Genomic DNA, 144,179 nt, shown 5'->3' with positions numbered 1-144,179 from the left:
CACAAAATGAGTGTCCCATAGTGGGACAAAATGTAAAAGCAACAATGAAATAAAAAAAAATTTAATAATTGTAAAAATATTTTAAATAATAAATATATATTTATTGTATCATTAAATCAATATTTGAATAAAACTAAATAATAAAAGTACACATATTTAGTATCGCCGTGTCAGTAACGACTCAACCTATAAAACTGTCCCACTAGTTAATGCCTTTAGTGAACACCATTAAAAAAAAATCAAGGCAAAAAAACAATGCTTTCTCATCATACCGTGGAACTAAAAGTGGAATAACACGCTATCAAAAAGACGGATATAAATAAACGAGATGCCGCTGAAAACTTCATCTTGTCCCACAAAAAACAAGCCACCTGACAGCATCATCAAAGAAAAAATAAAGTTATAGCTCGCAGAATAAAGTGATGCAAAAATAATTACTTTTTATATAAAATAGTTTTTATTATATAAAAGCGCCAAAACATAATATCAATTTTACTACATGTGAAATGGTGTGAACGCCCCCCCCACAAAAGAAATTCATGAATGTTCATTCTGCCTCCCAAAAATCGGAATAAAAGGTGATCAAAAAATGTCATGTGCCCGAAAATGGTACCAATAAAAACGTCAACTTGTCCTGCAAACAACAAAACCTCACATGACTCTGTGGGCCAAAATATGGAAAAATTTATAGCTCTCAAAATGTGGTGGTGCAAAAACTATTTTTGCAATAAAAATCTTCTTTTAGCGTGTGACAGCTGCCAAGCATAAAAACCTGCTATAAATAGTAAATCAAACCCCCTTTATCATCCCCTTAGTTAGGGAGAATAATAAAATAAAAAAATGTATTTATTTCCATTTCCCCATTAGGGTTGGGGTTAGGGTTGGGGCTAAAGTTAGGGTTAGGGTTGGATTAGGGTTAGGGTTGGAATTAGGGTTAGGGGTATGTTAGGGTTAGGTTTGTGGTTACAGTTACGGTTAGGGTTGGAATTAGGGTTAAGCGTGTGTTGGGGTTAGGGTTGGAGTTAGAATTGGGAAGTTTCCACTGTTTAGGCGCATCAAGGGCTCTCCAAACGCGAAATGCATCTGATCTCAATTTCAGCCATTCTGCGTTGAAAAAGTCAAATGGTGCTCCTTCCCTTCCTATTTCTGCCATGCGCCCAAACATATGGGGTATCGGTGTACTCAGGACAAATTATACAACAACTTTTGGGGTTCAATCTCTCTTGTTACCCTTGGTCAAATAAAACAAATGGGATCTGAAGTAAATTTTTTGTGAAAAAAGTTAAATGTTCACTTTTTAAAAAATTCCTGTGAAGCAGTTGAAGAGTTAACAAACTTCTTAAATGTGGTTTTGAGCACCTTCAGGGGTGTAATTTTTAGAATGGTGGCACTTTTGGGTATTTTCTGTCATATAGACCCCTCAAAGTGACTTCAAATGTGATGTGGTCCCTAAAAAAATGGTGTTGTAAAAGTGAGAAATCGCTGTTTAACTTTTAACCCTTATAACTCCCTAACAAAAAAAATGTGGTTAAAAAATTGTGCTGATGTAAAGTAGACATGTGGAAAATGTTATTTATTAACTATTTTGTGAGACATACTGTATTTCTCTGTTTAAAGGACATGGAAATTCAAATTTGGAAAATTGCAAAATTTTCAGAATTTTCACCAAATTTCCATTTTTTTCACAAATAAATGCAAGTAATATCAAAGAAATTTTACCACTATCATGAAGTACAATATGTCACAAAATAACATTGTCAGAATTACTGGGATCCATGGAAGTGTTCCAGAGTTATTACCTCATAAAGGGACAGTGGTCAGAATTGTAAAAATTGGCCCGGGCATTAACATGCAAATCACCCTTGGGGGTAAAGGGGTTAATCTATATTCAGATTAGCTATCATTATTGTCTCTGTATAACCCACACAGTTACAAAACCTCCAAAAACTAAGTATTCAGGATTATATAATCTATAACAAACCAGAAATAGAATAATCCCTAAAAATTAACTTTTAATTCAATCACTAAAAAACATATAATGGGTAATTTTACCATTATATGTTTTTTTTAGTGATTGAATTAAAAGTTAATTTTTAGGGATTATTCTCTTTCTGGTTTGTTATAACCCACAGAGTACCTATTGGGGATTGCATCTATATTTATATAAGCAAATTTTTTCCCTCAGAATTTTTACATTTTCTTCATCTCGTATCTCTTATCTATGTGTTTTCCCACCTGACTATTGGTAGGGACATCTAGGGAAGTAAGGGATAGTCCTCGTTAAGTGGAGGTGCCACTGCTACATAGGAGTCAATTAGGACTACTGTAGGGTTCTGTAGATACTTGTTATCAATTTGGTCTACGTTTACATTGATTTGTTTTTTTGACCAATTGTTTACACTGGGTAGGTGTCTTTTAATGCTATCATTAAAATAAAATTGTTTTTAAGGGATTATATGTTCACACGTAATTATTACTCACAAGTCTGTATATGATCTTGTTCGCATACTCCTAAGGTGTCTAAACAGCAGAAATCATTCAAAGTCACCCTATATTGAAAACTACACCTCTGAAGGATTTTATTCAGGGGTATAGTGAGCATTTTGAAGCCACAGGTACTACACAAAATTAGATGACATTAAGTTGTCATATTGAAAAAGTTCAATTTTTGTACACAAATCTTGCTTTAACCCCAAATTTCTCACTTTTGCAAGGATAACACCAAAAAGTGGACCTTAAAGTTTGTTACACATGTTCTTTTGAGCCTGACAATGTCCCACATGTAATCAGAAAGTTCTGTGTAGACAAACAGCAGAGCTCGGAATGGAAGGAGCAATTTTTGAATTTTGGCAAACAAATTTGGCTACAGTTTGCTACCCACATACTTCTGAGTATGTCAATACCTGTAACGAATGGAAGCGGAGGCAGAGATGGTGAAGTTCACATTCGTTTTTTATTTTTAAAGTGGAACCTTGGGACCACGGTCCAGGGGGCTCCGAAGGGGGCGTAACTACTGAGCCCCGGGTACCCGAAGTAAAGCCCCTCAGACAGGACCAGAGTGGAATACCCGGAGGGCACAGGTGCTACCTCCAGTTTGACCTCAGACACAAGGCAGCTGTCCCAACGGGACCAAAAGGGATAACAGGATACAATAGCAGAGTCCATAAAGAAGTAGACACACAGGTGAGGCTGGTCCTGGTTCCGGGTAGTTGGTACCTAGCAGGCTCCCGTAACCTTGTCACAGTCTATGGACATGGATGGCTGTTTGCAGAATGGAATGGCACTTGCACAGATGTTTGCAGAGATTGCCAGGATACAGATAATTTGTGGAGACAGATAGCATGAGAGAATGCACAGAGACTGCTAAGAGCAGCGCAGACAGGTCATGAACAGAACCGGATGTAGCAATGATAGATACTCGTTGCTCCGACGCTCTCCCTATGGAGGAGAGACCAGAAATAGCAGCTATTGCGCTGCCATTGGATAATTACTAGTGTTGAGCAATACCACCCAATACTGAAAAATATCGGATCAGAATGGATCGGCCGATCTAAAAAAGTATCGGGTATCGCCGAATCCGATCCCGGAAGTCCCATTCAAGTCAATGGAACTGAAATATCGAAATTAAAAAAACCCCTTTCTTTCCCTGTAGGTTAATTCTACATGAAGAAACACAACTAATAATAATGTAGAATGTATTGTGGGAGGTGTAGGAGACATTAAAGCCATAGAGTTTTAGCCCAATCAAATAGAATAGCAGGAATTACATTTTTTTTTTAAAGACGTTTGGAGTTACAAAGATATTTACTATGTTAACCTCTTTTATATTTTGTCAGATATGTATGTTTCACTACTTCCATGCTCTTCACCTTCTTTTTTACTTCTCCCACACTTTCTCCTTCATCATCCTCAGCAGCAGCATCTTTTTCATCAACTTCTTCTTCACCTTATTCATCTTCTTCTTCTTCACCTTCCTATTTAATTTTTATTTAGCATTCTTTATATTCTTCTTATTCAACTATTATTCTTCTTCATATTCAACTTCTTCAGCTTCTTCCTGTTCTTCTTCATCATATTCCTATTTCCGTTCAGCCTGTAACAACAGATTTACAACAGGATTTGTCCACGTTCAGTTTGGCCTGCAGCAGCAGGCCTTTTCCAGGGGCACCACGAGGAGGAACGGACTCACCTCCATACACTGCTTAGTCTTCTTCTGCTTATAAATTAGATAATATAATTTTCTCTGATTTTTAGTCTTATGCTTAATGTTCTTCTGCTTTTGGTTTTTCTGCTTCTTGGTCTTCTGTCTATAGTTGTTCTGCATCTTGGTGGTTGTCTTCCTGTTCTTTGTCCTCTTGATCATCTTCTTTAGGGTCATCTTTTAGGTATTCTTCTGTGTGGTCTTCAGGGTCGTCGTCTTCAGGGTCATTGTCAGGGAGATCCAGAGTGAGAATCAAAAACCATTTCCACAAGCTTGAACTTGGAAAAGTAGCAGAAGGTACAAGAAGATTGAGGAACTGCCGAGAACCAGCTGACGGTACTGGAACCCAGAGGGGCAGCAGAATGAACAAGAGCCAATGGCACAACCGTGGACAAGCTGATGTTGCTGGAACACGGTTACTAAGCAGGAGGTACCTGTGCTCCAAAGCACTACCAAGGACCAGCAGACGTTGCTGGAACTCGGATACCAAGAAGGAGGCACCTAGGCCAAAGGCACTGCCGAGAACCAGCTGACGGTACTGGAACCCGGAGGGGGAGCAGAAGGAACAAGAGCCAATGGCACAACCGTGGACCAGCTGACGTTGCTGGAACACGGTTACTAAGCAGGAGGTACCTGTGCTCCAAAGCACTACCAAGGACCAGCAGACGTTGCTGGAACTCAGATACCAAGAAGGAGGCACCTAGGCCAAAGGCACTGCCGAGAACCAGCTGACGGTGCAGGAACCCAGATGGGTAGCAGAAGCTGCAAGAGCAAATGACACTAGCGAGGACCAGCTGACGGTGCTGGAACCCGGAGGGGCAGCAGAAGGAACAAGAGCCAATGGGACAACCGTGGACCAGCTGACGGTGCTGTAACACGGTTTCTAAGCAGGAGGTACCTGTGCTAAAAAGCACTACCAAGGACCAGCAGACGTTGCTGGAACTTGGATACCGAGAAGGAGGCACCTAGGCCAAAGGCTCTGGCGAGAACCAGCTGACGGTGCTGGAACCCGGATGGGTAGCAGAAGGTACCCATGATCAACAAAGTTGCAAGGCCACGAGCAGGACGCAGTTTCTGAAACCCACAGTCCTACAGGGGGTGCTTGTCCTATTGGCACTACGGAACCAGCCTTTATTACCAGAACCCGCAGCCCACATAGGAAGCACCAAAACTGCAGGCACCATAGACTCGGCTAACCCAACCACAACACGACAGGACAACGTATTGGTGGCAAAGTGAAGTTGACACTACCCGGAAACAGTAGGCGTGCTGGAACCAGGCTGGGCAGGAGGGAGTGCCCGTGCCAAAGACACTTCTGAGCTGCAACTGGCGATGTTGGAGGCCAGGGGTCAAGCATGCAGCAGGCTGAGGCCTACTTGGAGCGAGTTTTATATTGGTTGTACACAACTACTGATTTTAACCGCGCTCCACTTAGGCCTCTGGCTCTACTGTCTCTTGTATTTCCCCTGGCCTCCAACCCCGCCAGTCGCTGCTCTGAAGTGGCGTGTGCACAATCCACACTTGTTCCTGTGTGACTGGAGCTCATTTACGTCAGTTGATCCACTGATGTGTGTCCGGCAAGGTCTCCTGCTCTGTCCACATTCCCACTAGTAGTAATGTGAATGGGGACAGAGCAGGAGACATTGCCGGACACACATCAGTGGATCAACTGACGTGCCTGAGCCACAGTAACACAGGAACAAGAGTGGATTGTGCAGATGCCACTTCAGAGCAGCGACTGGCTGGGTTGGAGGCCAGGGGAAAAACTAGAGACAGTGGAGCCAGAGGCCTAAGTGGAGCAGGGTTAAAAATCAGTAGTAGTTTGAATGTGGATGGAGCAGGAGACTTTGCCGTCCACACAACAGGGGAGCAGCTGGCATTACTGAACCCCAATAACACAGGAGCTAGTGTTTTTCTCTGTGCAGACGACACATCTGAGCGACAACTGGCTGTGTTGAAGCCCAGGGATTATAGTTCAGGTGGTAGAAACATGAACACAACAGGAGACCTGGATACAGTTGCCAACCAATTATTTAGGCGTGATCTCTGCCTGCTCTGCATCACCCCTCCCTCGCTGTACATACTGACTAGAGCTTTGTGTACCTCCCTCCTCTGGAGAGATGTCTGACTCCTCTTCATCCTCCACACAAAGTGTCCCCTGCCTAGGCCTTTGTGAGGAAGCACATAGCGCAGACTGTCCAGAAGCAGATGGCATTTGGGACTCCTCATCCTCCACCTCTTCCAAAACTTCATCCCTTAGTGCTTGCAGTGTTTTTTGAAGCAGGCAGATAAGGGGAACAGTCGTGCTGACTAGTGCATCATCTGCACTCGCCATCCGCGTGGAATCATCGAAGGCACGCAAAACGAGGCAGATGTCCTTCATAGAGGCCCACTCAGTGGTGCTGAAGTGTGACCGGCGCACAGTGCGACTTGTTTGCGCCTGATGCTGCTGGTACTCCATGACTGCTGCCTGCTGCTCACACAACCGCTCCAACATATGTAACGTAGAATTCCACCTGGTGGGTAGGTCACATATGATGCGATGTTCCGGAAGGCGTAATCGGCACTGCAGAGCAGCAAGGCGCGACCTTGCCGTGCTGGAACGCCGCAAGTGAGCGCACTCTATGCGGACCTTGTGCAGCAGTGCATCAAGATCCGGATAGTCCCTCAGAAAGCTCTGCACGACCAAGTTGAGCACATGTGCCAGACATGGGATGTGAGTGAGGTTGCCAAGGCCAAGAGCTGCCACCAGATTTCAGCCATTGTCACACACTACCAAGCCCAGCTGGAGATTCGCTGGCACAAATCACATGTCGCTCTCCTGCTTGATGGCATTCCAGAGCTCCTGCGCTGTGTGGCTTCGATTCCCAAAAGAAATTAATTTGAGTACGGCCTGTTGACGTTTGGCCACAGCTGTGCTCATATCGGTCGTAACAGGCTCCTGCTGCGCTGTTTCAGAGGAACTTGAGTAGGAGGAGAAGTCAATGTGTACAGACTGGATTCCTGCAATCCGTGGAGTTGGCAGAACACGTAGAGCGCCACTCTCCAGATCTGTACCCGGCTCCACAACATTGACCCAATGGGCAGTGAGGGAAAGGTATCGTCTCTGTCCATGGTTACTGGTCCACGCATCGATCGGTGGTCAGATGGACCTTGCTACTGACGGCGTTTAGTAGCGCATGTTTTATGTTTGCCTCCACATGTTTCTGCAGGGCAGGGATGGCTCGCATGCTGAAATAAAAGCGGCTGGGCACGGTGTATTGTGGGACTGCCAATGCCATAGAAGTCCCGGAAGGTGTCAGTCTCCACCAGCCTGAATGACAGCATTTCAAGTGCCAGTAGTTTGGCAATGACAGCATTCAGAACCTGTGCTCGGGGATGGTTTGCCGAGTATGGCTGCCTTTTCTCCCATGCCTGTGCTACCGATGGCTGTCGAGTGGCCTGGGAGTGTGAGGGTGACTTGGAACATGGTGCTGTGGGTGGAATGTCACAGGGTCTCCGGACAACAGTGCCAGAGGTTCTTCCTTGGAGATTCTGTGAGGAAGCCGAACCAGCTGTGTGTGAGCTGGAGGAAGAGGCCCCAACACGAGCTGCAGAGGTGGTAGGTGGTGCTGTACGTTGGCCTACGTCTTCAGTGTGTCTGTGTAACTCCACCTCGTGCTTGGTCCGCACATGTTTCCACATATTAGTGGTGTTGAGGTTGCTGACATTTTTCCTTCTTTTGACTCTCTGATGACACAGCTTGCATTTGACAAAGCAAATGTCATCTGCAATTGTGTCAAAAAAGGACCACGCACTGCGAGTCTTGGGAGCGCCCGTTTTGCCTTTTGAAAGTGGAATGCTTCTAACGGGTGCCGAAGTGGAGGCTACAGGCAACCAAGTCTGCCCCCTCCCTCTCCCTCTGGTTTTGGCCGTTCGGGGAATCTCTTCCTCAGAGCTGCTCCCACCACCTTCCTGTTCCTCACGCCATGATGGGTCAAGGACCTCATCATCTACACTCCCCTCTTCAAACACCTGCTTCTCCTGGGTTGTCTCGCCAGCACCGTACGCAACAGAAAGTGGCACCTGTGTCTCGTCATCATCTGATGCGTACTGAGGTGTGCTGACCATAGGCACTGGCCCACCCGCCTCTTCAAATTCAGAGGGACAAAGAAGTTGCGCATCACTGCATACTCCCTCTTCTTCACATTCTGGAATGCTGCTTGGCTGGCCCCCTCGTTCCAAACCAATAGATTCCGAGAACAGAAGTAGAGACTGTGATGGCTCCTGTCCAGGGCTCTCTGACTGCCTGGGCACTTTGGCAGGTGGTGAAGAGACAAATGGTTGCTCTTCGGTGCTCTGGCCCTGAGAGGATGTGGAAGTAATTGAAGTCGATGCGTTAGCTGCCATCCATCCCACAACGGCTTCAATTTGTTCCTCCCGCAGCAGTGGGGTACGGTGAGGTCCTACAAAGCTGTGCATAAATGACTGTTGCCTGCTAAAACTGGGGGATGCTGACTCACTGGTGCCAACAGCAGCCATAGAATCCCCACGTCCTCTCCCTGGAGAATCCCCACGTCCTCTCCCTGCAGAATCCCCACGTCCTCTCCCTGCTGAAACTCCATGCCCATGTGCCTTACTCCCTGCCTTCTTCATCTTGCTAGACTGAGAAAGATAGGCAGAAGAGTACAAAGGGGGGCCTTAGTGTGCTTATTCCTGAACAGTTGGTTACAGGTTTAAGAAACACTAATTTTATGCAGAGTGTGTGTCGACTACACTTTAATGGGAGCTAAAGTGGCCTACACAACTTTCAAATGTAGTGTTTGGTGAACTTTGTTTTTTCTTTTTTGGGGAAAAAAAACTAAAAGGATGTGACCAAAGATTTGAAAGTGAGAGTATCGCCAACTTTCTGGAGCTATTACAATGCAGGCAGGTAACCTACAATGCAAAAGATGAGGCTCCCAAAAAATTGGGTAATACTAATCTAGCTGCAGCTGAAGGGCACAAGCCAGAAACAAGGCTCCTCTATCTACTCCTATATAGTGTTTGCAACCAACTAATATAGATGGATATGGATGGATGCACACTAATAGGAGAAGAAAAAATGAGCTGCAATTAAAGAAAAATATGTGTGAGGCAGTGACGCACGCTGAGGGGCCTACAACCAGATGTAGCTGCAGGACACACTACTCAGCGTGAGCTGCACTCACACAGTCAGAGACCTCTCAGACAGCCGTGAACAGTGCAGCTAAGTGGGCACTAGCACTGAAAGGCTGCAGAAAGGCTCCGCTGTCTACTACTAGTGTTTGCAACCAACGTATATGGATACGGATGGAAGCACACTAGAAAGGTTTTAAATACAAGAGTTAGGACTGTCCTACAAGGGTTGCCGTGACGTGGCGGGATGGCTTCTACATTATTTTGATCAAAATTATGTTAACTAAACACCCTTATTATTACTATTATTACTACCTTCATGTAATTTTTGCAATATATTTTTTTAATTTTTTTACTTTTTTATTCCAGGATATTTGTTTTGTGTTTTGCTTTTGGTTTTCTCTGTGTAAAGGTCATGTGTTCATATGCAATTACATTTTGTATGCACATTAATTTACTTTTTCTGCTCAGACCCAGTTTCTCATTTGTTTCATTGTGCATTCTGTGCATATAAGGGTGTGACCGCCCTGTTTCTGAGTTGGAAAATCCATCCTGTCTGGCCTATACTATTACTGGTGGTTCAGTTCCTCTGTCCTTGTTCACATTTACATCACTTGACAAGTGGAAAGGTTTTAAATACAAGAGTTAGGACTGTCCCACAAGGGTTGCCGTGACGTGGCGGGATGGCTTCTACATTATTTTGATAAAAATTATGTTAACTAAACACCCTTATTATTACTATTATTACTACCTTCATGCAATTTTTGCAATATATTTTTTTAATTTTTTTACTTTTTTATTCCAGGATATTTGTTTTGTGTTTTGCTTTTGGTTTTCTCTGTGTAAAGGTCATGTGTTCATATGCAATTACATTTTGTATGCACATTAATTTACTTTTTCTGCTCAGACCCAGTTTCTCATTTGTTTCATTGTGCATTCTGTGCATATAACGGTGTGACCGCCCTGTTTCTGAGTTGGAAAATCCATCCTGTCTGGCCTATACTATTACTGGTGGTTCAGTCCCTCTGTCCTTGTTCACATTTACGTCACTTGACAAGTGGAAAGGTTTTAAATACAAGAGTTAGGACTGTCCCACAAGGGTTGCCGTGACGTGGCGGGATGGCTTCTACATTATTTTGATCAAAATTATGTTAACTAAACACCCTTATTATTACTATTATTACTACCTTCATGCAATTTTTGCAATATATTTTTTTAATTTTTTTACTTTTTTATTCCAGGATATTTGTTTTGTGTTTTGCTTTTGGTTTTCTCTGTGTAAAGGTCATGTGTTCATATGCAATTACATTTTGCATGCACATTAATTTACTTTTTCTGCTCAGACCCAGTTTCTCATTTGTTTCATTGTGCATTCTGTGCATATAAGGGTGTGACCGCCCTGTTTCTGAGTTGGAAAATCCATCCTGTCTGGCCTATACTATTACTGGTGGTTCAGTCCCTCTGTCCTTGCTCACATTTACGTCACTTGACAAGTGGAAAGGTTTTAAATACAAGAGTTAGGACTGTCCCACAAGGGTTGCCGTGACGTGGCGGGATGGCTTCTACATTATTTTGATCAAAATTATGTTAACTAAACACCCTTATTATTACTATTATTACTACCTTCATGCAATTTTTGCAATATATTTTTTTCATTTTTTTACTTTTTTATTCCAGGATATTTGTTTTGTGTTTTGCTTTTGGTTTAACCAGACGTAGCTGCAGGACACACTACTCAGCGTGAGCTGCACTCACACAGTCAGAGACCTCTCAGACAGCCGTGAACAGTGCAGCTAAGTGGGCACTAGCACTGAAAGGCTGCAGAAAGGCTCCGCTGTCTACTACTAGTGTTTGCAACCAACGTATATGGATACGGATGGAAGCACACTAGATAGAATTTTTAAAAAATAAGCAGCTCAAAAAGAAAAATATGTATGAGGCAGCAGTGAGGCACGCTGGGCGGCCTACAACAGGCGTGGCTGCAGGACCCACTCCACAGCGTGAGCTGCACTCACACAGCCCTTGCAGACAGCTATAAACACTGCTGCTAGGGAAAAGAAAGCTACAGTGGTGGTTTATGTAGCCTGGGTAAAGCACAATATTGTTTTGAGAATCGCTATTTCTAACTGTCCCTCACAGTCTTCAACAGCAGCCTGTCCCTAACTGAATTCACAGCAGAGTGACCAGAAATGGCGGCGGCGGTGGCTTTTATAGTGCATCATGACATCATTTCAGCAGCCAATCACAGCCATGCCAATAATTAACATGCCTACATGCCTAACAGGATGTGCCCACACTTCTGAGGATTCCCATTGGCTGAATCAAAGCGAGCGGGCTCATAGCATTATGGGAACTTCCGATTCCGGTATCCGATATGATAAAAGTATCGGAAGTCAGTATCGGAATTCCGATACAGCTAATATCGGCCGATACCCGATACTTGCGGTATCGGAAAGCTCAACACTAATAATTACCAAATTTGAAAAATGCACGGTGTCCCTTTAAGAAACCAGGGGAGCGTGTGCGCGTGCTTCAATGACTTTGCCTGAAGACCTGCTGACAGGATGCCAGGAGATGGGGGAGGGGGAGAGAGTAGGACGCCGAGGAGCAGCATGAGACAGACTGGGAGCTTGGTGCTGCACAGGGACAGCGTGCAGCACAGGAGGTAAGTGGCCAGAACGGGGTGCAGCGGCAGACTGGGACGCAGAGCCAGCACGGGGACCGGGTGTAACAATACCCCACATGTAGTCTAAAAGTTATGTTTGGACAAACGACAGGACTCGGAACAGAAGAGGCACAATTTGAATTTTAGTTCTATTTGGAATCTATAATATAACGGTGGGAGCATCACTCTGTCTGAAGCCTTTTTATAGACTGCTCAAGCGCGACGCACCTGCGCAGTCTAGACAGAGTAACGCACCCGGGGATGAGGAGGGTGGCCCAGGAGATCGCGGTATGCGTAAGCACTGAACGCATACCACGATCTCCGACACAACACCTTACCGATCCGGTGTTGCCGAGGGGTCTTGCTGGGATGTCAGGAGAGGGCGAGTTGTGGCGCCGGAATTGGTGCATGCCCAGTCCGTGCTTTCCGGCTCCATATTTTGGTAGACACACTGCAGTGTGTCTTCAAGAAAATGGTGCCAGAAAGCGAGGACTGCGCAGGTGCCAATTTCGTCGGCATCGGCGCATGCCCAGTCCGCGCTTTCCGGTGCCATTTTGTGGAATGCACACTGCATTGTGTCTTCAAGAAAATGGCGCCAGAAAGTGACGACTGCGCAGGCACCGAATTCGCCGGCACAATCCCTCCCTCTCCTGACAGCACAGCACAACTTACCAATCCGGTATTGCCGTGGGTTCTCGCCTTGATGTCAGGAGAGGGCGGGTTGTGGTGCCGGAATCGGGCTCCAATTTTGGGCGGCACAATCCCACCCTCTCCTGATCTCACGGTGAGACTTCGTGGCAATACCAGAATTGGGGAATGAGGGGTACCATGCATACCAGGAAAGGGGGGGTGAGGGGAACCATGCATACCAGTATTGGGGATGTGGGGACCACGCATACCAGGATAGGGGGGGTGAGGGGACCATGCATACCAGGATAGGGGGGTGAGAGGACCATGCATACCAGGATTGGGAATGAGGAGGCCATGCATACCAGGATTGGGGGGTGATGGGACCATGCATACCAAGATTGGGGGGTGAGGGGACCATGCATACCAGGATAGGGGGGTGAGGGGACCATGCATACCAGGATTGGGGGATGAGGGGATCATGCATACAAGGATTGGAGGGTGAGGGGATCATGCATTCCAGGATTGGGGGTGAGGAGACCATACATACCAGGATAGGGATGAAGGAGTACCATGCATACCAGGATAGGGATGAGGGGGCCATCCATAGCAGGATAGGGTTGAATGGGTACCATGCATACCAGGATAGGGATGAGGGGGTCATGCATTCGATTATAGGGATGAGGGGTACCATGCATAGCAGGATAGGGATGAAGGGGTGCCATGCATACCAGGATAGGAGGGGGGCAGCACATACCAGGATGGGAGACCATATACCAATAAAAATGCTCGCCACCCAGGCATAGAACCTGTGTGGTTCAAGAGCAACAGGAAATGAACATAAATCTTTATTTTGCTAATTATACCCTCTAATTTATTTATCTAACATAGTAACATAGTAAGGCTAAAAAAAGACATTAGTCCATCCAGTTCAGCCTATAAAATTCTGTCAGAATAAATCCCCAGATCTACGTCCTTCTAAAGAACCTAACAATAACTGTAAGATACAATATTGTTACGCTCCAGGAAGACATCCAGGCCTCTCTTGAACCCTTCGGCTGAGTTCGCCATCACCACCTCCTCAGGCAGGGAATTCCAGATTCTCATTGCCCTAACAGTAAAGAATCCTCTTCTATGTTGGTGGAAAAACCTTTTCTCCTCCAGACGCAGAAAATGCCCCTTTGTGACCGTCACCTTCCTTGGTATAAACAGATCCTCGGAGAGATATTTGTATTGTCCCCTTATTTACTTATACATGGTTATTTGATCGCCCCTCAGTCGTCTTTTTTCTAGACTAAATAATCCTAATTTTGCTAATCTCTCTGGGTATTGTAGTCCCCCATCCCCTTTATTAATTTTGTTGCCCTCCTTTGTACCCGCTCTAGTTTCATTATATCCTTCCTGAGCACCGGTGCCCAAAACTGTACACAGTACTCCATGTGCGGTCTAACCAGAGATTTGTACAGAGGCAGTATAATGCTCTCATCATGTGTATCCAGACCTCTTTTAATGCACCCCATGATCCTGTTTGCCTTGGCAGCCGCTGCCTGGCACTGGCTGCTCCAGGTAAGTTTATCATTAACTAGGATCCCCAAGTCCTTCTCCATGTCAGATTTACCCAGTGGTTTACCGTTCAGTGTGTAATGGTGATATTGATTCCTTCTTCACATGTGTGTAACCTTACATTTATCATTGTTAAACTGCATCTGCCACCTTTCGGCCCAAATTCCCAACTTATCCAGATCCATCTGTAGCAGAATACTATCTTCTCTTGTATTGACTGCTTTACATAGTTTTGTATCATCTGCAAATATTGATATTTTACTGTGCAAACCTTCTGCCAGATCGTTAATAATTATGTTGAAGAGAATAGGTCCTAACACCGACCCCTGCGGTACCCCACTGGTCACAGCGATCCAGTAAGAGAATATACCATTTATAACCACCCTCTGCTTTCTATCACTAAGCCAGTTACTTACCCATTTACACACATTTTCCCCCAGACCCAGCATTCTCATTCTGTGTACCAACCTCTTGTGTGGCACGGTATCAAACGCTTTGGAAAAATCAAGATATACCACATCCAATGACTCACCTTGGTCCAGTCTATAGCTTACCTCTTCATAAAAACTGATTAGATTGGTTTGATAGGAGCGATTCCTCATAAACCCATGCTGATATGGCGTTAAACAGTTATTCTCATTGAGATCATCCAGAATAACATCCCTCAGAAACCCTTCACATATTTTACCAACAATAGAGGTTAGACTTACTGGCCTATAATTTCCAGGTTCACTTTTAGAGCCCTTTTTGAATATTGGTACCACATTTGCTACGTGCCAGTCCTGTGGAACAGACCCTGTCGCTATAGAGTCTAGTGAGGTAGTGAGTAGTTTTTTTTGCAGTTTTATGCAACACAAGTTTGAAAAATTACAATTTGCATTTTTTTCACTGTCACGTTCATAATTTTTTTTTTTACATTCTAAGGAACACAGCTCAAATTTTATTGCACTAGTTTTTGTAGTAATTGTCAGTGTACATGTGGTATCCTTGGAGAAGAAATGGTGTCATTAGTTCCCAGATATTTTTTTTTTTTACCTGGGATGCTAATTGTCAGGGGGCAGTTTGGTGGGTTAATTTGGCCGTCCCTATCTTTGTAAATTAGATGGCCCTTGAAATTCATGAAGGAGTCGTTGACTGCAACATTTTGCTCTGGATATAGGAATTTAGGAAAGATTATTTTAGGAGGGAAATTGGGGGTCTCAATTTGTTAAGGAGATTGTAGGTGGGGTCATTTCTTGTGGGGATTGGATCCAGGAATGGAATGAAAGGATTTGGGGGGTTTGGGGGTAAAATTGGTGACATCTAATTTTATTCCAGGCCCTGCCTCTGATGATTCAGCAGTGACCACTAAATCTAACACCATCAGGCTGTGGGATCTTGTGGAGGAAGAGGGGCCATCACTGTCTGAAAACTCTACTGCTTCAGAATCAGATTTCGTTTGACTCACAAAACTAACGGAGCAAAGCAGGGTGTACCGCTGCGCCTCGGTAACCGTTCTGCATGCCATCATTTTATTTTATATGAATGCCTAACAATAAGAACTAATGTAATATAACAATAGCAGACCTAATATAATAGTAATATTTTTTTTAATTTTATTAATTTTATTATTTTTTTAAACTTTTGAATGAACCTAACCCTAAGCCCAACCCTAATGCTAAATCCAACCCTAGTCCAACTCTAACCCTAAACCCAACCCTACCCCCAACCATAAGGAGATATCCCTAAACCCTGGCTAAAAGCAAAGAAAGAAAGAAATCAAAATTCTAAAATTAAAAACAAAAAGAAAAAATTTAATCTGACTAGGGGGATGACAAATATTGGACTTTTGATCACTTTAAAAGGATCTATCACAGTGATCAAAAGTCAGGGACCAATGGAGAATATCTCTGCTGTTGTTGTGCCGCCCGGAAGATCATTAACTAACATGCACCTTGTTCTTCCCATTCTGTGCAGCTAGATATTTTTAAGTGCTGTTCCAGCTATTGCCAGTAGGTGTCATAAGTTGCCCTTCTCCTTTTATTCATGTGTTTGGAATTTTCTGTTCTCCAAATGGTTAATTGTTCAGAATCCCCCCTTCTTTCTGCCTGGTCAGCAACATGTAACCGTTTCTCCAGCCGTCTCCGGAGTAGCTCCACCTGCTCAGCTCAACTCTTTGCAAACCATTGCTTATAACAAGCAGATTCCAGTAAGGATAATGCAATTATTAGTTATCTCTGTTAGCAGCCATAATGCAGCCCCTATGATGTTCATCTTGGATGGAAACATTTGGAATGAAGATCCTTAACCCCTTCCCAACCTTTGACGCCACGTAGGCATCATGAAAGTTGGTGCCAATCCGACCCATGAGGCCTATGTGGCGTCATGAATTCATAGCCCCCCTGCGGGTCGGGTGACTGGGGTCACTGAAAGGTCCCTGGACCCGCATGCACAGGACTGTCATGAACTCATTTTCTGCTCCACCAGTTGAGAGTTCCCCTTCTGTTCTCCCTCTGGTGGCGACAGGAGGTAGTGCTGTTGGTTTAAGTGGTAGTGATCTGCCACCTGATGAGGAAGATAACGATTGGATCTCTGGAGTATCAGACTGGATATAAGACAGCCGGCGCCCTATCCGGGTGCTGGTGATTCAGTCTGCTTCTCAGGTCCTGGACTTCAGCTCTCTTCCAGTCTTCTCAAGTTAAGTTTGTTTTTTGCTATTGTTCACACTTGCGCTTGTTGGTCAATTCTGTTTTTTGTGTAATCAGCCTGCCCCTGCTGGGGCTATGCTGAAATTCCACTCCTGTTAATCAGTATTTGCCAATCTGCTTTTTGTCCCTTATTAGATTGGCCTCTTTTTTTGCTCTGTCTCAGAATATTTCAGAGTGCTGATATAGGTTTAGAAGTCTAGTGACTTCAGGGTTAATTTTGCTATCAGAAGTGTTGGACAATATTTTTGTAGGGTTTTTTTTGGCAGATTGCAGACAGTGTCTTTCCTTTTCTGTCCTTTTAACTTAGCCGGGCCCCATCATTTGCTCAGCCTATTTTCCTGCCTTTGTTTGTATTTTCATCTTGTTTCACCGTCAATACATGTGGGGGGCTGTCTTTCCTTTGGGGTCTGCTCTGGGGCAGTTAGTTTTCCTCTTTTCCTGCTTTAGGCTTATGTAGTTCTCCGGTTGTGACGGGGCGTTTAGGACCAACGTAGGAACGCTCCACGACTGCTGCTAGTTGTTGCGGTTAAGATCAGGGATGTGCAATCTGCATAGTTACCAACTTCTCTGGTTTTCTGAGACTTAGCTTTTTTGTCTTTTTTTCCTCCTCGGTTTCCCATTCATAACACAGGATCCTTTCTACTTCACCCCAAGATGGTGGCTTAGCCCCCCGTGTTTACGATCGCTCTGATTGGCTGTTGAAAGTGAAACAGCCAATCAGAGCGATTGTAATATTTCACAGATATTACATGTCCTTAGTCATAGGTATAGCTTATCAAAACTAGGAAGCTTAAATAAATGAACACATGAGGAGACTGCAAAGTGAACACCCAGTTTCAGGTAATTAACCCCTTACCTACATTGGACGTAATATTCCGTCCATGTGACCCTGGACCTAATTGCCATGGACGGAATATTACGTCACAGCGATCAGCGGCGCCCACGTGGTGAGCGCCGCTGATCGCGGCCAGGTGTCAACTGATTATCACAGCTGACACCCGGCACAATGTGTCAGGGGCAGTCATGGACCGCCCCCGACGCGTTAACCCCTTGCACACAGCGATCAAACACGATCGCGGTGTACCGGGGGTTAAAGGGAAGCATCGGCAGGGAGGGGGCTCCCTCCGTGCTTCCCTGAGCCCCCACAGCAGCGCAATGTGCAGCGCTGCTGCGAGGGTCTCTTTCCCTACAGGCCCCCGAATCCAAGATGGCGACGGGGGCCTTCTGGGGCCTGTAGGGAGCTGGCTTCCTCAGTGCCTGCAAAGCGCAGGCATGAGGAAGCCAAGTACACTGCCTGTGACAGATTTGTGATGTGATGTGATTTGTGATGTGACAGATCAGCGATCTGTCACAGGACAGTGATGTCCCCCCTGGGACAACCTAACAAAGTTAAAAAAAAAAAAAAAAAAGTGTAAAAATAATTTTTAAAAAATCGCTAAATAAATTAGAAAAAAAAATATTCCCAAATAAATTCATTTTTGGAAATAAAAAAACCCCCAAAACAATAAAAGTACACATATTTGGTATCGCCGCATCCGTAACGACCTGCCCTATAAAACCGTCCCATTAGTTAACCCCTTTAAAGAACCCCTTAAAAATTAAAAATAAAAAACTAAGCAAAAAATAATGATTTACTATCATACCGCCGAACAAAAAGTGCAATAACGCGCAATCAAAAAGACGCATATAAATATCCATGGTACCGCTGAAAACGTCATCTTGTCCTGCAAAAAACGAGCCACTACACAGCATCATCAGCAAAAAAATAAAAAAGTTATAGCTCACAGAATAAAGCGATGCAAAAAATAATTATTTTTTATATAAAATAGTTTTCATTGCATAAAACCGCTAAAACATAAAAAAATGACATAAATGAGGTATCGCTGTAATCGTACTGACCCGAAGAATAAAACCGCTTTATCAATTTTACCGCAGGCGGAATGATGTAAACGCACCCCCCAAAAGAAATTCATGAAACGCTGGTTTTTGTTCATTCTGCGTCCCAAAAATCGGAATAAAAAGCGAACAAAAAATGTCACGTGCCCGAAAATGGTACCAATAAAAATGTCAACTCGTCCCGCAAAAAATAAGACCTCACGTGACTCAGTGGATGAAAATATGGAAAAATTATAGCTCTCAATATGTGGTGATGCAAAAACTATTTTTACAATAAAAAGCGTCTTTTAGCGTGTGACAGCCGCCAAACATAAAAACCACCGTAAATAGTAGATGAAACCCCCCGTTATCACCCCCTTAGTTAGGGAAAAATAATAAAATTAAAAGAAAATGTATTTCTTTCCATTTTCCCATTAGGGCTAGGGTTAGGGTTAGGGCTAGGGCTAGCGTTAGGGTTAGGGCTAGGATTAGGGCTAGTATTAGGGTTAGTGGTGTGTTGGGGTTAGGGTTGGAGTTAGAATTAGGGGTTTCCACTGTTTGGGCACATCAGGTGCTCTCCAAATGCAACATGGCGTCTGATCTCAATTCCAGCCAATTCTGCGTTGAAAAATTCAAATGGTGCTCCTTCCAAACTCTGCCATGCACCCAAACAGTGTTTTACCCCCACATATGGGGTATCAGCCTACTCAGGACAAATTCCAAAACAATTTTTGGCGTCCAATTTCTCCTGTTACCCTTAGGAAAATAAAAAATTGGGGGCAAAAATATCATTTTTGTGGAAAAAAATGATTTTTTTATTTTCACGCCCGGGCGTTATAAACTTCTGTGAAGCACTTGGGGGTTCAAAGTGCTCACCACACATCTAGATAAGTTCCATGGGGGGTCTAGTTTCCAAAATGGGGTCACTTGTGGGGAGTTTCAATAGTTTAGGTACATCAGGGGCTCTCCAAACGCACATGACACCAGCAGAGCATTCCATCAAAGTCTGCATTCCAAAACGTCACTACTTCCCTTCCGAGCTCCGACGTGTGCCCATACAGTAGTTTTCTCCCACATATAAGGTATCAGTGTACTCACGACAAATTGCAAAACAACTTTTGGGGTCCAATTTCTCCTGGTACCCTTGGGAAAATAAAAAAATTGGGGACTAATTGATCATGTTTGTAGAAAAAATACGATTTTTTTATTTTTATGCCCGGGCATTATAAACTTCTGTGAAGCCCTTGGGGGTTCAAAGTGCTCACCACACATCTAGATAAGTTCCTTGGGGGGGTCTAGTTTCCAAAATGGTGTCATTTGTGGGGGGTTTCCAATGTTTTGGTACATCAGGGGCTTTCCAAACGCGACATGGTGTCCGATCTCAATTCCAGCCAAAAACGTCAAATGGCGCTGCTTCCCTTCCGAGCTCTGCCATGCGCCCAAATAGTGGTTTACCCCCACATGTGGGGTATCAGCGTACTCAGGACAAATTGCACAATAACTTTTAGGGTCCTGTTACCCTTGGTAAAATGAAAATTGGGGGTGAAAAGATCATTTTTGTGGAAAAAATATGATTTTTTAATTGTACCGCTGTACGTTATAAACTTCTGTGAAGCCCTTGTGGGTTCAAAGTTCTCACCACATATCTAGATAAGTTCCTTGGAGGGTCTAGTTTCCAAAATGGGGTCACTTGTGGGGGGTTTCCACTGTTTAGGCACATCAGAGGCTCTCCAAATGCAACATGGCGTCTGATGTGAATTCCAGCCACTTTTGCATTGAAAAAGTCAAACGGCGCTCCTTCCCTTCTGAGCTCTGCCATGCGCCGAAACAGTGAATCCCCCCCACATATCAGGTATCAGCGTACTCAGGACAAATTGCACAATAACTTTTGCAGTCCAATTTCTCCTGTTACCCTTGGTAAAATAAAAAAAATTGAACCTGAATTATTTTTTTTGTGAAAAAAAGTTAAATGTTAATTTTTTTTAAATATTCAAAAAATTCCTGTGACGCACCTAAAGGGTTAATAAACTTCTTATATGTGGTTTTGAGCACCTTAAGGGGTGCAGTTTTTAGAATGGTGTCACTTTTGGGTATTTTCTATCATATAGACCCCGCAAAGTGGCTTCAAATGTGATGTGGTCCGTAAAAATAAAATGGTGTTGCAAAAATGAGAAATCGCTGGTCAATTTTTAACCCTTATAACTTCCTAACAAAAAAAAATTTTGGTTCCAAAATTGTGCTGATGTAAAGGAAACATGTGGGAAATGTTACTTATCAAGTTTTTTGTGTGCCGTATCTCTGTGATTTAAGGGCATAAAAATTCAAATTTGGAAAATTGCGAAATTTTAAATTTTTTTGCCAAATTTCCATTTTTTTCACAAATAAACGCAAGTTATTTGAATGAAATTTTACCACTAACATGAAGTACAATATGTCACGAGAAAACAATGTCAGAATCACTGGGATCCATGGAAGCGTTTCAGAGTTATTACCTCATAAAGGGACAGTGGTCAGAATTGTAAAGATTAGCCCGGGAGTTAACGTGCAAACCACCCTTGGTAGTGAAGGGGTTAATTAGCTCCACCCTATTCAGACCTAAGCAGTTAATGTTGTTAAGCTAACATATAAATAAGAAATATATGTTTGCAGACATAAATGAATACATGCAAAAACAGCAATAAACCATAAATCACAATAGATGTCCTAGTTTTGATAAGATATACCTATGACTAAGGACATGTAATATCTGTCTGAAACGCATAAGTAGCCTTGCCTGTCATGGTGGCTTATTAATATGATTTTAAAACCTTCCTAATAAATGGGAATTTTATCTTTTTTCACTAATTTTGGTGCTGGAGACCCCCTCTTTTTTTCATTTGGATTTATAGCGCCAGTTGAACCGCACTTGACATCTCCTGGCATCAGATCGCTTATGGACTATATGGACACTGATGTACGGTAGGCTGAATATTTTTTCCTCTTCTTTTGCATTGCTGGAGACACCCATCAGACCCCCCTACCGATTGACGGCGCCGATCGGCCGCCGCTGTCATCATCTGCTATCCCCTTCCCTCCGCTCCCCCCAACTTCTGATCCCCCCTCACCCACCGGTACCTCTTATGTCCCTCTGGCCATCCCGGTGTCTTGGAAAATGGCGAGCACATGCGCAGTGCACCCGCCGGACTCTGCTGGCTGCAGATTCATTCATTCATTTATTTTGATCACTGTAATAAACTCTCACAGTGATCAAAATGAAAAAAAGTAAATAATCCCCCCCCCCTTTATCACCCCCATAGGTAGAAACAAATAATAAAATAAAGAAAATATTTTTATTTTTCCATTAGTGTTGGAATTAGGGTTAGGGTTAGAAATAGGGTTAGGGTTAGAAATAAGGTTAGGGTTGTAATTAGGGTTAGGGTTGGAATTTGGGTTGGGATTTGGGTTAGGGTTGTAATTAGGGTTAGGGTTGGAATTACGGTTAAGATTAGGGTTGTGTTGGGGTTGGTGTTAGGGTTAGGCTTGTGGTTGGGATTAGGGTTAGGGTTGAGTTGGGGTTAGGGTTGTGGTTAGGGTTATGATTAGGGTTGGGATTAGGGTTACGGGTGTGTAGGGGTTAGGGTTAGAGTTAGAATTGAGGGGTTTCCACTGTTTAGGCACTTCACGGGGTCTCCAATCGCGACATGGCGCCGCCATTTATTCCAGCCAATTTTGCGTTCAAATGTCAAACCGTGCTCCCTCCATTCCGAGCCCCTACGTGTGCCCAAACAGTGGTTTACCCCAACATATGGGGTATAAGCGTAATCAGGAAAAATTGCACAACAACTTTGGAGGTCCAATTTCTCCTGCGACCCTTGGGAAAATAACAAATTAGGGGCTAAAAAAATTATTTTTGTGGAAAAAAAGTGATTTTTAATTTTCACGGCTCTGCGTTATAAACTTCTGTGAAGCGCTTGGGGGTTCCAAAATCATATTTATTGAAATTGTACATGAAATTTTACATAAACAGGAAAACACATCAATTCCACAAACAGTGCAGAGTAGATTAATAATACATCAAGAAAACAGACATACAAACGTAGGAGGCAAGGAATAAGGGGGGGGGAAGGGGATAGGTACACCTAATTATACGACTGTAAATTACTTAGATCAAAGGTCTTAACAGAAACTGACCTGCTAAAGTGCAGGTTCCTGAATATCAAAGTGGCATATAAGCTAGATACATAGCAGGGTTCATCGCGGGCAGGGAATATCAGACCCTGAATCGACATAGCACAAGCATCATCACGGTGGATTGAAGGAGAGTCGGCTACCAAGGAGAGTTGTGGGAGGAAACCGGAGTACTCGGAGAAAACCCACATGGACATGGGGAGAACATACAAACTCTGTGCAGATGGAGTCCCAGATTTACACCCAGGACCACCTCGCTGCTCGCTGACAGCGCTAATCACTGTGTCACCATGCCATCCTGTAATTTGATGGTCCTACATCTCCAAGTAGCCTGCCAGCCAGATGAGGATGCAGGAGACTTATATGTAACAGAGAAGATAGAAGAACTCGGGGGTGGGAATCCTACAGACCCCGCCTCTTTCTTTTGACCACACCCAGGTCCACGCCTTCCTGAGCCAGTAAATAGTATAGTAAAATAAAACCTGAGGCTACAAAAAATAGATTTTTGAATATGCAAGTTTATTGTGATAATTAAATGTCAGTCACACAGTACCCAACGTTTCGGATGAACTGGCCTTTATCAAGGGTGTTATCTGAATAAAACATAATAAATAAAATTAGAGATCCTTTCTAAGAACATGATCTGTGAAATAAATACAGAGTCATTGACTGACATACTACACAAATGAAAAAAATACAGGAAAGAGGACATTTGACCAAAATGAGCAGTGCATTAATAAAAATAAAATTAGGAATCCATCATCAGAACAAATCATCACAGTAAATCATTAAACACATGCTGTAAAAAAAGGAAGAAAAAAAGGAATTATCAAATGCCATAGATAAATTGCAGCCTAATACATCCCTAAGGTACCGTAGAAAATTGTGCAAAGAGCAAGTAAAAAAGATATAAGTACCTGTGTGGTTATATGTTGGAATTTCAAAGTTCTAAACAAAACCGGAAGAAAGAGGTAAAAGACTCAGTAAGTATCAAAGTATAACAGAAAGGAGCAGTGCAGACATATTCTATCAAAAGCTATGTATAGCTAATATTAACAAACCTGAATCAGGGAATTGCGGTCAAAAGGGGACTGCGCCGCCGCCTGTGATGAGTGTGTGTAATCCGGAACCAATGTCTTTTTTATATGCTGTGTGGCTGACAAATGCGGTACAGCTGGGGAAATAACAGACGCCCAATGGCGCCGATATCGTGTTTGCGCAGAATAGGGAATAACAGGCGCACAATGGCGCCGATATCGCGCATGCGCAGACCGTCACAGAGGACGGAAGTGAGGCATAATATGTCCGTGACCGGAGGTGTGGCATAGACGCATAGTGATGAATTGGAATAAAGTAGTGATTGCTATGGCGCAGGCGCTAGTCATAATGAAAGAAGGAAGTGGAGCATATTAAATAGAGACTAAATCTCCCGATATCATATCATGTAAAGGGGAATAAAAACCGCCTATATTGCCACATAATAAATAAAATAGTATTAAATAAAACCAAATGACTGCCATGATATTCATGTAATAATCCATATGTATACACACACCAAAAAATATGGACCGACTGTAAAAAAGGAATAGAAATATCTAGACGTGCATATCCCATATATGTGTATAAACTTGTTGGAAAATTAATGTTCATAATAAATATGTAAACCGTAAGGGAAAGGGGGAAAAAAGGAAGAGAAGGAAAAATCACCAAGTAAAAGAAATCAAGGAGCGAAGTTGAGTACCTTAGGTCCCGGTTACATTTAGCGATGCACCAGCGATCCTGACCACAATATGACCCGGTTAGGATCGCTGGTGCATCGCTAAATGGTCGCCAGTGAGCTGCCAAACAGGCAGATCTCAGCAGCGACGCAGCAGCGGTCGTTATTTACCTGTCAGACGCGGCGATGATGTCTTCTTCCGCCCGCGTCCACGCGTCGCTCGTCGGCGCCAGCAGAAAGCTGCCAACGAGAAACGGCCCAGGACGTTCTCGCGCGATCAGCGATAACCAGGGGGGGAGCCGGTCAGAGGTAAGTATCACATGTAGCGATATCTCTAACAATATCACTGCTGCGTCACAAAATCGGTGATGCTTTAGCGATATTGCTAGCGATATCGCTATGTGTGAAGCCCCCTTTACTTCCACAATTAGGTCTGTAAAAGAAAAATACAAAAGAGATTATTTTTTGTATAATATATAAATGAATATATACATATATAGGGGACACATATACATACAGATATGATCTACATAATATGTTACATGGGAAAAACATACAAATGCGCATATACATGAATGGCAATCACATGTACACACATATTAACACGCAAATATCTATACATACATACAAGGTAAATATAGTGCTCCCCATTACAAGAAGATAAGGGCACACAAACTCCATGACATCATAATAGAAGTGAAGAAAAGGAAAATCAGTAAAAAACCTCATACTCCCTATTAAGGCCATAAGGTTCCAACGTTTGAAGAACAAAAATCCAATAAGCCTCTCTTTCCTTTAATCTTTGTATCCTTTTGCCTCCTCGTCTAGCCAAAGGTACACTGTCAATTATTTGATAGCGAAGCAGAGAAATATGATGGTTATGTGAAATGAAGTGAGCTGGAATGGGTAACAAGGTTCTCTTACACCGGATAGTGGATTTGTGTTGAGCCAGTAGTCAGGTATTGGGGGAGGGGGCTGCGTTATATTTCCATTGCTGCGGCTGTTAATGCTCTTCCACCGCTTGCTCATGTAGGAGAAGCCACAGAACAGCCGCTGGTCCTCCAGGGTTACAGGTGGCTTCTGAGCTTCAGTGTCAGACATCACTTGGTGCAAATTCAATTTGTTTGCTGGTTTTCATAACTGGGATCTATAGAAGAAAGACAAATCAGTCTGGTTAATCAATTAGGTATTTAGTTATATCCGTCCCCTCCCGAGGGCACCTGTACAGATTGTGGATGAGCCGTGGTAACCGTGTGCAGATTGCCGATAATCGCCATGATTCATAGTTACCTGCCCCTTGAGAACAAGTCAACTCCTGGTGCTGCCAGGCAATCTGCGGTATCCACATCTGCTACAACTGCACCATAAAGCTGTGTTCACATGTTGCAACCACATTGGGTTCTTTTTACTCAGTGTCAACAATAATGCATACTTTTGTTATGTTTTTACCCCAAAAATGTCCAGAGCATTATGGTTCTTTTTCGTAGGAAAAAAATGAAGACCGGAAACAGTGGAAGAGCTCAACCAGGGGACTGACAGAGAAGAGACAGTCAAGGGGGGTGGCCCTGACCCGCAGGACAGATGAGGCCCCGGGGGTACCGATTGGACGACGACCTCAGGCAGGTGAAGAGCTGGCGATAGATTGGTCTAGGACAGCCCCAGCAAAAGATCCGCGAGGGACGTTACTTCGACTGGAACAAAGGTGCAGGTACCCGGGCCTGCAGATAGAGTGCTGTAAAGAAGCTGCGGTGCGTGTGAATAAAAATCCGGAACTGTTACAAGTGGAATCTGTCTCCGTCTCGTCTTTGTCTCGTCTGGTAAGCAGCGGTCCACCCCCCCATCCCCGGCCCCTACCACATTGGCAAAGATTAAATTTGCAATCTGATGGAAGCAAATGGACATGATGAGAGAAAGGAAAACATTTATAGAACATGAGAAGTCTCTGCCGCTGTCTGGAAGGTGCCATAGGCATGTGTGAAGAATCTGCTGTCTTCAGTGATTTCCAGAACATCTCTCTATGCGGAGGATGTCTTTATAATTCTCCAACAATGTCCTCTTCTTAACCATCTTGACCGCAAACTGAAGTCCGCTGGGTTGATGTGTTGCCAGCATCACCTTGCCAAAGCCGCCTTCTCCAAGCTTCCTGGTAAAGATGAAACTCTCCAGGGAAAAACAGGCAGTCACTTGCTCTGAAGGGCTGGTGGTCTGAGCACCGATTACACCTAGAACGGAATACAGATACAAGAAATAACAATTAATCTTACAGTCGTGCTCATGTATAATGCTACAACAAATTGGCAATTTTTTAAAATCTATCATGAACTTTGAACCATGATGAAACTGGTTACCACCATGTTCCGGCTGGAGAGCCCCAAGTATAGAAGGTGGAGAGCTCTGATGTACGCGGAAAGATGAACGGGATAAGATTATGTCATTAGGTTACATTTTGTAAAATAAATGAACACTTTATATAAAGCATGGATGTAACCTGTGACTAAATGACTATAGACTTTACGTTCTGGAGCTTGATTGATGGATTTATCACTCTTCCGCCTTCTCTTTGTGGTGGTCTCGGTGTCCGATGTCCTCTTTCTCTTAAGTTCTCTATAACTTTGATTTTCAACTCACTCATGATATAAGTGAGAGCTCCTGGTTTTAGCTGATAAGCTAAACCATATTTCAGAGGTAACATCTTTTCCACTCTCAGATTCCACCATTCTTCCTTTCTTATTTGGGATTTCATCTCCTTTTTCAGGAGATGTGTTCCCTCTCTTTTTCCCCTTTTTAAGGGTCTTTTTCTCTGGTGAATGTCCAGAAGGTGATGTACAGGGATCATCTGTCTTCTCAACAGGTATGTGCTGTACAATGGCCTGAGAAGTTTCTCCTCTCTGGGAAAAATTCTCTTCCATGCATCTCCTTTTAGCCCTCCTCTTATTCTTTTCACCACACTTCCTTTTGGCTATCCCCTGCCTAAATGATCTTTTAAAATATTTGAAATAAATTTGAGGATTTTATCTATTTTTGGGACTTGCCAAAATTTCTTTCTTATGATAAGTCGCAAGTCACGACTATTGGCAGGAGACCCACTACATTGCAAGATGAACTGAATCATAATATAGGACACGGTGAGGCTATTTTTTTGTTTGTTTTACCTTTGAGATGTATCCTCAACCTATATGATCTTTTAAAATATTTGAAATAAATTTGAGGATTTTATCTATTTTTGGGACTCGCCAAAATGTCTTTCTTATGATAAGTCGCAAGTCACGAATATTGGCTGGAGACCCATTACATTGCAAAATGAACTGAATCATAAGTAGGACACTGTGAGGCTATTTTTTTGCTTGTTTTACCTTATGGAAAAATTTATAGCTCTCAAAATGTGGTGGTGCAAAAACTATTTTTGCAATAAAAAGCTACTTTTAGCATGTGACCGCCACCAAACATAAAAACCTGCTATAAATAGTAAATCAAACCCCCTTTTATCACCCCCTTAGTTAGGAAAATAATAAAATAAAAAAATGTATTTACTTCCATTTCCCCGTTAGGGTTAGGGTTGGGGTTAGGGTTGGGGCTAAAGTTAGGGTTGGGATTAGGGTTAGGGTTGGAATTAGGGGTAGGTTTCTGGTTACAGTTATAGTTAGGGTTGGAATTAGGGTTAGGGGTGTGTTGGGGTTAGGGTTGGAGATAGAATTGGGGGGTTTCCACTGTTTAGGCACCTCAGGGGCTCTCCAAACACAAAATGCATCTGATCTCAGTATCAGCCATTCTGCGTTGAAAAAGTCAAACGGTGCTCCTTCCCTTCCTTTTTCTCCCATGCGCCCAAACAGGGGTTTACCCCCACATATGGGGTATCGGTGTACTCAGGACAAATTGTACAACAACTTTTGGGGTTCAATCTCTCCTGTTACCCTTGGTCAAATAAAGCAAATAGGATCTGAAGTAAATTATTTGTGATAAAAAGATAAATGTTCATTTTTATAAACATTCCAAAAATTCCTGTGAAGCACTTGAAGGGTTAATAAACTTCTTAAATGTGGTTTTGAGCACCTTCAGGGGTGCAATTTTTAGAATGGTGGCACTTTTGGTTTGTTCTATCATATAGACCCCTCAAAGTGACTTCAAATGTGATGTGGTCCCTAAAAAATGGTGTTGTAAAGATGAGAAATCGCTGTTTAACTTTTAACCCTTATAACTTCCTAACAAAAAGAAAATTTGGTTCCAAAATTGTGCTGATGTAACGTAGACATGTGGGAAATGTTATTTATTAACTATTTTGTGTGACATACCGTATTTCTCTGTTTAAAAGTCATGAAAATTCAAATTTGGAAAATTGCAAAATTTTCAAATTTTCACCAAATTTCCATTTTTTTCACAAATAAATACAAGTAATATCAAAGAAATTTTACCACTATCATGAAGTACAATATATCATAAGAAAATACTGTCAGAATTCCCGGGATCCATGGAAGCGTTCCAGAGTTATTACCTCATAAAGGGACAGTGGTCAGAATTGTAAAAATTGGCCTGGTCATGAATGTGCAAATCACCCTTGGGGGGTAAAAGGGGTTAATCTATATTCAGATTGGCTATCATTATTGTCTCTGTATAACCCACAGAGTACCTATTGGGGATTACATCTATATTTATATAAGCAAATTTTTTCCCTCAGAATTTTTACATTTTCTTCATCTCGTATCTCTTATCTATGTGTTTTCCCACCTGACTATTGGTAGGGACATCTAGGGAAGTAAGGGATTGTCCTCGTTGAGTGGAGGCGCCCAAAAAATCGAGCTCTTAGGGTGCCAACCTCCACTGCTAGATAGGAGTCAATTAGGACTACTGTAGGGTTCTGTAGATACTTGTTATCAATTTGGTCTACGTTTACATTGATTTGTTTTTTTGACCAATTGTTTACACTGGGTAGGTGTCTTTTAATGCTATAATTAAAATAAAATTGTTTTAAGGGATTATATGTTCACACATAATTATTACTCACAAGTCTGTATATGATCTTGTTCGCATACTCCTAAGGTGTCTAAACAGCAGAAATCATTCAAAGTCACCCTATGTTGAAAACTACACCTCTGAAGAATTTTATTCAGGGGTATAGTGAGCATTTTGAAGCCACAGGTACTACACAGAATTAGATGACATTAAGTTGTCATATTGAAAAAGTTCATTTTTTGTACACAAATCTTGTTTTAACCCCAAATTTCTCACTTTTGCAAGGATAACACCAAAAAGTGGACCTTAAAGTTTGTTACACATGTTCTTTTGAGCCTGACAATATCCCACATGTAATCAGAAAGTTCTGTTTAGACAAACAGCAGAGCTTGGAATGGAAGGAGCAATTTTTGAATTTTAGCAAACAAATTTGGCTGAAAGATATGGAGAGCACCATTTCGTATTTGCAGGGCCCCTAAGGTGCCTAAATAGCAGAAACTCCAAACAATTGACCCCAATTTGGAAACTACAGTGGTGGATTCCGTTTATCGGCCTCTGGGCCAGATATATTGATGATATTTTGGTCTGGCCCAGAGGTTGAGTTTTTCCGCTTCATTGAATGCATCAATGTCAATAGGGTGGGACTAAGGTTTACATCTGAGTGCCATACTACCAGCATTAATTTTCTTGACTTGACTATTTCCAAGAAGGCTGATGGGGGTATCAGCACATGTACATACAGAAAGCCAACCACAACAAACAACCTATTGAGATGGACAAGCCATCATCCAGAGCCATTGAAAAAGGAAATACCTAAGGGGCAGTTCCTTAGGATTCGGAGGAACTGTTCTGAGTTAAGTACCTATAGGAGACAGGCAAAGGATTTATATAACAGGTTTAGGATGAGAGGATACCCCCCACGGATGTTGACTGGGCCACAGCATTTAGCATTTATAGCAGATAGACCCTCCCTGCTTCAGAAGAAAGGGGCTTCGAATCCAGCTAATGACAATATAGTTAGACTCATTGGGACCTATGATGATCAAGCAGATAGGGTCTATCATGTTCTCAAAAAACATTGGGGCATTCTATTGGCCGATCCTACCCTGAGGGGTCTTGTTTCACCAAAACCGAGTATCACCTATAGAAAGGGGAGGTCCGTAGGAGACAGGCTTGTTCACAGCCTTTATCAAAGGCCAAGGGAGGCGGGTACTTGGCTGGATAGGAAGCCCCTGGGCTTTTTTAAATGCGGAAATTGTTCCAGATGTAAGAATATGTTGCAATGCAAAATCTTCACAAGTTCGTATAGTGGGAAATCCTTCTGCATTAGGGAGTTTGAAAATTGTAGATCAACAGGTTTGGTTTATAAAGCTACATGCACTTGTCCCTTGGATTATGTGGGTAAGACCACAAGAGAATTGAGGGTGAGGGTGGGGGAGCACCTGGGGGATATCAAAAATAAGCGAGATACCCCGGTCGCCAGACATATGAATGCGGTGCATCAGGGCCGCACGAGCGACATCACCTTCACTATGATTGAATTAATCAAACCAAGAACGAGGGGAGGAAATTTGGACAATATTATTTTGAGACGGGAGTGTGAGTGGATTTTTAGGCTGCAGTCCCTCTCCCCTGGTGGTATGAATGAATGCATGTCATATGCCTGTTTGATATGAAAAAACTGTCCTGGATTGGTTAATGTACCTTACATAAATTTGATTGATGGGGTTTTTTATCTCTATGGCATATTGGATTATGCTTGTAAGGCATATACTACATTGTATAATAATATCTATGCATCATATGACAAATTCTATCATGTATATATTATAAGAATTGTTTCTGTCTCCAATATGCGCTGGCCTCTAAAATTGGAAAACATTGATTAGTATTATTCATATATTATGGAAATGCAAGAAACCTTTTTTTTCTTTTTCTTATTATACATGACTACTACGGGAGAGAGTGGGTTAAATTTATCAGCCTATGTCTCGTTTTGATGTGAGGTCATTTTTCAGAAAGGTCAGTGTATATTGCTCTATAATTAGCGCGGTTTGGGTCCTGTAAGCAGCTTTATGTTTTCCCTGGTAACGCCGGAGGGCGGATATGAAGTCCTCAGACCGGAAGGTCCCGCGCCATCTTGGATGGGCTCCACTGTGGAGCGCACGCCGTGCCCTTGTGAGTTTTTTCCCGCCCGCCTCATATCACAAACAGCGGAAGTGACTCTCTATTGTGTGATACACACTGGCTTCCAGGGTATGTAGCTGCATTAGTCTATGAATTTATCACGGTTATATTTGCATATTGGAGTCGGCATATCTACCTCTTCTTATGTGATTTGACCACTGGATAGTAGGTGGGGCTTATTGTGGCATGGAACAACCACGGTGGTTATTTAAATCCACCCTATTCTGACCTCTGATACCATCAAGCAACATCTTGGTATCAGTCATGGACATCAATAATATCGGTCATTCCTCCTGATGAACCGCTGTAGGCGGAGAAACGCGTCAGGGTTCCTCCACACATGATAAGTGATCGCTTTTATCGCTTTTCAGCTAACTGTATACCCCAGAGTAGGGGCATGTTTTTGGTTGGTTCTCATTGCATATTTTTTGGTCATAGGATATCATGATGTGGATATATCTGGTTTTTAATGTTTGTATATCATTTGCCTGAGATCCTGCATTAGCTCTAGGGCACCCTGATAGTGCAGAAATGAAACAATCTGATTATTGTTTTCCCTCCTGTCATATTAGGGACTGGTAGGGGAGTGAGGTACAGCCCTCGTTGAGTGGAGGTGCCAAAATCGTACTTTTAGGGTGCCAACCTCCACAGTCAGGAAGGTATCAGGTAGTTGTATCATAGGGCTGTGCAGTATTTCAGATTAGGTCTTTTTTCATTTGTGGCATTTGCCAAAAAAATCACTGGGAAGGTGTTTTTTAATGCATATCTATTAAAATTTGTTTTTAAGGGGATTTGTATGTTCACCATATTCTTTTCTGATTCCCATGATATATAGTTTTTTTGTTCAATTTCGAGCTTGACAATATCCCACATGTAATCAGAAAGTTCTGTTTAGACAAACAGCAGAGCTCGGAATGGAAGGAGAAATTTTTGAATGTTGGAAAACAAATTTGGCTGAAAGAGATGGCGAGCACCATTTCGTATTTGCAGGGCCCCTAAGGGTGTGTGCACACGCTGCGGAATCTGCTGCGGATTCATCCGCGCGGATTTTGCAAAATCTGCAGATAAATCCGCAGGTCAAAAGACCTGCGGTTTATCTGTGATTTAGCCTGCGGTTTTGCCCTGCAGTTTATCATCTCCACAATGTAGGAGATGGTAAACCGCTGCGGAATCCGCAGAAAGAATTGACATGCAATTCTTTCTGCGGATTTGAAACCGCAGCAAAAATCCGCGCGGAAAATTCTGCAGCATCTGCACAACGGTTTTTAATTCCCATAGGGAATAATGGTACTGTACACCACAGCTAATTCTGCTGCGGATCCGCAGGGTCAAATCTGCTGCGTATCCGCAGCAGAATCCGCAGCGTGTGCACACACCCTAAGGTGCCTAAACAGCAGAAACTCCAAACAATTTACCCCATTTTGGAAACTACACCCCTCATGGATTTTATCTAGGGGTCTAGTGAGCAGTTTGATCCCACAGCAACTAAACAGAATTTGATGACAGTAGGTTGTCATACTAAAATGTTCATTTTTTTCCCCAAAAATCTTGATTTAGCCCTGTCGTAGCTGTTTTCGTTCTGACCCAGGGTCAGATATGCTAGATTACCAGTGAGGCCAAATTAGGAGTTTATGCCTTTAATTTACAAGTGCTTGGAGACAAAGGAGAACTGCACACTGGTCGTGGGCAAATCACTTTATCTGACGTAATGAAACACAAGGCAATATTTTATACCATTTACAACAATATGTAATTCTATGGAGCTCATGTGGCCCCCACCGTTTATCCTAGGGTCATACCATGTTTACCATGTACCCAGAACATGTGTATTTTTAAAGGGAACTTATCACCAGTGTTTGAGTCTTTCAACAAATGTAGCCTCCTTTTATCTGCTCTGTGCTGCATTACACCACCATGTACCGTAAATTGACTCCTGACCCCATTTACTTCCAAACAAAACATTTGATTTGCTCTCACGCTGCATTTAAGTGAGAATGGTCAGGCGTCATCTCTGTAGTGTGAGTGCCTCCTTTCTGTTCCTAAACGCCGCCCTTCAGCTCTGATAAATATGGATGACTTGTCATCCAGATAGCACAACGCAGTCCTCCGTCTGCACAGTAGCATCGCCGTCCCGCGCAGGCGCACTTTCACCGGTGCTGGAATTAAATATTTTGCCGCATATGCATTAATGTGCCTTGCTCCACCCACAGAGCAAAGTGGACGGGCCGGCGATGCTGCAGCACAGGAGCAACGTTTCATTGCACTATGTAGATGATGCAGAATGAGTCATACACATCAATCAGCATCGGAGGATGGCGATTAGGATACACGCCCCCCACAACATAAAATAGGTCACTTGTGAGAATGACAATTATTCCAGGCTGGAATCTCGTGACATCATAAAGCTTCACTTTGGTAGCGTTTATACGATGGCCGCCTTCAAATTATTATAGTTAACAAAAATGCAAAAAGTGATGAGGACGGGAGAAGGGTTTAATGCAACAGTTTAAATAATAATAATAATCCCCATATTTTGAGATATATAATTTTTCCATATTTCAGCCCACAGAGTTATGTGACAGCATGTTTTTTCGCGGACTAGTTGATGTTTTTATTGGTACCATTTTTGGTCACATGACTTTTTTGATCGCTTTCTATTCCAATTTTTGTAGAGGCAGAATGAACAAAAACCATCGGTTCAGGAATTGTCCCCCCCATTCTGGGTGTGGTAAAATTGATAAGACAGCTTCATTCTTCGGGTCAGTAGGATTACAGCAATACCCCATTTATATAATTTTTTATGTTTTGGCCATATTACACAAAAAAACTTTTATAAAAAAAAATTGTTTTTTATTCTGAGAGCTATAACTTTTTTATTTTTCTGCTGATGTAGCTGTATGACAGCTTGCTTTTGCGGGATAAGATCACGTTTTCATCTGTACCATTTTATTTATATTTTTTTTTCCATTGATATTTATTCTACTTTTTCCAAGCGGTATGATGATAGCGCATAGTTTTCTAATTTTTTTGTTTTTTTTATGGCGTTCATTGAAGGGGTTAACTAGTGTGACACTTTTATAGATCGGGTTCTTCCGGTCGCGGCGATACCAAACGTAAACTTTTTTATTAATTTTTTTACATAAAAACGTGTATTTGTTAGTGTAATATTATTATTATGTAATTTTTTTCCTTATTTTTCCTTTTCTTTTACTGTTTTCTTACTTTTTTACTTAGTCCCTTTATGGGATTTTCACTTTTTTACTTTGATTGCAGGGATAATACATGGCAGTACAGCAGCATTGCAGTGCATGACACCTATACTGAAAGCTTCTCACACCAAGCTGTGAGCGTGGTCTTAGAAGCATTCCATAGCTTGGTGACCCGGGGGATGTCAGTATCACCCCTAGTCACCATCACAACAATCAAGGCCCCATGATGACGTCGCGGGGCACCAATCTGAAGGCAGTGGAATCTCCCATCTCTCTGCTTTCCCCCTGAATGTTGCGATCACACTTGATCGCAGCATTTAGGGGGTTTAGAGCCAGGGGCGGCCACTGGCAGCGCTGATCCGCTGCACTGATCGGGCAGGAGGTGTAGATATTTCATGCTGTGATCGGTCAGTCAGAACTGACAACCAGCAGGAGCGGCCTCTCTGCACTGTTACCCTGGTAACATGGAGCCAGGAACACAAGATGTCCGTTTTTTTATTTGAACAGGGACATGTGACATTGGCAGCCAATCACAGAAGACCTTGTGTCATGGCGTTGTGGATGGTTTCTGTGTCCTGATTGGCTGCCGGAATCTACATACGTCATTACAGAAAAAAAAAAGAAAATAAAACCAAAACACTCCACCGCTCCTCTGACCTTGACACTCTCCCTCCCCTCATAAAACATGTCCCCCGCTCATCATCCAGCACCACTGTCCTAGACAAAATCAAGACAAAAGCACTAGTGGACACGCGATCATTTACCGATCTGTGACCCAATTTTGATGACTTTGAGGAAAAATGCTCGGGAAACCGAACACGAATCCGGATGTGCTATAGTCATGCCCGATTGGAGATTGGCGAACGTTTTCTCAACAAGTTCACTCATCTCTAATGGTGACGCATAAAGAAAAGTTATAATAAAATACAAATAAACTCTAGACACAGTATTTGGTATTGCTGCGCTCGTAACAATCCCAAACGAAGAAATCAGTGTGCTCTTTATCCTGCTCAGTGAAAAAAATATATTTTTATAATTTTCTTTAAATATGGGATTTTAATGTGCAAAAGTAATAAATCATAAAAAAAACCTGTCATTAATATCACAGCGTCCGCAACAATCTGAACCATAACTTTATTATATTATTTATCCCACCCGGTGAAAGCTGGAAGTTAAAAAATAAAAAACACTGTTATCATTTGTTTTTCTTTTTTTTGTTGTTTAACCCCTTCACCACCTTTGGATTTTCCAATTCTGAGTTAATGTTTTTTGCTCCCCTTTTCCTAGAGCCATCATTTTTTTTTGTTTTTCTTGTTATTCTGTCAATTTGGCCATGTGAGGGTTTGTTTTTTGCGGTACCAGTTGAACTTTAGAACAACACCATTAGATTTGCCATGTATTGTACTGGAAACCAAGAATATATATTCAAAGTGCGGTGAAATTGAAAAGAAAAGTGGAATTCCACAGTGGTTTTTTGTTTTGCCATTTTACCATGTTCACTAAATGCTAAAACTGACCTGCTATTATGATTCTCCAGGTCATTACGAGCTCGTAAATAGCAAACGTGTCTAGGTTCTTTTTATTTAGAAGGTTAAAAAAATCCAAAGTTTCTTAAATAAAAGTCACCATTTTCCGAGACATATAGCGTCTCCATTTTCCAAGGTCTCGGGTTGGGTGAGGGCTTTTTTTTTGCCGCCAAGGTGATGTTTTTATTGATACATTTTGGTATAGATGTAATCTTTTCATCGCCCGTTATTGCATTTTAATCCAATGTGGTGGCGACCAAAAAGACGAAATTCTGACGTTTTGACTTTTTTTTCTTGCTACGCCTTTTACCGATCAGATTAATTCTTTTTAGATTTTGATAGATCGGCCAATTCTGAAAGCGGGGATACCAGATATGTGTAATTTTTTATTGTTTTATTTTGAATGGGGCAAATGGAGGGTGATATTTTTTTACATTTTTAAAACTTTTTTCTTACTTTTCACTGGCTTCAATAGTCTCCATGGGAGACTAGAAGCTGCGGTCTTCCGATCGCTCGTGCTACAGAGAGAAGGTCTTCAGCACTGCTCCATATAGCTAAAATGCTCACTTGCTATGAGCACCGATCACTGGGTGGCGCTCATAGCAATGCGGCAATTACAACCACAGGGGTAATATTCCAGCCATGCACTGGAGTACACCACTTATAAAACGGTTTTATGAAGGCATGCCTTTTGTTGGCATACATGTATTCAGCCCGACGTTTCATGCACAATTGCACATCCATAGGTTTTTCGTATACCTATTAGTACATTTGTTTGTGTATTTTCCTCTCATGTACCAATTGATAATTTCCACGACCAATATGGAGACACTATAACCAATATTTCATCATTGTATGTCCCCCCCCTTTTTTGACTGTCTTCTGGAACTTCCTTCTCTAATTTTGTCCACCAAGGGACATACATTGTGAATCTTGAATGTTGCTTGTATACAATCCTCCTGCCTAGTTAGGCATTTGTGTTCACAGAGCATGTTCATGCACACTTTCCTTCCAGCTTCCAAGTAAATGTATACATCCTTGGTGCATTGCCATCTTTCGCGCCCTTATGTGAGGCGTTAATTAAAGCTATTTACATGTGTGTCCATTGAGTCTAAAATGGGTTGTCTACTATTAGGGGTTCCATTGCCTATTTATGCATTTATTTCTCAGTTTTCTATTGAGTAAATGCATGTTTTGCATATTACTGGCAGCTTCATCCCTCCTATATATACTTTTACACTTTGGCCTATCTATTGACCACCGTATGGCACGGATTTGTGGGAAGGGAAGCAAAAGGCCTGAAAAAGCCATACACCTGACAAATGCTATTGAGAACTCTGCTATTAGAAGTGGAAAGGAAGAACAAAGACAAAAAAATCTAAATAATAAAAATATTGGAGAAAGAGAAACCAATCACAAACTAAAATGTTTCTATACTAATGCACAAAGCATGAGCAACAAACAAGGAAAATTGGAACTACTAACACAGGAAAAGAAATATGATGTCATTGGAATCACTGAAACTTGGTGGGACAATACACATGATTGGAATACAAGACTAGAAGGATACAACTTATTTGCAAAAAACAGACTTGATAAACGAGGAGGAGGTGTCGCATTGTATGTTAGAAACGCGTATATCTGCACAGAGATTGAAGCTTCAGAGACTGGGAGTTCTGTGGAAACTGTTTGGGTAAGAATACAAGGACAGAACAATGGAAAGGACACCATTGTAGGCATTTACTACAGGCCGCCTGTGCAAGCTGAAGATATGGATGAACTCTTTATGCATCAAATGGCCAAGTTCTCCAAAAAATATTACATAGTTGTCATGGGAGATTTCAACTATCCAGACATTTGTTGGGAATCTCTCTCAGGCAAAACTAACAGGTCAAGGAAATTCTTATCCTCTCTTGCTGACAACTTTATCTTCCAAAAGGTAGGGGAGAAAACAAGGGGAACTGCTACCTTGGATCTAATCCTCATAAACAGGGAGGAAATGGTTGAGGAGGTAAAAGTGGTTGGGACCCTAGGAGGTAGCGACCATGCTATTTTAGAATTTTGGTTAACTAGAGGAGGAAGACCTGTGAAGACTCAGACGTCAAGGTTAGATTTCAGAAAGGCAGATTTTAAGGGATTCAGAAAGAGAATTGGAGGGATCCAATGGCTGGATATCCTTAAGGACAAAAATGTCCAGGAAGGATGGGAAATCTTGAAAAATGAAATTCTCAAAGCACAATCGTTAACAATTCCAAAAAGAGGGAGGAATAGGAAGTGTTTAAGGAAACCAGGATGGATGAACACAGAACTTAAGCAGATGCTAAAAAGGAAGAAAGAAATGTTTATAAAATGGAAAGAGGGAGGCATATCTAAAGAAGAATATAATGCTGTATGCAGAAATTGCAGGGCACAAATCAGATTACTAAAGCTGACAATGAATTGAGGCTTGCAAGAGATGTCAAAAGCAATAATAAAGGATTTTGGGGATATGTCAAAAGTAAAAGTAAATTCAAAGATGCTATAGGATTTTTGCAGGATGAAAATGATGAAATAGTAAGACAGGATGTTGAGAAGGCCGAACTTTTAAATTCCTATTTTGCATCTGTTTTCTCTCAGAAACTAAAAGTAACATCAACGGTTCTTCACTGTCCTATTAAGGGAATAGAAGAATCCAGGATATCTATAAACAGAAAGTTAGTGAGGAAACACTTTGCTAACCTAAATGAATTTAAGTCTCCAGGTCCAGATGAATTACACCCCAGATTTCTGAAGGCGATAGCAGAAGAAATTATTTTTGAACCACTCTCCATAATCTTTGAAAATTCTTGGAGAACAGGAGAAGTCCCAGAAGACTGGAGAAGAGCAAATGTTGTTCCTATCTTCAAAAAGGGGAAGAAGGTGGACCCAGGCAACTATAGGCCGGTGAGTCTGACTTCTATACCAGGAAAGATCTTTGAACAAATTATTAAACAACATGCATGTAAGTACCTGGACAAGAATGAAGTGATTAAACAGAGTCCGCATGGGTTTGTAACTAATAAGTCATGTCAGACTAGCTTAATTTCCTTCTATGACAGAATCACTGACTGTGTGGATCAGGGAAATGCTGTAGATATAGTATATTTTGACTTCAGCAAAGCATTTGACAAAGTTTCTCACACAATCCTTATTGAAAAATGGCTAAGTATGGAATGGACAAGGCAACTGTTAGGTGGATTCATAACTAGCTTAGTGATCGGACCCAAAGAGTGGTCGTAAATGGCTGCACATCCAGTTGGAAGAATGTCTCAAGTGGGGTACCTCAGGGCTCTGTCCTGGGCCCTGTATTGTTCAACATCTTTATCAATGATTTAGATGAAGAGAAAGATTTCCAGTATTTCAAGGAATATCCAGAAAAAGAACGGGGGTGCAGATCTAAGTGCAGAGTTTTAATTATGTCAGAAAGAAATAAAAAATTCTTCTCACCTTTTTGGTGTCTTGTTGCTCAGCATATAACCCTGTGTTTGGGTACTGGAGTAATCGTCTGGATCTGCTGGCCTGCAGCTCAAAACAGGTGGAACGAACTACCTTGTAGGAGATTCGTCAGAGAATGCAGAAAAGGATTTCCAGTTTGTCAAGGAGCGCTTCCGGCTGATTCATTAATTACTCCGAATATTTAAAGGAATATCCAGTTTATTATTAGACATAAAAACACAACGCGTTTCGGCTATACATAAAATTAGCCTTCATCAGGTAAAATCATATATATCTTTAAAAGACACATTTATATAGGGGGGAAAAAAAAGTTCCACCCTTCAATCAATTATCATCGATTAAAAACACATGCACACCTCTCCAAATTGTTGGGAGGCTAGTTGTAGGTGGAATCTATATTGCTTGGAATAAAAAAAAAAGAAAACATTTTCTATGTGGGGTTTTTTTTTCCCTTTTCCTCCCTCTTCCTTCCCTTTCCTTTTCCTTTTTCCTTTCTTTTCTCCCTTCTCTTCTCAATAGACATATACTTCTTCCATGTTTAACATTAATACAATTAATAAGGTTATCGTTTAGCATCCATAATAAAGAATTTGTATATATCTCTGATGAGTCAAAACTATTTTTCCAACCCGTAGATAATTTCATTTTATTAGTTTCATCACTAGGGACCATCAGATTAACTAGTATCTGTCAGGACTAGAACTCATGCATTCATATTCCCTATATCTTTATCGCACTTACATATTTACTCTACAGAGCCTTTAAATATTCGGAGTAATTAATGAATCAGCTGGAATCGCTCCTTGACAAACTGGAAATCCTTTTCTGCAGTGATTTAGATGAAGGAATTAAGGGTAAACTGATTAAATTTGCTGATGACACAAAGCTAGGAGGGATAGCTAATACTAGAGAAGAGAGAGTAAGGATTCAAAAAGATATAAATAAACTGGAGCAGTGGGCAGCACCTAACAGAATGGTTTTTAACAGGGGAAAAATGCAAAGAACTACATCTGGGCAATAAAAATGAAAAAAGCATATACAGAATGGGAGGAATAGGGCTAAGCAACAGCACATGTGAAAAAGACTTGGGTATTTTAATAGATCACAAACTGAATATGAGTCAACAGTGTGATGCAGCAGCAAAAAAGGCAAATGCAATTCTAGGATGTATTAACAGAAGCATACAGTCTAGATCACGTGAAGTCATTATTGCCCTCTACTCCTCTTTGGTCAGACCTCATCTGGAATACTGTGTCCAGTTTTGGGCGCCACATTTTTAAAAAGACATCAACAAACTGGAGCAGGTTCAGAAAAGAGTGACCAGAATGGTGAACGGTCTGCAAACCCTGTCTTATGAGGAAAGATTGCAGGATTTGGGAATGTTTAGCTTGCAGAAGAGAAGACTGAGAGGAGACTTAATAGCTGTCTACAAATATCTCAAGGGCTGTCACATTGTGGAAGGATCATCTTTATTCTCATTTGCACAAGGAAAGACTAGAAGCAATGGGATGAAACTGAATGGGAGGAGACAGATTAGATATTCGAAAAAACTTTTTGACAGTTAGAGTGATGAATGAGTGGAACAGGCTGCCACGAGAGGTGGCGAGTTCTCCTTCAATTGAAGTCTTCAAACAGAGGCTGGACAGACATCTGTCTGGGATGATTTAGCGAATTCTGCTTTGAGCAGGGGGTTGGACCAGATGGCCCAGGAGGTCCCTTCCAACTCTACGATTCTCTGATTCTCTGATTTTATCTATTTAGGCCTCATATATTTTGGCCTCAGTACTCATTTCCCTGCCTATTTTGTCACTCTTGCAGGGCCTTATCTTCTAGATGCATGTTTCCTTAATATGTATGATAAATAACATTACTTCTTATAAATCAGCCTTCAATCACCTTTCTTTAGGTGTTTAAAATATTTTTCAAATACTTTGATGGCATCTTTACTATTTGTATTATGCCTGTTTTCAAAGCTTGGGTGTCATGTCGGACACTGTTAGCACCAGGGTGTCCGGCAGACAGCGGTAATACCCCATCCTACCACTTGGTTCTCAGCGGCGCTGGTTGGTCTTCTGATCCGGCTTGAATTGGGTTAACCAGGTTGAATTTCTGGCTGAGGGCTTAGCCACGCCTGTAAGAAAATGTTCTTATTGGGAGAGTTGGAAGAGCCGGACAAAATTGTAGACAATCCTTCTCGAAGCTGAGGTTGAAGTTTATTCAGAGATACACGGCAAAACAGATACAGAATAACAGAGGAGTTGGAATATGCGGGCAAAAACAGGAATTCAGACGGGCAGAGATTTGCTAGGAGGTCTGGCGGTGATAAGGCTCTGTGCCCTGGCCATATTGAGGCACAGTGGCATGATGGCGATGGAATGGCCCCGATCGACAGTAACAGGGGCTTCTTATACATTATCAGTACAAAGAAAGCTGCATTTTGCCGCAGAGGGCGTTAACATTATAATTCTAAGGCGTTTTCATGGTAATCTACAGAAACGTGGTTTAGAACAGAGAATATAATGACATAATACGAAGATATTAATTAACGTTTCTCCAAGCAACACCAAAACCCATAAGTCATTGGTATCTATGGCTACTGTCCTAAAATCTTATCGTTGTCTCCAATCTATGTCCATAAATTCTTACATCCTGACATTCTAATTACTTTACTTTTCGCTACCACACTATCACGTATAAGCATATTGACCATATATTTGGTGACCCGTGGCCCTATTGATTGATCCAATCTTCCTCTATGAACATATGCTGAAGTTGGTAAGAGACGTGATCTCATTTTCCATCCTCCATTTAGTACATTTTATTAGCTCTTTTGTAAAAGTTGAATCTTCTCTAACTTTCAACAAAATGGCTGCTAGAGACAACATGGCCGCTCAGTATATTATGGCTGACCATTCTCTTACAACGCCCTCTGTCTTTAAATTGTCCTGCTTGACTATGGGCGTCGCCGACTATAGCTCTTGCCTTGTGCTAGCGATACCGGTCTGGAGTGGTGGTCTAAGGAGCATACGGTTTCCGGTGTAGTATATTCCGTTGTTGCCATTTTGCCCCCCTGTGTTGTATTTTTTGGTTGCCCTTGCACATTATTGTATTCTCTTGTGTGTACGTGGTGTGGTGCGTTTCCTTTATCCCTGTCCATACTTATTTGTGGGGTTTGGTGTTTGGTCTCCTCACTGGGTGGAGGGTGGTGGGTTCAGCTTAGGGCTGGACAGGAGACAACGACAGGGTGGAGGCCCAGGCAGGCACACCTTCAGTGTAAACCCTGGGTTGAGGGACAGACAGGGTTTCCCCTAGTCTGAGGGACACCACAGGGGCCCTGGGGTTTCAGCCTAAAGTTACATAGGCTTCCCATGACATTGGGTCTAGCATTCGCATATACATCTAATGTTTAACTATTATTTTGTGTATGAATGCACTGTGACTTGCTCAGCGCAAGTGCTGCTTGATTCCCTGTTAGGGGACTTACATGTGATGCCTGCGCATGCGTTGTCTGATAGGCATTATTTGTATACCATTTATGATCTTTTTGAACTGTATAAAGCGCATTATGCCCTGTAAAGCACATGTGCCGTTTTGTTGGCTTATATTTTCTGAACCTTTATAGGTTCAATGCCTTCTTTGCGATATGACTTCAATGTGATAGCTGCGCAAGCGCTGTTTGTCCTGTGGTAAGGTGACGACCTCTGTGATAAAATGTAAATGTGGCATTTGCGCATGCGCCCTGTATTGGATCTAGCACAAGCGCAGTCTGACCTATGATGAAACATAGATGTGTTGCTTTGCGCAAGCGCCCTTTATTGTGGCTAACGCAGGCGCTGTTTGATCTCCTGCCCAACTTTATTGTTACATCTGGTGATGCTAACAAGATGGCCGCGGCCACGCGATTCCTCTGATGCCTCATTGCAGTAAGATTCTTCTTTTTAACTTAATTATGTTGCACGTGTTCTTTTCATAAATATATTGGGCACACACTGATGCTCAGCGCTTCATCCTCCCTTGAGAAAGCCACCTGGGTAGTGTCGATGCGCATGGGGCCTTGCTCCCCCCACTATTCCAGCCCACATCTGCACCATGCACTTTATTTTTGATGCACCTTCATGCTTTTAGGAGCTTTGATTGAACTGGCTCCCAGTCTTCTCTTTTTCTGGTAATATATGGCGATTGCTGCATTTATTTAAACCACCTAGAGGTATATAGGTTCTTCCTTATACACAGACCTAGTACTCTGTTTTTTGCTTGCTGCTGTGAATAGTCTTATCTTTAGTGTGCATATGAAATGGCATTATAGACTACTTGTGACTATTTGTATAATAAATGCGTGCGGTTTATATTCTCTAAATACATCTGTTTCTATCTGTGGGATTTTGGATGTGGGAGGGTCATTGTATCATAACCATATGACATGACCAGCTTCCATTTTTGCATGTTTTTAATTGTTTTTATGGGTCTAGTGTTGTTCCATGTGTGTGTCTTTTTTGCTTAATAAAAATATTTTTTGTTTACTACCCAAATTACAATTGTGGTGTTCACTTTTCATGGGCAAGTTGCTTTTTCCTGTTTCAAACCACAGGGGTCTGCCGCAGACCCGGGTTGTCATGCCAACCTATCAGCGACCTGCGGACATGTGACACGGGAGCCGATTGGCGGGATTAGTGACACATTTCCGTGAGCGTGTTACATGCTGCTGTCAGAGATTAACAGCAGCATTTAACATGTTAATAGCCAAGGGTGGATCGCAATTCCACCCACTGCTGTTAGAGGCACATGTCAACTGTTCAAATCAGCTGTCATGTGCCGGAAAAGTTGCGGGCTCACCGTCGGATCCCGCAGCAAACAGGGGCAGCACACCTTAGACATAACTATACGTCTAAGGTGGTAAAGGGGTTAATAATGTTATAAAACTAATAAAAATAGCACAATATTTCCCAAAATTAAAGCAATTTAACAATATCTTGTCTTACAAAAAACAAGCTCTTACACAGCTACAGGTATGAAAAAAGTTACGGCGCCTACTATATGTTGACACATAAAAAGAAATCATTTGGTTAAAAGACAAAAGCAGATTTTATTTAAAAAAAATAATTACATTTAAAGAACATAAACATATTTGATTTCATCGCATCTGTAATGACACAATCAATCTAAAAATTAGCATTCTATTTATCCCACCGAAAGAACACCACAAATAAGCCAGACATGCTGTTTTGGGGTCACAATGCTTAATTTTTTTCATAAAAATCAATAAAAGTCATATAAACCCCCAAATCATAAGAATAAAGTCTACAATTTAGAAAAAAATTGACCAGCCTATTCGAACAAAATAGATCAAGTGTGAACAGGAGCAAGTTGCTAAGATTGCTTAATATGCAAACATAAGGACCAGCACTAAGATTTATACAACCATCGAATCTGCCTGGCTGAACTGAAGTGGTTTTATTGTGAAGTGGAAGTATCAACGAGGAACATCCACTCTTCCACAAAGAGGTAGACCATGCAAGATCACACAGTGGAGTTGTTGATGGCTGACTTTGTCTTTAGGATAAGTCATAAATATTGGATCACTGACAGTCTCGCTTTCGGAACCCCTCTGTTCAGCTGTTTGGAGATGCTAAAGTTCCCATGTGTGCGTCACAGCTTCCTACATCTTTAGAGTCTTGTTTCATTCTCCTTAAAACAGCTGATCTCTAGGGTTGTCGATAGTTGGACCCCACCAGGTAAAGGGGCTTTGCTTCCTCTCAGGCAGAGCTTAAACTGTAGTGGACAACCCCTTTACAGTTTTCACACGTACCGGAGACACTAATACATGTAGACCCAGTCAAGTGAATGGGTGTTGTGAATTCTCTTGATCTGACTTTTGAGTCGGGGCTACCTCTGGTGGTTACTGCTGGTAGTGGAGCTGGTCGGATTGATAGAAGTCTGCCACCTGATGACGATGATTGGAAGTCAGGGGTCACTGATTGGGAGGATATAAGTGAGCAGGCTTCTCTCAGCTGCTGCTGGTGATTGTTTCTTCCTGTGCATTTTGAGGTCTGCTGTCTCCTGCCTGACCCTGCATTTTTCAGTTAACTTGTTCATTTGCTAATCCTTTGCATCTGATATGGTTTTGCCTCTTTCTGCTTTGCTGTGAGGGTTCAGCGTGCTCCCTTCTGGGGCTCTGCTGGACCTTGCTCCATATGTTCCAACTTGTGTCAGTTTGTTCAATCGCCTGTTATGTTAGTCTCTTTTGCTTTGCTGCCAGTTCACACCAGAATGCTGATATAGTGGGGGAGAGGTCATGAGAACTCAGTGTTTTTTGTACATCAGACGTGTTGGATTTGCCTGTCCTATCCTGTCTAGACAGTTTGGGCCCCATCATTTGCTCAGTCTATTTTCTACCTGTGTTTGTGTCTCATCTTGTCTCACCGACAATAAATGTTTGGGGTTATCTGTTCCATTGGGGTTCTACTCCGGGGCAGTTTAAATTTTGCCTTTCTTGCTTTAGGCTTAGTTAGCTCTCCGGCTGTGCCAAGGAGTCAAGGGCATCATAGGTACGCTCCACGGCTACTGCTAGTTGTGTTGTTAGGATTAGGGGTCTGCAATCTGCTAATTTACCAACCTTTCTGGTTTCCTGGTGGCCTAGCCTATTCCTGCCATCCTCCTCGGTGACCAGTTCATAAAAAATGAGTTTGTGCACATGTCAGTGTGTTTCCATGGACCATGTGTCCATGGGCAAAATATGCTAAACAGTCTGTTTTTTAACAGCAGCAAGGTCTGCAAAACATCCCACATACTGATGACACAAGGATGACTTCTGTGTGTCATCAGTGTGACAAATACAGGCTCCTGGGAAGCAGCTGTACTGTTAGCGCTGTGCCCCGGTGCCGGGTGCTGAAGACGACTCTCATCATTCTCTCCGACTCAGCCAGTGATCAGCGTGAGCAGGGGACAAAGTTGAGTGTTATGTTCAACTGATAACTGTGAGAGCAGGTGTAAGGGGGTGAAGAGGAAGAAGAGCCAGAAGGAGGTTACCTCTACTGCTCCGTGCCGAAACCACATAGCCGGGCAGCAGGGTTGCCGGGGGGAAGACTTGCTGACCTGGACTGACTGCACCATGTGACTGTAAGGGGCAGTTGGGGAAGAGAGGGGGCGGTGGACCAGAAGCAGAGCATGCTAAGGGCGAGAAAGCAGAGCACGCCAGAGACAGAGGAGCATGTATCACGTAGATGCTACAGCAGTGAGAGAACTCCCGGTCAGAGTTTATACATACTGTATATATATGTGTAAACTGTTTATGTGTGTATTTGTACTGTAATGTTGCAGAATCATGAATCCCCAGACTGCCCACCCAGTATTTCTGTAACTTGCATTTTACTGCTCTGTGTTGCAGATTTGTGGAAACAAGTGTATTTCTAAAGGGAACTTATCACCAGTGTTTGAGTCTATCAACAAATTCAGTCACCTTTTATCTACTCTGTGCTACATTCCACCAACATGTACCGTATATTGACTCCTGACCCTGTTTACTCACAAACAAAACATTTGATTTGCTCCCACGCTGCATTTAAGTGAGGATGGTCAGGCGTCATCTCTGTAGTGTGAGTGCCTCCTTTCTGTTCCCAAACGCCGCCCTTTGGCTCTGATAAATATGGATGACTTGTCATCCAGATAGCGCAACACAATCCTCCGTCTGCACAGTAGCATCGCCGTCCCGCGCAGGCGCACTTTCACCAGTGCTGGAATTAAATATTTTGCCGCATATGCATTAATGTGCCTTGCTCCACCCACAGAGCAATGTGGACGGGCCGGCGATGCTACAGCACAGGAGCAACGTTTCATTGCACTATGTAGATGATGCAGGAGGAGTCATACACATCAATCAGCATCGGAGGATGGCGATTAGGATACACGCCCCCCACAACATAAAATAGGTCACTTGTGAGAATGACAATTATTCCAGGCTGGAATCTCGTGACATCATAAGGCTTCACTTTGGTAGCGTTGATACGATGGCCGCCTTCAAATTATTCTAGTTACCAAAAATGTATAAAGTGATGAGGACGGGAGAAGGGTTTAATGCAACAGTTTAAATAATAATAATAATAATAATAATAATAATAATAATAATAATCCCCATATTTTGAGAGCTATAATTTTTCCATATTTCAGCCCACAGAGTTATGTGACAGCATGTTTTTTCACGGACAAGTTGATGTTTTTATTGGTACCATTTTTGGTCACATGATTTTTTTGATCGCTTTCTATTCCGATTTTTGTACAGGCAGAATGAGCAAAAACCATCGATTCAGGAATAGTCCCCCCATCATTCTGGGTGTGGTAAAATTGATAAGACAGCTTCATTCTTCAGGTCAGTACGATTACAGCAATACCCCATTTATATAATTTTTTATGTTTTGGCGATTTTACACAAGAAAAACTTTTATAGAAAAAAAATAGTTTTTTATTCTGAGAGCTATAACTTTTTTATCTTCCTCTTGATGTAGCTGTATGACAGCTTGTTTTTTGCGGGATAAGATCACGTTTTCATCGGTACCATTTTATTTATATATTTTTTTCCCATTGATATTTATTCCACTTTTTCCAAGCGGTATGATGATAACGCATAGTTTTCTAATTTTTTTTTATGGTGTTCATTGAAGGGGTTAACTAGTGTGACACTTTTATAGATCGGGTTCTACTTTTTTAATTTTTTTACATAAAAATGTGTATTTGTTAGTGTAATATTATGTTGTAATTTTTTTTCCCTATTTTTCCTTTTTTAACTGTTTTCTTACTTTATTACTTAGTCCTGTGGGGTAATGACTACTGTGTCCGCTAGGGGGCACTGTGTGGATGTCCCAAGAGAGAGGATGAGTGGCAGAATACTGAGTGGCCGTTGTGTATCTCAAAGTGGGTGGCTTTGAGATGAAGGCTTGGTTATGTGCTGATCAGCAGAGCTGATCTTTCGTGCCTATGTGTTAGGGAGAAGCCTTCAGGCAGCTGGAGAGATGGGCGGGTTCGAGCTGCCTACAAATCCACCCAGGGGTGTGTCTGATAACACCTATTGTAAAAGGCTATGTGAGTATGTGAAGGACCTGTGATGAGGTCATAGCCATGTAACCCGATGGGCGTGGCTACGGACCATATATGGTGGCCAGGGTAGGTCACATGGGGTGAATGCTGGGACCAGATTGGTCCAGTTTGGAAGGTCCCATGAGGAGAAGGATCTCCTCACTAACAGCCTGTGGCGCGGCTGTGTGTGAGCAATGGTGATGTGTGCCTGAGAGCTCCCTGGAGGGAACTAACATATGCGATGGTGAAGCCGCATAAGGAACCCTGACGGGTGACATAACGCTGAGGCTGATTAGCCTGTCCAATGGACACTATGCTGATATGACTTGTATGTTGATTACGCTGGTTTATGCTGAACAATAAACCATATGGACTGTGATGGTATATGAAAATCCTGGTGCCGGATGTGATTTTTGTGGCTGCCAAGCGAGAATCCCCTACTTACATGACAGCGCTACCTCACAGTCCCTTTATGGGATTTTCACTTTTTTACTTTGATTGCAGGGATAATACATGGCAGTACAGCAGCATTGCAGTGCATGACACCTATACTGAAAGCTTCTCACACCAAGCTGTGAGCGTGGTCTTAGAAGCATTCCGTAGCTTGGTGACCCGGGGGACGTCAGTATCACCCCTAGTCACCATCACAACAATCAAGGCCCCGTGATGACGTCGCGGGGGCACCAATCTGAAGGCAGTGGAAGCTCCCATCCCTCTGCTTTCCCCCTGAATGCTGTGATCACACTTGATCGCAGCATTTAGGGGGTTTAGAGCCAGGGGCGGCCACTGGCAGCGCTGAGCCGCTGCACTGATCGGGCAGGAGGTGTTGATCTTTCATGCTGTGATCGGTCAGTCAGAACTGACACCCAGCCATGAAGGGCCTGTGTCCCTGACTGGACAATAAGGGGTTGAGGAAAAGGTCTTTGGCCTCTTAAGCAATATAAGTAATGTGTTATAAGATGCAGAAAATGCAGCCAGGAGTCCAGCAGCCTGTAGGATGAGCTGGAGGGGCTGTGTCAGGTGAGGGGGCTCCCTCTCAGGTAGATGAGTCAGGTAGGACGGGGAACTGTCAGGAGTGATATCTACACAGGCAGTGCAGGTCTCAGCCTGTGACAGAGCGGAGTCTGCTCAGATACAAAATGGAGCTGAGGGGAATCTCCCCGCTGTGGGTCATAATTGTTCTCTAGTTCAGGCTGAGAGATTTCACACAGGCCAGGATCCTATCTCAGAACTGACAAGTTCTCTTTCAGCAGCAGGAGCAGCCTCTCTGCGCTGTTACCCTGGGAACATGGAGCCAGGGACACAAGATGTCTGTTTTTTATTTGAACAGGGACATGTGACTTTGGCAGCCAATCACAGAAGACCTTGTGTCATGGCATTGTGGGTGGTTTCTGTGTCCTGATTGGCTGCCGGAATCTACACACGTTATTACAGAAAAAAAATGAAAAAACGAAACACTTCACTGCTCCTCTGACCTAGACAGACGCTCTCCCTCCCCTCATAAAACATGTCCCCCGCTCATCATCCAGCACCGCTGTCCTAGACAAAATCAAGACAAAAGCACTAGTGGACACGCGATCATTTACCGATCTGTGACCCAATTTTGCCGACTTTGAGGAAAAATGCTCGGGAAACCGAACACGAATCCGGATGTGCTATAGTCATGCCGGATTGGAGATTGGGGAACGTTTTCTCAACAAGTTCACTCATCTCTAATGGTGACGCATAAAGAAAAGTTATAATAAAATATAAATAAACTCTAGACACAGTATTTGGTATTGCTGCGCTCGTAACAATCCCAAACGAAGAAATCAGTGTGCTCTTTATCCTGCTCAGTGATCACGATAAAAAAAACAAAGCCGGAATTGTTGTTAATAATCTCATTGCATCCCAAAAACTTAATAAAAAGTGATTAAAAAAAAGTCACCTGTACTTCAAATATTATTACTCAAAACTACATCGTCTGCATTACACAAGCTCCCATACATTCCTACTGACAAAAGAAATAAAAAGTTCTGGCTCTATATAACAATAAAAAATACATTTCTTATAATTTTCTTTAAATATGGGATTTTAATGTGCAAAAGTAATAAATCATAAAAAAACTGTCATTAATATCACAGCTTCTGCAACAACCTGAACCAGAACTTTATTATATTATTTATCCCACCTGGTGAAAGGTGGAAGTTAAAAAATAAAAAACACTGTTATAATCATTTTGCTTTTCTTTTGTTTTGTTGTTTAACCCCTTCACCACCTTTGGATTTTCCAATTCTGAGTTAATGTTTTTTGCTCCCCTTTTCCTAGAGCCATCATTTTTTTATGTTTTTCTTGTTATTCTGTCAATTTGGCCATGTGAGGGTTTGTTTTTTGCGGTACCAGTTGAACTTTAGAACAACACCATTAGTTTTGCCATGTATTGTACTGGAAACCAAGAAAATATATTCAAAGTGCGGTGAAATTGAAAAGAAAAGTGCAATTCCACAGTGATTTATTGTTTTGCTATTTTACCATGTTCACTAAATGCTAAAACTGACCTGCTATTATGATTCTCCAGGTCATTAAGAGCTCGTAAATAGCAAACGTGTCTAGGTTCTTTTTATTTAGAAGGTTAAAAAAATTCAAAGTTTCTTAAATAAAAGTCACCATTTTCCGAGACATATAGCGTCTCCATTTTCCAAGGTCTCGGGTTAGGTGAGGGCTTATTTTTTGCCGCCAAGGTGATGTTTTTATTGATACATTTTGGTATAGATGTAATCTTTTCATCGCCCGTTATTGCTTTTTAATCCAATGTTGTGGCGACCAAAAAAACGAAATTCTGGCGTTTTGACTTTTTTTCTTGCTACGCCTTTTACCGATCAGATTAATTCTTTTTAGATTTTGATAGATCGGCCAATTCTGAATGCGGGGATACCAGATATGTGTATTTTTATATTTTATTTTGAATGGGGCAAATGGAGGGTGATTTGAACTTTTATATACAGTCATATGTAAAAGTTTGGGCACCCCTATTAATGTTAACCTTTTTTCTTTATAACAATTTTGGTTTTTGCAACAGGTATTTCAGTTTCATATATCTAATAACTGATGGACTCAGTTATATTTCTGGATTCAAATGAGGTTTATTGTACTAACAGAAAATGTGCAATCTGCATTTAAACAAAATTTGACCGGTGCAAAAGTATGGGCACCCTTATCATTTTCTTGATTTGAACACTCCTAACTACTTTTTACTGACTTCCTGAAGCACTAAATTGGTTTTGTAACCTCATTGAGGTTTGAACTTCATAGCCAGGTGTATCAAATCATGAGAAAAGGTATTTAAGGTGGCCACTTGCAAGTAGTTCTCCTATTTGATTCTCCTATGAAGAGTGGCATCATGGGATCCTCAAAACAACTCTCAAATGATCTGAAAACAAAGATTATTCAACATAGCTTTTCAGGGGAAGGATACAAAAAGTTGTCTCAGAGATTTAACCTGTCAGTTTCCACTGTGAGGAACATAGTAAGGAAATGGAAGAACACAGGTACAGTTCTTGTTAAGCCCAGAAGTGGCAGGCCAAGAAAAATATCAGAAAGGCAGAGAAGAAGAATGGTGAGAACAGTCAAGGACAATCCACAGACCACCTCCAAAGACCTGCAGCATCATCTTGCTGCAGATGGTGTCACTGTGCATCGGTCAACAATACAGCGCATGCATAACGCCTTTTTGTATGACCAAACAACTCAATCTTTGTTTCATCAGTTCACAGGACCTTCTTCCAAAATGTATCTGGCTTGTCCAAATGTGCTTTTGCATACCTCAGGTGACTCTGTTTGTGGCGTGCTTGCAGAAACGGCTTCTTTCGCATCACTCTCCCATATAGCTTCTCCTTGTGCAAAGTGCGCTGTATTGTTGACCATCATACATATCCTCCATCCCATAGTCCCATGCCCATATACCCATCACACATATTCTCCCTCCCATAGTTCCATGCCCATATACCAATCATACATATTCTCCATCCCATAGTCCCATATACCCATCATACATATTCGCCATCCCATAGTCGAGTGCCCATATACCCATCACACATCCTTCATCTCATAGTCCCATGCCCATATACCCATCATACATATCCTCCATCCCATAGTCCCGTGCCCATATACCCATCACACATCCTCCATCCCATAGTCCCGTGCCCATATACATATCCGCCATCCCATAGTCCCATACCCATATACCCATCACACATCCTCCATCCCATAGACCCGTGCCCATATACCCATCATACATACCCTCCATCCCATTGTCCCATGCCCATATACCCTTCATACATATCCTCCATCCCATAGTCCCGTGCCCATTTACCCATCATACATATCCGCCATCCCTTAGTCAAGTGCCCATATACCCATCACACATCCTTCATCTCATAGTCCCATGCCCATATACCCATCACACATATCCGCCATCCCATAGTCCCGTGCCCATATACCCATCATACATATCCTCCATCCCATAGTCCAGTGCCCATATACCCATCACACATCCTCCATCCCATAGTCCCGTGCCCATATACATATCCTCCATCCCATAGTCCAGTGCCCATATACCCATCACACATCCTCCATCCCATAGGCCCATGCCCATATACCCATCATACATATCCTCCATCCCATAGTCCCATGCCCATATACCAATCATACATATCCTCCATCCCATAGTCCCATGCCCATATACCCATCATACATATTCGCCATCCCATAGTCGAGTGCCCATATACCCATCACACATCCTTTATCCCATAGTCCCGTGCCCATATACCCATTATACATATCCTCCATCCCATAGTCCCGTGCCCATATACCCATCATACATATCCTCCATCCCATAGTCCAGTGCCCATATACCCATCACACATCCTCCATCCCATAGTCCCGTGCCCATTTACATATCCTCCATCCCATAGTCCCGTGCCTCACAACATAGCTTAGGACGCTCTCGGGGTCCAGACGTGTTACTGTGCCAAATTTTGTGGCTGTAGCTGCGACGGTGCGGATGCCTATCCCGGACATACACACATACATACACACTTTGAGCTTTATATATTAGATACAGGCCATTAACACCCAGAAACTTATGAAGAACTTGCAGTCTTCATTGGCCCCTATCTCCTCCCTCTCATGTCCTGATTCTGCATTGAAGCATTACAATGAAACACTTCAAAGTGCCCTGGATGAATTTGCTCCTCCTATACATAGAACACCACAACACAGACGGTGACAACCCTGGCACACCCTGCAAACACGTTTCCTGCAGCGGTGCTCCAGGTGCGCCGAACGTCTGTGGAGAAAATCCAACCTACCCGAAGATTTCATCCATTATAAGTTTATGCTTAGGACATACAACACTGCCCTTCACCTCTCAAAACAAACCTATTTCAACATCCTCATCACTTCACTGTCCAATAACCCGAAATGCCGCTTTGACACTTTTCATTCTCTACTCAACCCTAGAGTACAGGCCCCAACCACGGAGCTTCGAGCTGACGATCTGGCCAATTACTTCAAAGAAAAAATTGACCAGATCTGACAGGAAATTATCTCCCAATCACCTCATACCATGCACTGTCCTCCCTCCCCCACTGCATCTAGCTCACTCTCTGATTTTGAACCAGTCACAGAAGAAGAAGTAAGCAGGCTCCTTGCATCTTCTCGCCCAACCACTTGCACCAGTGACCCATTTCCGTCACATCTACTCCAGCCCCTTTCCCTTGCTGTCACCTCTCACCTAACTAAAATATTTAACCTCTCTCTCTCTTTATCTTTCCCTCCTTATTTAAGCATGCCATCATACATCCACTACTTAAAAAACCATCCCTCGACCAAAACTGTGCCGCTAACTATAGACCTGTCTCTAATCTTCCCTTCATCTCTAAACTCCTGGAACGACTGGTCCACTCCCATCTTATCCGCTATCTCTTTGATAACTCTCTTCTCGACCCTCTCCAATCCGGTTTCTGCTCTTTACGCTCTACTGAAACTGCCCTCACTAAAGTCTCTAATGATCTACTAACAGCTAAATCAAATGGTCATTACTCCATGCTAATTCTATTGGATCTCTCTGCAGCATTTGACACTGTGGATCATCAGCTCCTCCTCACTATGCTCCGTTCCATCGGCCTCAAGGACACCGTTCTCTCCTGGTTCTCCTCCTATCTCTCTGACCGCTCCTTTACTGTATCTTTTTCTGGCTCCCCCTCCTCTCATCTTCCCCTTACTGTTGGGGTTCCTCAAGGATCAGTCCTAGGCCCCCTCCTCTTCTCTTTGTATACTGCCCCTATTGGTCAAACAATCAGTAGATTTGGTTTCCAGTACCATCTCTATGCTGACGACACCCAATTATACGCTTCTTCTCCTGACATCACGCCAGCTTTTCTAGAAAACACCAGCAATTGTCTAAATGCTGTGTCTAACATAATGTCCTCACTATATCTGAAACTCAACCTGTCAAAGACTGAACTCCTTGTGTTTCCTCCTGCTACTAATGTACCTATACCCAACATTGCCATTTCCGTGTGTGGTTCCACTATTACTCCCCAGCAACATGCCCGCTGTCTTGGGGTCATACTTGACTCCGAGCTTTCCTTTGTCCCCCACATACGATCACTGGCTCGCTCTTGTTATCTGCACCTCAAAAACATTTTGAGAATTCGACCTTTTCTTACTTTTGACTGCACAAAAACTCTGACTGTTTCTCTTATTCATTCTCGTTTCGACTACTTTAACTCCATTCTAATCGGTCTCCCTCTTACCAATCTCTCCCCCTCCAATCTGTCTTGAATGCTGCTGCCAGGATCATATTCCTCGCTAATCGTTACACCGATGCCTCTACCTTGTGCCAGTCATTACACTGGCTACCCATCCACTCCAGAATCCAGTACAAACTTATTACCCTCACCCACAAAGCTCTTCATGGCTCAGCACTACCCTACATCTCCTCCCTTGTTTTAGTATACCATCCTACCCGTGCCCTCCGTTCTGCTGATGACCTGAGGTTAGCATCCTCAATAATCAGAACCTCCCACTCCCGTCTCCAAGACTATATACGTGCTGCATCAATTCTTTGGAATGCATTTCCCAGGTCAATACGATTAGTCCCCAATCCCCTCAATTTTAAGCGTGCCCTGAAAACGCATTTATTCAGACTGGCCTACCGCCCCAACACATTAACCTAATCTATCTCTCTGTGGCACAGCCAAAAGTTTTTACCATAACCAGGTTCCCCGCATTATGTTCCCACATGCATCCATTAGCCCTCTGCATCTGTACTATTACACACTTAACATTATGGCTGGTCCATGCAATCAGGGCAACTGTTACCACCCACCTTTCGTGTCTCCCCTTTTTTCCTCATAGATTGTAAGCTTGCGAGCAGGGCCCTCATTCCTCTTGGCATCTGTTATGATCTATGTGATTATTGTTATGCTGTAATGTCTATTGTCTGTACAAGTCCCCTCTGAAATGTAAAGTGTTGCGGAATATGTCGGCACTATAGAAATAAAATGTATTATTATTATATACATCTAATGTTTATCTTTTATTTTGTGTATGAATGCACTGTGACTTGCTCAGTGCAAGTGCTGCTTGATTCTCTGTTACAGGACTTATATGTGATGCCCGCACATGTGTGGCGCCCCTGAGGCTCAGTCTCCACAGAGGTACTGCACCTTCTCCTAAGGTGTAGTGCCCCACCATCCAGGTAAGGTGGGAACTCCTTTCCACACTCCAACACTCGCACCCCACACAACAGGGTAGTTCTGCACAACCACATTGCGGCTCAGTGCTTAGCAGAGCACTTCTGGTGGTTCCCTGCTTGGAACACTGGGTGTGCTGGGAGGTGGGTGGAGTTAAGATAAATAAAAGAGTGGGAAGGTGTAGGATGTAAGGTTCAGTCTGGCAGAAGGTCAGGTGGGTAAGAAGTCACTGAGACAGGAGTGAGGAACCCTGGAAGAAGGAATGGAGGCAGGGGTGCTGCAGCTGCCTCAGTGATCTGAGCCAGCTGGCACAGGAAAGGAACAGAAGGAGAAAGATGTAGAACTGAAACCTAAGCTTCCATAAGAGAGACAGAGACAAGTACGGAACAAAGGAGTAAGGAGAACAGAGAGGACGTGGGTTGGAAGAGGAACCCTGCCTTTAGGTTCTCAGCGCAAGGCCGGGGCCCGGTCCCCGAGGTTGTGTGGACGCTTATGGTTCTGCAGCATGGAAAGTTGAGTGGACATGGGCTACAAGTGTCGCATTCCTTGTGTCAAGCCACTAATGACCACAGACAACGCCAGAAGCATCTTACCAGGGCCAAGGAGAAAAAGAACTGGACTGTTGCTCAGTGTCCCAAGGTGTTGTTTTCAGATGAAAGTAAATTTTGCATTTTATTTGGAAATCAAGGTCCCAGAGTCTGGAGGAAGAGTGGAGAGGCCACAATCCAAGCTGCTGGAGGTCTAGTGTGACATTTCCACAATCCAGTGATGGTTTGGGGAGCCATGTCATCTGCTGGTGTAGGTCCACTGGTTTTATCAAGACCAAAGTTAGCGCAGATGTCTGCCAGGAAAATTAGGAGCACTTCATGCTTCCCTCTGCCAAAAAGCTTTTTGGAGATGGAAATTTCATTCTCCAGCAGGACTTGGCCCCTGTCCACACTGCCAAAAGTACCAAGACCTGGTGTAAAAACATTATTACTGTGCTTGATTGGCCAGCAAACTCGCCTGACCCTATCCCCATAGAGAATCTATGGAGTATTGTCAAGAGGGAGATGAGCGACACCAGACCCAACAATGCAGACGAGTTGAAGGCTGCTATCAAAGCAACCTGGGCTTCCATAACACGTCACCCGTCCAAGTATTGAGTGCATTTACTGAACATACACTTCAGTAGGCCAACATTTTGGATTTTAAAATAATTTTTCAAGCTTGTGTTATAAAGTATTCTAATTTACTGAGATAATGACTTTTGGGTTTTCATTGGCTGTAAGACAGAATCATCAACATTAACAGAAATAAACATGTGAAATAGATCACTTTGTGTGTAATGACTCCATATAATATACAAATTTCACTTTTTGTATTGAAGAACTGAAATAAATTAAATTTTTGATGATATTCTAATTTTGTGAGAAGCACCTGTATTAACTATTTTAGGTGGTATGACTAAATACTGACCAAATACTGAATGTGTGACCATAGTGTTAAGAGCATAAAAATTAAAAGTTCGAAAAATCCACATTTTCAAAATATTTGTACAATTTTAGATTTTTTTCATACATACCCGCAAATCATATCGACCTAAATTTACTACTATCATGAAGTACAATGTTTCACCAAAAAAGATTCTTAGAATCACTGGGATATGTTGAAACATTTCAGAGTCATTACCACAAAAATCGACGCCTGTCAGATTTGAAAACATGGCCTAGTGATTAATGGAAATTAGAGTGTCTCGGTCCATAAGGGGTTAAACTCTATGTGGCCGATTCATTAAGGTGTATATGTAGTGGAATATCTAGAGTCCCATGGACTCCAGTGGAAATTTGGACCTGGACCCCGACCAGCATGTTGGTCAGATGTACAGGCCTCTGTAGAATTCTAGATCCTATAAAGACAAATGTGTATACCCTCTCCTCTACATTAGGAAAAAGAACAAGACAAAATATATAAATCTCATAGAAAACATGGCAATACGATTATTTTCTAAGCAATACTTCTACATTGTAAGTTTAAGATACAAAACAACAAACATCATCGTATTGTTACTGAACAAGTCCACTATACGAAAACTAATAAACCAATAAAGGGGAAAAATGCCACCGCACAATAACCATATATTATCACCAGAGAGCATCTGAGTATAACCACCATCCTGTTCCTGAACAAAATCTTCTACTCTGTGTGCAGAATTATTAGGCAAGTGAGTATATTGAGCACATCATCATTTTTATGTAGATTCTCTACCTCCATGCAATATAAATTTGAATGCTTATTGGATGAAGCTGATTATTTGTGTGATGGAGGGTGTGATCTAAAGATATCAACACTAGAGTTGAGCGACTTTTGCTTTTTAGGGTCGCGTTTCGTTTCGTGAAACCCGACTTTTCCAAAAGTCGGGTCGAGCAAGATCGTCCGATTATAGGGAAAAGTCGGGGTCGTCCCGAAACACGAAACCCAATGTAAGTCAATGGGGAATAAAAGTCGGCAGTGAGAGGAGGACAGGAAACACACCTACAGTGCCCATTTGAATGCCAAAAGCATCAATTCTTCTTACTTAAGCTTGTCAACCTTAATTAACTTCATAATACAAGTTACGCACTGAAAAATGGGGGTTATTTGGCTAAATTTGTGGGGGGGGAGGGCTGGCTGCAGGTTTTCATGTGCCCTGGGCGAAAGAGCGCCCCTTTAACACATACCACAACTCATCATGCTCCGATACGGCAGAGAAATAGCGGTATAGTACAATGAAAAATACCTCACTTTTTACATCTCATGACGAGGCCCATCTATTTCTCCATACAAAATCATTGGTCCCATATAATGTTTGAAACAGTATATGATGAGCTCCACATAATGCTACAGTATATGTTGGTCCCCATGGATGAAGCTCCACTGTCTTATGGGCCCAAATAATGCTCCAAACATAATGGGCCCCATTTCTACTGCTCTAGTGTATAATGGGCCCTGTAAATGCTGCTCCAGTGTCTGATGTCCACCTTTGGAATGTTCCAGTGTATGGTGGGCCCCATCTATCATTCTCCAGAGTATAGTGCTCCCCAAAAATTGCTGTCCCAACATAGAAAACAATCAAATAAGTCTCCTCGCTAGGGAATCCCTGTACTTGTCTGGACAGGTGCTGTAGCTTGCTTAACAGCTCGCCAGCCGTTCTCACGCCCAGTATGGATTGCACGTGATTGCACAAAGGTTAGAAAGGGTACCGTATCCCTGGATAACATGTATGGATAGCGTACACATTCAAAATATATGTCTATACAGCATGAGGCAGGCTCAGACGGTGTTATCATAGAATCATAGAATCATAGAATCGTAGAGTTGGAAGGGACCTCCTGGGCCATCTGGTCCAACCCCCTGCTCAAAGCAGGATTCGCTAAATCATCCCAGTTAGATGTCTGTCCAGCCTCTGTTTGAAGACTTCCATTGAAGGAGAACTCACCACTTCTCGTGGCAGCCTGTTCCACTCATTGATCACTCTAACTGTCAAAAAGTTTTTTCTAATATCTAATCTGTGTCTCCTCCCATTCAGCTTCATCCCATTGCTTCTAGTCTTTCCTTGTGCAAATGAGAATAAAGTTGATCCTTCTACAATGTGACAGCCCTTTAGATATTTGTAGACAGCTATTAAGTCTCCTCTCAGTCTTCTCTTTTGCAAACTAAACATTCCCAAATCCTGCAACCTTTCCTCATAAGACAGGGTTTGCAGACCGGTCACCATTCTGGTCGCTCTTTTCTGAACTTGCTCCAGTTTGTTGATGTCTTTTTTAAAATGTGGTGCCCAAAATTGGACACAATATTCCAGATGAGGTCTGACCAAAGAGGAGTAGAGGGAAATAATTACTTCACGTGATCTAGACTGTATGCTTCTGTTAATACATCCTAGAATTGCATTTGCCTTTTTTGCTGCTGCATCACACTGTTGACTCATATTCAGTCTGTGATCTATTAGTATACCCAAGTCTTTTTCACATGTGCTGTCACTTAGCCCTATTCCTCCCATTCTATATATGCTTTTTTCATTTTTATTGCCCAGATGTAGTACTTTGCATTTCTCCCTGTTAAAAACCATTCTGTTAGTTGCTGCCCACTTCTCCAGTTTATTTAAATCTTTTTGAATCCTCTCTCTTCTCTAGTATTAGCTATCCCTCCTAGCTTTGTGTCATCAGCAAATTTAATCAGTTTACCCTCAATTCCTTCATCTAAATCGTTGCTAAAGATGTTGAACAATACAGGGCCCAGGACAGAGCCCTGTGGTACCCCACTTGAGACATTCTTCCAACTGGATGTGCAGCCATTTACGACCACTCTTTGGGTCCGATCACTAAGCCAGTTATGAATCCACCTAACAGTTGCCTTGTCCATTCCATACTTAGTCATTTTTTCAATAAGGATTGTATGAGAGACTTTGTCAAATGCTTTGCTGAAGTCAAGATATACTATATCTACAGCATTTCCTTGATCCACCCAATCAGTAATACCATCATAGAAGGAAATTAAATTAGTCTGACATGACTTATTAGTTACAAACCCATGCTGACTCTGTTTAATCACTTCATTCTTATCCAGGTATTGACATACATGTTGTTTAATAATTTGTTCAAAGATCTTTCCTGGTATAGAAGTCAGACTCACCGGCCTATAGTTGCCTGGGTCCACCTTCTTCCCCTTTTTGAAGATAGGAACAACATTTGCTCTTCTCCAGTCTTCTGGCACTTCTCCTGTTCTCCAAGAATTTTCAAAGATTATGGAGAGGGGTTCAAAAATTTCTTCTGCTATCTCCTTCAGTACTCTGGGGTGTAATTCATCTGGACCTGGAGACTTGAATACATTTAGGTTAGCTAAGTGTTTCCTCACTATCTTTCTGTTTATAGATATCCTGGATTCTTCTATTCCCTTAATAGGACAGTGAATAACAGTTGATGTTACATTTCCTTTCTGAGAGAAAACAGATGCAAAATAGGAATTTAAAAGTTCAGCCTTCTCAACATCCTGTCTTACCATTTCATCATTTTCATCCTGTAAAAATCCTATAGCATCTTTGACTTTTCTTTTACTTTTGACATATCCCCAAAATCCTTTATTATTGCTTTTGACATCTCTTGCAAGCCTCAATTCATTTTCAGCTTTAGATAATCTGATTTGTGCCTTGCAGGTTCTGCAGACAGCATTATATTCTTCTTTAGATATGCCTCCTTCTTTCCATTTTATTAACATTTTTTGCTTCCTTTTTAGCATGTGCTTAAGTTCTGTGTTCATCCATCCTGGTTTCCTTAAATGCTTCCTATTCTTCCCTCTTTTCGGAATTGTTAACAACTGTGCTTTGAGAATTTCATTTTTCAAGATTTCCCATCCTTCCTGGACATTTTTGTCTTTAAGGATATCCAGCCATTGGATCCCTCCAATTCTCTTTCTGAATCCCTTAAAATCTGCCTTTCTGAAATCTAACCTTGACGTCTGAGTCTTCACAGGTCTTCCGCCTCTAGTTATCCAAAATTCTAAAATAGCATGGTCGCTACCTCCTAGGGTCCCAGCCACTTTTACCTCCTCAACCATTTCCTCCCTGTTTATAAGGATTAGATCCAAGGTAGCAGTTCCCCTTGTTTTCTCCTTTACCTTTTGGAAGATAAAGTTGTCAGCAAGAGAGGATAAGAATTTCCTTGACCTGTTAGTTTTGCCTGAGAGAGATTCCCAACAAATGTCTGGATAGTTGAAATCTCCCATGACAACTATGTCATATTTTTTGGAGAACTTGGCCATTTGATGCATAAAGAGTTCATCCATATCTTCAGCTTGCACAGGCGGCCTGTAGTAAATGCCTCCAATGGTGTCCTTTCCATTGTTCTGTCCTTGTATTCTTACCCAAACAGTTTCCACAGAACTCCCAGTCTCTGAAGCTTCAATCTCTGTGCAGATATACGCATTTCTAACATACAATGCGACACCCCCTCCTCGTTTATCAAGTCTGTTTCTTGCAAATAAGTTGTATCCTTCTAGTCTTGTATTCCAATCATGTGTATTGTCCCACCAAGTTTCAGTGATTCCAATGACATCATATTTCTTTTCCTGTGTTAGTAGTTCCAATTCTCCTTGTTTGTTGCCCATGCTTTGTGCATTAGTATAGAAACATTTTAGTTTGTGATTGGTTTCTCTTTCTCCAATATTTTTTTTAATTAGATTCTTTCGTCTTTGTTCTTCCTTTCCACTTCTAATAGCAGAGTTCTCAGTAGCATTTGTCAGGTGTATGGCTTTTTCTGGTCTTTTGCCTCCCTTCCCATGTTGTTCTAGTTTAAAGCTCTCCTTACAAGTGTAGCAAGGCGACTTCCAAATACCTGCTTTCCAGTCTTCGTAAGGTGCACCCCATCTCTAGCAAGTAGATCATCGTATAAGTAGTTCACTCCGTGATCCAGAAATCCAAATTGTTGCTGACGGCACCATCGACGTAGCCAGTTGTTCACCTGCAGAATCTTATTCCACCTCCTTGTTCCATGGCCATCCACTGGGAGGATGGAAGAGAAGACCACCTGCGCTCCCAGTTCTTTCACTTTCTTGCCTAAGTCTTCTAAGTTAGGCCCAGTATGGATTGCACGTCATTGCACAAAGGTTAGAAGGGGTACCGTATCCCCGGATAACATGTATGGATAGCGTACACATTCAAAATATATGTCTATACAGCATGAGGCAGGCTCAGACGGTGTTAGGCCCAGTATGGATTGCACGTCATTGCACAAAGGTTAGAAGGGGTACCGTATCCCCGGATAACATGTATGGATAGCGTACACATTCAAAATATATGTCTATACAGCATGAGGCAGGCTCAGACGGTGTTAGGCCCAGTATGGATTGCACGTCATTGCACAAAGGTTAGAAGGGGTACCGTATCCCCGGATAACATGTATGGATAGCGTACACATTCAAAATATATGTCTATACAGCATGAGGCAGGCTCAGACGGTGTTAGGCCCAGTATGGATTGCACGTCATTGCACAAAGGTTAGAAGGGGTACCGTATCCCCGGATAACATGTATGGATAGCGTACACATTCAAAATATATGTCTATACAGCATGAGGCAGGCTCAGACGGTGTTAGGACCAGTATGGATTGCATGTCATTGCACAAAGGTTAGAAGGGGTACCGTATCCCCGGATAACATCTATGGATAGCGTACACATTCAAAATATATGTCTATACAGCATGAGGCAGGCTCAGACGGTGTTAGGCCCAGTATGGATTGCACGTCATTGCACAAAGGTTAGAAGGGGTACCGTATCCCCGGATAACATGTATGGATAGCGTACACATTCAAAATATATGTCTATACAGCATGAGGCAGGCTCAGATGGTGTTAGGCCCAGTATGGATTGCACGTCATTGCACAAAGGTTAGAAGGGGTACCGTATCCCCGGATAACATGTATGGATAGCGTACACATTCAAAATATATGTCTATACAGCATGAGGCAGGCTCAGACGGTGTTAGGCCCAGTATGGATTGCACGTCATTGCACAATGGTTAGAAGGGGTACCGTATCCCCGGATAACATCTATGGATAGCGTACACATTCAAAATATATGTCTATACAGCATGAGGCAGGCTCAGACGGTGTTAGGCCCAGTATGGATTGCACGTCATTGCACAAAGGTTAGAAGGGGTACCGTATCCCCGGATAACATGTATGGATAGCGTACACATTCAAAATATATGTCTATACAGCATGAGGCAGGCTCAGACGGTGTTAGGCCCAGTATGGATTGCACGTCATTGCACAAAGGTTAGAAGGGGTACCGTATCCCCGGATAACATGTATGGATAGCGTACACATTCAAAATATATGTCTATACAGCATGAGGCAGGCTCAGACGGTGTTAGGCCCAGTATGGATTGCACGTCATTGCACAAAGGTTAGAAAGGGTACCGTATCCCCAGATAACATGTATGGATAGCGTACACATTCAAAATATATGTCTCAGGAGGCAGGCTCAGACGGTGTCAGGCACAGTATGGATTTGACGGCCCAGATTACACAGCGGAGGAGCAGGGAGAGGTAAAGATTGCAAATGCTGGGGCCCTGGCCAAGCAAGGGGGGCCCACTCGTGGGCGTCGGTACTGGCACTGGGCCCCTCATAGTACAGCGGTGTGTCTGACGGCGGGTGTGCACCACCACCGTCAGAGACACTTGATTGCACTATGAGGGACCCTGTGCCAGTGCCCGCGCCCAAGAGTTGGCCTACCCACCTGTCCAGGGCAACGGCACTCGCACGGTGTCGTGCGCTAGGTGGTAACCCCGGCCATGGGGGGGGAGGCAGCACAGTTAGGGAGTTTTAGAAAGTGGCATATGTTGATGTTGGACATTCAACTGATGCAAAAGGCGAAATAGGTGAAGTACCAGGAAGTGGTGGACCAAAGCAAGTCATTTTTCTGTCACCCTATGTGTCATCAGGGGAAGGTGGGACAAAATCCTTGGAAACCCATGCGTGGTTCATTTTAATGAAGGTTAGATCATCCACATTTTGGGTTGACAGACGGGTCCTTTTTTCTGTCCGGATTGATCCAGCTGCACTGAAGACTCTTTCCGATAGCACACTTGCAGCTGGGCAAGCGAGCTCCTGTAAGGCATATTGGGCCAATTCAGGCCAGGTGTCCAGTTTAGCGGCCCAATAGTCAAAGGGGAATGACCTGTGTGGGAGAACATCGATATGGGAGGAAAAGTAGTTTGTAACCATAGTTGACAACTGCTGTCTCCTGTCACTTTCCATCGATGCAGTATTACCAGTTGTGTGAGCGGTATTTGAAAAATCAGTCCACAACATTGTCATGAAACCCCTGTCTCCAACGCCACTTCTGCTGTGTGCACCACGAACACCTCTGCCAAGCTGCCCCCGGCCCGTACGGCTCGTGTGAGAACCATCACCGCTGCTGTGTGCTGGGAATGCCTCAAGCAACCGATTTACCAGAGTTGCTTGTTTATTAGCCAATATTAGGTCAAGGTTCTCCTGTGGCATGATGTTTTGTAATTTGCCTTTATAGCGTGGATCCAGGATGCTGGCCAACCAGTAGTCGTCATCGTTCATCATTTTGGCAATGCGGGGGTCCCTTTTTAGGATCCGCAAGGCATAATCTGACATGTGGGCCAATGTTCCTGGTGTCAATGATGCACTGCGAGTGCTGGGTGGAGGAGCACTTTCTGGCAAATCCACATCCCTCCAGTCACGCACAAACCCTGTACCAGACCTTGCCACGCCAACATTTTCACTTGCCCCACGAGATGCATCCTCCTCCCCTAAGTAATCATCCCCATCATCCTCCTCCTCCTCCTCTTCTTCCTCCACCTCGTCCAGGAGAGGTCCCTGAGCAGACAATGGCTGAATGTCATCAAGGATTCCCTCCTCCTCTTCCTCCTCATCAACATTGGCTGCAGACGCCTGGTCCTTAAGGTGCGTCAAAGTTTGCATGAGCAGACGCATAAGTGGGATGCTCATGCTTAGGATGGCGTCGTCTGCGCTTACCAGCCGTGTGCATTCCTCAAAACACTGAAGGACTTTACAAAGGTCTTTCAGCTTCGACCACTGCACGCCTGTCAACTCCATGTCTGCTCTCAAAGTGCCTGGCCGTGTATCCTCCCACAAATGCATTATGGCCTGCCTCTGCTCGCACAGCCGCTCCACCATGTGCAGGGTGGAGTTCCACCTTGTTGCAATGTCGATAATGAGGCGGTGGTTGGGAAGGTGGAGCAATCGCTGCAGCTTCTGCATACGAACGGAGTGTACAGGCGACCGGCGGATGTGCGCGCACAGTCTTCGCACCTTCTGGAGCAGGGCTGTTAACTCCGGATAATTTTTGAGGAAGCACTGCACCACCAGGTTCAAGGTGTGAGCCAAGCAAGGTATGTGGCTGAGTTTTGAAAGGGCTATGGCTGCCACAAAATTACGGCCGTTATCACTAACTACCTTGCCTGCCTCAAGATGTACACTGCCCAGCCATGACTCAGTTTGTCGCTTCAAGTACTCGGCCAGCACCTCGGCGGTGTGTCTGTCACCCAAACACATCATCTGCAACACAGCCTGCTGACGCTTTCCACTAGCTGCTCGATAGGGGGACACATCGTGTGCAACAGTGGCAGCTGCAGATGGAGTGCTCGTACGACTGCGCTCTGTGGACGAGCTGTCGCTTCTGGAGGAGGAGGAGGAGGAGGAGGGTCGAACGCCTACAGCCAACTGTTTCCTATACCGTGGGCTAGGCAGCACTGTCCCACCACCGCTGTCCCCTGTGGACCCTGCATCCACCACATTAACCCAGTGCGCAGTGATGGACACGTAACGGCCCTGGCCATGCCAACTGGACCATGCATCAGTTGTGAGGTGCACCTTTCCGCTCACTGACTGCTTGAGTGCATGGACAATGCGGTCTTTCACATGATGGTGGAGGGCTGGGATGGCTTTGCGAGAGAAGAAGTGGCGACTGGGTAGGTCATAGCGTGGTACTGCATAGGCCATGAGTTCGCGGAAAGCTGTGCTTTCCACCAACTGAAAGGGCATCATCTCAAACGAGATTAGTTTGGCAATGTGGGCGTTCAAACCCAGTGTACGCGGATGAGAGACTGAGTACTTTCTTGACCTACTCATAGTGTCTGGGAGGGTGAGCTGGACTTGAGAGCTGCATATGGTGGAAGTAGCGGTGGACAGGGCGGACTGAGAGAGGGTTGATGATGGTGATGGAGTTGGTGTTCTTTCTGATGGCCTAGAATCAGTCTTTCGTTGATATAACAGTGGGATTCCCTGACTGCTGTGGCCTTGCAACGACACCTCAACATTTGCTGCTGTGCTAACCGGTGGGCTTACAGTGGGGGAAACAATGTAGCGTTGCTGACTACCTTCGTTGTGATCAGTTTCACATGTGGCACTTGAGGTTTGGTGTTGTGTCCACGCTTGCAAGTGCATGCTGGTTAAATGTCTAAGTATGCAACTGGTATTCAAATTTTTCAGATTTTTCCCTCGGCTAAAGGTCTTTGCGCACTTCTTACAGATAACCTTGGCCTGATCATGAGGATTTTGTTCAAAAAAGTGCCACACTGCACTCTTCCTACTTTGGCAGACATTTTGCGGCCTAGCACGCTGTGATCTTTTGACCCTCTGGACAAGCTGTCCAGCAACTCTTTTGATGTTTGGAACCTGTCTTTGGAGTGCTCCGGGCCTGCCAGATAACAGCTGTTGCGATGTCGATGTCTGCTGTGGATGCTCCTCATCTGAGCTATTGGAAGCAGCACCCTCTTCCCCCAATGGATGCCAATCTGGGTCAACAACTGGGTCATCCATCACCTCCTCTTCTATGTCATGTGCACCTTTCTCTGTGTCACCGTGTATGGTGGTATAGTGTGCGGGAAGGGGCACCTGAGTCTCATCAGGGTCAAAATCTGGCTCTTTACACTGCGAGGACAATGTAGTGCTCTGAGTGAATGTACCAGCAGAATCATCCATCAGCGGCTGTGCATCAGTGCACTCCATGTCAGATTCATCTTGGCCTGGGTAATTCACCATTTGATTTGATAATCCAGGCATGGTATGTGAAAACAGCTCCATGGAGTAATCAGTAGTATGGCCTGCGTCATCCTTCAATCTTGGTTGGGGTGAAGGACACAAGGAAAGGTGTGGTTCATGAACATGAGCCTCCAATGACGACTCAGTGCTTTTACTTTTTACAACTGAAGAAGAGGAGGCGATAGAGCTGGAGGCTGAGTCAGCAATGTAAGACAAAACTTTTTCCTGATGCTCTGCCTTTAAAAGCGGTTTGCCAACTCCTAGAAAACTAAGCGTTCGAGTCCTTATGTAGCCAGACGATGACGCAGGGTCAGCACCTCCTGCATTCGGTCCTATTTTGCTCTTGCCACTACCATCAGATCCACCACCAACACCATCATTACCAGCTGCCAACCCCCGCCCAATTCCATGGCCTCTTCCACCAGCCTTCCTCATTTTTGGTAGAAATGTAGACAAAATCCAACAAACTATATAGTAATGTAAAACAAGGTACAAGGTGTCCATAGGACAGGGGAGTTTTAGAATTTCTGCACACACTTGTGGACAGTGGACACTTGTGGATTGTGTGCGGCCCACTGATATCTGAGCGCTATGTGACACGTTCGATGGCACAGCTGCCTGTGACCAAAGTGACGAGAGGATAATGGAGATTTTGAATCTCTGCGTACACTTTTGGACACTGGACACTTGTGGATTGTGTGCGGCCCACTGATATCTGAGCGCTATGTGACACGCTCGATGGCACAGCTGCCTGTGACCAAAGTGACGAGAGGATAATGGAGATTTTGAATCTCTGTGTACACTTTTGGACACTGGACACTTGTGGATTGTGTGCGGCCCACTGATATCTGAGCGCTATGTGACACGCTCGATGGCACAGCTGCCTGTGACCAAAGTGACGAGAGGATAATGGAGATTTTGAATCTCTGCGTACACTTTTGGACACTGGACACTTGTGGATTGTGTGTGGCCCACTGATATCTGAGCGCTATGTGACACGCTCGATGGCACAGCTGCCTGTGACCAAAGTGACGAGAGGATAATGGAGATTTTGAATCTCTGCGTACACTTGTGGACAGTGGACACTTGTGGATTGTGTGCGGCCCACTGATATCTGAGCGCTATGTGACACGCTCGATGGCACAGCTGCCTGTGACCAAAGTGACGAGAGGATAATGGAGATTTTGAATCTCTGCGTACACTTGTTGGCAGTGGACACTTGTGGATTGTGTGCGGCCCACTGATATCTGAGCGCTTTGTGACACGCTCGATGGCACAGCTGCCTGTGACCAAAGTGACGAGAGGATAATGGAGATTTTGAATCTCTGCGTACACTTGTGGACAGTGGACACTTGTGGATTGTGTGCGGCCCACTGATATCTGAGCGCTATGTGACACGCTCGATGGCACAGCTGCCTGTGACCAAAGTGACGAGAGGATAATGGAGATTTTGAATCTCTGCGTACACTTTTGGACAGTGGACACTTGTGGATTGTGTGCGGCCCACTGATATCTGAGCGCTATGTGACACGCTCGATGGCACAGCTGCCTGTGACCAAAGTGACGAGAGGATAATGGAGATTTTGAATCTCTGCGTACACTTGTGGACAGTGGACACTTGTGGATTGTGTGCGGCCCACTGATATCTGAGCGCTATGTGACACGCTCGATGGCACAGCTGCCTGTGACCAAAGTGACGAGAGGATAATGGAGATTTTGAATCTCTGCGTACACTTGTGGACAGTGGACACTTGTGGATTGTGTGCGGCCCACTGATATCTGAGCGCTATGTGACACGCTCGATGGCACAGCTGCCTGTGACCAAAGTGACGAGAGGATAATGGAGATTTTGAATCTCTGCATACACTTTTGGACACTGGACACTTGTGGATTGTGTGCGGCCCACTGATATCTGAGCGCTATGTGACACGCTCGATGGCACAGCTGCCTGTGACCAAAGTGACGAGAGGATAATGGAGATTTTGAATCTCTGCGTACACTTTTGGACAGTGGACACTTGTGGATTGTGTGCGGCCCACTGATATCTGAGCGCTATGTGACACGCTCGATGGCACAGCTGCCTGTGACCAAAGTGACGAGAGGATAATGGAGATTTTGAATCTCTGCGTACACTTGTGGACAGTGGACACTTGTGGATTGTGTGCGGCCCACTGATATCTGAGCGCTATGTGACACGCTCGATGGCACAGCTGCCTGTGACCAAAGTGACGAGAGGATAATGGAGATTTTGAATCTCTGTGTACACTTTTGGACACTGGACACTTGTGGATTGTGTGCGGCCCACTGATATCTGAGCGCTATGTGACACGCTCGATGGCACAGCTGCCTGTGACCAAAGTGACGAGAGGATAATGGAGATTTTGAATCTCTGCGTACACTTTTGGACACTGGACACTTGTGGATGGTGTGAGGCCCACTGATATCTGAGCGCTATGTGACACGCTCGATGGCACAGCTGCCTGTGTCCAAAGTGACGAGAGGATAATGGAGATTTTGAATCTCTGCGTACACTTGTGGACAGTGGACAATTGTGGATTGTGTGCGGCCCACTGATATCTGAGCGCTATGTGACACGCTCGATGGCACAGCTGCCTGTGACCAAAGTGACGAGAGGATAAAGGAGATTTTGAATCTCTGCGTACACTTGTGGACAGTGGACACTTGTGGATTGTGTGCGGCCCACTGATATCTGAGCGCTTTGTGACACGCTCGATGGCACAGCTGCCTGTGACCAAAGTGACGAGAGGATAATGGAGATTTTGAATCTCTGCGTACACTTGTGGACAGTGGACACTTGTGGATTGTGTGCGGCCCACTGATATCTGAGCGCTATGTGACACGCTCGATGGCACATCTGCCTGTGACCAAAGTGACGAGAGGATAATGGAGATTTTGAATCTCTGCGTACACTTTTGGACAGTGGACACTTGTGGATTGTGTGCGGCCCACTGATATCTGAGCGCTATGTGACACGCTCGATGGCACAGCTGCCTGTGACCAAAGTGACGAGAGGATAATGGAGATTTTGAATCTCTGCGTACACTTGTGGACAGTGGACACTTGTGGATTGTGTGCGGCCCACTGATATCTGAGCGCTATGTGACACGCTCGATGGCACAGCTGCCTGTGACCAAAGTGACGAAAGGATAATGGAGATTTTGAATCTCTGCGTACACTTTTGGACACTGGACACTTGTGGATGGTGTGAGGCCCACTGATATCTGAGCGCTATGTGACACGCTCGATGGCACAGCTGCCTGTGTCCAAAGTGACGAGAGAATAATGGAGATTTTGAATCTCTGCGTACACTTTTGGACAGTGGACACTTGTGGATTGTGTGCGGCCCACTGATATCTGAGCGCTATGTGACACGCTCGATGGCACAGCTGCCTGTGACCAAAGTGACGAGAGGATAATGGAGATTTTGAATCTCTGCGTACACTTGTGGACAGTGGACACTTGTGGATTGTGTGCGGCCCACTGATATCTGAGCGCTATGTGACACGCTCGATGGCACAGCTGCCTGTGACCAAAGTGACGAGAGGATGATGGAGATTTTGAATCTCTGCATACACTTGTGGACAGTGGACACTTGTGGATTGTGTGCGGCCCACTGATATCTGAGCGCTATGTGACACGCTCGATGGCACAGCTGCCTGTGACCAAAGTGACGAGAGGATAATGGAGATTTTGAATCTCTGCGTACACTTGTGGACAGTGGACACTTGTGGATTGTGTGCGGCCCACTGATATCTGAGCGCTATGTGACACGCTCGATGGCACAGCTGCCTGTGACCAAAGTGACGAGAGGATAATGGAGATTTTGAATCTCTGCGTACACTTTTGGACACTGGACACTTGTGGATTGTGTGCGGCCCACTGATATCTGAGCGCTATGTGACACGCTCGATGGCACAGCTGCCTGTGACCAAAGTGACGAGAGGATAATGGAGATTTTGAATCTCTGCGTACACTTGTGGACAGTGGACACTTGTGGATTGTGTGCGGCCCACTGATATCTGAGCGCTATGTGACACGCTCGATGGCACAGCTGCCTGTGACCAAAGTGACGAGAGGATAATGGAGATTTTGAATCTCTGCGTACACTTTTGGACAGTGGACACTTGTGGATTGTGTGCGGCCCACTGATATCTGAGCGCTATGTGACACGCTCGATGGCACAGCTGCCTGTGACCAAAGTGACGAGAGGATAATGGAGATTTTGAATCTCTGCGTACACTTGTGGACAGTGGACACTTGTGGATTTACTGCGGCCCACTGATATCTGAGCGCTATGTGACACGCTCGATGGCACAGCTGCCTGTGACCAAAGTGACGAGAGGATAATGGAGATTTTGAATCTCTGCGTACACTTGTGGACAGTGGACACTTGTGGATTGTGTGCGGCCCACTGATATCTGAGCGCTATGTGACACGCTCGATGGCACAGCTGCCTGTGACCAAAGTGACGAGAGGATAATGGAGATTTTGAATCTCTGCGTACACTTTTGGACACTGGACACTTGTGGATGGTGTGAGGCCCACTGATATCTGAGCGCTATGTGACACGCTCGATGGCACAGCTGCCTGTGACCAAAGTGACGAGAGGATAATGGAGATTTTGAATCTCTGCGTACACTTTTGGACAGTGGACACTTGTGGATTGTGTGCGGCCCACTGATATCTGAGCGCTATGTGACACGCTCGATGGCACAGCTGCCTGTGACCAAAGTGACGAGAAGATAATGGAGATTTTGAATCTCTGCGTACACTTGTGGACAATGGACACTTGTGGATTGTGTGCGGCCCACTGATATCTGAGCGCTATGTGACACGCTCGATGGCACAGCTGCCTGTGACCAAAGTGACGAGAGGATAATGGAGATTTTGAATCTCTGCGTACACTTGTGGACAGTGGACACTTGTGGATTGTGTGCGGCCCACTGATATCTGAGCGCTATGTGACACGCTCGATGGCACAGCTGCCTGTGACCAAAGTGACGAGAGGATAATGGAGATTTTGAATCTCTGCGTACACTTTTGGACACTGGACACTTGTGGATTGCGTGCGGCCCACTGATATCTGAGCGCTATGTGACACGCTCGATGGCACAGCTGCCTGTGACCAAAGTGACGAGAGGATAATGGAGATTTTGAATCTCTGCGTACACTTTTGGACACTGGACACTTGTGGATTGTGTGCGGCCCACTGATATCTGAGCGCTATGTGACACGCTCGATGGCACAGCTGCCTGTGACCAAAGTGACGAGAGGATAATGGAGATTTTGAATCTCTGCGTACACTTTTGGACACTGGACACTTGTGGATGGTGTGAGGCCCACTGATATCTGAGCGCTATGTGACACGCTCGATGGCACAGCTGCCTGTGACCAAAGTGACGAGAGGATAATGGAGATTTTGAATCTCTGCGTACACTTTTGGACAGTGGACACTTGTGGATTGTGTGCGGCCCACTGATATCTGAGCGCTATGTGACACGCTCGATGGCACAGCTGCCTGTGACCAAAGTGACGAGAAGATAATGGAGATTTTGAATCTCTGCGTACACTTGTGGACAATGGACACTTGTGGATTGTGTGCGGCCCACTGATATCTGAGCGCTATGTGACACGCTCGATGGCACAGCTGCCTGTGACCAAAGTGACGAGAGGATAATGGAGATTTTGAATCTCTGCGTACACTTGTGGACAGTGGACACTTGTGGATTGTGTGCGGCCCACTGATATCTGAGCGCTATGTGACACGCTCGATGGCACAGCTGCCTGTGACCAAAGTGACGAGAGGATAATGGAGATTTTGAATCTCTGCGTACACTTTTGGACACTGGACACTTGTGGATTGCGTGCGGCCCACTGATATCTGAGCGCTATGTGACACGCTTGATGGCACAGCTGCCTGTGACCAAAGTGACGAGAGGATAATGGAGATTTTGAATCTCTGCGTACACTTGTGGACAGTGGACACTTGTGGATTGTGTGCGGCCCACTGATATCTGAGCGCTATGTGACACGCTCGATGGCACAGCTGCCTGTGACCAAAGTGACGAGAGGATAAGGGAGATTTTGAATCTCTGCGTACACTTTTGGACACTGGACACTTGTGGATTGTGTGCGGCCCACTGATATCTGAGCGCTATGTGACACGCTCGATGGCACAGCTGCCTGTGACCAAAGTGACGAGAGGATAATGGAGATTTTGAATGTCTGCGTACACTTGTGTACAGTGGACACTTGTGGATTGTGTGCGGCCCACTGATATCTGAGCGCTATGTGACACGCTCAATGGCACAGCTGCCTGTGACCAAAGTGACGAGAGGATAATGGAGATTTTGAATCTCTGCGTACACTTTTGGACACTGGACACTTGTGGATTGTGTGCGGCCCACTGATATCTGAGCGCTATGTGACACGCTCGATGGCACAGCTGCCTGTGACCAAAGTGACGAGAGGAAAATGGAGATTTTGAATCTCTGCGTACACTTGTGGACAGTGGACACTTGTGGATTGTGTGCGGCCCACTGATATCTGAGCGCTATGTGACACGCTCGATGGCACAGCTGCCTGTGACCAAAGTGACGAGAGGATAATGGAGATTTTGAATCTCTGCGTACACTTTTGGACAGTGGACACTTGTGGATTGTGTGCGGCCCACTGATATCTGAGCGCTATGTGACACGCTCGATGGCACAGCTGCCTGTGACCAAAGTGACGAGAGGATAATGGAGATTTTGAATCTCTGCGTACACTTTTGGACACTGGACACTTGTGGATGGTGTGAGGCCCACTGATATCTGAGCGCTATGTGACACGCTCGATGGCACAGCTGCCTGTGACCAAAGTGACGAGAGGATAATGGAGATTTTGAATCTCTGCGTACACTTTTGGACAGTGGACACTTGTTGATTGTGTGCGGCCCACTGATATCTGAGCGCTATGTGACACGCTCGATGGCACAGCTGCCTGTGACCAAAGTGACGAGAGGATAATGGAGATTTTGAATCTCTGCGTACACTTGTGGACAGTGGACACTTGTGGATTGTGTGCGGCCCACTGATATCTGAGCGCTATGTGACACGCTCGATGGCACAGCTGCCTGTGACCAAAGTGACGAGAGGATAATGGAGATTTTGAATCTCTGCGTACACTTGTGGACAGTGGACACTTGTGGATTGTGTGCGGCCCACTGATATCTGAGCGCTATGTGACACGCTCGATGGCACAGCTGCCTGTGACCAAAGTGACGAGAGGATAATGGAGATTTTGAATCTCTGCGTACAATTGTGGACAGTGGACACTTGTGGATTGTGTGCGGCCCACTGATATCTGAGAGCTATGTGACACGCTCGATGGCACAGCTGCCTGTGACCAAAGTGACGAGAGGATAATGGAGATTTTGAATCTCTGCGTACAATTGTGGACAGTGGACACTTGTGGATTGTGTGCGGCCCACTGATATCTGAGCGCTATGTGACACGCTCAATGGCACAGCTGCCTGTGACCAAAGTGACGAGAGGATAATGGAGATTTTGAATCTCTGCGTACACTTTTGGACACTGGACACTTGTGGATTGTGTGCGGCCCACTGATATCTGAGCGCTATGTGACACGCTCGATGGCACAGCTGCCTGTGACCAAAGTGACGAGAGGAAAATGGAGATTTTGAATCTCTGCGTACACTTGTGGACAGTGGACACTTGTGGATTGTGTGCGGCCCACTGATATCTGAGCGCTATGTGACACGCTCGATGGCACAGCTGCCTGTGACCAAAGTGACGAGAGGATAATGGAGATTTTGAATCTCTGCGTACACTTTTGGACAGTGGACACTTGTGGATTGTGTGCGGCCCACTGATATCTGAGCGCTATGTGACACGCTCGATGGCACAGCTGCCTGTGACCAAAGTGACGAGAGGATAATGGAGATTTTGAATCTCTGCGTACACTTTTGGACACTGGACACTTGTGGATGGTGTGAGGCCCACTGATATCTGAGCGCTATGTGACACGCTCGATGGCACAGCTGCCTGTGACCAAAGTGACGAGAGGATAATGGAGATTTTGAATCTCTGCGTACACTTTTGGACAGTGGACACTTGTTGATTGTGTGCGGCCCACTGATATCTGAGCGCTATGTGACACGCTCGATGGCACAGCTGCCTGTGACCAAAGTGACGAGAGGATAATGGAGATTTGGAATCTCTGCGTACACTTGTGGACAGTGGACACTTGTGGATTGTGTGCGGCCCACTGATATCTGAGCGCTATGTGACACGCTCGATGGCACAGCTGCCTGTGACCAAAGTGACGAGAGGATAATGGAGATTTTGAATCTCTGCGTACACTTGTGGACAGTGGACACTTGTGGATTGTGTGCGGCCCACTGATATCTGAGCGCTATGTGACACGCTCGATGGCACAGCTGCCTGTGACCAAAGTGACGAGAGGATAATGGAGATTTTGAATCTCTGCGTACAATTGTGGACAGTGGACACTTGTGGATTGTGTGCGGCCCACTGATATCTGAGAGCTATGTGACACGCTCGATGGCACAGCTGCCTGTGACCAAAGTGACGAGAGGATAATGGAGATTTGGAATCTCTGCGTACACTTTTGGACACTGGACACTTGTGGATTGTGTGCGGCCCACTGATATCTGAGCGCTATGTGACACGCTCGATGGCACAGCTGCCTGTGACCAAAGTGACGAGAGGATAAAGGAGATTTTGAATCTCTGCGTACACTTGTGGACAGTGGACACTTGTGGATTGTGTGCGGCCCACTGATATCTGAGCGCTATGTGACACGCTCGATGGCACAGCTGCCTGTGACCAAAGTGATGAGAGGATAATGGAGATTTTGAATCTCTGCGTACACTTTTGGACACTGGACACTTGTGGATTGTGTGCGGCCCACTGATATCTGAGCGCTATGTGACACGCTCGATGGCACAGCTGCCTGTGACCAAAGTGACGAGAGGATAATGGAGATTTGGAATCTCTGCGTACACTTTTGGACACTGGACACTTGTGGATTGTGTGCGGCCCACTGATATCTGAGCGCTATGTGACACGCTCGATGGCACAGCTGCCTGTGACCAAAGTGACGAGAGGATAAAGGAGATTTTGAATCTCTGCGTACACTTGTGGACAGTGGACACTTGTGGATTGTGTGCGGCCCACTGATATCTGAGCGCTATGTGACACGCTCGATGGCACAGCTGCCTGTGACCAAAGTGATGAGAGGATAATGGAGATTTTGAATCTCTGCGTACACTTTTGGACACTGGACACTTGTGGATTGTGTGCGGCCCACTGATATCTGAGCGCTATGTGACACGCTCGATGGCACAGCTGCCTGTGACCAAAGTGACGAGAGGATAATGGAGATTTTGAATCTCTGCGTACACTTTTGGACACTGGACACTTGTGGATGGTGTGAGGCCCACTGATATCTGAGCGCTATGTGACACGCTCGATGGCACAGCTGCCTGTGACCAAAGTGACGAGAGGATAATGGAGATTTTGAATCTCTGCGTACACTTTTGGACAGTGGACACTTGTGGATTGTGTGCGGCCCACTGATATCTGAGCGCTATGTGACACGCTCGATGGCACAGCTGCCTGTGACCAAAGTGACGAGAGGATAATGGAGATTTTGAATCTCTGCGTACACTTGTGGACAATGGACACTTGTGGATTGTGTGCGGCCCACTGATATCTGAGCGCTATGTGACACGCTTGATGGCACAGCTGCCTGTGACCAAAGTGACGAGAGGATAATGGAGATTTTGAATCTCTGCGTACACTTGTGGACAGTGGACACTTGTGGATTGTGTGCGGCCCACTGATATCTGAGCGCTATGTGACACGCTCGATGGCACAGCTGCCTGTGACCAAAGTGACGAGAGGATAATGGAGATTTTGAATTTCTGCGTACACTTTTGGACACTTGTGGATTGCGTGCGGCCCACTGATATCTGAGCGCTATGTGACACGCTCGATGGCACAGCTGCCTGTGACCAAAGTGACGAGAGGATAATGGAGATTTTGAATCTCTGCGTACACTTGTGGACAGTGGACACTTGTGGATTGTGTGCGGCCCACTGATATCTGAGCTCTATGTGACACGCTCGATGGCACAGCTGCCTGTGACCAAAGTGACGAGAGGATAAGGGAGATTTTGAATCTCTGCGTACACTTTTGGAAACTGGACACTTGTGGATTGTGTGCGGCCCACTGATATCTGAGCGCTATGTGACACGCTCGATGGCACAGCTGCCTGTGACCAAAGTGACGAGAGGATAATGGAGATTTTGAATGTCTGCGTACACTTGTGGACAGTGGACACTTGTGGATTGTGTGCGGCCCACTGATATCTGAGCGCTATGTGACACGCTCGATGGCACAGCTGCCTGTGACCAAAGTGACGAGAGGATAATGGAGATTTTGAATCTCTGCGTACACTTTTGGACACTGGACACTTGTGGATTGTGTGCGGCCCACTGATATCTGAGCGCTATGTGACACGCTCGATGGCACAGCTGCCTGTGACCAAAGTGACGAGAGGAAAATGGAGATTTTGAATCTCTGCGTACACTTGTGGACAGTGGACACTTGTGGATTGTGTGCGGCCCACTGATATCTGAGCGCTATGTGACACGCTCGATGGCACAGCTGCCTGTGACCAAAGTGACGAGAGGATAATGGAGATTTTGAATCTCTGCGTACACTTTTGGACACTGGACACTTGTGGATTGTGTGCGGCCCACTGATATCTGAGCGCTATGTGACACGCTCGATGGCACAGCTGCCTGTGACCAAAGTGACGAGAGGATAATGGAGATTTTGAATCTCTGCGTACACTTTTGGACACTGGACACTTGTGGATGGTGTGAGGCCCACTGATATCTGAGCGCTATGTGACACGCTCGATGGCACAGCTGCCTGTGACCAAAGTGACGAGAGGATAATGGAGATTTTGAATCTCTGCGTACACTTTTGGACAGTGGACACTTGTTGATTGTGTGCGGCCCACTGATATCTGAGCGCTATGTGACACGCTCGATGGCACAGCTGCCTGTGACCAAAGTGACGAGAGGATAATGGAGATTTTGAATCTCTGCGTACACTTGTGGACAGTGGACACTTTTGGATTGTGTGCGGCCCACTGATATCTGAGCGCTATGTGACACGCTCGATGGCACAGCTGCCTGTGACCAAAGTGACGAGAGGATAATGGAGATTTTGAAACTCTGCGTACACTTGTGGACAGTGGACACTTGTGGATTGTGTGCGGCCCACTGATATCTGAGCGCTATGTGACACGCTCGATGGCACAGCTGCCTGTGACCAAAGTGACGAGAGGATAATGGAGATTTTGAATCTCTGCGTACAATTGTGGACAGTGGACACTTGTGGATTGTGTGCGGCCCACTGATATCTGAGAGCTATGTGACACGCTCGATGGCACAGCTGCCTGTGACCAAAGTGACGAGAGGATAATGGAGATTTTGAATCTCTGCGTACACTTTTGGACACTGGACACTTGTGGATTGTGTGTGGCCCACTGATATCTGAGCGCTATGTGACACGCTCGATGGCACAGCTGCCTGTGACCAAAGTGACGAGAGGATAATGGAGATTTTGAATCTCTGCGTACACTTGTGGACAGTGGACACTTGTGGATTGTGTGCGGCCCACTGATATCTGAGCGCTATGTGACACGCTCGATGGCACAGCTGCCTGTGACCAAAGTGACGAGAGGATAATGGAGATTTTGAATCTCTGCGTACACTTTTGGACACTGGACACTTGTGGATTGTGTGCGGCCCACTGATATCTGAGCGCTATGTGACACGCTCGATGGCACAGCTGCCTGTGACCAAAGTGACGAGAGGATAATGGAGATTTTGAATCTCTGCGTACACTTGTGGACAGTGGACACTTGTGGATTGTGTGCGGCCCACTGATATCTGAGCGCTATGTGACACGCTCGATGGCACAGCTGCCTGTGACCAAAGTGACGAAAGGATAAGGGAGATTGGATTGCTTTTAAAAAAGCAGTTTGCGGAGCAGTGGGTAAACAGCAATGCCAGCGTGTCAGGAAGCCTTAAAAGGTAGCCCAACAACCAACACCACTGATACACCACAATATAGCCTCCCCTTGCACTGCACACACAGTGACTTGTGTGTTGTGCAGGCCAAATCGCTAGCAGTAGAAGCAGTTTTTTTGTCTTCTTCCCTGCCTAACGCTCTCCCTACAGAATCAGCAGCAACCTCTCCCTATACTAAGGTCGGCAGAAGTAAGATGGCGGTCGGCGTGCACGCCCTTTTATACCCCCTGTGACGCCCACCAAAGCAAGCCAATCACTTGCATGCCCTTCTGAAACATGGTGGTGACCCGTGCCTATGTCATCACGTTGCCCACAGTGTCCGTGGATCCTGATTGGCTGAAAAAGAGCGCAAAACAAACTTTTGAAACTCGACTTTGGCGCGTAAGTCGCCGACCTCGTGGCCGACCTCATCCTAGGGTCGGGTTTCGTTTCATGAAACCCGACTTTGCCAAAAGTCGGCGACTTTTGAATTTTTTCGACCCGTTTCGCTCAACTCTAATCAACACCCTTTACCAAAGTATGCAGAGTTATTAGGCAGCTTCTTTTCCTCAGGCAAAATGGGCCAAAAAAGAGATTTAACTCAGTGTCAATTACTTCCAGATTTTAAAAATCGTCTGCAAATCTTGAAAGTATACTCTGACCAAGCTCACTAATAAATGTTTTATTATTATTATTCATTTATATAGCACCATTAATCCCATGGTGCTGTACATGAGAAGGGGAGTTACATACAAAGTTATAGATATCGTTAACAGTAAACAAATTTACAATGACAGACTTGTGCAGAGGAGAGAGGACCCTGTCCTTGCGGACTTACATTCTACGGGATAGTGGGGAAGAGGCAGAAGGTCGGGGGTGCAGCAGCTGTGGTGGTGATGAGGCGGCAGCTCGGGCGGTGGTGGATGGTTAAAAAGAAGAAAGCCCAATACTGACCCATGTGGTACCCCTCTGTTAACTGTGACCTAATCAGACCCAAGCTTATGTGAGAAATGTGCTTTAATCGAAGAGCAACACAGGGGAGCCCCGCGGACGGACCCGCGCAACCGCAGGTCGGTGGGTCGGGCGGGAACCCCGGGGAGATGGATGCAGAACCCCCCACACCAAAGGGAGGCGGCAGTGTCCCCCCAGACGCCGACATGAACACTGCAGATGTCCCTGCAGCAATAGGGGCAGCAGACCCCATGATGACAGATACCACGGTATCCCCTGCTTCTCAATCAGGTCTGCCATATAATACAGCTTATCGACCAGATGCACCCCTGACACTACAACACAGGAAATCACCCTCTTTTTTGACAGGGAACTTCGCAGCACCCATGGGAGCTGATTTCAATTTATTATACAATAAGATAAAAGATATCCTGACGAAGCAGGATATGGAGCAGTACATTGCCCGTTTGGAATACTCCTACAAGGCTGAACTTTCCATACTAAGAGATGATATTCAACAATGTGGTGAGAAAGTGGAATCTCATGACCAGCTTATAGCCTCTTTGATCGAAAGAATGGAGGCTCAGGAATCCCCCACAGCCGCACAAGCTAGACAGTTGCAAACTCTAGCGGAAATGCTGGACGATTCTGAGAATAGGGGACGCAGAAATAATATAAGAGTGAGAGGATTGCCCGAATCTATACCCCCCCAGGAGTTGAACACCACTTTGAGAGGCATTTTTAACTCGGTACTAGATAGGCCTCAGGACGCTCCACTGGAACTGGATCGTGCCCATAGGTCCCTGGGCCCAAGACCCACCGAGAGATGTGATATGCCGGGTTCACAAGTACCAAATTAAAGATAGGGTCATGGGAGCAGCCAGGAGAGTAAAAACCATAAACCATTCGGGATCTCGTATACAGCTCTTTCCAGACCTGTCCAGATGGACCCTACAGAGACGCAGAGCTCTCCGCCCCCTCTTGGACGAACTACAACGTCACGGCCTCCCTTATACTTGGGGATTTCCATTTTGTCTTCGAGTTCGGAAGGGAGGTAGAGTGCATTGTTTGAGCCACCCTGGTGGAGTTCCGGCATTCTCGGCTGCCTTGGACATAACAGAAGTGGATATTCCTGACTGGCCATCCTTACCATCGTTTTATAGACTTGAGGGTCTCCAAAGAGGCCAGAACCCTCAGCAGCAACGTCGTCGCAGGGGTCGGCCCAATAGTCCGGGGCACATGCATCCGGCAGAGGACAAGGCTGACTAACATGCTTTGTCCTGAATTGCAGATTGTCCCGTGGTGTCATGTTACGAGGGATAACTTGCTGTTTAAAAGATTATACTGGTTCTGAGTTTTAGAACGAAGTATTCATAATACTATCAATGTTGTTGATACCGAAAATGGTTAAGAAACGGGGTATGTTTCACTCGCTTATAATTAGATAAAATATATATATTCTCTATCTGTTAAGTTCTCGATATAAAGGGAATGCGATCGTTAGGTTATTATGGGGTTGGGAACCGGGGGAGACGGTGTCTCCAACTCCTCTTTTTCCTGTACACTTAACCCCTGGAGGCGCTGTTTTGCCATTGAGGCACGCAGCTGTTATAGTTTACCTCCAACAGGTTCTACTGAAGTGTGCCTACTTACACTCGTTTTGTTAAAATTTCCTATACCTTTGTCTTTTTTTAACTTTTTATCTACTTTCTTTGTCAATATCCACTTCCCATGTTAGCTTCCCCTCCCTCTTCAACAGCGGGCGTTGGACTCCAAAGCCGATCCATCTTTGTAGCCGTAACTTGCATCCTCAACCTCACGCTACAGATACAATGTCGGGTAAGACCACTGCACAAAAGATAACACTGGGCTCTTTGAACACTAGAGGCTTTAATACCCCGCAGAAGCGGTCACATATTTTATATGGCATGCACAAGAAAAGAGTAAACATATTAATCTTACAAGAGACACATTTTAAAGTTGGACATATCCCTAATATCCATGACCGATAGTACACAACCTGGTTCCATAGCGCTAACCCGAATTCACGATCCCGTGGGGTAGCTATAGCGCTCCATAAATCTCTCCAGCATAACATATTGGACACATTGGTTGATGCGGAGGGAAGATACGTGCTCTTGAAAATTCAAATTTTTTCAACCACATATACTATAGCGGGTTGGTATGCCCCCGGCCGAGACCAAATACGAGCTGCTAGATCTTTCCTGAAGATCGTGGCTGAGTTTGCTGAGGGGGTGGTCATACTGGGAGGTGACTTCAACATGACTCTTAACCCGACTCTAGACTCCACGGCAGCGAAATCTTACTTATCTCTTCGTCAGCTGTCCTCATTGAAAAGGGACTTCCAAGATTTACGGCTCACCGACGTCTGGAGACTTTGCAACCTCAATGAGAAAGACTATACGTTCTTTTCCACACCACATAACTCATATGGTAGGATAGATTTCTTTCTCCTTAGTCACTGTGCATTGGCTTGGAACCCAAGACCTTCTATCGGGAGTTTTCTATGGTCAGATCACGCTCCAGTGTTTCTGGACATTAGTCCTCCTGACTCGGGGTTGCGGCAGTGGACGTGGAGATTGAACGATAATCTTTTAAAAGATAATATTTGTGTGGCCGACATCAAGTCTATCATAGCAGACTTTCTTCAAGACCATGCACATGATACTACTGCCATTCCTGTTAAATGGGAGGCCCTTAAATGCATCCTTAGAGGGGTTCTCAATAAACATGGATCTCGCTTGAAACGAATAAAAAGTAAAGAGATTATAGACTTGACAGACAAGATACTGACGTTAGAGACGAAGCATAAGACGAACAAGGAGGCGGAAACGTTGACTGACCTGATAAAATACAGAGATGATCTGAAGTGCCTACTATATGAAAACCGCTTTAAAAGTATATTATACGGTCAATCTAACAAATGTGGACGTCTGTTGGCTAGATTTTTGCATCCACGTAATCAGACTACATACATTTCATCTCTCCAGCAAAACGGGGGTCAAACGACGTCAAACCTGACAGAAATTTTGGACATAATGCGGCGTTACTATCATACATTATATAATATCGGCGGAGATTGTCCCCCTCAGTCACCCTTGGATCCTCAACCATGCATAGAATCTTATATTCATGACACTGCCCTTTCTACACTGGCCACGGATTTAACTATCCCGTTAGACTCGGACTTTACGACAGAGGAGATTGTTGAAGCCATCCAAAATACTCCGGCTGGTAAAAGCCCGGGACCGGATGGGTTTTCCCCTCATTTTTATAAGATGTTTCAAGAACAACTTAGCCCTATTATGACATGGGTGTTTAACTCCATCACAGCTGAGTCTCTGTTCGTTCCACAGTCTTTAGAGGCTTTTATTACAGTGATACCGAAGACGGGGAGGGACCCTAAATTAGTAACAAATTACCGCCCAATATCTCTCATAAATGTTGACGTAAAATTATACGCAAAAATTCTAGCGAATCGACTGGCTCCTCTCTTGCCTTCAGTAATACATTGAGACCAGGTGGGGTTTGTGCGGGGAAGGGAGGCGAGAGACGGCATAAGCAAGACTCTCAACTTGACTGCATATGCTAAATCGAAATGTAAACCGTTGGTTGTGCTGTCGATGGATGCGTAGAAAGCCTTTGACTGTGTACACTGGGGCTTCATGTACTGGGGCTTCATGTTCTCGGCCCTACGACAGATGGGCCTGGGAAACCGCTTTTTGCATAGGGTTGCAGCCCTATACTCTGGCCCGTCGGCAAGGGTTAAGGTAAACGGAGCAATGTCGGACTCTATAACCATTGGGAATGGGACCAGGCAAGCGTGCCCTTTGTCGCCCCTTTTATATGCGATAGTTATGGAACATTTGGCGGTGGTGATCAGAAAGAACCCCAGTGTGCACGGTTTATGGGTAGACAATGTTCATTATAAGGTCTCTCTTTATGCGGACAACCACCTACTGTATATATCCCAGCCACATATTACCCTCCCATCATTGATGGAAGAGTTCCAAAAATACGGAGCAGTCAGCAATTTTAAGATTAACTTTCAGAAAACTGAAGCCCTTAACATATCCCTAGGACAGACAGAACTTACAAGACTTATGGGAAAATTGCCGCCGAAGACATTCTTTCAGACCATTAGATCTGCGTTAATCCGCTTTATCTGGCAGACATCTAAACCTCGTCTTAAATATTCTATTCTAACCGCCCCGAAACCCAGAGGTGGTGCGGGCCTTCCTGACCTGGAACTCTATCATAGAGCTTCCCTACTTGCACATCTGTTTGACTGGCAGTTCGGCCACCGTTCTAAACAATGGGTTCAATTGGAACAGATGTCTTTTGGTATCCCATTGCGCCATCGTCCGTGGATCAGACGTACTGAACAGGTCGCAAATGACTTTAAGGGACCAACAGGTTTCTTGACTCAAGAAATTTTACAGACCTGGAATCATGTTAAACATAAAAAGAAACTGATTAGCACTTTGAACCCACTGTCACCAATATTTGGTAACCCGGACTTTCCTCCAGGATGTCACAGAGACCAATTTTTAGGTTGGCATAGGAGTTCTGACTTACGACTGGGACAGATACTAGTGGACGGAAATTTTCCGTCGTGGGATGCCTTACAGGAAAAGTTTCCCAATAGGTCACTCTCCTGGTTGGAATATAATCAGTTGAGATCGTTTATACGGGGAAGTTTGGTCGACCGTACTTCTCGCCCTCCTACGACGCGGTTGGAGGCTTTCTTACAACTGCAGGACCCTCCCTCTCATCTGATTTCCTTTTTATATAAGGAACTTCATTCAGGAGACTCGGAAGTGGCTCCAAGTTACATCCGTGCATGGGAGGAGGATATGGGTTGTAAATTTTCGGCGGAAGACCTTGACAAAGCATTTCTTTTTACACATAAAATGTCTCCGGCCGGGGGTGCACAGGAGAAAAACTATAAGATACTGACTAGGTGGTATCTGTACCCCGTTAGATTGAAGTCCATCTTTCCGACAGTGGATGATACATGCTGGCGCTGTACAATGGAGAGAGGCACGCTATACCATATATGGTGGCAATGCCCTGCTGTACGACCCTTCTGGGAGGAGGTGTTTCGGGCCTACCAGAAGATCTCTGGAAAATTTGTCCCTCCCTCCCCACAAATTGCCATTTTATCTATTCTCCCGGGTTCCATATCCACTCAAAAGAAGAGCCTTCTCCGGTTTTGTATTACTGCGGCACGGATGGTGATCCCACGCCACTGGCGTACGACGACAAAGCCAACTATGGCTGAGTGGTTGTCAGAGTTTACAGACATTTTTCGTATGGAGGAGTTGATTGCTGAATTGGAGGGAGATACTGTAACTCCCGTTTGATTCGAACATGGCAGCCTTGGATCGTGTTCAGGGAGACGCCTGGACTACTTCGATTGGTCGAAAACGCTTCTTAGAGGCCGGCTTGGAAGTCAGACGCCCGTCTTCTTTTCCCCTTTCCCCCCCTTTCCCCTTCGCCCTTCTTCCCTTTCTCTTTCTTTCTATACTTCCTGTGAGTCTTCTTTCTCTTTCTAATTTCTTTCTCCCTTTGGTATTTGCAATACACCTTCACAGGTTACGGGCAAACTGTTGTTGAACACGACCATTGTTGCTGTGATCTAGTACGGCTTGGTGTATAATCGTGTATAATCTTGCATCTTGTATCTTATGTCTTGTATGTTATATGTCAAATTCTTTTCAATAAAATAGATTCAACATAATCGAAGAGCAACATTTACACTCTTGGTACATGACGTTTGTAAGATACGTATAATTAATTAAGTGACATGCACCTCTCAATGAATTAGGGACATTTTCTTTAGCAGCCTAATGAATAGGGGCTTAGTGCCTCGATTTGCGATGCTGGTTATTCCATTTTTCTGGCGTGAAAGACCGTCAAATCTCAAAATCTTTGTAAAATTTGTAAGTGGACCAAAAACTTTTGTCACTTTATAAAATATATTTAAATATTTTTACTTTCTTACTTTGGAATAGTGCATATGTTCCACCCTCATCCATGTTTTTAGGTCCTATAATTCTAGGGACATTTCGAAAATTTGTTTGCAAAGATTTAAGCTAACCTGTTTACATGTGACATTGACTTAATGTAGGCTTCATAAAAAGTTCCTTTACATCAATTTTGTCTAAGCCATGGTCGCAAGAAGGCCTGCATATTTTTATGGGTATAATTGACTATAAGTCTAAATCCCTCCAAATCTTTATCCCCTTCATGACCCAGCCTATTGTGACCTTAATGACCTGGCCACTTTTTGCAATTCTGACCAGTGTCCCTTTATGAGGTAATGACTCAGGAACGCTTCAATGCATCCTAGCGATTCTGAGATTGTTTTTTCGTGACATATTGGGCTTCATGTTAGTGGTAAATTTAGGTCGATAATTTTTGCGTTTATTTGTGAAGGTTGGTCACACTCATCTAACATAGTGTTTGACGAGTGTGACCAACTTTTCACTATTGAGGCTGCCTATGCAGCATCAGTAGTAAAAAGATCTAATGTTAAAAATAATAAAAAAAATAAAAAATCGGGTAATATTCACCTTTCGATGTCCCCAGGCCTCCGCAATGCTCTGGGAGGTCCTGTTCCCAGTGATGCTTTGCGGCAATGACCTTTGATGATGTTGCCGTCTTGTGAGGCCGCTACATTATCGCGAGACAGCGACGTCAGCAAAGGTCATCGCAATGCATTACTGGGGACGGAACCTGTCGCGTGTATCGCTGAAGCCTGGGGACGCTGCGCGGGACATTGGAAGGTGAATATAACCCGATTTTTTTATTTTGATTCTATTTTTTACAGGGATATGGTACCCACAGCCTGGAGGACAGTCTCCTGTCCTCCGGCCCATGGGTACCATCCGCAAATGTTCTGCTTACTTTTCGCATGGTGGGTACAGCCACATGCAGAAAGTAAGCAGAACAATGCATTCGTATGTGGGCGGAATCCCCGCGATTTCGCAAAATAATGAGCATGCTGCGTATTTTTCCCATAGGATTGCATGGGATGCTGTTTTTTTGCGGTGTCGCGGCAAAATCGCGCGTTAAAAACTGCCCCGAAAACGTGAAAAAAACGCGACGTGTGAACGCAGCCTGATACTTTCCTTGGGTCTGTGGGTCTAAAACCCATGTCTTTTTTTTCTGGGCATTTGGTTTTTAATTGTTTTTATTGGACTTTGTGTGTTTTCTGCTTTTTCCAAATAAAATTTGCATTTTGTACTATACATTTTACATACATTTTTTTCAGGTTGATCGCCATTATAGCATGTCTTTTCTCGTTGTTGTATCCTGCCATTTATTTGCTATAAGCAGATCCCTCCTACAATATTAATATCTGTGGATGGTGCCCTCCATTTCGTTTTTTCAACAGATTTTTATCTGTTTTTTTTTAACCCTTTGTTTCGGGAGTTGTGGCACATCATTGTATTGGTGTATTTTACAGGTTATAATTGAATTGTGCATGTATTTATAGTTGTCTTTATTCTCTTGGCTAGTTCACCCACTTTATGGATCTTTCAGCCAGAGAAACAGCGTGGAGTAACAGGGCATTAGGATTGTTTGATGAGACTGATAATTTGGTAAAGCGCCCAGCTCCTTGCTCTGATTTTCAGGCTTTATCATTTGAAATTACCAATTTACATAAGTCGCTCACTAAAATATGGTGGAACATTAGGAGCCTCGAAGAATATAAAAAAGTGGGCATAATTCCCCGAGGTCTTCGCATACAGATTTTTCCCTCTTGGAAGCAGCTTCTGACTTCCAGTCTGTTTGGGAAACAGGGTTGGCTAATTGTTCGATTACTTTAATTGACATTTTGATTGAGCAAGGCCAGGCTGATTATATGAGACTACTCCCCCCATCTTCCGCCTCCTGAGTATATGAGACTACTCCTCCCATCTTCCACCTCCTGATGATATGAGACTACTCCCCCATCCTCCGCCCTTTGAGTATACGAGACTACTCCCCCATCCTCCGCCCCCTGAGTATAGGAGAATACTCCCCCTATCCCCCGCCAACTGAGTATACGAGACTACTCCCCCCATCGTCCGCCCCCTGATTATATGAGACTACTCCCCCATCCTCCGCCCCTTGAGTATACAAGACTACTCCCCCATCCTCCACCTCCTGAGTATACGAGACTACTCCCTCCATCCTCTGCCCCCTGATTATATGCGACTACTCCCCCCATCCTCCGCCCCCTGAGTATCGGAGACTACTTTCCCCATCCTCTTCACCCTGAGTATAGGAGACTACTTTCCCCATCCTCCGCCTCCTGATTATATGCGACTACTCCCCCCATCCTCCACCTCCTGATTATACGAGACTATTCCCCCCATCCTCTTCCCCCTGAGTATAGGAGACTACTCCCCTCATCCTCTGCCCCCTGAGTATACGAGACTACTTCCCCATCCTCTGCCCCCTGAGTATACGAGACTACTCCCCCCATCCTCTGCCCCCTGAGTATACGAGACTACTCCCCCATCCTCCGCCCCCTGAGTATACGAGACTACTCCCCCCATCCTCCACCCCATGAGTATATGAGACTACTCCCCCCATCTTCCGCATCCTAAGTATAGGAGACTACTCCCCCCATCCTCCACCCTCTGAGTATAGGAGACTACTCCCCCCATCCTCCACCCGCTGAGTATACGAGACAACTCCCCCCATCCTCCGCCTCCTAAGTATTGGAGACTACTCCCCCCATCCTCCACCCCCTGAGTATATGAGACTACTCCACCCATCCTCTGCCAAACTGAGTATATGAGACTACTCCCCCCCCATCCTCTGCCCCCTTGTCACGATCCATGCTGGATTGTGACAGATTTAGTACAAGTAACCTTTTTTTTCCTTTAAGCTTTTGGCTTAAAGTTAGTTTTGCCCCCGGTGGCCATTAGGGTCATTACACTGTGGTGTCTTTAGTTCTAGTTAGGCCCCCGGTGGTGGCTAGCGTTATTACACGTGAATCACTAGCAGGTGTGATTGCTCTGGCTCTTGCCTATAAAGGAGTGTCAGGTGGTTGCAATCACTGTTGGTGATATTGCTCATTTCCAACCAAGTCTGGTGAAGGAAGGAACTACAGAGAGGAGTTCCTTGCAGCTCAGGGGAGCGCTGGTATAATAGCTTCAGGCGGAAGCTGAATTCAGGTGTCGAGCTTCAGGGGTGAGGCTAAACTTTAGTGTTGTACTCTGCTGCTGGGAGCAATAGCAACAGAGCAAAGCTAAGTGGTTTTTCCCTGTTTGTGACTTTCCTTGTGTGTGTATTAGTGCAGTGGTGGGATTAGTTTCTGCACCGTCCAATTCACTAGAAAGGGATAGGCGCAGGGCGAGCTAGGGATTTGAGGTATCCAGCTCGTCGCCAGGTGCGGAACCTGCCTAGGGATCGTCAGGAGTGTAGGGACACTGACTCAGGGGAGTGCAGGAGGTCTCCACGTTCCCGTTCCCTATTGTAGGGCCCTCCATTGTAACGGTTTCCCGGTGTTTCCCTTAACTCTGTTTAAATTCGCCCTGCTGGAGGCGGTGTATCCAGGGTCATGGGTGTGATAGAAATTCGCCTTGCTTGAGGCGGTGTATCCAGTCACACGTGACATTACATTATCACCAACCCTAACATTTTTCTCTGGTGAGCCATGGGCCAAGTTCAGACCGATGAGCAGTTGCTGCTGGCCCTCACTGAGATTAGTGAGGATGGAATGATGTGTTTAAGCAGCACCTGCAGTGGAATTATGGGTCTGAGGCCTACCCTCTGCCTCAACTAGAGGGTCCATTTGCGGCTTTGGCGAGGATGCGCCTTGGAGTCCCTGCTGGGGAGCAAGACTTGCTTATACAGGCGGATGTACCCAGGCAAGTGGGAGGTGTTGGTGTCCCCATGGTGCTGCCTGGTGTTCCCCAAGGTGAAGGGGTTCATCCCTGTAGTGAGCAGACTAATGATTTAGTCCTTGGGGCTCACGTCAAAACTTCTGTACTATCAGAAAAGCCGTGTCCCTCTGGTCATGTGGAGGAAGATAACCTTGAAGTGTATATTTACTCCTCGCCCTCAGAAGGTACTATGTCAGCAGAGGTGATGGTTGGCGAGGTACCTGAGGGCATACCGGCGCTTGATAACAGTGGAGCAGAAGTCAGTCTGCTGAATGCTCAGTTTGTCCAGACGCATGGTCTAAGGTGTGAGACGCCGGACAAACCCATAAGCGTCCAGGCCATTAACTCTGTCCCACTGAGCCAGGGGGGGTTAAACCTAGTCGTAGAAGACATTGTGCTGCATAGTGGTGTCGGGATCCCTCAGATTACTCTTTCATCTGAAGGACCGATGTTCTTAGATGTGAAGCACCATATGTCTCTAATCAATTGCTCCGTCGAGAAGGATAACACAGACACCAGCTGTATAATACCACTCGGGATGCCTGCCAAGACGCCTCTGGCTTATCAGTTAGGCTTCCGTCTTTTATAGTAAAGAATTTAAACATTTTACAGACATGCGCAGTACAAATGATTTTACAACTTGTTTTCGACAAAGAAAGTCATTTAGGCGAAAAAGCAGAGGTATTTGACCTTGGTTCACAAGGGAGATGTCTGAGACATCTCCTCGAAGAACAGATAAGGTTTTAAACAAGAGAATGCAACATAGACAGAACTCAATTTAACTCCTTCAGTTCCTATCATTCCCCCCTTTGACATCTTCATTTTCCACAATCTGGAACACTGGATCCTGCAACAACAGCGGATAGTGGCTCGTTCACCAGGTACTATCCCAGGCCGACGGGTTGCCCAAGGGAGACAGGTCTTCTACCTTCTCCATCCCCCAGATACTGAAGCCACGTCCATCATTGCAAGAGTACGCTCCTTCATGCCAGAAATGAGATGTCAATCTAGGACTCAAAGGAATAATAGTTAAATTCTTGTTGTTTACAGTCAAACTTCCTTATCTATTTCTACATCTTTTCTTGCATACAGAGATACACCAAAAAACAAGTTTCAATAGCACATATATTACAAAGATACAAACAACAATGATTTTGGACAGCAACGGTGGTGTTCAATATATCCAATATATCCCATATTTGGTCATCTAAGTAATCTGTAGCCCTGACTAATTTATCCCACATTTGAGTAATCATAGGATAAATAAAAATAGAGCTGACAATTTTATTGGCCACACTCATCTGCACTATATGTGGTCTCCCAGAGAGGCAAGGTGTATTGTCAGCAGCTCTTTTGTACAACGTGTGTTTAGGTATGCTCTGAGTATTCAACTGGTCATTCGGAATAACAAAGGTAGCTGGAGTCAAACGACCCAGAGTACAAGCACCTTTTACCCCTACTGGCAACCATTTATATGCATTGTCTCCACATACCCAGAACATGTCACTAGGTAGGTCCCATAGGGCTGAATGTTGTAATACCAGTCTATGAACTAAATCTATGAACGCAGATACATTCTGAAGCATACACCAATTTGGAAGTTGTCCTAAAGGGCTACAATACCCTACATCGGGATTTCCACAGGTGGGAGTTCCTTTCTCATATCCAGATGACTCGTTGCAAGGTATATTACCTGAAATATTAAAACAAGTTTCATTATTGCCCTGGGGAAATAAATTGGAATACTCCCAGGACGTGTTATGCAACCTTCTTTCTAGCAGTATTGGTTTGAAGGCATCAGTAGAGTGGGAAGTTACATTAAAACTAACTTGTAGGCCATACATTGGAATTTGCCCCAGGTAGGTTAATCGAGTTCTATTCCTGGGTACCCAAGCCCCCCCTTTATATGCCAGATATTGAAGGTGTGTATTACTTCCTGAAAGATTACCCTGCCACCAAGGGTATCCTACCCATCCCACAATAGGTATTTCAACAGTTGTGTTCCATAACTTCACATTATTTGTGGCATTATTAGCAAGTGTATCAGAACAACTGGTCCAGGCAAATAATTCCTCGGGTGGCACAGGAATAACAAGGAACGGAATACTAGTGGCCGATACTGGTGAATGTGTGCAGATCCAGCAATCTGCTGGAGACTGAGTGTCTTTTGACCAATCATTTAGTATTTTTTCATGATGTTGTATAAACTTATTATTCAAGGACATTGGAGAATTTAGATTGTCCCACGCAGCTACCATTATTACAGATAATGCAACAAAACCAAACCAAAACATTATGCACTCTTATGCTTTGTTAACTCCTGTGGCTAGTTTGCAATGCGATGCGTGGATCCAGGTTGGTCGTCCTTCCAACTTAACAGAAGTAGGCGTTGTTAGGAGTACTTGGTAAGGTCCTTGATATCGGGGTTCAAGGGTCTTTCTGGAGTGTTTCTTGACATATACGTAATCACCAGGTTGTAGACAATGAGTTCCTTCCACACTATCTGGATCTGGAATGGAAGAGAAAACTAGAGAATGCATTTGAGTTAAATGCTTTTGCAACTGGATTACATAACTTGTCAAATTATCCACATTGAGTGTTAAGACCTGTGGGTAGTACAACCCTGTGTTCGGTGGTCTTCCAAACAGTATCTCGAAGGGTGACAGTTTAGTTTTCCCCGTGGGTGTGTACCTTACTGAGAATAATGCTAATGGGAGACACTCTGGCCATGGTCTATGGGTCTGCTCCATGGTTTTCTGTATTTTCAATTTCAGTGTCCCGTTCATTCTCTCTACCTTCCCTGAACTCTGTGGGTGGTAGGGTGTATGAAATGCCTGTTCTACACCTATCATTTGCATTACATTTTGCATTACCTCAGCAGTAAAGTGTGTACCTCTGTCTGATTCAATTGTTTCAGGGACACCGAATCGTGGTACTAGTTCCATCACCAGTTTCTTTGCAGTGGCTCGAGCTGTAGCCGTTTTCACCGGGTAGGCCTCTGGCCATCCAGAGAAGAGATCTACACATACTAGGATATTTGCATACACTCCTACCTTGGTAGCTGTATGTCGTCAATCTGCCGTCTCTGAAACGGGTAGAGAGGCCTAGGTGTCGCTTTCTTAGGGACTTTTACTGTTTTACCTGGGTTGTGCTGTGCACAGATGAGGCATGATTGTACAAGTTTCGCGGCTGCGCAACTGAAGCCAGGAGCGATCCAGAAGGCATCTACCATGGCACACATGTGACTTTTTGAGGTGTGATTGGGGCCATGTGCTGCTTGCGCCATGATTGGGAACAGGGACTTTGGTGGGCACATTTTATCCTTATTCTCCCATACTCCATTTGAGTTCAGCTCAGCTCCCAGTCTCCCTCGGTGTACCTTCTCTGTTTGGGCAGCCTTTTGCTGGAGGGATTTCAGGACATCTAGACCCAATGTGGCTGGAATACGCTGACTCCCCGCCACCGTCCACTGCTCTCTCTAGGCCGCCTTGTGCTATTTTAGCAGCCTCGTTCGCCCTTCTATTGCCCTCTACCTCCACGGAGTCACCTTTGTGTGTGCTTTTACCTTGACAATGCCAACCTGGACTGGTAACATCAATGCCTCCATCAATTGTTTCACCAGCTCTGCATTTTTAATGGGCTTCAAATCTGTGAAAATATTAGCGACTTTACCTGCAGCGGCTCTACACGCCTCAGTGAGTGCCTTCAACTCTGCCTCCTGCGCCGACATGTGAGGAGAGAGTGGTTCCGCTCGGATTACCTCATGTGAGGATACTACTGCATATCCAGTGTAGAATCGTCCATCCTGGTGGTATCTGGGGCCATCTACAAAAAAGAAACTCAAAGTCTGCATTAGGAACAGGTTTTTCATGAATGTGTGCAAACCCAACTGTCTCCTGACTCATCAGTTCTATGCAGACATGTTCATGCGTCATGTCAAAGTATCCTTCCTCACTTGCCAATACGGTCACCAATTCCCCCTTTTCTGAATCCATAGGCAGGAGGGTGGCTGGATTCAGAACGTTACATCTTTTGAGGAGTGACATACTCAGGAATTAGTAGAGCACACTCAAGTCGGAGCTGTCTGGCCATAGACAGATGTTTTGGTTGAACTTGTAGGAGTATGGCATGGATCGTCAGCGTCATCTCACATGCCTTTCCTATTACGTCTCCACTTTTTTCCTTGTGCTCCAGCATACATGACAGGTCGTTTTATTGTCCTTGTTTGCTCAATTTCTTTAACTACCTTAAGGAAGTCTTTCGGATCTACATGTCTCCATTCAGGTCTGGCTGTCTGTACTGTGTCTCGTAAGTCTTTGTTCATACCGTCAATGAATGCATTCACCAGTATTCTAACATCAAGTGGGTTTATGCAAATGTACCCCATGTCTGCCCATTTCAGCTGTAACCGTCCAAGGTATATCTCTACTCTCTCTCCTCTTTGCTGTGTCACATTAGTCAGGAGTACAGACTGCTCTGATTGTTCCACTGCAGCCCATTGTCTTAGTGACTCACAGTACGTCTCCCCAGATCGTGCAGATTTATCATCCATGCCCCAAGCCTGATTCTTTGTCACATCTGTGTGTCTTAATTATATGATCTAGTGCGTCACCTGCCTTTAAACTCACCAACCTCTCTAAGTCTGCCCAGGTACACTTATATGTCTGCTGTACTTCCTTTATGTGTCTGTAAAACGGGAATGGTTGGTCTTCAGGGGCAGGCAGCTGCTTCAGCAAAGCTAGCTGGTCAGAGGGGCTCCAGGGATAATACACCTGTATCTTTCTTATTCTAGTCACACTTCTAGGTCCTGCTGGGGTTGGCCGTCTGATGTCTACTGTCAGCTTACTCCTCAAGGGCCAATGTCCCCACTACCCACTATCCACACTATTATGTCAGCTTCTTATGATCTTGTCTGGATAGGATTTAGTGCAATTCTCTTAGGTCAGTAGCACAGGTCACACAAGTAGCTATTCAGTCTGGGTTTGTCTGAGTCTGACCACAGTGTTTACAAGTCCATCTGTTTTGTCTGGGTCTCTGGTTACACTTTGTCAATCAAACATTCATAATACACCTTCCATACTGCTGCACATTCTCAAGCATCATTTATTCACTTGCTATTTTCTTCCCTTGTCTGTGCCTTTTTGTACATCCAAACATTCACACTCTGGTATTTTTGCCTTTTTCAATATTTGTCCCACTTGTTTTACTGCTTCCTTCCTTCTCTGTCTTTTGTAATTTGACACAATTTGCTATACAAATCAATCACACAACTAGAAGCAGGTTCAAACACATTAATGACCAAGCAATCACTTACAATTCCCTTCTAAATTAGGCACCATATCTTACTTTTAACTTCCAATCTTCAATTAAGTACTGTTGCTTTAAAATGCACAAATCTTTCAGCTTGTACCTTACGGATAGAATTACAGAGAATTTTGAGCACAGCTCACACTCAGCAGAGATAAGAGCGAAGGGAGAAGAAAAACTACGCAGCGGTATCATTCCCCCCTCCCATCAGAATGCAGCGTCGTCCTTCACAGAATTCTGTAGTTCTTTAGACTTATCAAAATCAATTTCTACAAAGAAACTCAAAATCACGGGATTTCACTGTAAGGGCAGATAACTGTATAATGAGATTAACCATGCCTTGCCCTTTTTCTGGCCAAATGCATTCAGGAAACTTTACAATGTAATGCCACATATAACACGAACTATATCATTACTCAATTCATTCAGTCTCAGATGTAGATTTGAAATATCTATAACGCATCTGTCCGGGATTCCACCACAACTAGAAAGGTCACAAATCTCTTGACACAAAAATGATGTGTGATGATTCATTCATACGTGCTCATTCACTGATTTTTTTTTACTCAATTACTCATCTTTCATCTTATTCAGAGGTTCTCATAGACATATATACAAGGATTCACACAGCCTGCCTATCTTGCACTTTGGATTTGATTAATACTTTTTCCAGGTTCTTTGCTGCACTACTTCCATATCTATCCTCAATTATATCACATAACCGATTTCCTTCTTCAGGTGTCTTTCCCTGACTGTTCCCCATCTTATCTTTTATTCTTATCCTGTCTCTCTTGTTGTCTTCCTGTTAGTCCCCTGCCTTAGGTGGTGTATTGGGTAAGCTCAAGACTAGGCTCTACTATACCTCGTTACCTTCTTCCTAAGGTGCTAACAGGCTAAATGGAGTGTCTGTTCCTCGGTGTACTACGTGTTTCGTGTACTTATATGCTATGTAGCATCCGAACAGAAATACTCCCACAACACACAGGATTGTAAATAAAGTGTCCATCTACTGGGGTTCTTCAGTCATATCCTGTCACAGGCTCATTTCACGGTCCTGTGCTCATTCGGTCACACTCTTATCTGTCACAAGGTTTATTCGTAAAGGGTGTTGATTTAAGCTTAGGCGGTGACCTCCCCGAAAGGACGCTGTCACATGACCCAGTTAGGCAATATCACCACTCTTTGAACGAATACCTACTGTGCAGCTTATTTTTCTACTTTCCACAACCTTTCAAATCAAAGTAGCCATTCAACAACCTCCTCTATTCCTAGTGCGGAACCGTCTATTGTGAAAAACTTGTCCGTCCGGGCTGCGCAGTATGAACTGTTCACCCAGCCTTATATTCCATAATGTCAGACCTCTCCCATTTTGATTTGCATCAGCTCTTTTTCTAAAAATAGCTGTGCACACACAGAACCTACAGTAACCTCTCATTCGAGCAGAAATTACATATGCGTGTCACACCCGATTTCCTCAGAGTTCTTATATGGACCTGATTTTACGGCCCCCTCCTCTACTAGATTCCCCTTTATACGGACCTTAGTTATAATGATAGATTATGAAGAGCAGAGAAGAGAAAAAATTGATCTCTTACCTGGCCAGGTGTTTAGGTCTGCTGTTCACAATTTCATCAGTAACTGGAGTGGTCTGTAGATCGGGTAGTCTTGGAGAGGTGCCTATATCAGGTCCCTGTTTCGGGCGCCAGGAAACTGTCGGGATCCCTCAGATTACTCTTTCATCTGAAGGACCGATGTTCTTAGGTGTGAAGCACCATATGTCTCTAATCAATTGCTCCGTCGAGAAGGATAACACAGACACCAGCTGTATAATACCACTCGGGATGCCTGCCAAGACGCCTCTGGCTTATCAGTTAGGCTTCCGTCTTTTATAGTAAAGAATTTAAACATTTTACAGACATGCGCAGTACAAATGATTTTACAACTTGTTTTCGACAAAGAAAGTCATTTAGGCGAAAAAGCAGAGGTATTTGACCTTGGTTCACAAGGGAGATGTCTGAGACATCTCCTCGAAGAACAGATAAGGTTTTAAACAAGAGAATGCAACATAGACAGAACTCAATTTAACTCCTTCAGTTCCTATCAGTGGACATCATGATGAGTCCCAGTCATACTACGTCTTGGAGGGAAATCCAGCACCTATCGTTGTGGCCCTCTTTGGTCTAAGAAACACAACCCGGTCTTAAATTGGCGGACTAGGGAAGTAGTCAGCTGGGAGCAGTCGTGTGAGGGCTGCTGCCTAGGGGCTACTGTCTCTGCCGTCTCTCTACAATCATCCCCTTCCTCTCCAGTGAGAGCAGTGGAGGTGCTGCAGGAGCGTAGGGGCAAGGCTCAACCCTCGCCATTAGCCAACCCTGAGAGGCGCAGACGTCGTAGCAGGAGGGGTTGGAGAGTGGTGTTTCCCTTGGTGAATTGCACGGGTGTAAGTGTGGTGACACAGGGGGATGCCTCTGTTGTAAGTTCCAGAAAGAGTTCACCGTATTGTGACAAACGAATGTGTGGCAATAAACATTCAAGTCCGGACCTGTGTGTGAACGAGCATGTTTGGGTGGCCACCAAAAAACATCCGGTGGAAGTGTGTTGAGGAGACTTACCAGCTGGAGTTACCCCCAAACATGCACATACACAACTGGTTCCAGAGGTCGGCGCTTTGGAGATTTGTGGTGCCTCCAGAACATACATTGCCAATACCAGCAGTGCTCGTTTGTCATAAACCTGAAGCGCAGGTAGTTGCTGGGGTGAACTCTGGACCTGGGCGTCCCCACTGTAGGTGGTTCCCTGATGAGGAGCGGTCTTGAGAGTCCAGAGGCCCCTCATTGAGGGAGGGTACTGTGACGATCCATGCAGGATTGTGACAGATTTAGTACAAGTAACCTTTTTTTTTCCTTTAAGCTTTAGGCTTAAAGTTAGTTTTGCCCCCGGTGGCCATTAGGGTCATTACACTGTGGTGTCTTTAGTTCTAGTTTGGCCTCTGGTGGTGGCTAGCGTTATTACACGTGAATCACTAGCAGGTGTGATTGCTCTGGCTCTTGCCTATAAAGGAGTGTCAGGTGGTTGCAATCACTGTTAGTGATATTGCTCATTTCCAACCAAGTCTGGTGAAGGAAGGAACTACAGAGAGGAGTTCCTTGCAGCTCAGGGGAGCGCTGGTGTAATAGCTTCAGGCAGAAGCTGAATTCAGGTGTCGAGCTTCAAGGGTGAAGCTGAACTTTGTGTCATGATCTCAGTGCAGGTTTTTGAGCTGCACGTCAGGGGTTAATGTCTGGAGCTCAGTGCAGGTTTTGACCTGCACACCTCGGGTTAATGATTATGGGCTATTTTTGGTTCTGGGAGAGCCTCTTAAGCCCCTGGGAAGTTCCAATCTTTGCCAGTTATACTTTTGCCTTTGGCCGAGTCTGGTGACCTCCGTGTGCCTGTTCGTTGTTATAGCTTGTTTATATGGTTCTGACCGATTCTGTTCCCCGTTGTGAGTTTGCATGTTGATTCTGTACTGCGCTATCCTCTGTGTATGACTCGTTGCCTGTTATCTGACTACTCTCTGCTCGCCCCTCTTGTACCTTGCAGCTATTTCTGTGTATGACTCATTGGCTACGTCCTGACTATCCTTCCTGTCTATGCCCCTTGGTAACTTTGTCTTGCAGTTACCCTGCTAGGAGTTCTCTTGCAGCTCCTAGCTCTCTGGAGTTTAGGCCACGCCCCTAGCAGTCACGTGCTTCAGATCCTGCTGTTCTGAAGTACGCACCTACTCGGCTGCTGCCCGCTCCACAGGTATCTTTGAGCACAGTTAGCTTTACTCAGGACACGTGCACTGGCTCAGTGAGCAACTTCAGTGCGGTGTTCCTGACATTTTGGTGTTATACTCTGTTGCTGGGAGCAATAGCAACAGAGCAAAGCTAAGTGGTGTTTTTTCCTGTTTGTGACTTTCCTTGTGTGTGTATTAGTGCAGTGGTGGGATTAGTTTCTGCACAGTCCAATTCACTAGAAAGGGATAGGTGCAGGGCGAGCTAGGGATTTGAGGTATTTCACCCCTGAGTATATTACACTACTCTCCTCAGCCTCCACCTCCTGTATATATTACACTACTTTCATCCTCCTCCATCTCCTATATATATTATACTACTCTCCTCAGCCTCCTCCTCCTGTATACATTAGACTACTCTCATCCTCCTCCTTCTCCTGTATATATTACACTACTCTCATCCTCCTCCTGTATATATTACACTACTCTCATCATCAGGTACGGACTGGGGCTAAAATTCAGCCCTGGCATTTGAAATCGCACAGGCCCATGTTGTCCACGTCCCCAAGAACCAGATGAGTATATTACTAATATTACCCTGGACGGAGGAAAGGAAGAACACCGATTCTGTAAGCAACGTAGCAGACAAGGCAGCCCATGACCAGACAGGCCCTTCTGGCATTTGCCAGATGGCCAGTCCGGCCCTCCTCGGGGGGCATGACTTGAACATTCCTATTGTAAACACTGAGATGTGGGGAAGTATGCTTGACGAGAAACGTAAAACTTACATTATCCATTGAGGTCACTAGAAATGTGGAGAATTTGTGTAATTTTGTGATGAGTGTAGACTGGACGGTAACATCCTGTGATAGTTATTATGGGTTACTGCTGAACCTGGAGCGGCAGACATATCACCCGGTTCCCATACTATTCTCATTGCTATATACAGTGCATGTCATGATAATTCTCTGCCATGTGGTGCCATACTGTGCTATTCTGTGCTGGGTATCACCAGCAGTGTCCTGTGGCTATAGTATTCCACCTGTGTAGTCAGGGCGTTACTGCACTGGTAAGTTATTGGGTGACTGATGTAACTGTATTCTACTTTTGATGGACAGATATACAATAGATTAGTGACTGACGGACATTAGGCCTCATGCGGAGATGGAAGTGAGTGATAATGTCAGAGTAGAGGCTGCAGGAACATGCGTCCCTGACTCAGAACCATAAACCCAGAGTTCTAGTGACAATGCCACCTCAGTCAGTTAGAGATGCGAGTCAGCTGTGTATCCAACCCACTGCCGCCTTGTAGGGCGCGGTCTCCGCTCCTGAGCCCGCTTCATGCACTCACAACCAACATCCGCTGAAAATATACAGCTAAATAAAATCCTCATAGCACACGTAGTAACAGAAAACCTGGTGTTCTAGTAACAACACAACCTCATCCTCAGGAATAAGCAATAACAACATATAGGGAGGGCTGTAGGAAGGGGCCGGTGAGTTTACATGTTACATCGTAACTGTGCAGACTACTAGAGGCCCAAAACCTAATTATTCAGAAATCCATGTTTTATGTCACTGTGGACATCAGTTCATTCCTACAGATGTGCAATGTAGAGGATAAGTAATAGTATATGAAACTCATGACAATGTGCAGTGTTACCACCTTTCTATAGATCACACACTGGTAATAAATGCAGAAATACACGAGATACAGGATGATGATGTTCAATAATTAATCATTTTATTTTTGTCTCCTATCAGTATGTTTTGAGCTGTGGGAGGAAACCGGAGTACCCGGAGAAAACCCACACGGACACGGGGAGAACATACAAACTCTGTGCAGAATGAGTCCCAGATTTACACTGAAGACCACCATGCTGCTCGCTAACAGCGCTAATCACTGCGCCACCGTGCCGTCCTGTAGTATGATGGTCCTACATCTCCACGTAGCCTGCCAGCCAGATGAGAATGCAGGAGACTGATATGTAACAGAGAAAATAGAAGAACTCGGGGGTGGGATTCCTACAGACCCCGCCTCTTTCTTCAGACCACACCCAGGTCCACGCCTTCCTGAGTCAGTAGTCAGGTATTGGGGGAGGGGGCTGCGTTATATTTCCATTGCTGCTGCTGTTAATGCTCTTCCACCGCTTGCTCATGTAGGAGAAGCCACAGAACAGCTGCTGGTCCTCTGGGGTTACAGGTGGTTTCTGAGCTTCAGTGTCAGACATCACTTGGTGCAATTCAATTTGTTTGCTGGTTTCCATATCTGGGTTCTATAGAAGAAAGACAAATCAGTCGGGTTAATTAATTAGGTATTTAGTTATATCCGTCCCCTCCTGAGGACAGCTGTACAGATTGTGGATGAGCCGTGGTAACCGTGTGCAGATTGCCGATAATCACCATGAAGCATCGTTACCTGCCCCTTGAGAACAAGTCAACTCCTGGTGCTGCCTGGCAATCTGCGGTATCCACATCTGCTACAACTGCACCACAAAGCTGCGTTCACATGTTGCAACCACATTGGGTTCTTTTTACTCAGTGTCAACAATAATGCATACTTTTGTTGTGTTTTTACCCCAAAAATGTCCAGAGCATAATGGTTCTTTTTCGTAGGAAAAAAATGCACAGTGTGAACACAGATTAACGTATCCAAATTAGTCACTAAGTGGCCTTCTGAAGAATTGGGGACAATAATTACACTTTTGAGAAATATGTAAAAGCCTGTCCATCCTCCACATTCTGTAATTCCACCCATTTACCAGCAGGGGAGGATAAACACATTCTGGCCTACACTACCTAGGATTGTTACTCATTATTTGAGTATTTCTTACACATATTATCACATTATACAGACGAGGAGGTGACATTATAATAAAAGAACGCTGGGCACTTACAGGTGTCATTGTAAATGGTGGACGGGACCTTCCCGCCTCTAATTCCTCCCAGTTTATGGGCGAGAAGAATGGATGTTCTTTTAGATTGCTGCAAACAACCTGCCTCTTCTCTGGTGATTTACACAAGAGCTGCAAATATAGAAGAAGCATTATTATATCACAAGTAATAATATAAATAATCTCAGAAAAAACAGCAGTAACAGAATTATTTTCTCACTTTCTTATAGAAAGATGAATTTCTTAAAACAACCATTGCTAGAAACAAATATGATAGGATAGGATAGGATAGTACAGGACAGGATAGAATAGGATAGGACAGGACAGGATAGGATAATACAGGACGGGATAGGATAGGACATGACAGGATAGGATAGGCTAGTACAGGACGGGATAGTGCAGGATAGCATCGGATAATACAGGACAGGATAGGATAATACAGGACGGGATTGTACAGGATAGGATAGTACAGGATAGGATAGTACAGGACAGGATGGTACAGGATAGGAAAGGATAGTACAGGACAGGTATCAGGATCCTGACAACGCCGACGTACAGCCTCTGCTGAGCAGGGACTCACCCGCACTGTAAGGACCCCTGGGAACAAGAACAGCCAGAAAGTGCAGATGCACAGGACCTGAACGCTGAAGTTTAGCAAGCTGGCATAGGACCTACGGTCATGTGACTGCAAGGGGGTAGGGCTTAGTGTTCTGCTTACAGAGAAGGTAGAAAACTCAGAGTCGGGCAAAACAGAGGTCATACACAGTACGGGCAAATGAGGTACAGGAGGGATAAACAGACGGGAGGTCAGACAAAGCCAAATGTCATACACAAGAGGGCGGTGCGGTACCAAAGAGACGAGCAGAGAGCAGTCGGGTCACAAGCAGAGAGTCATACACGAGAGCGGTGCGGTACAAGAGGGGCAGGCAGAACTCGTAACAGGGACAGAACCAGATCACAACCAAACAAGCAACAAGTTATCAGGCACAAGGCACACGTATACAAGAGGTCAACTAACTCAGCCGAGGGCAGGAGTATAACTGACACCGGACACAGGTCCAGTGAGTATTAAATAGCCGCCCTCTCCCAGAGAGAGGCAGAACAATTAACCCCCAGTCTGACCAGGACGGGCCAAAGCAAAATCCCATCCTGGATCATGACAACAGGATGGTACAGGATGGGATAGTACAGGATGGGATAGTACAGGATGGGATAGTACAGGATGGGATGGTACAGGATAGGATGGTACTGGATAGGATAGTACAGGACAGGTTGGTACAGGACAGGATAGTAAAGGATAGGATGGTACAGGATAGGATAGTACAGGACGGGATGGTACAGGATAGGATAGGATAGTACAGGACAGGATGGTACAGGACAGGATAGGGTAGTACAGGACGGGATAGTACAGGACAGGATGGTACAAGATAGGATGTTACAGGATAGTACAGGACGGGATGGTACAGGATAGGCCATCAGTAGTCGATCAGTCAGGGGCCGATACCCACTAATCCTGAGGATTAGCTGTGTGAAGAGGTTTTGGTGAGCACCGCAGCCTCTTTACTGTATAATCTGGCCTGTAGATAAGAACACTGTACATATAGGAGAGGCTGTGCCGGGGCTCCAGCGTTGTCCCAATTCCTTCTATTGGATAAAGCTGAAATACCCAACACAGTGGTGATGAAATGTACGGTGTATTATCAAATCTCCTGACTGGTCTATCCTTCCTATGTCTCCAGGTAGAAGTGTCTATTTACTCACTCTCTCTATGACATCCCTGAGCTGAGAATCCATCTTGTACGGATACCATGGTTTATCACATTTAACACACGGACCATAGTAAAACGGGTGAGATCTTGTGGCCATTTGGAAGACTATGACCCCAAAAGCGAACAGGTCGACCGTGTAATTAAAGGGCTGTCGACGAAACATCTGTGGAAATATAAGATTAGAAGAGTAAGTTAGTACATTGTTCATCCTGGGAGAGGGAAAAGTACCGTGAGCCATGGTTACTGGTAGTGTTTTTTCACACCTAAGCCCCCATACATATGACATGTCGGCCAAAAGATCATTTGATTGATGGCTACCGCTCAAGTCGAGAATCCCCAGTACACAGTAAACTGGTTTATTTTATTTATTATGCTTTTCTTATTCAGCGCGATCTTATTCCGCAGTGCTGTACATACAGTGCTTTCCCTATCACTATGTCTTTGGAGTGGGGAAGGAAACCAGAGAACCCGGAGGAAACCCACACAAACATGGTATTGTCCTTGGTGGGATTTGACCCCAGGACCCCAGCACTGCAAGACTGTAGTCCTAACCACTGAGCCACCGTGCTGCCCTAGGCTTATGCTTCTGATATTGGCCGGTTCGGCTGACCTAAGTCTAATATGTATGGGGGCCATTACACAGTCCATCTATTAGATAACGTTAGTAAATGTGAGCGCTGTGGTGATAGATCTGTGATTCCACAAGCTCCACATTAAGTGAGAATTGCAGGTGAATAATAAGAGATATTAGTAGTCAGTCACCTCAGGAGCCATATAGGGAAGAGTGCCATAAAAGCCTCTGATCTTCTGAGAGCCAAATACATTCATAGCAGCAAGGCCGAAATCAGCAATCTTAGCGTGTCCATCACCGTCCAGAAGAATGTTATCTGGTTTTAAATCCCTTAAAAAAAGAAAGAAAAATAGTTCTGTGAGTCAGACGTAGATCAGCTGTAGTGCTTGGGTTGCTGTGGGGGCTTCACAGGACCACTCACTTTACACTGGGGGAAGATTCACTAATCCTATCTTGTGTAGACATATACCAGGATGTCTGAAAACGCGCCAAATTAATCACGGTGGCTGTATGACACATTAGAAGCATCTTCAGAGGCTTTTGTCTGATGTTACACCACTATTGTTTTCATTACTTAGAGCCAATAATTTTCACAAAAATCTGGTTACAGTTTAGTTGCACGTTGTGACATTGTAAGCCACATGGATTCCCATCAAACTATTCCCATTTCCATAAAAGCCTTGTCCCCTTCTTCAAGTGAGCCCCAAAAGTGTCTAAAAGACTTCATAAATGTGGTACACGTCATGTTCACCAGAATTTTGGCCAAATAACACCACAATTCTGGCACAGTTAACTATTTCCCATAGTAAATCTTTCCCTATGTAGAAAACAAGAAATGACTTTTATTACCGGTGAATAATCCCCCGACTGTGGAGAAACTCTAATCCACTCAAGATTTCTGCTGCAAGGAACCTAAAAAGGAAGAAAAAACTCCTATCAGCATTAATTGTTCTACTGAACCACTAATAACTATGAGGGGAGACAGCGGCCACAGAAATCACAAAGCAGCTGCTCTCTTACCTGGTCGTGCAGATATCCAGGGGGCCTCTGGAACCGATAAATGCAGCCAAATCGCCACCACTCAGATATTCCATGGCATAAAATGCATAGTCCTGTGTGAGAGGAGGGAAGATGATGGTAAATAATGCAGATTTTATCCATCCTGATAACATTTACTATGGTTCTGGGACCTATACTGTAGATCCAGAAGACATGTCTGTGTGTCTGCACACATTGGAGAGGTGTCCAGGGTGAAACTAAGTCCAAATCCTCTAATGATAGCCGTCAGTAATGGTGCCCAGGGCATACAGGCACACAGAGCATGCAGCAGGTCCCTTCATTTACACAGGCAAAAATTAAATTTGCAATCTGATGGAAGCAAATGGACATGATGAGAGAAAGGAGAAAATTTATAGAACGTGAGGAGTCTCTTACCGCTGTCTGGAATGTGCCATAGACATGTGTGAAGAATCTGCTGTCTTCAGTAATTTCCAGGACATCTCTCTCTATGCGGAGGATGTCTTTATAATTCTCCAACAATTTCCTCTTCTTAACCATCTTGACCGCCAGCTGAAGTCCGCAGGGTTGATGTGTCGCCAGCATCACCTTGCCAAAGCCGCCTTCTCCAAGCTTCCTGGTAAAGATGAAACTCTCAAGGGAAAAACAGGCAGTCACTTGCTCTGAAGGGCTGGTGGTCTGAGCACCGATTACACCTAGAACGGAAAACAGATATAAGAACTAACAATCTTACAGTCGTGCTCATATATAATGCTACAATAAATTGGCAATTTTTTTAAAATCTAACATGAAGTTTGAACCATGATGAACCTGGTTACCACCATATTTTGGCTGTAGAGCCCCAAGTATAGACGGTGGACAGCTCTGATGTACGTGGTAAGATGTATGGGATAAGATTATGTCATTAGGTAACATTTTGTAAAATAAATGAACACTTTATATAAAGCATGGATGTAACCTGTGACTAAATGACTATAGACTTTACCTTCTGGAGCTTGATTGATGGATTTATCACTCTCATGTCTTCTCTTTGTGGTGGTCGCAGTGTCAGATGTCCTCTTTCTCTTAAGCTGTTCTCTACAACTTTGATTTTCAACTCGCTCATGATATAAATGAGAGCTCCTGGTTTTAGCTGATAAGCTAAACCTTATTTCAGAGGTAACATCTTTTCCACTCTCAGATTCCACCATTCTTCCTCTCTTATTTGGGGTTTCATCTCCTTTTTCAGGAGATGTGTTCCCTCTCTTTTTCCCCTTTTTAAGGGTCTTTTTCTCTGGAGGATGTCCAGAAGATGATGTACAGGGATCATCTGTCTTCTCAACAGGTACGTCCTGTACAATGTCCTGAGAAGTTTCTCCACTCTGGGAAAATTTCTCTTCTGTGCATCTCCTTTTAGCCCTCCTCTTATTCTTTTCACTACACTTCCTTTTTTGTCCCATGATAAGTTAATATCAATAATAACAAAATTGCTAAGTGCACAAAAGTAGTCTTCACTCTCCAACCGATGAAGGTAAAGTAAGAACAGCGACATCGGAATCCTTAGCCTAACACTTAGTATTGTGACATCATCGCCACTGTGACATCATCTCCATTGTGACAATCAGCCAGAGTGAAAGCGATGATGTCATCGGCTGCTCCAGGACTATGTTTGAAATAATCAGATAACCTAGTATAAGAAAAGTTTAGTTTTTCATAGTAGCATACTTAGCATATTTCAAGATCCTACTCAAGGTTCCTAAATGTTCTGCCTCTAACTATTTTAAAAAACTGTGAACACTAGAAAAAAAAAGAACTGATGCAGCAACAAATACAAAGATTAATAACCAAATAAATAAATGTTTCTTTATTCAATATGTAAAATTGCTGGACACAATCTCATTAAAATAATATATGAAGAAAAACCTATTATAATAACAATCGGAGACTCGGGTCTCCAGAGTACCAAGAATATTAGACAGGTGATTTTTATGTTATGGCTCATGGGTTCAAATCTGCAGTGATGCACATGAATGAAAGCGCTGGGGTCCTGGGTTCGAATCCACCAAGGACAACATCTGCAAGGAGTTTGTATGTTCTCCCCGTGTTTGCGTGGGTTTCCTCCGGGCACTCCGGTTTCCTCCCACACTCCAAAGACATACTGATAGGGAATTTAGATTGTGAGCCCCATCGGGGACAGTGATGAAAATGTGTGCAAACTGTAAAGCGCTGCGGAATATGTTAGCGCTATATAAAAATAAAGATTATTATTATTATATTGTGCCCCCACCGCCTGCATCCCACAGGCATGTGTTGTGTAGAGGCCATAGCGACATTTTATCTACATATAAAATCTCCACATTCTCCAGTGGATTTTATACTCACTGGCGTTTTGTCCACAGTGATATTTTACCCTGCAGGAGCCATAGGATGACGTAGTTGCATGACTTTATCTCTCTGTGGATGTAATGTTACGGTATTATTACTGCGAAAAAAAAGTGAAAAACTATCCGGCGCTAGGAATCCGTTGGCTGCATTAGATCAGCTGTATATAATGGATCTCCCAGGATATACGACCAAAAGGGCGGTACTGGACACTCTATAAGGTGTAGTCCACATACAGCATCTTCAGAGAAAAGAGTATTAGACACCTTGGAAGTAAAATGCACGTATACATTATTTCTATGCAGCGGTAGATGGGACGTGCATGCAGGCAACATTATGTGGCACCCGATTTTTCGCACTGTGACTGACGCTTCTTCTGGCCCGACTCTATCATGATGTCAGTACAAATTGTGCAATTGCCGCATCTAATTTCCTTTAGCTGTGGAATTTTCTAACCAGGTGGTTTTCCTATCACTAAAGCGGCTCCACACTGAAATATCTTTTTTTTTATTGTGATTGAGTTTCTAATATAAAATCTGGATAATTATCAATTATATGACAATTTTTTTTATAAATGGCTGAATTTATAGCTGCATATAAAGGACTGTGTTTAAAAGAAAAGTGAACGGATTTTCTATTCTTCTTTCTTCATCTTTAGAATATGGCAGGTCACTGGAGCTTCGCATCTTCAGAGGTTCTGTGACTTCATTTTTTTGATTACCCTCTTTTTGTTAATTCTTCTTTTAATTCCGTCTCCTGTTTCCGTGAAGGTTTCCATAATATTATTTGTACATCGTATACACAAGAATTGACTGTATGGATTACATTTTTTACATGTGGAGGATGGGCACTTTCTTACTGCAAAGAAAGAGTAGTTTTCTGTAGTTTTTAGTGATGATTTCGTTGTGTTATTATTCAGCAGTAAATAAACATTGCAAGACCAATGTGTCCTTAAAAATTGGATGTAAAACATACATATGATATACCGATTTTTTTGCACACCCATAGGCTTGAGTAGGTGAGTCTCATCTGAAATTCCGAAGAGAATGGTGTTATCTGAACAGCTCCATAGAATACCATTGATCCGAGCGCTGTCCGTGTGAGGTCTGTTGAGGCCGGGGGGACCGTGGCTGATCGCGGCCGGGTGTCTGTTGATTCTCACAACTGACACCCAGTACTAAGTGCCAGGAGTGGTCACGGACCGCTTCCAGCACTTTATCCCCCGGAACACTGCGATTAAACATGATGGCAGTGTTCCGGAGCCGGCAGGGCTTACAGCCCCTCTGCCTTTGGATCAGAGGCACCGCGGCATAACACGGGGTCCCAATTGCTGCCATGGAGACCCAATATTATCATGAGGACATCAGAGTTTCCAGGCCTGAGAGACTTCCTGTCATGCGCAGTGCATGCCAGGAAGTCTCACAGGTCAGTGTACAGAAGCTGCAGCGCTGGCAGCTTCTATAGCATGCAGATCTGCATCAGAAGTGATCAGTCTGCACAAAGTGAGTGTCCCATAGTGGGACAAAATGTAAAAGCAACAATGAAATAAAAAAAAAATATAATAATTGTAAAAATATTTTAAATAATAAATATATATTTATTGTATCATTAAATCAATATTTGAATAAAACTAAATAATAAAAGTACACATATTTAGTATCGCCGTGTCAGTAACGACTCAACCTATAAAACTGTCCCACTAGTTAACGGCTTTAGTGAACACCATTAAAAAATAATCAAGGCAAAAAAACAATGCTTTCTCATCATACCGTGGAACTAAAAGTGGAATAACACGCTATCAAAAAGACGGATATAAATAAACGAGATGCCGCTGAAAACGTCATCTTGTCCCACTAAAAACAAGCCACCTGACAGCATCATCAGAGAAAAAATAAAGTTATAGCTCGCAGAATAAAGTGATGCAAAAATAATTACTTTTTATATAAAATAGTTTTTATTATATAAAAGCGCCAAAACATAATATCAATTTTACTACATGTGAAATGGTGTGAACGCCCCCCCCACAAAAAAAATTCATGAATGTTCATTCTGCCTCCCAAAAATCGGAATAAAAGGTGATCAAAAAATGTCATGTGCCCGAAAATGGTACCAATAAAAACGTCAACTTGTCCTGCAAACAACAAAACCTCACATGACTCTGTGGGCCAAAATATGGAAAAATTTATAGCTCTCAAAATGTGGTGGTGCAAAAACTATTTTTGCAATAAAAATCTTCTTTTAGCGTGTGACAGCTGCCAAGCATAAAAACCTGCTATAAATAGTAAATCAAACCCCCTTTATCACCCCCTTAGTTAGGGAGAATAATAAAATAAAAAAATGTATTTATTTCCATTTCCCCATTAGGGTTGGGGTTAGGGTTGGGGCTAAAGTTAGGGTTAGGGTTGGGATTAGGGTTAGGGTTGGAATTAGGGTTAGGGGTATGTTAGGTTTAGGTTTGTGGTTACAGTTATGGTTAGGGTTGGAATTAGGGTTAGGCGTGTGTTGGGGTTAGGCTTGGAGTTAGAATTGGGAAGTTTCCACTGTTTAGGCGCATTAAGGGCTCTCCAAGCGCGAAATGCATCTGATCTCAATTTCAGCCATTCTGCGTTGAAAAAGTCAAATGGTGCTCCTTCCCTTCCTATTTCTGCCATGCGCCCAAACATATGGGGTATCGGTGTACTCAGGACAAATTATACAACAACTTTTGGGGTTCAATCTCTCCTGTTACCCTTGGTCAAATAAAACAAATGGGATCTGAAGTAAATTTTTTGTGAAAAAAGTTAAATGTTCACTTTTTAAAAAATTCCTGTGAAGCAGTTGAAGAGTTAACAAACTTCTTAAATGTGGTTTTGAGCACCTTCAGGGGTGTAATTTTTAGAATGGTGGCACTTTTGGGTATTTTCTGTCATATAGACCCCTCAAAGTGACTTCAAATGTGATGTGGTCCCTAAAAAAATGGTGTTGTAAAAGTGAGAAATCGCTGTTTAACTTTTAACCCTTATAACTCCCTAACAAAAAAATGTGGTTAAAAAATTGTGCTGATGTAAAGTAGACATGTGGAAAATGTTATTTATTAACTATTTTGTGAGAAATACTCGTATTTCTCTGTTTAAAGGACATGGAAATTCAAATTTGGAAAATTGCGAAATTTTCAGAATTTTCACCAAATTTCCATTTTTTTCACAAATAAATGCAAGTAATATCAAAGAAATTTTACCACTATCATGAAGTACAATATGTCACAAAATAACATTGTCAGAATTACTGGGATCCATGGAAGTGTTCCAGAGTTATTACCTCATAAAGGGACAGTGGTCAGAATTGTAAAAATTGGCCCGGGCATTAACATGCAAATCACCCTTGGGGGTAAAGGGGTTAATCTATATTCAGATTAGCTATCATTATTGTCTCTGTATAACCCACACAGTTACAAAACCTCCAAAAACTAAGTATTCAGGATTATATAATCTATAACAAACCAGAAAGAGAATAATCCCTAAAAATTAACTTTTAATTCAATCACTAAAAAACATATAATGGGTAATTTTACCATTATATGTTTTTTTTAGTGATTGAATTAAAAGTTAATTTTTAGGGATTATTCTCTTTCTGTTTTGTTATAACCCACAGAGTACCTATTGGGGATTGCATCTATATTTATATAAGCAAATTTTTTCCCTCAGAATTTTTACATTTTCTTCATCTCGTATCTCTTATCTATGTGTTTTCCCACCTGACTATTGGTAGGGACATCTAGAGAAGTAAGGGATAGTCCTCGTTAAGTGGAGGTGCCAAAAAAATCAAGCTCTTAGTGTGCCAACCTCCACTGCTAGATAGGAGTCAATTAGGACTACTGTAGGGTTCTGTAGATACTTGTTATCAATTTGGTCTACGTTTACATTGATTTGTTTTTTTTGACCAATTGTTTACACTGGGTAGGTGTCTTTTAATGCTATAATTAAAATAAAATTGTTTTTAAGGGATTATATGTTCACACGTAATTATTACTCACAAGTCTGTATATGATCTTGTTCGCATACTCCTAAGGTGTCTAAACAGCAGAAATCATTCAAAGTCACCCTATATTGAAAACTACACCTCTGAAGGATTTTATTCAGGGGTATAGTGAGCATTTTGAAGCCACAGGTACTACACAAAATTAGATGACATTAAGTTGTCATATTGAAAAATTTCAATTTTTGTACACAAATCTTGCTTTAACCCCAAATTTCTCACTTTTGCAAGGATAACACCAAAAAGTGGACCTTAAAGTTTGTTACACATGTTCTTTTGAGCCTGACAATGTCCCACATGTAATCAGAAAGTTCTGTTTAGACAAACAGCAGAGCTCGGAATGGAAGGAGCAATTTTTGAATTTTGGCAAACAAATTTGGCTGCACAGTTTGCTACCCACATACTTCTGAGTATGTCAATACCTGTAACGAATGGAAGCGGAGGCAGAGATGGTGAAGTTCACATTCGTTTTTTATTTTTAAAGTGGAACCTTGGGACCACGGTCCGGGGGGCTCCGAAGGGGGCGTAACTAGTGAGCCCCGGGTACCCGAAGTAAAGCCCCTCAGACAGGACCAGAGTGGAATACCCGGAGGGCACAGGTGCTACCTCCAGTTTGACCTCAGACACAAGGCAGCTGTCCCAACGGGACAAAAAGGGATAACAGGATACAATAGCAGAGTCCATAAAGAAGTAGACACACAGGTGAGGCTGGTCCTGGTTCCGGGTAGTTGGTACCTAGCAGGCTCCCGTAACCTTGTCACAGTCTATGGACATGGATGGCTGTTTGCAGAATGGGAGGGCACTTGCACAGATGTTTGCAGAGATTGCCAGGATACAGATAATTTGTGGAGACAGACAGCATGAGAGAATGCACAGAGACTGCTAAGAGCAGCGCAGACAGGTCATGAACAGAACCGGATGTAGCAATGATAGATACTCGTTGCTCCGACGCTCTCCCTATGGAGGAGAGACCAGAAATAGCAGCTATTGCGCTGCCATTGGATAATTACTAGTGTTGAGCAATACCACCCAATACTGAAAAATATCAGATCAGAATGGATCGGCCGATCTAAAAAAGTATCGGGTATCGCCGAATCTGATCCCGGAAGTCCCATTCAAGTCAATGGAACTGAAATATCGGAATTAAAAAAACCCCTTTCTTTCCCTGTAGGTTAATTCTACATGAAGAAACACAACTAATAATAATGTAGAATGTATTGTGGGAGGTGTAGGAGACATTAAAGCCATAGAGTTTTAGCCCAATCAAATAGAATAGCAGGAATTAATTTTTTTTTTTAAAGACGTTTGGAGTTACAAAGATATTTACTATGTTAACCTCTTTTATATTTTGTCAGATATGTATGTTTCACTACTTCCATGCTCTTCACCTTCTTTTTTACTTCTCCCACACTTTCTCCTTCATCATCCTCAGCAGCATCTTTTTCATCAACTTCTTCTTCACCTTATTCATCTTCTTCTTCTTCACCTTCCTATTTAATTTTTATTTAGCATTCTTCATATTCTTCTTATTCAACTATTATTCTTCTTCATATTCAACTTCTTCAGCTTCTTCCTGTTCTTCTTCATCATATTCTTATTTGTGTCAGGCATTCCTGTAGTTGTTATCTATAAAAGTTTGAAATTACACCTTCCGTTCAGCCTGTAACAACAGATTTACAACAGGATTTGTCCACGTTCAGTTTGGCCTGCAGCAGCAGGCCTTTTCCAGGGGCACCACGAGGAGGAACGGACTCACCCCCATACACTGCTTAGTCTTCTTCTGCTTATAAATTAGATAATATAATTTTCTCTGATTTTTAGTCTTATGCTTAATGTTCTTCTGCTTTTGGTTTTTCTGCTTCTTGGTCTTCTGTCTCTTGTTGTTCTGCATCTTGGTGGTTGTCTTCCTGTTCTTTGTCCTCTTGATCATCTTCTTTAGGGTCATCTTTTAGGTATTCTTCTGTGTGGTCTTCAGGGTCGTCGTCTTCAGGGTCATTGTCAGGGAGATCCAGAGTGAGAATCAAAAACCATTTCCACAAGCTTGAACTTGGAAAAGTAGCAGAAGGTACAAGAAGACTGAGGAACTGCCGAGAACCAGCTGACGGTACTGGAACCCAGAGGGGCAGCAGAATGAACAAGAGCCAATGGCACAACCGTGGACAAGCTGACGTTGCTGGAACACGGTTACTAAGCAGGAGGTACCTGTGCTCCAAAGCACTACCAAGGACCAGCAGACGTTGCTGGAACTCGGATACCAAGAAGGAGGCACCTAGGCCAAAGGCACTGCCGAGAACCAGCTGACGGTACTGGAACCCGGAGGGGGAGCAGAAGGAACAAGAGCCAATGGCACAACCATGGACCAGCTGACGGTGCTGGAACCCGGAGAGGCAGCAGAATGAACAAGAGCCAATGGCACAACTGTGGACCAGCTGACATTGCTGGAACATGGTTACTAAGCAGGAGGTACCTGTGCTCCAAAGCACTACCAAGGACCAGCAGACGTTGCTGGAACTCGGATACCGAGAAGGAGGCACCTAGGCCAAAGGCTCTGGCGAGAACCAGCTGACGGTGCTGGAACCCGGATGGGTAGCAGAAGGTACCCATGATCAACAAAGTTGCAAGGCCACGAGCAGGACGCAGTTTCTGAAACCCACAGTCCTACAGGGGGTGCTTGTCCTATTGGCACTACGGAACCAGCCTTTATTACCAGAACCCGCAGCCCACATAGGAAGCACCAAAACTGCAGGCACCATAGACTCGGCTAACCCAACCGCAACACGACAGGACAACGTATTGGTGGCAAAGTGACGTTGACACTACCCGGAAACAGTAGGCGTGCTGGAACCAGGCTGGGCAGGAGGGAGTGCCCGTGCCAAAGACACTTCTGAGAACCAGCTGACGGTGCTGAAACCCGGATGGGTAGCATTAGCTACAAGACTCAATGGAACTACCGAGAACCAGCTGACGGTGCTGGAACCCAGAGTGGCAGCAGAAAGAACAACAGCCAATGGCACAACCGTGGACCAGCTGACGGTGCTGGAACACGGTTACTAAGCAGGAGGTACCTGTGCTCCAAAGCACTACCAAGGACCAGCAGACGTTGCTGGAACTCAGATACCAAGAAGGAGGTACCTAGGCCAAAGGCACTGCCGAGAGCCAGCTGACGGTGCTGGAACCCGGATGGGTAGCACAAGGTACCCAGGAAAAAAACAAAGTTGCAAGGCCGTGTGCCGGTCGCACTTACCGAAACCCACAGTCCTACAGGGGGTGCTTGTCCTATTGGCACTACGGAACCAGCCTTTATTACCAGAACCCGCAGCCCACATAGGAAGCACCAAAACTGCAGGCACCATAGACTCGGCTAACCCGACCGCAACACGACAGGACAACGTATCGGTGGCAAAGTGACGTTGACACTACCCGGAAACAGCAGGCGTGCTGGAACCAGGCTGGGCAGGAGGGAGTGCCCGTGCCAAAGACACTTCTGAGCTGCAACTGGCGATGTTGGAGCCCAGGGGTCAATCATGCAGCAGGCTGAGGCCTACTTGGAGCGAGTTTTATATTGGTTGTACACAACTACTGATTTTAACCGGGCTCCACTTAGGCCTCTGGCTCTACTGTCTCTTGTATTTCCCCTGGCCTCCAACCCCGCCAGTCGCTGCTCTGAAGTGGCGTGTGCACAATCCACACTTGTTCCTGTGTGACTGGAGCTCATTTACGTCAGTTGATCCACTGATGTGTGTCCGGCAAGGTCTCCTGCTCTGTCCACATTCCCACTACTAGTAATGTGAATGGGGACAGAGCGGGAGACATTGCCGGACACACATCAGTGGATCAACTGACGTGCCTGAGCCACAGTAACACAGGAACAAGAGTGGATTGTGCAGACGCCACTTTAGAGCAGCGACGGGCGGGGTTGGAGGCCAGGGGAAAAACTAGAGACAGTGGAGCCAGAGGCCTAAGTGGAGCACGGTTAAAAATCAGTAGTAGTGTGAGTTTGGAGGCAGCAGGAGACTTTGCCATCAACACAGCAGGGGAACAGCTGGCGTTACTGAACCCCACAGACACCGGAACGAGTGTTTCAATCTGTGCGGACGGCACTTCCAGGCTACAACTGGCTGTGTTGTAGCCCAGGATGAAGCATGCAGCAGGCGGAGGCCAACTTGCAGCTGGTTTTATAGAGGTTGTAGACTACTACTGATTGTAACCATGCTCCACTATGGCCTCCGGCTCCACCGTCTCTAGTATTTCCCCTGGCTTCCAACCCCGCCAGTTCCTGCTCTGAAGTGGCGTTTGCACAATCCACACTTGTTCCTGTTTAACTGTGGCTCAGTCACGTCAGTTGATCCCCTGATGTGTGTCTTGCCAGGTCTCCTGCTCAGTCCTCATTCACACTACTAGTAATGGGAATGTGGACAGAGCAGGAGAACTTGCCGGACACACATCAGGAATCAACTGACGTGACTGAGCCACAGTAACTCAGGAACAAGTGTGGATTGTGCAGACGCCACTTCAGAGCAGCGACTGGCGGGGTTGGAGGCCAGGGGAAAAACTAGAGACAGTGGAGCCAGAGGCCTAAGTGGAGCACGGTTAAAAATCAGTAGTAGTGTGAGTTTGGAGGCTGCAGGAGACTTTGCCATCCACACAGCAGGGGAACAGCTGGCGTTACTGAACCCCACAAACACCGGAGCGAGTGTTTCAATCTGTGCAGACGGCACTTCCAGGCTACAACTGGCTGTGTTGTAGCCCAGGATCAATGCTCCGAGCAGGCTGAGGCCTACTTGGAGCGAGGAGAAAATACGATGTAGTGTGAGTTTGGAGGCGGCAGGAGACTTTGCAATCCACACAGCAGGGGAAAAGCTGGCATTACTGAACCCCACAGACACCAGAGCGAGTGTTTCAATCTGTGCGGACGGCACTTCCAGGCTACAACTGGCTGTGTTGTAGCCCAGGATTAATGCTCCGAGCAGGCTGAGGCCAACTTGGAGCGAGGAGAAAATACGATGTAGTGTGAGTTTGGAGGCGGCAGGAGACGTTGCCATCCACACAGCAGGGGAAAAGCTGGCATTACTGAACCCCACAGACACCAGAGCGAGTGTTTCAATCTGTGCGGACGCCACTTCCAGGCTACAACTGGCTGTGTTGTAGCCCAGGTTCAATGCTCCGAGCAGGCTGAGGCCTACTTGGAGCGAGGAGAAAATACGATGTAGTGTGAGTTTGGAGGCGGCAGGAGACTTTGCCATCAACACAGCAGGGGAACAGCTGGCGTTACTGAACCCCACAGACACCGGAGTGAGTGTTTCAATCTGTGCGGACGGCACTTCCAGGCTACAACTGGCTGTGTTGTAGCCCAGGATGACGCATGCAGCAGGCGGAGGCCAACTTGCAGCTGGTTTCATAGAGGTTGTAGACTACTACTGATTGTAACCATGCTCCACACACTGTCTCTAGTATTTCCCCTGGCCTCCCACCCCACCAGTTCCTGCTCTGAAGTGGCGTCTGCACAATCCACAATTGTTCCTGTGTAACTGTGGCTCATTCACGTCAGTTGATCCCCTGATGTGTGTCTGGCAAGGTCTACTGCTCAGTCCTCATTGACTCTACTAGTAATGGGAATGTGGACAGAGCAGGAGACCTTGCCGGACTCACATCCGGTAATCAACTGACGTGACTGAGCCATAGTAACTCAGGGACAAGTGTGGATTGTGCAGACGCCACTTCAGAGCAGGAACTGACGGGGTTGGAGGCCAGGGGAAAAACTAGAGACAGTGGAGCCAGAGGCCTAAGTGGAGCACAGTTACAAATCAGTAGTAGTTTGAATGTGGATGGAGCAGGAAACATTGCCGTCCACACAGCAGGGGAACAGCTGACGTTACTGAACCCCACTAACAGGAGCTAGTGTGTTTTGCTCTGTGAAGACGGCACTTCTGAACACCAACTGGCGTTGTTGGAGCCCAGGATGAGGCATGGAGCAGGCTGAGGCCTGATGGTGTTGGCATGTGGATGGAGCAGGAGACTTTGCCCTCTATACAGCAGGGGAACAGCTGGCATTACTGAACCCCACTAACACAGGAGCTAGTGTGTTTTGCTCTGTGAAGACGGCACTTCTGAACACCAACTGGCGTTTTTGGAGCCCAGGATGAAGCATGGAGCAGGCAGAGGCCTGATGGTGTTGGCATGTGGAGGCAGCAGGAGACATTGCCGTCCACACAGCAGGGGAACAGCTGACGTTACTGAACCCCACTAACACAGGAGCTAGTGTGTTTTGCTCTGTGAAGATGGCACTTCTGAACACCAACTGGCATTGTTGGAGCCCAGGATGGAGCAGGCTGAGGCCTGATGGTGTTGGCATGTGGAGGCAGCAGGAGACATTGCCGTTCACACAGCAGGGGAACAGCTGATGTTACTGAACCCCACTAACACAAGAACTAGTGTGTTTTGCTCTGTGAAGACGGCACTTCTGAACACCAACTGGCATTGTTGGAGCCCAGGATGAAGCATGGAGCAGGCTGAGGCCTGATGGTGTTGGCATGTGGAGGCAGCAGGAGACATTGCCGTCCACACAGCAGGGGAACAGCTGGCATTACCGAACCCCACTAACACAGGAGCCAGTGTGTTTTGCTCTGTGAAGACGGCACTTCTGAATACCAACTGGCGTTGTTGGAGCCCAGGATGAGGCATGGAGCAGGCTGAGGCCTGATGGTTTTGGCATGTGGATGGAGCAGGAGACTTTGCCGTCTACACAGCAGGGGAACAGCTGGCATTATTGAACCCCACTAACACAGGAGCTAGTGTGTTTTGCTCTGAGAAGACGGCACTTCTGAACACCAACTGGTGTTGTTGGAGCCCAGGATTAGAGTTGAGCGAAACGGGTCGAAAAAATTCAAAAGTCGCCGACTTTTGGCAAAGTCGGGTTTCATGAAACGAAACCCGACCCTAGGATGAGGTCGGCCACGAGGTCGGCGACTTACGCGCCAAAGTCGCGTTTCAAAAGTTTGTTTTGCACTCTTTTTCAGCCAATCAGGATCCACGGACACTGTGGGCAACGTGATGACATAGGCACGGGTCACCACCATCTTTCAGAAGGGCATGCAAGTGATTGGCTTGCTTTGGTGGGCGTCACAGGGGGTATAAAAGGGCGTGCACACCGACCGCCATCTTACTTCTGCCGATCTTAGTATAGGGAGAGGTTGCTGCTGATTCTGTAGGGAGAGCGTTAGGCAGGGAAGAAGACAAAAAAACTGCTTCTGCTGCTAGCGATTTGGCCTGCACAACACACAAGTCACTGTGTGAGCAGTGCAAGGGGAGGCTATATTGTGGTGTATCAGTGGTGTTGGTTGTTGGGCTGCCTTTTAAGGTTTCCTGACACACTGGCATTGCTGTTTACCCACTGCTCCGCAAACTGATTTTTAAAAAAAATCCAATCTCCCTTATCCTCTCGTCACTTTGGTCACAGGCAGCTGTGCCATTGAGCGTGTCACATAGCGCTCAGATATCAGTGGGCCGCACACAATCCACAAGTGTCCACTGTCCACAAGTGTACGCAGAGATTCAAAATCTCCATTATCCTCTCGTCACTTTGGTCACAGGCAGCTGTGCCATCGAGCGTGTCACATAGCGCTCAGATATCAGTGGGCCGCACACAATCCACAAGTGTCCAGTGTCCAAAAGTGTCCGCAGAGATTCAAAATCTCCATTATCCTCTCGTCACTTTGGTCACAGGCAGCTGTGCCATCGAGCGTGTCACATAGCGCTCAGATATCAGTGGGCCGCACACAATCCAAAAGTGTCCAGTGTCCACAAGTGTACGCAGAGATTCAAAATCTCCATTATCCTCTCGTCACTTTGGTCACAGGCAGCTGTGCCATCGAGCGTGTCACATAGCGCTCAGATATCAGTGGGCCGCACACAATCCACAAGTGTCCAGTGTCCAAAAGTGTACGCAGAGATTCAAAATCTCCATTATCCTCTCGTCACTTTGGTCACAGGCAGCTGTGCCATCGAGCGTGTCACATAGCGCTCAGATATCAGTGGGCCGCACACAATCCACAAGTGTCCACTGTCCACAAGTGTACGCAGAGATTCAAAATCTCCATTATCCTCTCGTCACTTTGGTCACAGGCAGCTGTGCCATCGAGCGTGTCACATAGCGCTCAGATATCAGTGGGCCGCACACAATCCACAAGTGTCCAGTGTCCAAAAGTGTACGCAGAGATTCAAAATCTCCATTATCCTCTCGTCACTTTGGTCACAGGCAGCTGTGCCATCGAGCGTGTCACATAGCGCTCAGATATCAGTGGGCCGCACACAATCCACAAGTGTCCAGTGTCCACAAGTGTACGCAGAGATTCAAAATCTCCATTATCCTCTCGTCACTTTGGTCACAGGCAGCTGTGCCATCGAGCGTGTCACATAGCGCTCAGATATCAGTGGGCGCACACAATCCACAAGTGTCCAGTGTCCAAAAGTGTATGCAGAGATTCAAAATCTCCATTATCCTCTCGTCACTTTGGTCACAGGCAGCTGTGCCATCGAGCGTGTCACATAGCGCTCAGATATCAGTGGGCCGCACACAATCCACAAGTGTCCACTGTCCAAAAGTGTACGCAGAGATTCAAAATCTCCATTATCCTCTCGTCACTTTGGTCACAGGCAGCTGTGCCATCGAGCGTGTCACATAGCGCTCAGATATCAGTGGGCCTCACACAATCCACAAGTGTCCACTGTCCAAAAGTGTACGCAGAGATTCAAAATCTCCATTATCCTCTCGTCACTTTGGTCACAGGCAGCTGTGTCATCGAGCGTGTCACATAGCGCTCAGATATCAGTGGGCCGCACACAATCCACAAGTGTCCACTGTCCACAAGTGTACGCAGAGATTCAAAATCTCCATTATCCTCTCGTCACTTTGGTCACAGGCAGCTGTGCCATCGAGCGTGTCACATAGCGCTCAGATATCAGTGGGCCGCACACAATCCACAAGTGTCCACTGTCCACAAGTGTACGCAGAGATTCAAAATCTCCATTATCCTCTCGTCACTTTGGTCACAGGCAGCTGTGCCATCGAGCGTGTCACATAGCGCTCAGATATCAGTGGGCCGCACACAATCCACAAGTGTCCTGTGTCCAAAAGTGTACGCAGAGATTCAAAATCTCCATTATCCTCTCGTCACTTTGGTCACAGGCAGCTGTGCCATCGAGCGTGTCACATAGCACTCAGATATCAGTGGGCCGCACACAATCCACAAGTGTCCACTGTCCACAAGTGTACGCAGAGATTCATAATCTCCATTATCCTCTCGTCACTTTGGTCACAGGCAGCTGTGCCATCGAGCGTGTCACATAGCGCTCAGATATCAGTGGGCCGCACACAATCCACAAGTGTCCAGTGTCCAAAAGTGTACGCAGAGATTCAAAATCTTCATTATCCTCTCGTCACTTTGGTCACAGGCAGCTGTGCCATCGAGCGTGTCACATAGCGCTCAGATATCAGTGGGCCGCACACAATCCACAAGTGTCCACTGTCCACAAGTGTACGCAGAGATTCAAAATCTCCATTATCCTCTCGTCACTTTGGTCACAGGCAGCTGTGCCATCGAACGTGTCACATAGCGCTCAGATATCAGTGGGCCGCACACAATCCACAAGTGTCCACTGTCCAAAAGCGTACGCAGAGATTCAAAATCTCCATTATCCTCTCGTCACTTTGGTCACAGGCAGCTGTGCCATCGAGCGTGTCACATAGCACTCAGATATCAGTGGGCCGCACACAATCCACAAGTGTCCACTGTCCACAAGTGTACGCAGAGATTCAAAATCTCCATTATCCTCTCGTCACTTTGGTCACAGGCAGCTGTGCCATCGAGCGTGTCACATAGCGCTCAGATATCAGTGGGCCGCACACAATCCACAAGTGTCCAGTGTCTAAAAGTTTACGCAGAGATTCAAAATCTCCATTATCCTCTCGTCACTTTGGTCACAGGCAGCTGTGCCATCGAGCGTGTCACATAGCGCTCAGATATCAGTGGGCCGCACACAATCCACAAGTGTCCACTGTCCACAAGTGTACGCAGAGATTCAAAATCTCCATTATCCTCTCGTCACTTTGGTCACAGGCAGCTGTGCCATCGAGCGTGTCCATAGCGCTCAGATATCAGTGGGCCGCACACAATCCACAAGTGTCCACTGTCCACAAGTGTGTGCAGAAATTCTAAAACTCCCCTGTCCTATAGACACCTTGTACCTTGTTTTACATTACTATATAGTTTGTTGGATTTTGTCTACATTTCTACCAAAAATGAGGAAGGCTGGTGGAAGAGGCCGTGGAATTGGGCGGGGGTTGGCAGCTGGTAATGATGGTGTTGGTGGTGGATCTGATGGTAGTGGCAAGAGCAAAATAGAACCGAATGCAGGAGGTGCTGACCCTGCGTCATCGTCTGGCTACATAAGGACTCGAACGCTTAGTTTTCTAGGAGTTGGCAAACCGCTTTTAAAGGCAGAGCATCAGGAAAAAGTTTTGTCTTACATTGCTGACTCAGCCTCCAGCTCTATCGCCTCCTCTTCTTCAGTTGTAAAAAGAAAAAGCACTGAGTCGTCATTGGAGGCTCATGTTCATGAACCACACCTTTCCTTGTGTCCTTCACCCCAACCAAGATTGAAGGATGACGCAGGCCATACTACTGATTACTCCATGGAGCTGTTTTCACATACCATGCCTGGATTATCAAGTCAAATGGTGAATTACCCAGGCCAAGATGAATCTGACATGGAGTGCATTGATGCACAGCCGCTGATGGATGATTCTGCTGGTACATTCACTCAGAGCACTACATTGTCCTCGCAGTGTACAGAGCCAGATTTTGACCCTGATGAGACTCAGGTGCCCCTTCCCGCACACTATACCACCATACACGGTGACACAGAGAAAGGTGCACATGACATAGAAGAGGAGGTGATGGATGACCCAGTTGTTGACCCAGATTGGCATCCATTGGGGGAAGAGGGTGCTGCTTCCAATAGCTCAGATGAGGAGCATCCACAGCAGACATCGACATCGCAACAGCTGTTATCTGGCAGGCCCGGAGCACTCCAAAGACAGGTTCCAAACATCAAAAGAGTTGCTGGACAGCTTGTCCAGAGGGTCAAAAGATCACAGCGTGCTAGGCCGCAAAATGTCTGCCAAAGTAGGAAGAGTGCAGTGTGGCACTTTTTTGAACAAAATCCTCATGATCAGGCCAAGGTTATCTGTAAGAAGTGCGCAAAGACCTTTAGCCGAGGGAAAAATCTGAAAAATTTGAATACCAGTTGCATGCTTAGACATTTAACCAGCATGCACTTGCAAGCGTGGACACAACACCAAACCTCAAGTGCCACATGTGCAACTGATCACAACGAAGGTAGTCAGCAACGCTACATTGTTTCCCCCACTGTAAGCCCACCGGTTAGCACAGCAGCAAATGTTGAGGTGTCGTTGCAAGGCCACAGCAGTCAGGGAATCCCACTGTTATATCAACGAAAGACTGATTCTAGGCCATCAGAAAGAACACCAACTCCATCACCATCATCAACCCTCTCTCAGTCCGCCCTGTCCACCGCTACTTCCACCATATGCAGCTCTCAAGTCCAGCTCACCCTCCCAGACACTATGAGTAGGTCAAGAAAGTACTCAGTCTCTCATCCGCGTACACTGGGTTTGAACGCCCACATTGCCAAACTAATCTCGTTTGAGATGATGCCCTTTCGGTTGGTTGAAAGCACAGCTTTCCGCGAACTCATGGCCTATGCAGTACCACGCTATGACCTACCCAGTCGCCACTTCTTCTCTCGCAAAGCCATCCCAGCCCTCCACCATCATGTGAAAGACCGCATTGTCCATGCACTCAAGCAGTCAGTGAGCGGAAAGGTGCACCTCACAACTGATGCATGGTCCAGTCGGCATGGCCAGGGCCGTTACGTGTCCATCACTGCGCACTGGGTTAATGTGGTGGATGCAGGGTCCACAGGGGACAGCGGTGGTGGGACTGTGCTGCATAGCCCACGGTATAGGAAACAGTTGGCTGTAGGTGTTCGACCCTCCTCCTCCTCCTCCTCCTCCTCCAGAAGCGACAGCTCGTCCACAGAGCGCAGTCGTACGAGCACTCCATCTGCAGCTGCCACTGTTGCACACGATGTGTCCCCCTATCGAGCAGCTAGTGGAAAGCGTCAGCAGGCTGTGTTGCAGATGATGTGTTTGGGCGACAGACACACCGCCGAGGTGCTGGCCGAGTACTTGAAGCGACAAACTGAGTCATGGCTGGGCAGTGTACATCTTGAGGCAGGCAAGGTAGTTAGTGATAACGGCCGTAATTTTGTGGCAGCCATAGCTCTTTCAAAACTCAGCCACATACCTTGCTTGGCTCACACCTTGAACCTGGTGGTGCAGTGCTTCCTCAAAAATTATCCGGAGTTAACAGCCCTGCTCCAGAAGGTGCGAAGACTGTGCGCGCACATCCGCCGGTCGCCTGTACACTCCGTTCGTATGCAGAAGCTGCAGCGATTGCTCCACCTTCCCAACCACCGCCTCATTATCGACATTGCAACAAGGTGGAACTCCACCCTGCACATGGTGGAGCGGCTGTGCGAGCAGAGGCAGGCCATAATGCATTTGTGGGAGGATACACGGCCAGGCACTTTGAGAGCAGACATGGAGTTGACAGGCGTGCAGTGGTCGAAGCTGAAAGACCTTTGTAAAGTCCTTCAGTGTTTTGAGGAATGCACACGGCTGGTAAGCGCAGACGACGCCATCCTAAGCATGAGCATCCCACTTATGCGTCTGCTCATGCAAACTTTGACGCACCTTAAGGAGCAGGCGTCTGCAGCCAATGTTGATGAGGAGGAAGAGGAGGAGGGAATCCTTGATGACATTCAGCCATTGTCTGCTCAGGGACCTCTCCTGGATGAGGTGGAGGAAGAAGAGGAGGAGGAGGAGGAGGATGATGGGGATGATTACTTAGGGGAGGAGGATGCAACTCGTGGGGCAAGTGAAAATGTTGGCGTGGCAAGGTCTGGTACAGGGTTTGTGCGTGACTGGAGGGATGTGGATTTGCCAGAAAGTGCTCCTCCACCCAGCACTCGCAGTGCATCATTGACACCGGGAACATTGGCCCACATGTCAGATTATGCCTTGCGGATCCTAAAAAGGGACCCCCGCATTGCCAAAATGATGAACGATGACGACTACTGGTTGGCCAGCATCCTGGATCCACGCTATAAAGGCAAATTACAAAACATCATGCCACAGGAGAACCTCGACCTAATATTGGCTAATAAACAAGCAACTCTGGTAAATCGGTTGCTTGAGGCATTCCCAGCACACAGCAGCGGTGATGGTTCTCACACGAGCCGTACGGGCCGGGGGCAGCTTGGCAGAGGTGTTCGTGGTGCACACAGCAGAAGTGGCGTTGGAGACAGGGGTTTCATGACAATGTTGTGGACTGATTTTTCAAATACCGCTCACACAACTGGTAATACTGCATCGATGGAAAGTGACAGGAGACAGCAGTTGTCAACTATGGTTACAAACTACTTTTCCTCCCATATCGATGTTCTCCCACACAGGTCATTCCCCTTTGACTATTGGGCCGCTAAACTGGACACCTGGCCTGAATTGGCCCAATATGCCTTACAGGAGCTCGCTTGCCCAGCTGCAAGTGTGCTATCGGAAAGAGTCTTCAGTGCAGCTGGATCAATCCTGACAGAAAAAAGGACCCGTCTGTCAACCCAAAATGTGGATGATCTAACCTTCATTAAAATGAACCACGCATGGGTTTCCAAGGATTTTGTCCCACCTTCCCCTGATGACACATAGGGTGACAGAAAAATGGCTTGCTTTGGTCCACCTCTTCCTGGTACTTCACCTATTTCGCCTTTTGCATCAGTTGAATGTCCAACATCAACATATGCCACTTTCTAAAACTCCCTAACTGTGCTGCCTCCCCCCCATGGCCGGGGTCACCACCTAGCGCACGACACCGTGCGAGTGCCGTTGCCCTGGACAGGTGGGTAGGCCGACTCTTGGGCGCGGGCACTGGCACAGGGTCCCTCATAGTGCAATCAAGTGTCTCTGACGGTGGTGGTGCACACCCGCCATCAGACACACCGCTGTACTATGAGGGGCCCAGTGCCAGTACCGACGCCCACGAGTGGGCCCCCCTTGCTTGGCCAGGGCCCCAGCATTTGCAATCTTTACCTCTCCCTGCTCCTCCGCTGTGTAATCTGGGCCGTCAAATCCATACTGTGCCTGACACCGTCTGAGCCTGCCTCCTGAGACATATATTTTGAATGTGTACGCTATCCATACATGTTATCCGGGGATACGGTACCCTTTCTAACCTTTGTGCAATGACGTGCAATCCATACTGGGCCTAACACCGTCTGAGCCTGCCTCATGCTGTATAGACATATATTTTGAATGTGTACGCTATCCATACATGTTATCCGGGGATACGGTACCCCTTCTAACCTTTGTGCAATGACGTGCAATCCATACTGGGCCTAACACCGTCTGAGCCTGCCTCATGCTGTATAGACATATATTTTGAATGTGTACGCTATCCATACATGTTATCCGGGGATACGGTACCCCTTCTAACCTTTGTGCAATGACGTGCAATCCATACTGGGCCTAACACCGTCTGAGCCTGCCTCATGCTGTATAGACATATATTTTGAATGTGTACGCTATCCATACATGTTATCCGGGGATACGGTACCCCTTCTAACCTTTGTGCAATGACGTGCAATCCATACTGGGCCTAACACCGTCTGAGCCTGCCTCATGCTGTATAGACATATATTTTGAATGTGTACGCTATCCATACATGTTATCCAGGGATACGGTACCCTTTCTAACCTTTGTGCAATCACGTGCAATCCATACTGGGCGTGAGAACGGCTGGCGAGCTGTTAAGCAAGCTACAGCACCTGTCCAGACAAGTACAGGGATTCCCTAGCGAGGAGACTTATTTGATTGTTTTCTATGTTGGGACAGCAATTTTTGGGGAGCACTATACTCTGGAGAATGATAGATGGGGCCCACCATACACTGGAACATTCCAAAGGTGGACATCAGACACTGGAGCAGCATTTACAGGGCCCATTATACACTAGAGCAGTAGAAATGGGGCCCATTATGTTTGGAGCATTATTTGGGCCCATAAGACAGTGGAGCTTCATCCATGGGGACCAACATATACTGTAGCATTATGTGGAGCTCATCATATACTGTTTCAAACATTATATGGGACCAATGATTTTGTATGGAGAAATAGATGGGCCTCGTCATGAGATGTAAAAAGTGAGGTATTTTTCATTGTACTATACCGCTATTTCTCTGCCGTATCGGAGCATGATGAGTTGTGGTATGTGTTAAAGGGGCGCTCTTTCGCCCAGGGCACATGAAAACCTGCAGCCAGCCCTCCCCCCCACAAATTTAGCCAAATAACCCCCATTTTTCAGTGCGTAACTTGTATTATGAAGTTAATTAAGGTTGACAAGCTTAAGTAAGAAGAATTGATGCTTTTGGCATTCAAATGGGCACTGTAGGTGTGTTTCCTGTCCTCCTCTCACTGCCGACTTTTATTCCCCATTGACTTACATTGGGTTTCGTGTTTCGGGACGACCCCGACTTTTCCCTATAATCGGACGATCTTGCTCGACCCGACTTTTGGAAAAGTCGGGTTTCACGAAACGAAACGCGACCCTAAAAAAGCAAAAGTCGCTCAACTCTACCCAGGATCAATCATGCAGCAGGCGGGGGCAAACCTGCAGCAAGTTTTATATAGGTTGTAGACTACTACTGATTGTAACCGTGCTTCACTATGGCCTCTGGCTCCACTGTCTCTAGTATTTCCCCTGGCCTCCAACCCCACCAGTCGCTGCTCTGAAGTGGCGTCTGCACAATCCACTCTTGTTCCTGTGTTACTGTGGCTCAGGCACGTCAGTTGATCCACTGATGTGTGTCCGGCAATGTCTCCCGCTCTGTCTCCATTCACATTACTAGTAGTGGGAATGTGGACAGAGCAGGAGACCTTGCCGGACACACATCAGTGGATCAACTGACGTAAATGAGCTCCAGTCACACAGGAACAAGTGTGGATTGTGCACACGCCACTACAGAGCAGCGACTGGCGGGGTTGGAGGCCAGGGGAAATACAAGAGACAGTAGAGCCAGAGGCCTAAGTGGAGCAGGGTTAAAAATCAGTAGTAGTTTGAATGTGGATGGAGCAGGAGACTTTGCCGTCCACACAGCAGGGGAGCAGCTGGCATTACTGAACCCCAATAACACAGGAGCTAGTGTTTTTCTCTGTGCAGACGACACATCTGAGCGACAACTGGCTGTGTTGAAGCCCAGGGATTATAGTTCAGGTGGTAGAAACATGAACACAACAGGAGACCTGGATACAGTTGCCAACCAATTATTTAGTCGGGAAGAGGACTGGCCAATTCTGGGGAGATCCAGGCCTTGTTCATTTTCAGAAAAGTAAGCCGGTCAACGTTATCGGAAGAAAGTCGCGTGCGACGGTCTGTTAGTACACCACCTGCGGCACTAAAGACGCGTTCCAATAAGACACTGGCAGCAGGGCAAGCCACCACCTCCAATGCATACTGGCTAAGCTCTGGCCATGTATCCAGCTTAGAGACCCAAAACTTGAAGGGGGAAGAGCCATCTGGGAGTACACTCTCAGGGCAAGACATGTAGTCTGTCACCATCTGACGGAAACGTTGCCTCCTGCTGACTGGAGCCATCAGTGATGGTGTAGACAATTGTGGCGGATACACAAAACTTTGCCACATTTGGGCCATAGTGGTCTTGCCTTGTGCTGAGGCGCTGCCTCTACTCCCTCTTTGTGCCGAGTTTCCTCCACTGACTCGTCGCACAGAGGTGCTTTGTAAAGCACTAGCACCACTGCTCTCGGGTGGAATGGAAAACATGATGGACTGCACCAGTGTGTCTTGGTACTCCCGCAGTTTACGCTCCCGGCTCAACGTTGGTATGAGGGTTTGCAAGTTGTCCCGGTAGCGAGGATCTAGGAGGGTGTACACCCAATAATCAGCCATGTAGAGAATGTGGGCGATGTGGCGGTCGTTTCTCAGGCACTGCAGCATGAAGTTAACCATGTGCTGCGGACTCCCAACTGCCAAAGAACCGCTGTCCCCTGCTTGAGGCGTGATCTCTGCCTGCTCTGCATCACCCCTCCCTCGCTGTACATACTGACTAGAGCTTTGTGTACCTCCCTCCTCTGGAGAGATGTCTGACTCCTCTTCATCCTCCTCACAAAGTGTCCCCTGCCTAGTCCTTTGTGAGGAAGCACGTAGCGCAGACTGTCCAGAAGCAGATGGCATTTGGGACTCCTCATCCTCCACCTCTTCCAAAACCTCATCCCTTAGTGCTTGCAGTGTTTTTTGAAGCAGGCAGATAAGGGGGACATTCGTGCTGACTAGTGCATCATCTGCACTCGCCATCCGCGTGGAATCATCGAAGGCACCCAAAACGAGGCAGATGTCCTTCATAGAGGCCCACTCAGTGGTGCTGAAGTGTGACCGGCGCACAGTGCGACTTGTTTGCGCCTGATGCAGCTGGTACTCCATGACTGCTGCCTGCTGCTCACACAACCACTCCAACATATGTAACGTAGAATTCCACCTGGTGGGTAGGTCACATATGATGCGATGTTCCGGAAGGCGTAATCGGCGCTGCAGAGCAGCAAGGCGAGACCTTGCCGTGCTGGAACGCCGCTAGTGAGTGCACTCTATGCGGACCTTGTGCAGCAGTGCATCAAGATCCGGATAGTCCCTCAGAAAGCTCTGCACGACCAAGTTGAGCACATGTGCCAGACATGGGATGTGAGTGAGGTTGCCAAGGCCAAGAGCTGCCACCAGATTTCAGCCATTGTCACACACTACCAAGCCCGGCTGGAGATTCGCTGGCACAAACCACATGTCGCTCTCCTGCTTGATGGCATTCCAGAGCTCCTGCGCTGTGTGGCTTCGATTCCCAAAAGAAATTAATTTGAGTACGGCCTGTTGACGTTTGGCCACAGCTGTGCTCATATCGGTCGTAACAGGCTCCTGCTGCACTGTTTCAGAGGAACTTGAGTAGGAGGAGGAGTCAATGTGTACAGACTGGATTCCTGCAATCCGTGGAGTTGGCAGAACACGTAGAGCGCCACTCTCCAGATCTGTACCCGGCTCCACAACATTGACCCAATGGGCAGTGAGGGAAAGGTATCGTCTCTGTCCATGGTTACTGGTCCACGCATCAATCGGTGGTCAGGTGGACCTTGCTACTGACGGCGTTTAGTAGCGCATGTTTTATGTTTGCCTCCACATGTTTCTGCAGGGCAGGGATGGCTCGCCTGCTGAAATAAAAGCGGCTGGGCACGGTGTATTGTGGGACTGCCAATGCCATGAAGTCCCGGAAGGTGTCAGTCTCCACCAGCCTGAATGACAGCATTTCAAGTGCCAGTAGTTTGGCAATGCCAGCATTCAGAGCCTGTGCTCGGGGATGGTTTGCCGAGTATGGCCGCCTTTTCTCCCATGCCTGTGCTACCGATGGCTGTCGAGTGGCCTGGGAGTGTGAGGATGACTTGGAACGTGGTGCTGTGGGTGGAATGTCACAGGGTCTCCGGACAACAGTGCCAGAGGTTCTTCCTTGGCGATCCTGTGAGGAAGCCGAACCAGCTGTGTGTGAGCTGGAGGAAGAGGCCCCAACACAAGCTGAAGAGGTGGTAGGTGGTGCTGTACGTTGGCCTACGTCTTCAGTGTGTCTGTGTAACTCCACCTCGTGCTTGGTCCGCACATGTTTCCACATATTAGTGGTATTGAGGTTGCTGACATTTTTCCTTCTTTTGACTCTCTGATGACACAGCTTACATTTGACAAAGCAAATGTCATCTGCAACTGGCAACTGTGTCAAAAAAGGACCACGCACTGCAAGTCTTGGGAGCGCCCGTTTTGCCTTTTGAAAGTGGAATGCTTCTAACGGGTGCCGAAGTGGAGGCTACAGGCAACCAAGTCTGCCCCCTCCCTCTCCCTCTGGTTTTGGCCGTTCGGGGAATCTCTTCCTCAGAGCTTCTCCCACCACCTTCCTGTTCCTCACGCCATGATGGGTCAAGGACCTCATCATCTACACTCCCCTCTTCAAACACCTGCTTCTCCTGGGTTGTCTCGCCAGCACCGTACGCAACAGAAAGTGGCACCTGTGTCTCGTCATCATCTGATGCGTACTGAGCTGTGCTGACCATAGGCACTGGCCCACCCGCCTCTTCAGATTCAGAGGGACAAAGAAGTTGCGCATCACTGCATACTCCCTCTTCTTCACATTCTGGAATGCTGCTTGGCTGGCCCCCACGTTCCAAACCAACAGATTCCGAGAACAGAAGTAGAGACTGTGATGGCTCCTGTCCAGGGCTCTCTGACTGCCTGGGCACTTTGGCAGGTGGTGAAGAGACAAATGGTTGCTCTTCGGTGCTCTGGCCCTGAGAGGATGTGGAAGTAATTGAAATCGATGCGTTAGCTGCCATCCATCCCACAATGGCTTCAATTTGTTCCTCCCGCAGCAGTGGGGTACGGTGAGGTCCTACAAAGCTGTGCATAAATGACTGTTGCCTGCTAAAACTGGGGGATGCTGACTCACTGGTGCCAACAGCAGGCACAGAATCCCCACGTCCTCTCCCTGCAGAATCCCCATGTCCTCTCCCTGCTGAAACTCCATGCCCACGTGCCTTACTCCCTGCCTTCTTCATCTTGCTCGACTGAGAAAGATAGGCAGAAGAGTACAAAGGGGGGCCTTAGTGTGCTTATTCCTGAACAGTTGGTTACAGGTTAAAGAAACACTAATTTTATGCAGAGTGTGTGTCGACTACACTTTAATGGGAGCTAATGTGGCCTTCACAACTTTCAAATGTAGTGTTTGGTGAACTTTGTTTTTTCTTTTTTGGGGAAAAAAAAACTAAAAGGATGTGACCAAAGATTTGAAAGTGAGAGTATCACCAACTTTCTGGAGCTATTACAATGCAGGCAGGTAACCTACAATGCAAAAGATGGGGCTCCCAAAAAATTGGGTAATACTAATCTGGCTGCAGCTGAAGGGCACAAGCCAGAAACAAGGCTCCTCTATCTACTCCTATATAGTGTTTGCAACCAACTAATATAGATGGATATGGATGGATGCACACTAATAGGAGAAGAAAAAATGAGCTGCAATTAAAGAAAAATATGTGTGAGGCAGTGACGCACGCTGAGGGGCCTACAACCAGACGTAGCTGCAGGACACACTACTCAGCGTGAGCTGCACTCACACACAGTCAGAGACCTCTCAGACAGCCGTGAACAGTGCAGCTAAGTGGGCACTAGCACTGAAAGGCTGCAGAAAGGCTCCGCTGTCTACTACTAGTGTTTGCAACCAACGTATATGGATACGGATGGAAGCACACTAGATAGAATTTTTTTAAAAATAAGCAGCTCAAAAAGAAAAATATGTATGAGGCAGCAGTGAGGCACGCTGGGCGGCCTACAACCAGGCGTGGCTGCAGGACCCACTCCACAGCATGAGCTGCACTCACACAGCCCTTGCAGACAGCTGTGAACACTGCTGCTAGGGAAAAGAAAGCTACAGTGGTGGTTTATGTAGCCTGGGTAAAGCACAATATTGTTTTGAGAATCGCTATTTCTAACTGTCCCTCACAATCTTCAACAGCAGCTTGTCCCTAACTGAATTCACAGCAGAGTGACCAGAAATTGCGGCGGCGGTGGCTTTTATAGTGCATCATGACATCATTTCAGCAGCCAATCACAGCCATGCCAATAATTAACATGCCTACATGCCTAACAGGATGTGCCCACACTTCTGAGGATTCCCATTGGCTGAATCAAAGCGAGTGGGCTCATAGCATTATGGGAACTTCCGATTCCAGTATCCGATATGATAAAAGTATCGGAAGTCAGTATCGGAATTCCGATACAGCTAATATCGGCCGATACCCGATACTTGCGGTATCGGAAAGCTCAACACTAATAATTACCAAATTTGAAAAATGCACGCTGTCCCTTTAAGAAACCAGGGGAGCGTGTGCGCGTGCTTCAATGGCTTTGCCTGAAGACCTGCTGACAGGATGCCAGGAGATGGGGGAGGGGGAGAGAGTAGGACGCCGAGGAGCAGCATGAGACAGACTGGGAGCTCGCTGCTGCACAGGGACAGCGTGCAGCACAGGAGATAAGTGGCCAGAACGGGGTGCAGCGGCAGACTGGGACGCAGAGCCAGCACGGGGACCGGGTGTAACAATACCCCACATGTAGTCTAAAAGTTATGTTTGGACAAACGACAGGGCTCGGAACAGAAGAGGCACAATTTGAATTTTAGTTCTATTTGGAATCTATAATATAACGGTGGGAGCATCACTCTGTCTGAAGCCTTTATAGACTGCTCAAGCGCAACGCACCTGCGCAGTCTGGACAGAGTAACGCACCCGGGGATGAGGACGGTGGCCCAGGAGATCGCGGTATGCGTAAGCACTGAACGCATACCACGATCTCCGACACAACACCTTACCGATCCGGTGTTGCCGAGGGGTCTTGCTGGGATGTCAGGAGAGGGTGAGTTGTGGCGCCGGAATTGGTGCATGCCCAGTCCGTGCTTTCCGGCTCCACATTTTGGTAGACACACTGCAGTGTGTCTTTAAGAAAATGGTGCCAGAAAGCGAGGACTGCGCAGGCGCCGATTTCGTCGGCATCGGCGCATGCCCAGTCCGCGCTTTCCGGTGCCATTTTGTGGAATGCACACTGCATTGTGTCTTCAAGAAAATGGCTCCAGAAAGTGACGACTGCGCAGGCACCGAATTCGCCGGCACAATCCCTCCCTCTCCTGACATCACAGCACAACTTACCAATCCGGTATTGCCGTGGGTTCTCGCCTTGATGTCAGGAGAGGGCGGGTTGTGGTGCCGGAATCGGGCTCCAATTTTGGGCGGCACAATCCCGCCCTCTCCTGATCTCACGGTGAGACTTCGTGGCAATACCAGAATTGGGGAATGAGGGGTACCATGCATAACAGGAAAGGGGGGGTGAGGGGAACCTTGCATACCAGCATTGGGGATGAGGGGACCACGCATACCAGGATAGGGGGGGTGAGGGGACCATGCATACCAGGATAGGGGGGTGAGAGGACCATGCATACCAGGATTGGGAATGAGGAGACCATGCATACCAGGATTGGGGGGTGATGGGACCATGCATACCAAGATTGGGGGGTGAGGGGACCATGCATACCAGGATAGGGGGGTGAGGGGACCATGCATACCAGGATTGGGGGATGAGGGGATCATGCATACAAGGATTGGAGGGTGAGGGGATCATGCATTCCAGGATTGGGAGTGAGGAGACCATACATACCAGGATAGGGATGAAGGAGTACCATGCATACCAGGATAGGGATGAGGGGGCCATCCATAGCAGGATAGGGTTGAATGGGTACCATGCATACCAGGATAGGGATGAGGGGGTCATGCATTCGATTATAGGGATGAGGGGTACCATGCATAGCAGGATAGGGATGAAGGGGTGCCATGCATACCAGGATAGGAGGGGGGCAGCACATACCAGGATGGGAGACCATATACCAATAAAAATGCTCGCCACCCAGGCATAGAACCTGTGTGGTTCAAGAGCAACAGGAAATGAACATAAATCTTTATTTTGCTAATTATACCCTCTAATTTATTTATCTAACATAGTAACATAGTAAGGCCGAAAAAAGACATTAGTCCATCCAGTTCAGCCTATAAAATTCTGTCAGAATAAATCCCTAGATCTACGTCCTTCTAGAGAACCTAACAATAACTGTAAGATACAATATTGTTATGCTCCAGGAAGACATCCGGGCCTCTCTTGAACCCTTTGACTGAGTTCGCCATCACCACCTCCTCAGGCAGGGAATTCCAGATTCTCATTGCCCTAACAGTAAAGAATCCTCCTCTATGTTGGTGGAAAAACCTTTTCTCCTCCAGACGCAGAAAATGCCGCCTTGTGACCGTCACCTTCCTTGGTATAAACAGATCCTCGGAGAGATATTTGTATTGTCCCCTTATTTACTTATACATGGTTATTTGATCGCCCCTCAGTCGTCTTTTTTCTAGACTAAATAATCCTAATTTTGCTAATCTCTCTGGGTATTGTAGTCCCCCATCCCCTTTATTAATTTTGTTGCCCTCCTTTGTACCCGCTCTAGTTTCATTATATCCTTCCTGAGCACCGGTGCCCAAAACTGTACACTGTACTCCATGTGCGGTCTAACCAGAGATTTGTACAGAGGCAGGATAATGCTCTCATCATGTGTATCCAGACCTCTTTTAATGCACCCCATGATCCTGTTTGCCTTGGCAGCCGCTGCCTGGCACTGGCTGCTCCAGGTAAGTTTATCATTAACTAGGATCCCCAAGTCCTTCTCCATGTCAGATTTACCCAGTGGTTTACCGTTCAGTGTGTAATGGTGATATTGATTCCTTCTTCACATGTGTGTAACCTTACATTTATCATTGTTAAACTGCATCTGCCACCTTTCGGCCCAAATTCCCAACTTATCCAGATCCATCTGTAGCAGAATACTATCTTCTCTTGTATTGACTGCTTTACATAGTTTTGTATCATCTGCAAATATCGATATTTTACTGTGCAAACCTTCTGCCAGATCGTTAATAATTATGTTGAAGAGAATAGGTCCTAACACCGACCCCTGCGGTACCCCACTGGTCACAGCGATCCAGTTAGAGAATATACCATTTATAACCACCCTCTGCTTTCTATCACTAAGCCAGTTACTTACCCATTTACACACATTTTCCCCCAGACCCAGCATTCTCATTTTGTGTACCAACCTCTTGTGTGGCACGGTATCAAACGCTTTGGAAAAATCAAGATATACCACATCCAATGACTCACCTTGGTCCAGTCTATAGCTTACCTCTTCATAAAAACTGAATAGATTGGTTTGATAGGAGCGATTCCTCATAAACCCATGTTGATATGGCGTTAAACAGTTATTCTCATTGAGATCATCCAGAATAACATCCCTCAGAAACCCTTCACATATTTTACCAACAATAGAGGTTAGACTTACTGGCCTATAATTTCCAGGTTCACTTTTAGAGCCCTTTTTGAATATTGGTACCACATTTGCTATGTGCCAGTCCTGTGGAACAGACCCTGTCGCTATAGAGTCTAGTGAGGTAGTGAGTAGTTTTTTTTGCAGTTTTATGCAACACAAGTTTGAAAAATTACAATTTGCATTTTTTTCACTGTCACGTTCATAATTTTTTTTTTTACATTCTAAGGAACACAGCTCAAATTTTATTGCACTAGTTTTTGTAGTAATTGTCAGTGTACATGTGGTATCCTTGGAGAAGAAATGGTGTCATTAGTTCCCAGATATTTTTTTTTTTTACCTGGGATGCTAATTGTCAGGGGGCAGTTTGGTGGGTTAATTTGGCTGTCCCTATCTTTGTAAATTAGATGGCCCTTGAAATTCATGAAGGAGTCGTTGACTGCAACATTTTGCTCTGGATATAGGAATTTAGGAAAGATTCTTTTAGGAGGGAAATTGGGGGTCTCAATTTGTTAAGGAGATTGTAGGTGGGGTCATTTCTTGTGATTGGATCCAGGAATGGAATGAAAGGATTTGGGGGGTTTGGGGGTAAAATTGGTGACATCTAATTTTATTCCAGGCCCTGCCTCTGATGATTCAGCAGTGACCACTAAATCTAACACCATCAGGCTGTGGGATCTTGTGGAGGAAGAGGGGCCATCACTGTCTGAAAACTCTACTGCTTCAGAATCAGATTTCGTTTGACTCACAAAACTAACGGAGCAAAGCAGGGTGTACCGCTGCGCCTCGGTAACCGTTCTGCATGCCATCATTTTAATTTATATGAATGCCTAACAATAAGAACTAATGTAATATAACAATAGCAGACCTAATGTAATAGTAATATTTTTTTTAATTTTATTATTTTTTTAAACTTTTCAATGAACCTAACCCTAAGCCCAACCCTAATGCTAACTCCAACCCTAGCCCAACTCTAACCCTAAACCCAACCCTATCCCCAACCATAAGGAGTTATCCCTAAGCCCTGGCTAAAAGCAAAGAAAGAAAGAAATCAAAATTACAAAATTAAAAACAAAAAAAAAACTAATTTTATCTGACTAGGAGGATGACAAATATTGGACTTTTGATCACTTTGAAAGGATCTATCACAGTGATCAAAAGTCAGGGACCAATACAGAATATCTCTGCTGTTGTTGTGCCGCCCGGAAGATCATTAACTAACATGCGCCTTGTTCTGCCCATTCTGTGCAGCTAGATATTTTTAAGTGCTGTTCCGGCTATTGCCAGTAGGTGTCATAAGTTGCCCTTCTCCTTTTATTCATGTGTTTGGAATTTTCTGTTCTCCAAATGGTTAATTGTTCAGAATCGCCCCTTCTTTCTGCCTGGTCAACAACATGTAACCGTTTTTCCAGCCGTCTCCGGAGTAGCTCCACCTGCTCAGCTCAACTCTTTGCAAACCATTGCTTATAACAAGCAGATTCCGGTAAGGATAATGCAATTATTAGTTATCTCTGTTAGCAGCCATAATGCAGCCCCTATGATGTTAATCTTGGAAGGAAAAGTTTGGAATGAAAATCCTTAACCTCTTCCCGACCTTTGACGCCACGTAGGCGTCATGAAAGTTGGTGCCAATCCGACCCATGAGGCCTATGTGGCGTCATGAATTCATAGCCCCCCTGCGGGTCGGGTGACCGGGGTCACTGAAAGGTCACCCGACCTGCACACACAGGACCCTTTCTACTTCACCCCAAGGGGGTGGCTTAGCCCCCCGTGTTTACGATCGCTCTGATTGGCTGTTGAAAGTGAAACAGCCAATCAGAGCGATTGTAATATTTCACAGATATTACATGTCCTTAGTCATAGGTATAGCTTATCAAAACTAGGAAGCTTAAATAAATGAACACATGAGGAGACTGCAAAGTGAACACCCAGTTTCAGGTAATTAGCTCCACCCTATTCAGACCTAAGCAGTTAATGTTGTTAAGCTAACATATAAATAAGAAATATATGTTTGCAGACATAAATGAATACATGCAAAAACAGCAATAAACCATAAATCACAATAGACATCCTAGTTTTGATAAGATATACCTATGACTAAGGACATGTAATATCTGTCTGAAACGCATAAGTAGCCTTGCCTGTCATGGTGGCTTATTAATATGATTTTAAAACCTTCCTAATAAATATGAGTTTAATCTTTTTTCACTAATTTTGGTGCTGGAGACCCCCTATTTTCTTCCTTTGGATTAATAGCGCCAGTTGAACCGCACTTGACATCTCCTGGCATCAGATCGCGTATGGACTATATGGACACTGATGAACGGTAGGCTGAATATTTTTTCTTCTTTTGCATGGCTGGAGACACCGATCAGACCCCCCTACCGATTGACGGCGCCGATCGGCCGCCGCTGTCATCATCTGCTATATCCTTCCCTCCGCTCCCCCACCTTCTGATCCCCCCTCACCCACTGGTACCTCTTATGTCCCTCTGGCCATCCCAGTGTCCCACCGTTCCGGATCATGGGTGCTGCCATCTTGTAAAATGGCGAGCGCATGTGCAGTAAACCCGCCGGACTCTGCTGGCTGCAGATTCATTCATTTATTTTGATCACTGTAATAAACTCTCAGTGATCAAAATGAAAAAAGTAAATAAACCCCCCCTTTATCACCCCCATAGGTAGAAACAAATAGTAAAATAAAGAAAATATTTTTATCTTTCCATTAGTGTTGGAATTAGGGTTAGGGTTAGAAATAAGGTTAGGGTTGTAATTAGGGTTAGGTTTGGAATTAGGGTTGGGATTAGGGTTAGGGTTGTAATTAGGGTTAGGGTTGTGTTTAGGGTTAGAGTTGGGATTAGGGTTAGGGGTGTGTTGGGGTTAGGGTTGTGGTTAGGGTTATGATTAGGGTTGGAATTAGGGTTACGGGTGTGTTGGGGTTAGAGTTAGAATTGAGGGGTTTCCACTGTTTAGGCACATCACATGGTCTCCAAACACGACATGGCGCCACCATTTATTCCAGCCAATTTTGCATTCAAATGTCAAACCGTGCTTCCTCCATTCCGAGCCCCTACGTGTGCCCAAACAGTGGATTACCCCTACATGTGGGGTATAAGCGTAATCAGGAAAAATTGCACAACTTTGGAGGTCTAATTTCTCCTGTTAACCTTGGGAAAATAACAAATTGGGGCTAAAATAATTATTTTTGTGGAAAAAAAAATATTTTTTATTTTCACGGCTCTGCATTATAAACTTCTGTGAAGCGCTTGGGGGTTCCAAAATCATATTTATTGAAATTTTACATGACATTTTTTACATAGTTAAAACAGGAAAACACATCAATTCCGCAAACAGTGCAGAGTAGATTAATAATACATCAAGAAAACAGACATACAAACGTAGGAGGCAAGGAATAAGGGGGGGAGGGGATATTTACACCGAAGTATACGACTGTAAATTACTTAGATCAAAGGTCTTAACAGAAACTGACCCGCTAAAGTGCAGGTTCCTGAATATCAAAGTAGCATATAAGCTAGACACATAGCAGGGTTCATCGCGGGCAGGGAATATCAGACCCTGAATCGAAGTAGCACAAGCATCATCATGGTGGATTGAAGGGGAGCCGGCTACCAAGGAGAGTTGTGGGAGGAAACCGGAGTACTCGGAGAAAACCCACATGGACACGGGGAGAACATACAAACTCTGTGCAGATGGAGTCCCAGATTTACACCCAGGACCACCTCGCTGCTCGCTGACAGCCTAATCACTGTGCCACCATGCCGTCCTGTAATTTGATGGTCCTACATCTCCAAGTAGCCTGCCAGCCAGATGAGAATGCAGGAGATTTATATGTAACAGAGAAGATAGAAGAACTCGGGGGTGGGATTCCTACAGACCCCGCCTCTTTCTTCTGACCACACCCAGGTCCACGCCTTCCTGAGCCAGTAAATAGTATAGTAAAATAAAACCTGAGGCTACAAAAAATAGATTTTTGAATATGCAAGTTTATTGTGATAATTAAATGTCAGTCACACAGTACCAGAGCCGGACTGGGACTAAAATTCAGCCCTGGCATTTGAAGTTACACAGGCCCACTAGTCACATGGTGACTATATAATATCTTTGTACACTTGCAGGTTACAAGAAGTGAGAGGAGATTAACACGACTATATAACATGTAGTCACAGCTGTGCCCAGAATTTCAGCTCAGTCCTATTTATTGCTTTTAGGTACAGTACTCCTCCCAAATCTCTGTCCCCTTTTGTATGCATGATTACAGAATTCCTGGCAGAACTGCTCTCTATTGGGCAACCAGACCCCCTGGTCATAGCTGCCCCTATCATACCTCCCAACTTTTGAAGGTGTACGGAGCGGAGCTGCGCGTGTACGAGGTGTACGGAGCGGAGCCGCTCCGTACACCTCGTACACGCGCGGCTCCGCTCCGTACACCTCGTACACGCGCAGCTCCGCTCCGTACACCTCGTACACGCGCGGCTCTGCTCCGTACACCTCGTACATGCGCGGCTCCTCTCCGTACACCTTGTACACGCGCGGCTCCGCTCCGTACACCTCATACACACAGGGCTCCGTACACCTCGTACACGTGCGGCTCCGCTCCGTACACCTCATACACACAGGGCTCCGTACACCTCGTACACGCGCGGCTCCGCTCCGTACACCTCGTACACGCGCGGCTCCTCTCCGTACACCTCGTACACGCACGGCTCCTCTCCGTACACCTCGTACACGCGCGGCTCCGCTCCGTACACCTCGTACACGCGCGGCTCCGCTCCGTACACCTCGTACATGCGCGGCTCCACTCCGTACACCTCGTACACCCACGGCTCCGTTCCGTACACCTCGTACACACGGCTCCGCTCCGTACACCTCGTACACACTGCTCCGCTCCGTACACCTCATACACACTGCTCCGCTCCGTACACCTCGTACACACACGGCTCTGCTCCGTACACCTCGTACACACATGGCTCCGTTCCGTACACCTCGTACACACGACTCCGCTCCGTACACCTCGTACACACACGGCTCCGCTCCGTACACCTCGTACACACACGGCTCTGCTCCGTACACCTCGTACACACACGGCTCCGTTCCGTACACATCGTACACACACGGCTCTGCTCCGTACACCTCGTACACACACGGCTCCGTTCCGTACACCTCGTACACACGACTCCGCTCCGTACACCTCGTACACACACGGCTCCGCTCCGTACACCTCATACACACACAGCTCTGCTACATCCACACTGTAAATCCTGACCCCACACATACTCACCTCAACCAGCACCATGACAACAGCAAAGCAGAGTCTTGCAGACGGTAGAGGCAAGGCTGAGCGCACAGGACCTGTGATGAGGTCACAGGAGGGGCGGAGTCAGGGGTGACATGATCGGGGGTCTGGACAAAGGCTCCTGATCATGTGACCCCCCTGACTCCTCCCCTCATGTGACCTCATCACAGGTCCTGCGAACAGAGCCAGCAGGCAAGCGAGTGCGACGCTGTGAGTGGCTGCGAGGGGGAGGGGGTCTCATCTCATCTCATCTCATCTCATGCTAAGGCGAGGATGGGGTGCGTGGCGGCTTATCTCCCTGCAGTGCGGGAGGAACTTGAAACTATCACCGCCGTGCCCACAGAGGGCCGGCGGCAGGAGCAACAGTGGCCGCAGCAGCTGGCAAGCGGCCAGATGATCGGGAGCTGCCGCCCGCGGCCCACGTGACAGCGGCCCAGCGGGAAAATGCCCGGTTGGTTATATTGCCTATCCGGGCCTGCACAGTACCCAACGTTTTGGCCGAACTGGCCTTTATCAAGGATGTTATCTGAATAAAACATAATAAATAAAATTAGAGATTCTTTCTAAGAGCATGATCTGTGAAATAAATACAGAGTCATTGACTGACATACTATACAAATGAAAAAAAATACAGGAAAGAGGACATTTGACCAAAATGAGCAGTGCATTAATAAAAATAAAATTAGGAATCCATCATCAGAACAAATCATCACAGTAAATCATTAAACACATGCTGTAAAAAAAGGAAGAAAAAAAGGAATTATCAAATGCCATAGATAAATTACAGCCGAATGCAGCCCTAAGGTACCGTAGAAAATTGTGCAAAGAGCAAGTAAAAAAGATATAAGTACCTGTGTGGTTATATGTTGGAATTTCAAAGTTCTAAACAAAAACCGGGAGAAAGAAAAGTAAAAGACTCAGTAAGTATCAAAGTATAACAGAAAGGAGCGGTGCAGACATATTCTATCAAAAGCTATGTATAGCTAATATTAACAAACCTGAATCAGGGAATTGCGGTCAAAAGGGGGCTGCGCCGCCACCTGTGATGAGTGTGTGTTATCCGGAACCAATGTCTTTTTTATATGCTGTGTGGCTGACAAATGCGGTACAGCTGGGGAAATAACAGACGCCCAATGGCGCCGATATCGTATTTGCGCAGAATAGGTAATAACAGGCGCCCAATGGCGCCAATATCGCGCATGTGCAGACCGTCACAGAGGACGGAAGTGGGGCATAATATGTCCGGGACCGGAGGTGTGGCATAGAGGCATAGTGATGAATTGGAATAAAGTAGTGATCGCTATGGCGCAGGCGCTACTCATAATGAAAGAAGGAAGTGGAGCATATTAAATAGAGACTAAATCTCCCGATATCATATCATGTAAAGGGGAATAAAAACCGCCTATATTGCCACATAATAAATAAAATAGTATTAAATAAAACCAAATGACTGCCATGATATTCATGTAATAATCCATATGTATACACACAAAAAAATATGGACCGACTGTAAAAAAGGAATAGAAATATCTAGACGTGCATATCCCATATATGTGTATAAACTTGTTGGAAAATTAATGTTCATAATAAATATGTAAACCGTAAGGGAAAGGGGGAAAAAAGGAAGAGAAGGAAAAATCACCAAGTAAAAGAAATCAAGGACCGAAGGTGAGTACCTTAGGGCCCCGTTACATTTAGCGATGCACCAGCG

This window comes from Dendrobates tinctorius, unplaced genomic scaffold, assembly GCF_039654945.1.
Source record: "Dendrobates tinctorius isolate UK_male_01 unplaced genomic scaffold, ASM3965494v1 ptg000059l, whole genome shotgun sequence".
Classification (NCBI taxonomy): domain Eukaryota; kingdom Metazoa; phylum Chordata; class Amphibia; order Anura; family Dendrobatidae; genus Dendrobates; species Dendrobates tinctorius.
Note: the sequence above shows the minus strand (reverse complement) of the source record.